This window comes from Azolla caroliniana, unplaced genomic scaffold (genome assembly GCF_043228905.1).
Source record: "Azolla caroliniana isolate FFs.n. ecotype wild unplaced genomic scaffold, voAzoCaro1.0.p SCAF_2, whole genome shotgun sequence".
NCBI lineage: Eukaryota > Viridiplantae > Streptophyta > Polypodiopsida > Salviniales > Salviniaceae > Azolla > Azolla caroliniana.
The window spans coordinates 18,231,424-18,375,602 of record NW_028230437.1 but is presented as its reverse complement, the minus strand read 5'-3'; the positions used below and the strand labels follow the sequence as shown (position 1 = coordinate 18,375,602).

Below are 144,179 nucleotides of genomic sequence, written 5' to 3'. Positions count from 1 at the left end.
CAAAGGCCGAGAAATGCATCTTGGTCGGTTACTTGGATGAGCAGAAGGGTTATAAGTGCTATAACCCTCGCACCAAACAAGCGCGTGTCAGCCGCGACGTTGTGTTTGACGAGTCCGCGTCCTGGTACCTGCCCCCGACTCTGAACCCCGCCCCCAATCAGAGCTCTGACGATGAGGTCAGCGAGGCTAAGATGCCTCCGGATGAGCCCGAAATCGAGACCCGCGAAGAGAGTCTGATTTCACTCCGTTTAAGTGGACCGATTGGACGACTGAGTCGGTACTACCAGTTCGATGAAGAGCCGGCGAGTACTGGAGACTCGGCCGTGCATTCCCCGCACAGGAAGTCGAGGAGACGGCTTACGCGCAAAGAGAAAGGGAAGAAGAAGGTGTCGGATTCCGGCATGGATAGGAACGAGTCAGACCGACGCGAGTTCGACTCCGAGGGAACCGGTGACGGGTCTTTAAAAGGGAAGTCCGCGTCGACCAAGAAGGCCTCGACATCAGCTAATGCGAGATTACGCCGATCTACCCGCCAGAAGAATCCTGTTTCGCGGTTCGGATACAACGAGTACATGGCGCATCATTATGCGTACATGACCCGTGTAGCGGAAGTGCGTGAGCCGGAGAGCTACGCAGAAGCGGCTAAAGACGCGACTTGGCGTGCCGCGATGGAGGAAGAGATGCACGCATTGGCAGAGAACGAGACCTGGGACCTGGTTGACGCACCAAGAGGGGTAAAACCGATCGGGTGTAGGTGGGTGTACAAAGTCAAGTACAACACCGATGGCTCAGTCAACCGGTACAAGGCTCGGCTAGTGGCAAAGGGCTACACGCAGAAACACGGCATCGACTACGATGAGACATTTGCGCCGGTCGCGAAAATGACGACCGTCCGTGTTTTGCTCGTAGTAGCCGCGGCCAAGGGGTGGCACCTACATCAAATGGATGTAAAGAATGCGTTCCTGCAAGGTGACCTTGAGGAACAGGTGTACATGGTACAACCCTCCGAATTTCACTCTGAAACGAACTCCTCAGCAGTATGCCGACTGAAGAAGTCCCTTTATGGACTGAAGCAAGCCCCACGTGCCTGGAACGCGAAGATCACGCAACAACTGCGTCGGATGGGCTTCGTCACGACAAAATCGGACCCTTCCCTGTTCATCCGGAAAGGTCGACTCGGACCGGTTAGTATTTTACTGTATGTTGATGATGTGGTCATCACCGGTGCCGACCTAGGTGAAATCGACCACGTGAAGCTCCAACTTGCGGCATCGTTCGACATGAAGGATCTGGGGGACCTTCATTACTTCCTCGGGATCAAAGTGATCCGTACCCCCGAAGGCATATTGATCAGCCAACGTCATTACGTGCTGGGTATGCTCTTAAAACTCGGGATGGCCGACTGTAAGTCCGTCTCGACTCCTCTGGACAGAACCGTCAAGCTTCGCCCTGATACGGGAAAGGTATGCGACCCGACGAGGTTCCGACAAATTTTCGGAAGCCTCATATACTTGACCATCACCCGACCCGACCTCAGTTATCCGGTCAGGGTGATCAGTCAGTTCATGGTGCGACCTACCGAGGAGCACCTTTAGTGTGCGCAACGCGTACTACGGTACGTAAGCGGCACTAAGGACCGCGGACTACTATATCGGACCACTGCAGCCGCGCAGTTAGTCAGCTACACCGATGCTGATTGGGCTGGCAACGCCGCCGATCGTTGATCCACGTCTGGATACACGTTCTCCCTCGGGAGTGCCGTGATCACGTGGAGCAGTAAGAAGCAACTGACAGTTGCACTGTCGAGCACCGAAGCTGAGTACCGAGGAACGGCAGCCACGACATGCGAAGCCATATGGTTGAAGTGACTACTTAAGGACCTGGAAGAGGAGGTGTCAGATCCGACGACGATCTATTGCGACAATCTCAGCAGCATCCAGCTCGCGAAGAACCCCGTTTTCCACACACGGACCAAGCACATTGAGGTGCACTACCATTTCGTCCGTGAGCGTGTCCTTTCCGGTGAAGTCGAACTTCAGTACGTTCCGACGGATCGGCAGATTGCCGATATCTTCACTAAGCCTCTTGGTCTGGACAAGTTGCGGCAATTCTCAGGTGCGCTCGGATTGTGTCACCTCGACGTGCCAAACTTGAGGGGGAGAACAGTCCCGAACGACCAAGCAAGGCAGCATGAAAGGAGCGGAGACCGCGACACCGAGTCGGTTGTCGAGTTTGACTTCGGATCGGCTAAAGAAGCCGAGGACGGACCCACGGAAAAGTCTGGAAGCGGACAGAAGGGGAGTAGCCGAAGGAGAGAGCCGAAGCCAACCACGCATGGGGAAGATGATGCCATCGAGGGCGAGAAGACCGAAGATGAGTTGGAGACAGCCAACTCAGACGAGAGCGAAAACCGATCAGAGGTAGCCGAGTCGATTCGGATGTTTGATTCAGACACGTTGAATCAACCGAGGCCCAAGCGGAAGAAAAGGCAGCAGAAGAAGTGTCGACACCGCAACAGCAGAAGAGCTGATAAGGGCCACATGAGCAAACAAGCCGACCGGAAGGGTCGAAGCGCGCGGAGTCAAACAGGTCGAGGAGCGCGAGCGAGGCGTGAAGCCAGGAGGAACAGGAGCTGTGAGCCCAAAGATCCCGAAGAGCCTCAAGTTGAGCTTGAGGGGGAGTGTTGAGAGACAAGCTCAACATCGGCCGAATCGGCTGAAGAAGCCGAGGACCAGATCGGTTGGGACCGATCGGTTAGGCCGTTAGGAAAGATATTCCGTGAGGAATATATTTGGGAGTTGGTGTAGGAGCTCTTAATGAGCATTGAAGTACTGTCAGTACTCCGGTCAGTCCTTCTAGGACTTGTACAAAGTGTTCATTGAACACATATATGTATTGTTGTTTTTTTCTTGAATATAATTTTCTAGTGTCTTCTCTCTCACTCTCTCCGTCTCTCCCGCGTATACTGTGTAAGCTCAAGCTCTCCATTAAACCTGAGTTTCCTTCCTTCTGTTCAGTCTTCATACTTGCTTCCGCACGCTACTTTTTACAAAATTCAATGATGGTACCATTTTTGGTTGCTTGACTAATAGATAGCAAGTGTTTGGTGATGCATGGGACATAGAGAACTTCATCTACTATGAAGTGTCTTCCTTCGGTAATCTCAAAAGTAATTTCACCCTTGCCAATTGATACCTTGTTTAGTTCTATTATTACCAAATCTTACTATGATATGGGGTTCAACTTGCTTATAATTACATAGCCAATCTTTCTAGTTGAGTGGTTAGTAGCACCAGTTTCAAGATACCATATGTCTTTTACATTACTTCGATTTGGAGTAGTAGCAGAAAGTGATTCGGCAAAGAATGCTTGAAGAACATCATCATATGTGTCATCATTTTGATTTTCTCCATTATGATATCCATCTCCTATGTCTTCATCATCATGCATTTATTCTTCAACAATATGGGCTTGTACATGCCTCCAAGGTTGGTAATTCCTGAAATTTGACTTAGAACGACAATATTTCGTTGCGTGATTACTACGTTTACAGATTTTACAATAAGAATTGTTAAACCGCATTCCTCTTGGATTAGTGTTTGGAGCTTTCCTTATCAATGACTTTGAGATTTCTCCTCTTTGGTTGAACCTTTTGTTTTTGTATGCTACCATTGCCATGCTTGGAGTTGAATTGGGAGTCCTTTGTGAACACATTGTTTCTTCCTATCTAATATTCACAAGAAGATGAATTAATGTGGAACAATTTGAAGAGTTTTAGGTGGTTCTAAATGTTGACCGTGAGTGAGGAAGAGCACCAAGAAGGAAAACCTTTTGTAATTTACTTTGAATTTCCAATCAAGTTAATACATTGTCTAATTTCTTTTGCCGTATTGAGAGAAATTCACCAACCAGTTGTTTGTCCATCATTTTGTAGTTGACAAATGCTTGAAGTGTGTGGACTTGTTGGGCATCATTTTTGGGTTCGTAGATAGTTTGCAGATGCTTCCACATTTCTTGTGTCATCTCCATTTTCCTTGTTGTTTCATTGGTGACATCACTTACATGCATAAGTATTCCATTCTTGCGCACAGGTCCTTTTCCTCATATTCTTCACGATCTTCTTCTTTTCCAAGTTTTTTTTATGATCATGATGAAATTATATCCCATTTTTATGATCCTGAAATTATATCCCATAGTTTATTATATTTAAACAGTAATTCTAATCTTGCCTTCCATATTCGATTATTTGTGTCTGGTAGTTTCTCAATAGTAAATTTTCGTTTGTTGGACGAAAACATGAATTGTGCCATTATTGGAGATGGTTATCTAGATTAGCGAAGGCAAACACAAACTTGACTTTGTTATTTGTCGATTTTTTTGACACTACAACTATTTGTGTTTTAGTAAGGGCATAAAGCGTTGAATTACAATAAGGGCATATGTTTTGAGATTGTAGGAAAAGAAAGAGATAGATAGAAGAAAAGAAGAGAGAGAGAGAGAATGAGAGAAACAATTTATTATTATGATAAAATGCCCTAACCAACACAAAGATGGTGGTGGCTTTATAAAAGATCATGAGAGAAACCATCTTCATAAGAAACTAACTACTACTAATATTATTATTATTATTTTGCTTAATTATTATTATTTTCCATGCTATATTCACTTTATGAATCATTATATTTAGATATTGATCAATGTTGTGCTTTCGGCTAAAGTGGTTTAACGTCATGCTTATGTATTATAAAACTTTTCAAATTTTACTTAGTCAAAAGAAATACAAAGAGTGAAAATAGCTTTACAAAAATTGTCATTGTCATTTTTTCCACGATAAAGAGTGAAAATGACAACATTTTTCTTGAAAAAGAGAAATGATGAGAACGAACTACATCAATGTAGGTGTTCTACATAGAGAATGATGGCCGTTTGGCCTATAAGAAAATAATTTCATGTGCAAAGCACATTGTTCAAGTCCATATGTGTAATGTTCAAGTCCACATTGCAATAATAAAAGTCTATTTAAATACAACTTCCATGCTCAAATGTCTTGGCAGAACATGGTGGTCACAGAAACAAGTGCTCTTATTGAGATGTATGCAAAATGTGGAAGTATGCTTGAAGCTCAACAAGTCTTTGCTATAAGACAAGCAAGAAGTCTTATTGAATGGACTAGTTTAATTTCGAGATATGCTCGAAACGAAGAAACTGTACAAAAAACATTTAGCACAATTATGGTTTCAAATATCTTCTCATGGAATGCACTCAAAAGAGGCTATAGAGACCATCGATATGCTGATGAGTTTTGAAGAGATGCAAGACAATATATGTATATTATTTACTTTAATTTTAATATCGAGGATATTTTTTTTAAAAGGTCTATTTAAGTACATACAATTTCTTCATATGAACCTTACATAAAAAAATGCATTGAAAAACTACAATAGAACATTGATACAACTAGCGAGAATATAATCCATGCTATAATATAATAGCCTTAGTGTAACCAAATTACAATGGTTTCTTTGGTGCTCATTGCTACAACTTCTCCTTGTCATTTTGACGAGGTGTTTTCACCTTCTTGGCCCACTAGAATTTTCCTAGGCAACTTGTGTTGTACTAATGCAAAGTTCCATAGCATTCCACATCAACAATGAAATAACGGGAACATGATTCTATTGCGCACATACTTGCTCTTGCAAATGTCTCGCGATTTCTAGTTTCCACAATAATAGGCCCTTTGAAGGCAGTATTATCGAAAGACTTTGGTAGCGAATCACATTTTCGTCGGAGACGTTGTACCAAACATTTTGATTGTGAAGAAGCACCATTACGACGATTACATTGGTCACGAGATCATCTTCAAAGCTTGGGGTAATCATTGACAAATTTCATCCTTTAGAAAAGAAACTTAAAGAGTGGTAAGGTAAGTTATGAATCCAATGATGGATACACACTTTGAAGGTTTCAAAACCTGTAGCTATTAGTTTCGAACTATTGATCCAGCAGTATTTATTATCAGTACAAGGATGAGATCAGAAACAGGGGAGAAGGAAGAAGACGATGACGACGATGAGTCGTGGCCATGACGAGAGCGTTTGCTTCTTCTGTCGCCTCATTACTCAGAGCTTGTGCCAAAGAGAAGGATCTAGAGGGAGGAAAGAAAATACATGCAGATATACTGCAGAGAGGGTTGCTTGAAAAATATCCTCACATTGGCAGTGATTTAGTGAGCATGTATGTGAAATGTGGTTCTTTGGAAAGATCTAAGAAAACCCTGGAATCTCTTCCTGTTCGAGACACCATTGCTTGGAATGCACTTATTGCAGGATATGTTAAAAGTGGTCACAATAAGGAAGCCATGGATTGTTTCCATCATATGTGCAATGAAGATATGTCATGGCCTGATTCGATAACATATAGTTGTATCTTGAAAGCTTGTGCAAGTATAGAGTGTTTGGAAAAAGGTAAAGAGATTCATGATGAAATCATACGGAAAGGTTTGCTTGGTAAAGATGTGGTTCTTGGCACCTCTTTGGTGGATATGTATGCGAAATGCGATCAAATGTCGAAGGCGGAAGAAATGTTCAATGAACTTCGCAGTCGTAATGTCATCTCTTGGAATGTGTTAATAACAGGGTATGCTCGACATGGGCAGAGTAAAGAAGCTCTTCTTTGCTTTGAAAGAATGCGACGGGAAGGCATCTCTCCAGATTCAGTCACTTTTATGTGCATTTTGAAGGCATGTGGTAACGTACAAGATGTTCACAAAGGCAAAGAAATTCATGATGAAATCATAGGTAAAGGGTTACTCAGGAAGGATGTGATGCTTGGAAATTGCTTGATTGATATGTATGCCAAATGTGGTGTGTTAGGAAAAGCTGAGCAAGTGCTTAAAGAGCTTCCGATGCGGAATGTGGTTTCTTGGTCCACTATCATTTCTGGATATGTCCTTCATGGACATGACAAAGAAGCTCTGACTTGCTATGGTAGGATGAAAAGCTGTGGCCTCTCACCGAATTCAGTGACTTTTATTTCATTATTGAAAGCTTGTGCGAAAACAATGGCTATTACCACTGGCATACAGATACATAGTGAGATCACCCAGAAGGGGTTTGTGAGGAACAACATTGTGCTTGGAACTGCACTTATCAACATGTATGTTAAATGTGGTGAGTTTTGTAAAGCACAACAAGTGCTATATGAACTTCCTTATCGAGATACGGTGTCTTGGAATACAATCATTGCAGGATATGCTGAACAAGGACAATGTGAAGAAGCATTGGACTGTTTTAACAAAATGCAAGATGAAGGAATTTCTCCAGATGCCAAGACATTTGGGTGTATTTTAAAAGCATGTGGTATCATTGGGTCCATTGAGAAAGGTGATGAAATTCACGATGAGGTATTCAGGAAAGGATTTGTGCCAAAAGATATTGTTCTTGGCACTGCATTGGTTGATATGTATGCCAAATGCGGCACATTGGTAAAAGCAGAGGAAGTGTTTAAGAAGCTTCCTTTTCGAGACATTGTGTCTTGGAATACACTCATTGCTGGGTATGCTCAACATGGGCAGGGTGAGGAAGCATTAAATTGTTTGAGTAGTATGCAAAGGGAGGGAGTGTCTCCAAACACAGTAACATTTCGTTGCATCTTGAATGCATGTAGTCGTTCGGGTTTAGTGATTGAGGGTGAGATTTGTTTTGTCGATATGAGCCAACAATATGGCATCATGCAAGATATAGAACACCACACTTGCATGATTGATCTTTTTGGCCGAGTAGGAAACTTTGAGAAGGTGAGTACTGTAATTAGACAGTTCCCTCATTGTGATTATCTTCTAGTTTGGGATGCAATATTGGGTGCCTGCCAAAAATGGGTAAATGTGGAGCTTGGGAAAATCGCTTTTGAACGGGCAATTCAACTAGATAGTCACAACACATCATCATATATCTTGATGGCCAATATTTATGTAACTGCTGGCATGCATCAAGACGCAAAGGAGATTGAGGTTATGAAAGCAAAATATTTCTGGGATGAAGTCGAAAGTTTGAATAAAGCTTATTTGTCGGGAATGTAAAGAACTGTATTTGATGCCAGATTTTGGGTCATGCATCATGTTTTCTCAAAACATCATCTGCCTAATCTGCCCACATGTATATTTTGTAAGAAAATAATTCAAAGGACAAAAGCTTAACAAGATGCATAAGCTGACACCTGTTGCAGCTACTTAGAAAATGCGAAACAACCCAATGGACATAAAATATGAAGTCCTCAAACACACTTTGATTAACCTAGCATGGCTTCTCATCACAGAATCCAACACATTTGAGACAAGCATTAAACCCTTTGAGACACTTGAAAGGAAAAACATTTGTAAATTATATAGAATCCACAATAAGGAACATATCGACAATTCCTAACAAACTCTAGCTATGATACTGAGCTAAGTTTTGAAGATATAGACAAGTTAATGTGTAATTACGATATATCTCCTCTATCGTGCAATACTAAATATTACTATTCTTTCAAAATACATGGGCATCTCATAGTAAGATATAGCTTGATTTTCTCAATCCTAATCATTTCACATTTTCTCTTGGAATGCAAAACCACAGCCATGTAGCTCTGATATTGTTTGTGCTCTGTTCAACCAAGCAACATCGATGAAGGAATGGTTCTTATTAATGTTGCCTTCTTGATTGAACTTAAGTTTGCATTAAAATTCACCATCAAAACTGAATGCATCATTGATGTTCTCATTTTACTTTAAGTAGAATATGTATCATCAATTGGAAACATTTAAAGAGACATGGATTCCTAATAGAAAACATCATTGTGCTTTTATGGAAGCATCATCTCTTCGAGGAGAAATCTTTAGAGTCGTGGATTCCTAATGGAAGTAGAAAAACTGATGATCCTGGTTTTGAGCAATATTCATGCAAAACCTCAAAAATGTCTATGCCCTTTACAACGTTTCTTTGTGAGCTCTCGTATGTTTACAAATTCTCCCAGTGATCAAACTTCAGGCATAGAATCCCCTTTTACTTAAACATGTACTTAGATGTTTGTGTACATAATGCAACAAAAGTTTTTCTTTTTCTTTTTTTCAAAAAAAAATCCTCCATAGGTATTAAAGAAGTCAATATACAAAACAGTCCACTATTACAATGAATATTGCAACATATTTAATTAGAAACTCTTGAACAGTCATGTAGCTTCAGCAATCCAACCACATTTAACATCCATATCAATCAAGGAATTACCACCAATGACATTTATCAATGTAGTCTATGCCACATATATTACTAAGCCTTCCGTCTCTTATTTTGATTAGCCAGCTTCTCCAAATCACGCCTCAGCCCTACTTCCAATGTTCACCAAATTGAGCTTCTCTTCAATATCCACAACGCCTTGTCTGTCACATTCTTTTGCAACTATGGCACTAGAATGAGGATCTTTTCCATTAGTTTCTACTTTTAGTTCCGATCCTAATGCTTCAAGACTATATCATCGAAATGAGTGTCTTTAACAGTAGTTAATGTTGATGCAAGAACTTCAAGACTTCCCTCAAGTTTTATGAATTTCTTGGTGATGAGAACATCTGAATGTACTTGAAGACTTTGATTAGATGAATCCGTATTGATAAAATCTAAAATGCTTGGCAGACTTGCGGTCTCAAGATCTTGGGTTTCTGGCTGTTTTACAATTTGTTTTAGTAGTTCTGATGGAACAATCACATACCCATGTTCATTGACTTTCAGTTGGTCTATTGAATCTTATCTACCTATGGTTGTGGTAGCTTTCTGCATCAGATCAAATGTTTTTCCCCATTTTTCTACATGTTGATTCTCAGATATCACATTCTTGCTCAATGATAAAGGAATACATGAATACCTGCAAGGATACTTCATTTGGAATGAGGCATGTCCCCTCTTGAAGTACATTCACAATTTTGGAATAACCATTGTTGCCAAAAAAATCAGAACACCACTGAAGAGTATGTCTGCTAGGATCTTCAAAAATGCCCCATTTCACCATCCACATCAAGATTCTGTTTCATACTCATAGTTTGAGATGAATCATTTGAATTTTGCATAGTAATATTTTCCATTATTGCATGCTTTGTTGCATCCCCTTTTTGAATGGCATCTATTTCAAACAAATTGCCAATGACTTTTGCATTACTTCAAAGCAATTGAACACTTTATAACCTTTTTTGTGGTTGGCATATCCTAGATTTACAGCATTCCATGAAGCCGTGTCTTGGTGTTGAGCGGACAAGCTCAATCGGATCCGGATCGGCTAAATAAACCAGAGCCGGATCAGTATCCGGAACGGAGAACCGGGTAGGTGTCCGGATGGTATCCAGAACCAGGAGTTGGATCAGATTGTAACCGGTAGGCCGTTAGAGGTCTACAATCTTAGCCTAGTATGTAGGCAGATTCCTTAGAGTTAGTGTTAGTCACTCGTATGAGCATTGAAGTACCTGTCAATCCTTTTAAGGACTTGTATAAAAAGTGTTATGTAGGACATTTGTATACACAACGTGTTATTATTTTGAATTGAGTTTAATGTTATTCTGCTCTCTTTGTCTCTCATGTGTACTATGTATTATAAGCTTCCATTAAACCTATGTTTATTCTCTGTCGCTATCCGGTGTAACCGATTTTGTCAAAGCTTCCGTTGTTGTATTCTTTTACACGGTGTCAAAGCGCGAGGGTTGAGAACCTTTGCTACCGACAAGCGATTTCCAAAGACAAACCCTAACTTCCGGAAAAGCACAGACCGAAAAGAATGAAGATATGGATAAAAGCATGGCAAGCTCGCTTCCAACAGAAAAGCTTGACCGGGGCAATTATGCGTCGTGGTAATATAAAATGCACCAGTATTGTTGGGGCATGGATAATGGAGCTACGTGGAAGGAGTGAATGTAGCATCACCAAATTCGACACACAAGGACTTCCTAGTATGGGAACAAGGAGTGAGCAAAGTATTGTATTGTCTCGCATCTTGTGTGCACGACCAGATTCTTGGCTACATCAGGGATGCAAAAACATCGAAAGAGGTCTGGGAAAATCTCCGGAAGATTTTCGCCGCAAGTACCACGGGTCGGAAATTGCAGCTCCAACAAGACCTCAACAATATCCGGCAACGGGATATGTCGGTTATCAACTACACCACCAAGATCAAGGAGATCTATGACACGCTCGGGTCCATCAATGTGATTGTGGACGACGACGATATGGTTCAAATCTACCTCGGTTGTCTAGCACTCCGGTACGGGCCAATCTGGATAGCGATTTAAACCCGGGAGAAGACACTGTCCTACTTCGACCTGCAATCAATGCTCGTGGTTGAAGAAAACCACGCGACTGGTTCGAGGACCCCTCAATCGGACAACCAAATGTTGTACATGGAGGCGGATCGGCCTTGTGGGCATGGAGGACGAGGTGGGTCGACATGCAATGCAGGCGGCCGGCAAGAGCAGAACTAGAGGCACGGAGATAGTGTTGACAACAGTTCCAGACCCTCCACAAGTAGGGGGAGTCAAAGTGGCCGATGAAACCAGCAATCAAAGACCGAAATGGAATACTGGTATGGAGTGCTGGAAGAAGCGTGCCTATTTGGACAAATCCGGATTCGGCAAGGCTGGTCGAGGAAACCAGCAAAGCTCGCACTATGCTGAAGGATCAGAAGGATCCGGAAACGAAAAGACCGGACAAAGGCCAGCCTTTGTGATGAAGCACAAGGCAAACTCAATGAAGAAGACAACTTCCAGATCGGAGGAAGTGTGGTACATTGACTCCGGAGCATCAAACCACATGACGAGCCATGAAGAGTGGTCCTCGTTTTTGGAAAAGATGGAGCAACCGAGAGTTGTCAAACCGGAGACAACACTCCTCACCCGATTGTGCATGTCAAAGAAGTCTCTTTAAGCCATGTGGAACAAAAGGGAAAGCTGATGAACGCACTACATGTTCCGACAATCACAAAGAACCTGGTGTCGGTCGGGCAGATCGTCGACCAGGGGATGCAGGTGCGGTTCACGCACCTCGGGTGCTTCATTGAGGAAGAGGGCCAAATTATTGCGCAAGGGCGCTGGGACGGGAGGATGTTCATCCTCGACACCAATGACATTCGCACCGCTATGTTCACAAAGGGTCAGAAGATTGAGTCGGATATCGATCTATGGCACAAGCGGATTGGTCACATCAACTATTAGAGGCTTCAAGACCTGCAATCAAAATAGGTTGTTTTCGGTTTGCTGAAATTCAGTGGTGGGAAGGCTCAAATTTGTGAAGCCTGCCAACTCGGGAAGCAACACCGGCTTCCATTCCCCACCGAAAGAAACTGGAACCGTAACAAGCTCAATTTGATACATTCGGATGTATGGGGACCGACACAGAATGTTAGTCTTGGCGGTTAGTCGATATTTCGTCTCCTTCATCGACGACTACAGCCGGCACACATGGATCTACCTGTTGAGTGATCAAGTTCAACTTAGTTTAGTTAGTTAGTCAACACATGTAACTTAGTAGTTACCTAGATAGAATCTAGTTAGTGTGTTGACCATAAAGCCTTAAATAGGATTTTGTACTCGAGTGGGATACATTGTAGATCCGCCACTCCATGCTCATTTAATATAGGACTTACACATTGTACCTATATTCTCCTAGCACATGTGCACCCTTGCACATGAAACCTATATATACCTCATTGAAGGTATTTTTGTATTCGATGATAGTTCAAGATGATATTTACCTTTTAATGTACTTTATCATCCCCCATCTTGCTTTTGTGTTATAAGTGTACTTCTCTCTCTCTTCCTCTCACACACACATACACACACATATCACTTAATCTTCCGCTACGTAATCTCTTAACTTAATCACATAATTAGGTAATAATTATTCCTTAATTAATTACCTAATCCTTAACATGGTATCAGAGCGTGTGGTTTAGCATATCCACTAAGCCCACTCGACACTCCGTGATTGTGTGTTCAAAACGCTGACGACAAATTCCGACCATTCGCTACCATAGTGCCGCTACGTAGCAAAAGTACATTATCGAAGAAAGAAGAGCCAACAAGACACAAAACAACATGATTCATCTTGGGAGTACAAGATGACCCAATACCTTGTCGGCCAAGGGTATTGGAGCTACATCAAGGACGCACTCGAGAACAAGCCCGACAACACAAACGCCAACTACCCAACGTGGGAGCAAGGAGCGAGTCGGGTAATGTATTGCTTGGCAACATGTGTCCACGACCATATTCTTAGCCACATTCGAGACGCCAAGACGCCTAAAGAGGCATGGGAGAACTTAAAGAAAATGTTCGTCACCAACACGACCACCCGCAAACTTCAACTCCGGCAAGAGTTGAATAACATTCGGCAAAAAGGCATGTCCGTGTTGGACTACACCGCCAAAATCAAGAGCATTTGTGACTCGCTTGGCTCCATCAACATAAACATCAACGAAGACGAGATGGTTCAAGTATGCTTGGGCGGCCTCGCACAACGATTTGATCCACTACGTATGGAAATCTTGGCGAGAGATAACCCTCCTTCGTTCTTCGACCTCCAATCGATGTTATTGGTCGAAGAAAACCACGTCTGAACCAAAAGCAAGGCACCGGAAGGACAAATGTTCTTCTCGAATTCGGACGGTGGTCGTGGAAGAGGTCGTGGCGGTAGAAGAGGAAGCCATCGGGGAACCTTTGAAAGAAGGGGGAGCTTCCAAGCCGAACAAGGTTGGCAAACGAGGCCCGCAACTTGCAATTATTGCGGCAAAATCGGCCATTATGAGGCAGAGTGTCGGAAGAAAAGAAGTGAGTCGGCGTCGACAAGTCGACAACTCACAAACTACGCCAACAACTCCGAATACGAGGATTACGGCGGACTATTCATAATGCGGCATAGAGCGAACTCTATGACGGCCTCCGACTCTGCAAGCATCTCCAATCTGGAAGACGTGTGGTTCGTAGATTCCGGCGCCTCACATCACATGACATCCCACGAAGAGTGGTTTCGCGATTTACGAACGCCGGATCGACCCGGCTTTATAGAGACGGGAGACGACACCACGCATCACATTCGACACATCGGCAATGTCCCATTCGGGAAAGAAGGCGAGAAAACTTGCATCAAGAATGTCCTGCACGTGCCCACAATAACAAAGAATTTGGTCTCGGTCGGCCAAATCGTGGAGCAAGGCATGCAAGTCCGCTTCACCAAAGAAGGATGTTTCATCGAGAAAGATGGTCGAGTCGTAGCGAAGGGGCGGAGAGAAGGCCGAATGTTCATCCTCGATTCGAACGAGGTGAAATCGACAATGTACGCTAAAGGTCTCAAAAACAAGACAAACATCGAGTTGTGGCACAAAAGAATCGGCCACATCAACCTCCAACGGCTCCGAGCTATGCAAACAAAGGGAGTTGTCATCGGACTTCCGACATTTGAGTCGAAACGAGTCGACCGAGTATGTGAAGCGTGTCAACTCAGCAGACAACATCGACTCCCATTCCCGAAGGAGAGCTCCGCAAGCAAAGGCCTCCTCGACGTCATACACTCAGATGTATGGGGACCGGCTCAAACGCCGACGATCGGTGAATGCCGATACTATGTAACCTTCATCGACGACTACTCATGCTACGCGTGGATCTACCCGATGAAGAAGAAGAGCGAAGTGTTCTCCCACTTCCAAAAGCTCAAGGGGCAAGTTGAAAAAGAAACCGGTCGGCACATTCGATGCCTACGATCAGATGCAAGAAATGAGTACTTCTCCGACAAATTCACCTCCTACCTCCAAAGTGAAGGCATTCGGAGAGAATTCTCGTGCCGACATACACCCCAACAAAATGGAGTAGCCGAAAGGAAGAATCGGCAAATACTCGAGGTAGCACGCGCCATGATGCATGAGAAGCACATGCCGAATTTCTATTGGGCTGAAGCGGCATCCACGGCCATCTATCTCATGAATCGATGCACCACTAATGGAGTGCATGAACTAAATCCATACGAGCTCCTCGTCGGAAGGAAGCCGATCATGTCGCACCTCAAGGTGTTTGGAAGCATTGCAAATGTACGCATCCCAAACGAACAACGACAGAAGCCCGACGCAAAATTGGAGGAATGTATCCTCATAGGATACTCGTCCGAGAAGAAGGTGTACAAGTGCTACAACCCTTCTACCCGAGTGGTTCGGGTAAGTCGAGACGTAGTCTTCAACGAGTCCGCATTTTGGTATGCACCAGAGACAACTTCGACTCCGACTCCGCTCGACCTGGAATTCGCCGAACAAGAGGTAGAAGATGGAGATTGCTTCGAACACATGTTCAAAGAAAGTTCGATTACTGCAAAGCCTAGTGGGCCACAAGAGCCCCCACGCAACCCAAGCACGTCACGACCAAGTACGAACTTGGAGAAAGGCAAAGGTAAGATGCCCGAATACGAAGTCGATCACCCCGACGACAATGATTTGGATGGATCGGCTCCCTCACTAGATAGTGAGTTCGGTGTACCCATCATGCGGACACCCGGAGTAAAGAAGGCGCTCACATCGGCGAGCGAAAAACTTCGACGCTCATCTAGAGCTAAGAACCCTGTCATTCGGCAAGGCTACAACGAGTACATGGCCCATCATTATGCCTTCACGATGAAGGTAGCGGCCAAACAAGAGCCCAAGAGCTCCACCGAAGCGGCTCATAACCCACGATGGGTGGAAGTAGTCGAACTTCACCCACACGCTACAAGCCTTTGTCACTGGCATGAGGGGGAGGACTCGAGATTGCCACTGCGAACAAAGCCGAAGGCCAGATGGAAGCTACACAGAAGCCGATATCGAAAGTCGGACAACGCCGAAAACAACGCGAAATGTCGGACGCCTCACACTTGAGCTTGAGGGGGCGTGTTGAGAGATCAAGCTCAACTTAGTTTAGTTAGTTAGTCAACACATGTAACTTAGTAGTTACCTAGATAGAATCTAGTTAGTGTGTTGACCATAAAGCCTTAAATAGGATTTTGTACTCGAGTGGGATACATTGTAGATCCACCACTCCATGCTCATTTAATATAGGACTTACACGTTGTACCTATATTCTCCTAGCACATGTGCACCCTTGCACATGAAACCTATATATACCTCATTGAAGGTATTTTTGTATTCGATGATAGTTGATGATATTTACCTTTTAATATACTTTATCATCCCCCATCTTGCTTTTGTGTTATAAGTGTACTTCTCTCTCTCTTCCTCTCACGCACACATACACGCACATATCACTGTTATTCGCTAGCCGGACAAGGCCTAACACAAGGTGTCACGGGGACACTTCACCAAAGGGTGATTACGGCATAGGATTAAGATTCAACGATTACACCGACTTACGTAGGTTACACGATTAGAGTGCTTTGGTTAATTACACGCGTAAGATATAACAGTAATTACAGAACGGAAATCAACACAGAAGTATAAACACCATATGCTCTATTAATTATCCGCTGCCATTACAATGGGGTCCGGGCCTTTAAATAGGTTTCCGGCCCGTAGTACAAAACAGTGCCTATCGCACCTATTCGGAATCCGTCCGGATCTGGAACGGCATACCGTTTCCAGTCCGTCCGTCCCTCCACACTATGCTCATTTACAACCATATTTAATTAATTCCTTCACTCCGTATTTTGGACTCCTTGCCGGCCGGTAACACATGGCACGCCCGTGGGACAGTACCTTGTACGTCGAACCCTTCTCGGGCCCTTCATTGTTCACCCAAATTGTCCAAAATACTTTGTTCCAGAGTTTCCACTTGTTCTTCCGGTTGTGGTTGCTGCGGCTGTGCTTGCTGCTGCTGCTGTGGTTGCGGTTGGGACTGAGGCTGCTCTATAGGCGGCTGCTCCGTTTGTTTCTCTGACTCCGGCTGCTCCGTTTGTCTCTCTGACTCCGGCATCTCCGTTTGACTGCTTCCGGTCCGGTCTCCTTCCAGTAACGGTTCCTCATCACTGAGGTTGACCGTAACCGGTTCTCGTTCTTTCTCTCCCCGGATCCGGGACCTCTCGTAGCTTTCAAACTGGATCTGCGCCTCCAGCCTGTCGTCGTCCAACTGAGCTATAAGTTGCCGGACTTGCCCTAGTTGGTCGTCTGCCAAGGCTTGAAAGTCTTCGGCCAGCTCATCTCTTATGCCGGTGAAGTCTTCGGAAGTCAGCATATAGCAATCATCTCCCTCCTTCCGCCGGTTCTCTACGTCGGCCTGGAGCAATTGGAGTTCCGCCGCGTTCGTGGCCCACTTGGTCCACCATTTGACGGAACCGTTGTCAATCAAGCTCTTGGTCTGGTTCAACCAGGCCCGCATGATATCCTGGATGCGACTTGCTCCCATTTGCGCTCTACTTTCCACCACTTGTCGCTCCTCCTTCAACTGCTTGATGAGATTAGCCGTATCCTCCGCCTGCTCTCTGTAGCGCGTCAGCTGCCCTTGGTATGTTGTTTGCAGCCTCTGCAGTACCTCCGCCGCTCTTTCTTTTTCCGCCTGCTGTTGCCTGAGGAGCTCTGTCTGAACCTTCTCCGCCTCTTCCAACCGTCTTCTGGTTTCCGCTTGTTCCTTAGCGTATGCCGTTGCGGTCCGATCAACTGCTTGCCGAAGCTCATCTGTCCGTTCCTTGTGCTCCGTTTGCAACCGTTTATACTCCCGGTGCAAGTGCTCAAATTTCTCCGTTTTTTGTTTGAGCTTGCCGTTGATCTGGCGCTGGTTCCGGTCCTCCCGGTCCTTTAACTGCCGGAGTTCCTCTTTCAGGCGCTCTACTTCTATTTCGGCGTTCCTCCGGAGCCTGTCCTTCTCTTGCAGCATTTTCTCCTTCTCCTCCTTGAGCCGGTCGTACGCTTGGTGGCCTTTCCGTAAGCTCTCCTCGGCCCGGCGTAGATTCTCAGCAGTCTTTTTGAGTTCTGCCTCCGCTGCCGTCTTCAATTCTCTTTCGCGGCTCCTCAGCGCTTCTTGGGCAGCTAGCTCATCCTTTAAATCCGCAAGCTCTTGGGCTTGTGCCGCATTTCTCTCCGGAACGGTTTCCGTTGCCGGGGTCTGATTGCTATGTACAGGTTGATCTGACGCCTTATTCTGTACATTGCCCGGAGTCACCGGTGCTTGGACTTGTGTTGTCAAAGCGAATTGAGCCATTTCCCTTGTGACCCTGTCCAAGTCTTGTTCAAGGCTCCGGATTCTGGACCGGGCCGTCTCTAGATCTACGGTTGTGACGAGCAACCGTTCGTTGTGCGCTCTCTCCTCCGCCTCTATGTACTCGACCGCTCCGGCGATCTGCTCACCAACCAACCGTAGCCACATGCTACTGGTGCCTTGCTGCTGTACTGGTCCTACTCCTTGGCCGCCGTGTGTGCTGGCTGGGCTCGCCGGCTGTTGAGTTTCGGTTCTCGCCGTCTCCGGAGCCGTTGGAATGACTTCTTCTATAGAAGTCGACAAGGCCGGTTCCATACGCACCGGTTCCGGTTCCTCCCTTGTGGTTTGCTCAGGTTGAGTTGGGGGCGTCGTTTCTTCCTCTTGCGGGTACGAACGCTCCCCGGCGGTCCTACTTCTTGACCGTCGTTGGAGGTGCTCTTCTGCCTCCTCCGTTTCCTCTTCCTGGGTAACGGCATGTTTCTGTGCCGTCAAGGGTTCCGGTTCCTTCTGTCCCGGTCGCCGTATGGTTATCTTAACGGGTCGGACCGGTGACACCTCCTCCGGTTCAGGGACCCGTTTCTTCCCTTTCGTCGCCTTCGACGCCAGCAGTTGCTGTCGTTTAGACGCGGGTTTCGAGGTGCTTCCTTCCGATAATCTTGGCCGCTTCTTTGGCTGGACGGTCTCGACCGGCGGCACTAGCAATGTTATCCACTGAGCTACGGCATGCCACAGCTTCCGGCCCTCCTTGCCGTCCTTTCCTCGTACCATGTCGATTGCCGCGCACAACCCGTCTGCAATCAACACCAGCCAATCCACCTTGATCCCTTCATAGGTGGCTACGATCATCCCTGCCCGATTTTTTGGCATGACAGGGGGTCGGGGGTACACGTGGCCGTACTCATGGTCGGTAGTACAAAACGGTGCCTATCGCACCTATTCGGAATCCGTCCGGATCTGGAACGGCATACCGTTTCCAGTCCGTCCGTCCCTCCACACTATGCTCATTTACAACCATATTTAATTAATTCCTTCACTCCGTATTTTGGACTCCTTGCCGGCCGGTAACAATCACTTAATCTTCTGCTACGTAATCGCTTAACTTAGTCACATAATTAGGTAATAATTATTCCTTAATAAGTTACCTAATCCTCATGGCGCTATCAATGGTATTTCGAGTGTGTTTTGTTGGTTAGGTTGGGTCTATTTGGCTTGAATCTAATCGCAAAAGAAAAGAGCATGATGGCGTTGTCTGGAAAAACAGAAGTGGACGGAGACGAAGAGACATACAAAAACGGTAGAAAAGACAGGCGCCATACAGGACAATGATGAACAAAAATCGAGACGGCCAGACAAACGAACCGATAAAGACGGCATTGGAGACAGTTGGAGATGATGATGGAGCCGGCAGATATGCCGGATAGTGGCTAGAGCGGCAGTTGATGGATAACCGATGAAGCCAGATACTAGAACCACCGAAAGGAGAGGTGGAACACTGACGATGACTGCTAGAGACTGGCCTGAGCAGCGGCCAAACAACCTAACAGTGATAGAGACACCGAACAACAATGAGCGGCAACCAAACAAGGCCATGCGACGAAGACAAAGGACTGAGAAATACGCGAAATAGCCAAATAGAGACTATCGAAGGGCTAGAAAGAAAGTGATGGTCGGGCCGAACAGAAAGCCAGACGGGCCAGATGGACAAGTACCAGACAACTGATGACCGGACAAACGACGAGAGGATGACCGGAACGGACAGACACGCCGTACAAGGCGACGGGCGAGCGGTCAAAAAGCAACAACACCGGACTATGGCCGTACAGAGATGGCAACAAAGCCGAAGACATAGAGGTAGACTCAAACATATGGAAACCGACAGAGACGGTGATGGAGTCCACAACAGAGGCAACTGGACAACGACCAAGACAATGATGGAAAAGGCCGAAGAGGCCGGAAGGGCGCGACCACACCGATTGTCGAACAATGTATGAGACGGTGGACGACGGTGAAAGATGTCGAAACGGGACGAATAGGACTACCGGATCGGAAAACGAAGAGCGGTCAAAGTGGCCGATAGAGGCTGAAAAGCAACCAAACAAGCCCGGACAAAGGCTGGAGCAGCCAGCGCGACCGAGGGCTAGACAGATGGAGAAACAGACAAACTGCCGGGACAACGGACCGAACGCACGGTCGGAAGAGGAGGACGACAACCAAACACCAACAGAGACGAAGGAGAGGCCAGAGAGCGACCTAAGAGCGGTCATAGTGGCCGAACGGAGGCGGCCAGACAAGGACGGCATCAGTGGTCAGAGATGGCCACGACAGGAGATGGAGACGGACGAGCGGCCAAAGAGTGGCCGAAGCGGCCGTAATAGCCGAACAGTGGCCAGAGTGGCCAAACGGGCTAGACAGACAACCAACCACGACAACCAAAACAAAGACAACGCAGAGAAGAAAGAAGCAAACATGCAAAAAATAAGAAGAAGGAAGGAATCGGAGGAGACAAACAGATAGAAAGGAGGGAAATGACAGAAGCAAGAGAAAAAGAAGGAAACAAGAAAAGAAAAAAGAGGGAAAAAGAGAATGATAAGGGGCACTCGAGGAGTTTTGAAAACTTGAGGGCATCCGAAGAATTTCGAAAAACATGATGGCATTGTCAAAATTTTAAAAAATCAAAGGGCACCTACGAAATGTCGAAAACTCATGAACCTAAAAGAAATGGACGCAATCCACATACAATTCACAAGATACAAAGAAGAACACACATACACACAACGTCTTTTTGATGACCCGAATGATGTTACCAAAGTTTGTGAGCCGACATAACGAGAATGTTCGTGTCGATGAAGCTGCTGACCGAAGGAGATGTTCGAGTCAAGCACCCCGATCGAGGGAGTCAATCGTTGATGTTACCGAAGTTCGTGAACGACAGAACGAGAATGTTCGTGTCAATGAAGATTCGCTGACCGACAAAGATGTTCGAGTCAAGCGCTCCGATCGAGGGAGTCAATCGTTGAGAGGACTGATGGAAGTTCCGGTCGAAGAAAGATTATGATCAAGGCATGTGGGATCAACGTGCAAGACACTCTCCCACGGGCGTGCCATATTGTGTTACCGTACGAGACGTACATGTGATTGATAAGTGTGATAAGTGAGGGTGAAAGATGTAATGTATGTGTAATGTTATACGATTATGAGTGTGAAACTAAGTGTGAGTGTGGTGGATACAAAGAGGTGTGAATGCCCAAGGGGCTTGCACCCTTGTGTATCTTCCCTTTTGTACCTATTTAACCCCTTATGGGGAATGAATGAAAAGAAGGAACATTTCTCTCTTAATCTCTCCCTTGTCATCTCTCTCTTGTCATCTCTCTCTCCCTCTCTTCCTTCCCCTTAACGTTGAACCCCCTTGGGAGGGGGGTGGAGCCATTCTAGGCACCACCCCCCACCCCGCAATGCTTCTCAATGCTTGTCTTGCATCTTCATGATCTCTCACCATCATACCATTCATCATCTCCACCAGTACACCATGTCTATCTTCGTCATTGATAATCATCATTACCATTAACCCTAACCCTAAAACCTACAACAACAATGGTCGAAGAGAAGAGCATGCCCAAGTTCTACTAGGCCGAAGCTGTCCGGACAACCGTCTACATCCAAAACTGGATCGGGGATAAGGTGTCAGCACATGAGTTGTATTTCGTGCAGAAGCCGAATTTAAGGCACCTTAAGATATTCAGTAGCATTCAATATGTGCATGTGCTAGATTAGAAGCGGAGAAAGTTAGACCTGAAGTCGGTTAAGTGCATTTTGGTTGGCTACTCACATGAACAGAAGGGGTATAAGTGATATAACCCCCGAACAAAACAAGTTCGACTGAGCTAAGATGTTGAATTTGATGAGTCGGCATCATGATACTCTCTACTGGCTCCGATGTCCAACTCCGACCCGGGATGAGGCCAGTGAGCCCAAAACGATCCGATAGAAGATGAAGAAGGATTTGGTACTCAAGGTGGGAGTCTGATCTCATTTCCACTGAGCGGGCCGAATGCAACTAATTCGGGATGACCAGTAAGATGAAGAGTCAACGAGTAGTGGAGACTCAATCGTGCTCTCTCTGCGTAAGGAACCTAGCAGACGGTTCATGTGCAAAGAGAAGGGTAAGAAGAAGATGCTAGAGTACGATGCCAGCAAAGATGAGTTGGATCAGAGCGAATTTGACTCTGGGAAGAACGAAGATGGACCTTCTGAAGAGAAGTTCAAGTCGGCCAAGAAAGCCAAGAAATCGCAGAGCAGAAACCGCGTTGGTCGACCCACCAGAAGAACACCATCAAACGGTATGGTTGTGATGAGTACATGGCATATCACTATGCGTACATGACGAAGGTGGCGGAAGTGCGTGAGCCGGAGAGCTATGTTGTCGTGAAGATTCACGGCCATAGTGAGAAAACCGGGCCTATTGGGAATATCGGCGGGGTGCGGCATGAGCACTCACCCTTGTATACCCGTGTAAGATAATGTGGTGCCTTTATGGCGCCAAATAGGAGTTAAGTTGGGACAGAGAGTCCCATGTAATACGAGATTTATCCCACATTGTAACGTCCCTCCCTCCTTGGGCTATAAAAGGAAGGGAGGGTCCCTTGTAGAGGGGTTGCCCATTTTGAGTTAGGAGGGTATACCATTAGGTCCAAGGTATGATAGTCTTTCTCCCCTTTATTTTCTTATTTTTGTTAGGGTTTCTTGGAGGTCTTCTCCTTCGTCGTTACGAGGGCTTCTTTATCTCATACACGCTTGGGGTTTAGTCTGGCCGAGAGCTCGCATGTACTAGAGGTTTCATTTTTGCTTCATCCCTTGTGCAAGACCCCGCTCAGCGTGAAGAGCCCAAGAGCTCCCCGACCAATGGCTTGGCTTGAGACGTCCGTTGTAACCTAACCTATCTTAGTCCGACTCGAAGTCGATGTTGTATCTTGTTGTCTTGTAAATACGCATACATCATGTTGTGCATATCTGTGTCTTTGTTGGTGTCGGGTGTGTTATCTTCTTTCCGTTTCCTGTACATAAGAGGCGTGTGTTGAGTAAACATTGTGTGGGCGTTCTACTCTCTCTCTCTCTCCCTCCCTCCCTCCCTCTCTCATGTTCGGTAGCTTCCGGTACACGTCCAAAATCGCTCCAGTTTGCGCCACAACCGGTGCAACCGGGACCGGAGAGAGTCGGCTTCCCGACATCCATCTCTTCCTCGTCCGTGACTCCCATGGTCCCGCCCCTTTCGACACGTACTCGCGGATTACCACGACATCTTTGGTGAACCCAACGTGAAAGGGCAGCAAGGGGGGATGGAGTTGGAAGACGAAGACTTCGCGGAGATGGTGGTCACAGTGGTGATGGAGTTCGGATGAGTGACGATGAGACGAGAAGCGGCGTAGGAAGCTATTGAGCGAGTGGTCGAAAGAGTCGTCTGTTTCAACGAATACAAAGTCCTATCCTACTTAGAAGCCTACAACGTGGAAATGGAGGTGCGAGGAGTAGACGAGTCGTTGAGGTTGGAGTTCCTCTTTCGGGTCATCGCCGTCCGTATGCACGTGGAAGTAAAAGAGCTCCGAGAAGCTCATAGTTCATGGGAGGCCTTCGAAGAGGCGCTCCTACAGGCATACGGAGGACAGCCGAAGAGTCAGGGACGGCGCAACTTCGACCAGTGGGTTGCATCGGCGAAGACCCGCCGGGGCGCAACAAAGGCATTCCAGGAGTTCGAGCGGCGCTTTACTCAGCTCCCAGAGCGGGAAGAAAGACTGGTGGGGGTGGACAAAGTCCTACTATTCGTTAGGTCAATCGACTGAGCGGAACAGGAGGCCATCAGAATTGAGCTCGAAGACAATGATGGAGTGAATGGCCTTCCCGAGGACTGGTCGGAAGTCGAACGAGTATGCCGACGGTTGAATGAGGAGCGGTCCGCGAAAGGTAAAGGGAAGATAACGCGCAACGGCGCGTCATCACCGCAGGAAGTGGGCACGCAACAAGAAGGATCGGCAAAGCTCGATGTCGAAGCCTTCGTCCGGGAAGCGTACGAGGCTCTGAAGGCGATGGTTGACGAATAAGAGAGATCCGGCACGCGGACGGATTCCGAAGACTCAGAGCTAGTCGGCCTTCCGAACAAGGCGGACATGGCCCAAGCAAAGACCGAAGAATGGTACCACGGTACCACGGGAGAGGGTGTGGAGCAAGACACCCTCTCGACTTGCGGAGAAAGACCGGCCAAGGAGGAGGACAGGAGCGGAGAAGAGCCCTCCATGCGGATTCTCGAGACTCCGGTAGTCGAGCCCGTGTGGCATCATAAGACCGGAGAGATGGAAGGCACTAGCGAGGAGTCCTAGCACGATGCCAACGAAGATGGATGGGAAACGACTTGTGAGGAGGTCAAGGGCGGAGCCGCCGCAGTGAAGGAGGAAATCAGAAGGGAGTGGAATCAGAAGTCGATCCGACCGGGTATCGAATTGGTCGGCATTCTGATTCGGATGGAGTACGATCCGGATGGAGCACGATCCGGATGTGGATTGTTCGACAAGGGTCGGGTTCGGTATGAAGGTGCCGATACGAATGAGGGTGCAGAACGAGCCACCCTCTTTATATGGGGAGAAAGATCGACCAAGGCGAAGGTCGGAATTCGGGAAGAAGATGATCAAGGGTACAGAACGAGCCTGGCGGGATCGGCATCAGGGTCGAAACTCCGGACATTGGAGAATCAAGCCCAGGCGGGGCTTGATCGATCATAGAGCGGATGCTTTCCACCGACACCACTAAAAGGGTTGGTGGTCTCGAACGAGTTGTCAGGAGTCACTTCGGAATCGGTATCCCCACATCTCATCCGGAGACTCCGGCAGCCGGCCTGATAACTCGCGTGAGACCTAGAGTGATGGAAGATGGAGGCAGGAGCACAACAAGGAGGTCGACAACGAGTTGGAGAGAAGAACATGGAACCTCACACTGGGCCAGAGACTTCGGCGGTCGGCATCGGATCCGACGTAAGACCAAGATACTGATGGTGGCAGCAGGAGAACGGGACCCGACGATGCAAAGTGACGAACGGACCCGGATGAGAACTGGGCGGAGCGGACTTCCAGATAACAGATCCGGAAGGGAGGAGTAAACAGGCCTATGCGGAGGTTGGAACACAGTACATCAGTACCACGGGAGAGGGTGTGGAGCGAGCCACCCTCTCGACCTGCAGAGAAGGACAACCCGGGATAGGGTCGGGAAAGACAAGAGGCCCAAGGAGGATCCTTCACATCGGGCAAGAGACTTTAGTAGTCGTCAGTGGAGCCGACATAAGACCAAGAGACTAACGGTGGCGGCGAGGGGACGAGGGCAAAGGCAGGGATGGGGCGGTTCTATGGCGATCCTCACACCAGTACGGAGACTCCGGCGGTCGGCCCGAGAGCCCGCATTAGACCTAGAGAGATGGACGGTGGCGGCAGGTGAGCGAGATCCGACAAAGCAGGGACGCGACCACAAACTGGAACCGGACCCAACCGACAGGGTCAGCAAGACGAAGATCAGACGCGCTTGCTACACGAGTCGGTTGCCTAATGGATCAGAGGCCCGAGAAGGATCCTCCACACCGGATCTATAGACTTCGGCGGTCGGCATCAGATCTGACGTAAGACCAAGATACTGATGGTGGCGACGAGGGGCGAAGGCCATAGCAGCAGAGGCACGGGGAAACCAAGGCGTCGCGAGAACAACAAAGGCCAGGCAGGCCGAAACGGGCAAGGGTGATCCTTCGTGGGTAGCAGCACGGAAAGCTACCAAGGACACCCAAGCATGGAGTGGTGTGTCAAGCCGAAAGGGCACACCTGGAGGCGGATCGGAAGACATGCGTGTGGCCATCGAGGATCGAAGTAAAGCACAGGTACAGGACAGTGTTCGGCACAGGCGGTGCTGAGCAAGGAAGGTAGAAGACGACACATGGTGGTGCAGGGTCAGAAACCAGGCGCGGGATAGGTTGCATGGGTCGATAGCCGGAAACGGTATCAGTGACCGAAGAAGGATCCTCCACACCCACTTTGGAGATCTCGGCGGCTCAGTGGGAGTGGCAACGACTCGCGTGGCAAGCCAAGCCCGAGATAACAAGCTAGTGGGGGCGAGGGGACGGCAACAAGTGTATGGCATCAAATCAATTGCAGCAACGCGGAATGAAAGGGGCCAAGCAGGCCAACGCGGGGTGTTCCTCAAACGCGGAGGACACTGGTATGCGGAGAAACGACAAGCGACGACACATGGTCTGGCCAGGCAGGGGCCAACGAAGCATGCACAGAGAAAGACCGGAGTTCGGCACGGGTGGGGCCGAGCGAAGGAGGACAACGGACTGAGCCTCTTGCAAGGCATAGTAAAGGGTTATGCGGTACACGGAGGTGCCTGAGTGAGAGTGCGGATGCGAAGATCAACGGAGACCAAGCGGGCTACTGCAGGGGTCCCTCAGACGTGGAGGACACCGGGTATACAGGAAGCAAGGAGCATGCATACGATCAATCAAGGGCCACGGGATGAACACGCGTACAAGAGAAGATCGCGGCAAACAACCTGTCGACAAGTCAATCAAGCCTACGGAGAGGCGAGCGCGAGGATGGAACCAGAGCTGACAGTTCGGACCGGCAGAGGCCAACACGGTAACCGGGATGCGGATTACGGAAGGCCGGTTGCTCACTACGGCCGGAATCTCTCACCCTTCTTCAGATTGGCACGTACCAGTGGACACGTGGTTTGGTAGGGGCAGATGTCGTGAAGATTCATGGCCATAGTGAGAAAATCGGGCCTATTGGGAATATCAATAGGGTGCGGCGTGAGCACTCACCTTTGTATACCCGTGTAAGATAATGTGGTGCCTTTATGGCGCCGAATAGGAGTTAAAATGGGACAGAGAGTCCCATGTAATACGAGATTTATCCCACATTGTAACGTCCCTCTCTCCTTGGGCTATAAAAGGAAGGGAGGGTCCCTTGTAGAGGGGTTGCCCATTTTGAGTTAGGAGGGTATACATACCATTAGGTCCAAGGTATGATAGTCTTTCTCCCCTTTATTTTCTTATTTCTGTTAGGGTTTCTTGGAGGTCTTCTCCTTCGTCATTACGAGGGCTTCTTTATCTCATACCCGCTTGAGGTTCAGTTTGGCCGAGAGCTCGCATGTACTAGCGATTTTGTTTCTGATCCGTCCCTTGTGCAAGACCCTGCTCAGCGCGACGAGCCCGAGAGCTCCCCGATCGACGGCTTGTCGAGAGATGTCCGTTGTAACCTAACCTATCTTAGTCCGGCTCAAAGTCGATGTTGTATCTTGTTGTCTTGTAAATACGCATACATCAGGTTGTGCATATCTATGTCTCTGTTGGTGTCGGGTGTGTTATCTTCTTTCCGTTTCCTATACATAAGAGGCGTGTGTTGAGTAAACGTTGTGTGGGCGTTCTACTCTCTCTCTCTCTCTCTCTCTCTCTCTCTCTCTCTCTCTCTCTCTCTCTCTCATGTTTGATAGCTTTCGGTACGCGTCCGGAATCGCTTCGGTTTACGCCACAACCGATGCAGCCGAGATCGGAGAGGATCGGCTTCCCGACATCCATCTCTTCCTCGTCTGTGACCCCCATGGTCCCGCCCCTTTCGACACGTACTCGCAGATTACCGCAACAACGCAGAAGCGGCAAAAGACGCACAATGGCGTGCCGCCACGGAGGAAGAGACGTGGGCACTTGATGCCAATGACACATGGGACCTGGTTGACCCTCCTTGACATTGCAAGCCGATTGGTTGCAAGTGGGTGTACAACGTAAAGTATCATGTTGACGGTTCGGTCAACCGGTACAACGCCCAGTTAGTGGCCAAAGGATATGCGCAGAACCATGGAATCGATTACGACGAGACCTTCGCTCTAGTGGCGAAGATGACGACGGTTCATGTGGTGCTAGCAGTTGTTGCGGCAAGGGGGTGGCATCTTCACCAAATGGATGTGAAGAATGCATTTCTTCAAGGTGATCTTGAAGAACAATTCTACATGATCCAACCCCCCAGTTTTTAGTCAAAGATGAACAAGTCGGCAATGTGGCGACTCAAGAAGTTGCTTTACGGCTTGGAGCAAGCCCCCCGCGCTTGGAATTCGAATATCACACACTGGTTGCGTAAGATGGGGTTTGTTGCTTCGAAGTCGGACTCTTCGTTATTCATCAAAAAGGTCCAGAAGGTCTGGTATGTATCTTGTTATACGTGGATGATCTAGTCATCACCGGACCCAGCCTCATTGAAATCGGCCGAGTAAAGTCTCAACTGTCAGATGCATTCGAAATGAAGGACCTAGGGAACCTTCATTACTTCCTAGGGATCAATGTGATACATACCCCTGACGGCATATTGCTCTCACAACGACATTATGTGTTGAATATGCTTTACAAGTTCGGCATGATGGACTGCTGATCAGTCTCCACACCCCTGGACCGGAACTTAAAGCTTCGTCCCAACTCCGGATCAGCATGCGATGAGAAACGGTTCCGACAAATTGTCAGAAGCCTTATTTATTTAACGATCACCTAACCCGACATAAGCTATCCCGTTGGAGTGATTGGTAAGTTTAATGCAGAAGCCGACCGTGGAGCACCTTTAGTGCAGGCACTAGATGCTCCAATATGTTAGCGGCACTAAGGACCGAGGACTGTTATACCGACATGGTATAACCGAGAAGCTCGTCAGTTATACGGATGCCAACTGGACCGGAGATGCGTCGGATTGACAGTCCACTTCTGGATTAATGTTCTCTCTAGGTAGCACGACTGTTGCATGGAGCAACAAAAAGTAGCCAATTGTGGCTCTATCGAGCATTGAGGTTGAGTATTGGGGAACTACCATTGCCACCTATGAAACCATCTGGCTTCGGCAGCTTTTGCAAGACCTCTGGATCGAAGTCCCGACTCCGATCCCGATCTACTACGGCAACATGAGCAACATGCAACTTGCCAAGCACCCTATGTTCCATGCTCAGACGAAGCACATAGAAGTGCATTATCACTTTGTGCACGAACGGGTCCTCAATGGTGAAGTAGAACTCCGGTATGTCCAGACAAATCGGCAGGTTGCCGACATCTTCACCAAGGCCCTAGGAACTGACAAGTTGCAACATTTTTCGAAGATGCTTGGTCTTCAACATCTCGACATGCCGCGCTTGAGGCAGAGAAACAAGCAGGAAACCGGGAAGGTTGGACAAGCAGCCGAAAAGAAGGAAACAACCAAAGCAAGGGGAGACAAGAAGAAAAAGGAAGTCGAGCCGATTGAAGAAGTCGGCACATCCGATAAAGGCGAAACAAGCGGTGACGACGACAGAGTCAAGAAGGACAGAGCCAACCGGAAGGCCAAGATCCGGACGTGATCCGATGTGGTAAAGGGCTTGAAGATTGAGGATGAATTGGAGACAGCTAATTCGTACAAGAGCTAGAACGAATCAGAGTCACCCGATTCAGAAGCAGTGTTTGGTTCGAAGGAGCCGGATCAACTGAAGGCCAAACGGACAAGGGGGGCAACGGAAGTCGACACCGACACAGAGGAACAGATGGGTCGAGACGTGTCGAAGTCGCAACAACAAAGGAGCTGAGATGGGCCTTACGAACAGACAAGCCGACCGAGAAGGTCTAGGTGTGCGGGACCGAATGGGTCGTGGAAAGACGAACCGGACCGGACGAGGATTGCGAGCCAGACGGGAGGACACTAAGAGGAGCTGGAGGGAAAGACCAACAGTCACTAACACTGACACAATAATCCGACCTCAAGTTGAGCATGAGGGGGAGTGTTGAGCGAACAAGCTCAACCAGATCTGGATCGGTTGAATAAGCCAAAGCCGAATCAATATCCAGAATGGAGAACCGGATAGGTGTCCGGAACCAGGAGCCGGATCATATTGTAACCGGTAGGCCGTTAGAGGTCTACAATCTTAGCCTAGTATGTAGGCAGATTCCTTGGAGTTAGTGTCAGTCGCTCGTATGAGCATTGAAGTACCTGTCAGTACTTCTGTCAGTCCTTTTAAGGACTTGTATAAAAAGTGTTATGTAGGACATTTGTATACACAGAGTGTTATTATTTTGAATTGAGTTTAATGCTATTCTGCTCTCTCTATCTCTCATGTGTATTGTGTATTCTAAGCTTCCCCATGTTTATTCTCTATCACTATCCAGTGTAACCAGTTTTGTCAAAGCTTCCGCTCTCATATTCTTTTACACTTGGTAAGGAGACACTCCCTCAAGCTCTTTTCAAGTCCACGAAACTACGGTTTAATGGTTTAACAGTTTCGTGGTTCGGTTCGGGTCAGGTTTCAAAAAATTTAAATTGTTCGGTTTGGACCCTCTCAAACCGAACTGTTGCCGATTATTAATTCCCACCAAACTCACCTACCTATATCAACAAAATAAAATCGTGTCATCATCTCCTCAAGAAAATATGGTTCAACCCCTACACCATCTTCACTCATCCTTATCTCAAAACAAAAATCGGCTTCATTCAATCTGCATCAACCATCTCGCCGATTACCACCAAAGTTCTATAAAAAAACCAACAACAAAATGAGTGTAGACTATTTCCTCATCTCCTCATGATATGCTTCGGTCCCCACACCATCATCACTCAACCTCTTCTCATGGAAATATGCTTCAATCCCCGCCGCCATCATCAGTCATCGTAATGAGAAATATAAAACCTACTTCGTTCAGTCCACATCAACGATCTCACCGATTACCAGCAAAATCCTGTACTAACAACACAAGAAATGAGTTAAAAAAATTCCTCACCTACTCATGATAATATGCTTCAATTCCCACACCATCATCACTCATCCTAATAATAAAAACAGCAAATCAGCTGCCTCAAACGGTGGCTCCTGAAGAAAATATGCTTCTCACTCATCCTTAGCTCAAAACAAAAAATTGTTTCATTCAGTCCGCATCAACTATCTCACCGATTACCACCAAGGTCCTACAAAAAACAACCATAAAATGAGTCTAAACTATTTCCACATCTCCTCATGATATGCTTCGGCCCCCGCACCATCATCACTGATCCTCGCTCGCCTCATGGAAATAGGCTTCAATCCCCGCCGCCATCATTAATCATCATAATGAAAAATAAACCTGCTTCGTTCAATCCACATCGACCATCTCGCCGACCAGCTCGCCGATTACTAGCGAAATCCTGAATGGACAACACAACCAACGAGTTTAAAAATAGTTTCTCACGTACTCATGATAATCTGCTTCAGCTCCCACACCATCATCACTCATCTTGATCGGAAAACAGAAAATCAGCTTCCTCAAGTCCACATCAACCATGTGGTTGTCATCGATTATCACCAACATCTTAAACCTACAAATGCAGACATGAATGCACTCTCAACAAAAGTTTTTCTTTTTCTACCGGTAAGCAAAGGAAAGAATCTTTATGATATTAATAATAGGTGGAGTGGGGCTCTCCTTTTCCATGTGTCGAAACTCTTAAGAGTTCAAGAGGAATCTGGTATAACTCTCGGCGATTTTCGGTGGGTCGGATTCTGTTCACTATTCCCGGCCGTGAAAGTGAAGAGAAATTTGTTCGAGGATGCCCGTTTTCACCTTTTATCTATCTATATATGTACATATCCATCCATCTATCTATGTATGTATCTGTGTGTATCTGTGTGTTTGTGTGTGTATGTGTGGGCAGAGAGAAGAGAGAGCCAAAGCCATAGCTTTCTTTTTCTTTTTCTGCTTTTTGACCTTTTTTCCCTCGCTTTTTGTGACCGTTGGTTGGCCTGCTTTTCTTATTGTTTGTTGTTCTCTCCCCTCCCCTGTTCTGCCAGAATTCAGGGCACTTCCTCGGACGAAAGAGAAAGAACGAAGAATAAGAAACAACCAACCAAGAACAGGATCATTGCCATAGCCATGTTTTCCAAGCTCAGAGATGGGCATTTCATGCCCTCAAGGCCTGTGTTAGACCTCTGCCACTGCAAAGGTGAAAGCAGTAGTAGCAATAACGAACTCTCTGCCATGGATTCTTCTGAAGAGCTCTCCTCGTCTCAGCAGGAATGTCTCTGTGCTTTTCGTGAGTGCTTGGAAGAGAAAGGTCTTCTTCAAAAATATACCTCTGATGCTGATCTGCTACGATTCTTGCGGGCCCGGTGTTTTGACATAGTTAAAGCGAGGACCATGTATGAATCCATGGTTGAATGGAGGAAAGAGATCAGTGCAGATACCATCATCGAGGTTTCCTTTTTCTTTTCTTCTGTTTTACCTGCGATTAGTTAGGTTTTCCTCCGTTTTTACTGCGAATAGACCTGTGGGTTTGCCAGGGTCTCTTCCTTTTGGATTAAGATTTGTTATCATATCCTATGTTTTTCTTGAGACTGGTTAGAGCTTCTAATGTTGTTCATAAGAGTAGTTCGCTTTCCTGCATTTCTTGTGTTAGTTGGTGTTTCTCATAAATCTAAAAAAAGCTGTGATCTAACAAAGGAATGCACCGTTTTTCATGGATAAAAAAGTCCATGCATGTGTAACAAAGAACGTGACATACACTTGAAACGTGTACAAATTTAACAAAGAAATGCAACTTGAAGATGTTTCAATCTATTGGTATGTCACGTTTCTCTTGCAGATGATTCAATCCATCGGTATGTACACGTTTCTCTTGTGGATGTGTCAATCTATCCGTATGTCACGTTTCTTTGCTGCACATGCATGGATGGATGTTTATCCATCGGATACGGTGCATTTCTTTGCTAGATTGTGACTTTTTGGTTGACGTAGGGATTGACATGCAAAGGTTTCATATGCTCATGTATTATAGGTTGCAAAGTTTCAGTTACTTGAGTTTGTTTATGCCATGATATATGTTGCCTTTTGATTGTAAGTTTCTGCAGGGATAGGCATTTATATATCAATCTATGGGGATATGCTGGAGTATGCCATAAGATATAAGATGTTCCTGTTATCGATATTAGGTTTTGTGTGTGGGGATTGATTGATGTGTATGGGTATTTGTTGGATATAATAATGTTGCTGCTTCCGGGAATTGCTATTCATGATTATGTATCTATTGCATCTTGCAGAATTTTCAGTTTCCGGAATGGAAGGCCGTGAAAGAGCTTTATCCCCATTTCCACCATAAGACAGACAAGTTTGGAAGGCCTATTTACATTGAACGGATTGGGCAGCTACAATTAGAGGAGATTTTTAAGATTACAACCATGGATCGGATGCTTCTCTACCACGTCAAAGAATGGGAGATCCTCATCAATTGGAAGTTCCCTGCTTGCTCTAAGAAGGCAGGCCGCACAATTCTTCAGTCTCTCACAATCTTGGATCTCAAAGGCGTGGTAATGTGCTTCCATATCTCTACTTATCTGTTATGAAAGTAGATATAAATGTTTTCAGTGCTCTCTCCTTGTAAACCCTACCATTGGTTTTATGCACATCTGTAAACAAATTTCTAATTATACATTCATGAAGTCCATTATTACACTGTAAAACCTATTACCACATGGATTGACCAGACTCTGGATAGCTGTGGCCTGGACATAGACCTAGCCTAAGTTGAACTTGCTATATATGAATCAAGACGTATTGTACATTTCTTCTAGATTTTTTGGCCTCAGAAGCTAGTCTTCTGTTGTAGAAAGGGTATGGCTTTATCTTACAAGATGCATGGAGACTTCCCAGGGTATTAGGATCGTAATTTTTCTCTCATTGTATTGGACATCAGGAGATATCATGCTAGTTGATGTAATTCAGTTGGGTAATTATTAGTCACTAGAAATAAACTATGCTGCATCAGCAAAAGCCTGGCTCAAAGTTCAGTTTTTTTACAAGTTTTTATGATTCATTTTGACTAGGGCTTCTTATCCTAATGAATGGGATGTGGTATTCATGTAACTGTGTGATTGTCACTCTCTAAAGGTGAATGATTCTTTTGTTTTAAACCAGCAGTAATGGCTGGATATGTTAGAATCATAGCGTTGTAAAATATACCGGCTTTCTGAGGGGAATGCCAACAGTTTTTTCCATATTGGTATGTTTCAGTGGCCAGACATCTGGAAAAGCCAGACTTTAGTATCATACATACGTGAAAACATTTTACCTTCATGAACTGCGGTTTTCACATGAGTGATTAAATGAAAAAACGAATAAATCAGACATGTATTTCTTTCTTGTTTTTCTCTCGCATGTTAGATTCAAACCCCTGGGCCTTAGCTTTATCATGGTAAAATCATATCCCCCTACCAAGTATGCATGTGTGTGATCTTAAATTTGGTAGTTTTTATGCTATAGATAGCAGCTTCATCTTTCCTGATGGCCATTTTATCCATATATCATGGAAGAAAAAAATTCAGAAACTTTCTTTCAAAAAAATTAAAAGCTCATTGTGAACCAGGGTCTCAACTTCACAATGTTTTCTTTGCAACATTTGTGGGAACTCAAGAATTTTGCTTCTGACCTCTTCTTGTTTTTTCTGATGGCTATTTTATCCATATATCATCTACCATATATTTGTAATGGAAGATGTCCTTCGTTTATGGAAGAAAAAATTTCAGAAACTTTCTTTCAGAAAAATTAAAAGCTCATTGTGAACCAGGCTCTCAACTTCACAATGTTTTCTTTGCAACGTTTGTGGAAACTCAAGAATTTTGTTTCTGACCTCTTCTTGTTTTTTCTAATTATAACTACTTTCCAATTTACTTATTAAGTTGAAATTGGCATTAAATGTGTGTTATGTGCATGTATCTACATATTCATGCATAAGTTTAACCTGCATCATTTATGATGTTCTGCAGGCCATAAAGAGTATGAACAAACAAGTGCGTTCTTTCATCCAGAAGCTTACGAAGCTTGATCAGGACTATTATCCTGAGTACTTGGGCAAGATGTTTATCGTCAACACTCCAACCGCATTTAAGGCTGTTTGGTCTATGATAAAACCTTGGCTTGACAAGAGGACTCAGAGGAAAATTGAGGTTCATGGATCAAATTTTGCATCGAAACTCTTAGAGCTTGTGGATCCTGAGAATTTGCCTAAGTTTCTCGGAGGTACCTGTGAATGCAATGATGGATGTGAGTCTTCAGATGCCGGGCCTTGGAAAGCAGTTCCCTTTGCACAATGTTATGATCACCATTCTACACAAACTAAAACAATTGAACCATCATCATAACCATGGGAAAGAAAGTGGGATTGAAAATGAATGCTTAAAGATGTAACCCTTACTATTGATGGATTTCTACATTACAAATCTGAAGGTGATAATCATCTATCAGCGTCAGACACTAACTTTGTAATCATCTATCTTATATAAACTCGCCTTTTTACTCACCGTGTCTTTTTCAGATTGTCTCATGCTTCTTTAATCAGACTACTAGCATGAGGGTATATGTATCCTTGTGGGGGAATCATGAAAAAAAAAGTTTTCTCAACCCAATTGAAAATGCCTATTGATCTAGATCTTCACATGCATTGTTTTTGCATACCAACTGGCCTTAATGTTTGTTGTACCATTTTCTACTTGCGGATGCCTGAAGTGAAGGCAATCTGGAAATGTACAAAGATAATGTTTCCTTAAATGTTTTCTGAAGGGTAGTCATAGTAACATAAAAGACGAGATGAATAGTGGCCCTTGTCAACAAATCCAAGGCATATATAGTCATATTATGTATTGCTGCATGAAATAGGCATATATAGTCATTGTCTCGAGAAAAGTAACAGGATATATTCTTAAATTGTGAAGTTAGGATCTCCGAAGAGATCATTACATCTCAACCGTTTTTATGCTGGGGAACTTAACACCTATCCACATTGTAAATTGCCTATCACAAAGACCACAACTTTGACATAGTGTTCGTTTTTAGTTGTTTTCAATACGACCATATGAGGAATGTTATTAGGAAAATAAAAGAGTAATTTTGTTAGCCCGTAGGTAACAACGTATATTGACAATTAGGACCATATTGATTTCCAAAAGGGGAGTCTCAATGCAAGGACATTACAAGTGTATCAACTTCCATGTTATGCTTATGAACTATGTGCATATTCCCAAACATGTGCTAATGGGAGATAAATGGGTCTCTAGTGTTGATGATACCATCCAAAAACATGATCACCGACTTTTGCAAGCATGGTTTGACACAAACACTATTCATGAGTTCCACATGAAAATGATAGTGTAAAGACTTTGCTAAAAAATATTTTAACTTCTCCCGTATTTGTCAAACTCATTGTGGAGTTGATTAAGGCTGCAGAGATAAATCTTTCGAGAACATGTGCATATTCCTCTGCAAACATTAGTAAAGATAACGATTAGAAAACTACTAAGAATTATGAAGGGTAGTATAGTCTAAACAAGGCCTACCCGAGAAAGGGATCGAGTTTGTGTATATTTTAACTAATGGAGTTTGGAAAAAAAAACTACTAAGAATTGATAATGGCAATCTGTTGTACATTGTATACAATTATAACATAAATAAATTGTGATCTCTTTCTTAATAATGGTTTAAAACTATCAACTCAGCATCTCCAAAAGGTCCCTGATTTGACTTTCATTGTGTGAAGGAGATTCAAAATGTTATTTGTTCCTTTTGAGAGGTTTCCAAATGCATTCAAATAAGGTGAAGATCATCCTTGGTCCACCATCTACATGTAATTTGGAAAAGTTCCAAATGTTTTTGTTAGTAGTAGGATCATTAGGATAGACAAAATCACACAAGAGTTTAATCAAGAGATGAAGATCTAACTTTGTTAACCATTAAGTAGATGAGAACAATTATAGCACTTTAAAAGCTCTACTTTTATGAGAATATAAGACTATAATACCTCTTATTTTGTATTGATAGGATTTAAGGTAATTTTAAAATGTAAAATTGATTTTAGAAATCTACGAAAATGAATAGTCTTAAAATATTTGATTTCATCAAATAAAAATGCTTAGAAAGGATTATTTTATGATTATTGCATTTTAACTACCTTGGAAAAATAACACAATCAGCTTCTTCTTCTTTTTTTAGGAAGATATCCTTTCATTAGTGTAAACATTTTACAATATTTTTAAACTCCATGTGATCGGCGGAGGAAACAACGATTTCGGTGGTTGAAAGTGCCAATAAGGAGGAGTGCCATTCTTAGAAGTTGGAGGTCATGAATGGAGTAGTTGTCCACAGGATAAGAAACTCATGACGTTGAGCAGTTTTAGCACCAGAATCTCCAACTATACCATCCCATTGACCCTTCAAAGTATGAACTATAGCACAAATTACTTTTGATCGAACAAGACGCAACATTATATGTACTCTTTTTTGAGCCATGTTGTGGATTACATCGTATATTTTGTGAACTCAGGACTAAATGTACGTTGTAAAATGCTTTTGGAGTCATTCTATTTACATATGAACTATATACTATTTGTAATGATACTTACACACACACTTCGATTGAATAAAATAAAGACTCACAAACTTTTTATTCTATTCAATGTTAGGATTTGACATGGAACAAAGAATTTCATAGGGCGGGTGTTTTTAAAACATGCAAGCCTTATTGTAATGGGGAACTTCTAAGTTGGCTGTCCCATGTTATTCTAAAACATTGGTTAATGTCCAAACACTAAATTTAAGACATTTTCATAGATCCAGAAAATACTCTAAAAAATGTCATGTATTTTGCTTACCTAACAAATGCAAAATTTACTAAAACAGCATAACATTAAACAAAGATGGTGTAATCCACTATGAAAACACATAATAAACACAAAAACCCCATAACATCATAGACAGATGATATTTCAATGCATGTGTCATGTCATATTCATCGATCAACATCATGTTAAGTTAAACATATAAAAGAGAGTTGGTTTCAAAATTTGTTTTCGATCTTATTCATCTTAGAAAACTATATATTTCACGTGAGATTGATGATAGCACTTGGTAAATCAAATACCAACCTCCAAAGTTACATCAACTATGGAAAAGATTCATCATGATTACAATAATTTCTCAGTTTTCATGTGATTCAGCATCAGAATAATTTATTTATTTTTACTCATGTTCACTTTAGAATGCATCCAAATGGATTTCCCTATGAACAAAAACGCACATTTACATTGGAACCTTTCATTGCCAACAATAGCATACGCCCATGGACATTGTATTTTCCAACAATGCATCCAAATGAATTTCCCTCATGAACAAAAATACACATTTACATTGGAACCTTCCATTGCCAACAATAGCATACGCCCATGGACATTGTATTTTCCAACTATCCAAAAACATACTTCAATGTTTTCTCTATAGAGTAGTAATCCATAAAAATTGTATCAAAGAAGAGAGTTAAACCCAATCATTTCTGTTTTAGCTTAAGGATAAATTAGTATAAATTAGTTATAACTTGCAAATCAGTGACAAATACACAAAATTAGGAACCTACCGAGTCACCATTTATAACGACATATGACTCATTATATCACTATTTTTTTATTCCAAAAATATTTCCTTCATTAGTATTAAGAAAAAACGCTAGAAAGCTACAAAATGTACAATTAGAGAGTGTTATATACAAAAAGGATGATAAGGGCAAGGGCAAGGGGTGATGATATTTTCAGATTGGCCCTTGAGAGGAGACCGTGAATAGAGGCAACTTCCTCCATAACTGCAGTAAACTTATTTATGTACTATTATCCTTAAAACTAATACATAGCATAGCATATATGACAAGTTGTGTTGGATGGAAATTTTACAACATTACTTGACTAGAGACGAGGATGTATTTTTCCCCTTTGTCCATGCCGATGGGTAAAAATTATCCATTTGAGTTAGCTATGTCTCTTTACTAAACAATTAAATGTCATATGATGTTTTCAAAGGCATTCGATGATGGGTCAGCCATCGAAACACGCGCATAGATTGACACATATATGTATATGATATTCATGATATTCTCCATCAGTGATATTCGCAATATCCGAGAATAAGAATAATCCCAAGAATATTATAACCCATTTGTTTTTCAAAATAAATTTACATTATAAAAATGATTTGATTCACTAATAATTAATTAATTCACTGGAAAAAAGAAGTAATTAATTCACTAATAATTAATCAATTCACTAAAACATCAATTAATTCACTAATAATTAATTAATTAGAGTTTCAGCAAAACCCTGAGTTTGCAGCTGAGAATAAGGATGTAGGCATCGTACAGAGGATGCAGGGGGGAGGACAGGATGCTGGCCGAGAAGAGGAAATATGGTCGAAATTAGGGTTTTCGGCCGAAACCCTAATTTGCAGGCAGAGAGAACAGGATGTAAGGAAGAGGCGGAGAGGTAGGCGTCACGCACAGGATGCAGTGAGAAGCTTCTTCTTTGTTCGTGATTCGTTAAAAGAAATGAATACATACTTTATTTTTCTAGAAAAAACGAATACTTTTACATGTATTCGTATTCGTGTTCGTAGGGGAGGCCCTACGAATGAGAATATGTCAATCTACGAAACATTCCCTTTATCCTGAAATCACATTGCTCACATGTACATATAGAGCGTACACATATATTGCCATATCAAATTATTGAATAGACCAATAATATAATCTATTAGGACTTTTGCAACATCGTATCACAAGAAATGTATCTGTATAAATCTTTTGAAATCGACACTCTAACATATGTATATACTATGGTCCATGGAAGAAAATCTTTCAAAGAAAAAAAAAAAAAAACTGATATTTAGAAATTAGAACATTGACAACTTTGGCCCCTACATTGAGCGATGCACCCATGTCAATCATACACGCACATTATTTTTTGTTATATTGGTTCATAACATTTTTGTATTTGACACTCTGGTATCAATTTGTGATTGCCTTTGCGCCACATTGATACATAAAATCCAGTGTCTGACAACACTTGAGCGGTGCATAGCATAACGATTGTGGTGAAGAATAGAAGCCTTAGAACTACATTATGGTAATGATGTGAATATATATAACAATAAACTTTGGGGATATATGTAGACTATCTTGTATGGTTACTATACCTACATATAAACACAATGTTTCACTTTGTGCTTTAAAGCACCTTGTCTTGTTTCTTGACCTCATAAGTTTTAAAGGATTTCTATTATTTAATGAGCAAAACTGTACCAAAAGTGAATAAGGTCATAAATGTGTTTTTTGTCGAAACTTTACGTGGTGAAAGTAAATGTGGCGGTGCAATACAATATGAATCAATCATATACGAAGAGGACATTTATCGTATAAAGGATGAGGACTAGGGGACAAACCAACCTACTCTTCCTCTCTATCCAACTCTCATGGTTTACACATCCCCCCTAGGGCCTATCCAATTGTACCATTTTTGCAAACTATAGACACCAATTGAGTTTATTTGTGTTGCTGCCTCCCATCATCCATGCTTTCCAAAAAGTATCATGTTTTATGCCAAGATGGGACATCTAGCGTGTCTCCACTCTCTAACTTTCAAGTTGTTAAAAAGTTGTTTGAAGCAACTACTTTCACTCATAATTTATACTACTCATAATCTTCATAAAATTCTCATCATCACCTCTTTCATGTGAAACTATGTCAGAGACTCACCAACAAATCTCTGTTATCTTCATTCAACCAATTTACAATAGACACTCATTGGTGTCCACTACAAGTGCTCATTTTTTGTCATCTTGTCATGTCAAATAATGAAAATTTCCCTTCTCTCTCTCTCTCTCTCTGTCTCTGGGTAGAGAGAGAACATGCCCCTTGAAGTACCACTCCCAAGAGGAAGTTCACTTATGTCTTCCAAATGGGCGTTGAAGCAAACGTGCAATGTGAACAATATGACATGCTAAAAAGCAGACCATGTGGCGTAATATTACGTAATATACTTGAATCGTAATATACTCGAATGCATTGGCAAACATTCTTTTTCATACGAATGCTTAGAGTAGTCGGCATTGGTTGACATATAGGATGAAAATGGTGATACTAATAAATTTGATATTCTGACAATCAGGTTTGTACCTCTCCTCCAAAGAAGGAGCTAGCTTGCTGCCCTTGAAATTAATGGAGATTCAAATTCTGTCACATTTACCGATTCCTCCAAGTATTGATCGATATTCAGGAAGCAGGTCCTTATATTGTACATGTCCGAAACCCTACCTACATTCCCAAACCAAACTCATTAGCCCCAATTTTACATTGCTCATTCCATCCTCCAGCAAAAACATTGTGGATCTCTGGTTTCCATCGGTAATCATGAACTTAGAATTCTTCTTCCTTAATGTCATCATTGAAGGTCTCTTAATTGCGAATTATGTTAGATGTTCTGGCATGTCATGGGGATCACACAGCTAGTTATGTCATCAAGATTGTATATTTGAGTCATCACCATAATCTGTTCGATGGAGGATAAATTCCTGAAGAACCAATCATCCAAATCTGACCCCTCCAAGGCTTATCAACGAAACGACAGTCATAAATAGCTCAGATATATATAATAACGCGACTCATAAAAGGTACTTTGTTCCCAGATTTTCATCAGACGTTAGACACATAAATATATATGTACATTAATCCTGGAAGGTTCTAGAATGCAGTGGTGGTTTCACTAGTTATTAGCCGGAATGGCCTTCATGTTCATGTTATGGTGCAGCCATAAATGAAGATGCAATGAGTACCGATCGATTAATACAACAAAACTTAATATGCGTCCGTCAACATTGTATGAGGAATTAACGAAAGCAACAAACATCACAATCCAACTCTCCAAAGTATAATAATAACGATATATGAAGATTTAAGTTTCAGAATCATATGAGAGGACTTGATCCGCGAAGGATTCATCTACTCAAAGATGAAGGTTTCAGTTTCAGCGTCGCAGCAGCTATCGCCAAGGATTTGGTGATGGCGATGATGATGATGATGATGATGATGATGATGATGAGGATTATGATGATAGTCGAGGCTGGCAGTGACAGCGGGCCGTTGCAAAAGCTGTTTGAAGCTAAAATTGGCGCCTTCACAGTGATGGACAGGAGGCGGCAAATGTGGCGACAGTGAGGATGAGATGTCGTTATTGTTAAAATGCTGCCGCCGTAGGAAGCGGCCAGTGGGTGGGATCCAGACGTTAAGGATGCCGTGAGGATCGCCGGACGGCAAGCGGACCCAGAAGGCCATACAGCGAATGGGGTTCACATCACGCAGGAGGACGTCATGCCCATCCAGCTTCACAACGTCCGACAAGAAGATGCGCACGGTGCCCACCAAACGGTCGGCCAGGAGGAGGAATCCTGCTGCGCCTCTGGGCCTCCTGGAGAATATGTCGATGGTGAGGCAGGCCAGGGAATCAGCGCGTAGCGCCGACTCGGCGACGCTGATGGTGAGCACCTGGTTCCACACCGGCTGGTCCCCTTGCCCGCCCTTGTCGTCCACTCGCGTCTGGGCCTTATGATCCGCATCCACATACGCCACCGCATACGCCCGCATCCCATGCCCCGGTAACCTCTCCACCTTCGATCTCTTCAGATCCTGTGCAGAGATTACACGGACCTCGATGTTCCGTCGCTTCTCTTCTTCTTCTTCTTCTTCTTCGTCCTTGCCCGGATGATGCGAATGCCTTTTTTCACTCTTCTTCTTCTTTCTCTCCGCCTCCTCCATCACATAATCGTCTGCATCTGCTACCATGGAAGACGATCGTATGGAACCGGCCGACGACGAATTCGACCGATTAAACCGAGCCCAGTAAATCTTCTTCATGGCTATGTATGTATGTATGTATGTGGGAAGTTATATATATATACTACGATCTAGTACTGAAGTCTGAGATAATGAAGACGGCTTGAGTAGAGTTTCTGGTGGGTTCATGCATGAATCTATATGTTGAAAGTGGGAAATTTTGGCAGGGGGGGGATGGAGAGGGATATATAGATGGGATGGGATGGGATGGGATGGAGTGCATGCATGGAATTTTTAAGATGATGTTTCTTATTTGCTGCATGCAAATGGGAGAGATGCAAGATAGATAGATTGATGATGATCAGAAGATGGAATATGTATGAGAACTTTACAGTGATGATGATGATGATGATGATGATGAGAGAGAGAGCGAGCTGTGTGTGTATGTTTGTTGTTGCAGAAGGAAGGAGCACAGCTACCTACCTACCTATCTCTACTTAACTTATGGGCTGGCTATGTATGTTATGTTATGTATTGCTATATATCCTATCCATCTTTGTATGTATGTATTTATGATGAGAGATTGAAACGAACAGATACATACATATGTGTGTATTTTTTAGGTTTGATCCTTTTCGTTTGGTATACATATGTGCATACATTATACATATAGATACTACTACGTATACGTATGGTGTACGATTTTTGAGGAAGTAATTCAAATTCCAGAGCCAGCGACAGAATCTTAAACGGCACTTCAAAATTGAATGAACAGACAGAGGAGCCCACCCACCCACCGCAACCCCAACCCCTTTTTCTCTTACGCGATGATAAGAATAGCACACAGACGGGCGGATGGATTTAGAAGCAAAATAGAAACGTCTGCACCTTGCAGCTCAGGTTAATTAATAGCTTCACTCGTCCATTAGTTATTGTTTGTAGCAGTAGCAGCACTACTACTAACTAACTACCTACTCTTCATTCCCACTCATTTAAACCACGACACACACGCGCACAGAGAGAGAGACAGAGAGAGAGGAGTTAGTTGGTTACATACATATGTATGTTTGTAGTAAACGGGGGAGGGATGGATGGTTGCGTCTGTATGTAAATAATATACATCACACTCATACATTATGTACAATGTACATAGTGTATTCACTCACGTGAAGAAGATAATACAATATATACATATACATACATATATGTATGTATGTATGTATGTATGTATATATAAATCTCACACACACATAACCCACCCACTACCTCCTTTTGTGAATGAATGAGTGAGTGAGTGAGTAGTCGGTCAGTCAGTCAGTCGTGAGTCTTCATGTGTTCCCCCCACTCACTCACTCACTCACTCTTCCTCGTGATTTCTTTTACCAACAGGATGACCACCACATGCTCCATGATGTGATGAGCATGATCTTCATCTTTTCTCCCCACCCCACTAATATAATATAATGTATTCGTCCCATATGTATATATACCTTCCTTCCCAACAACATCAACAAACTACATACATCACCTTGCATCGACAATAATAATACACACGTATGTATGTATATGATAGCAATCATGTGACTCGTGACTTCTAGCTACTTGCCACCAACTACCCTATTCGCTTCTACGGCTCCCACTCTCGCATAATTCACCAAAGGTTTAAAGTTGGTCTTACATGCCCGCCATCTCCCTACATTGTTTGTCAACGCTTGCCAATAATGCATGCCCATCCCTCCCTCGGCATCATAATCTTAGCATTATATGATGGCATTCTCTTACCGTCTTGGACTTGGGCAACATAAAAATTCTATCACCAACCCAAATCAAGCATTTGTTTTGCACAAAACATTTTAGACCAAAATATGTGTATGAGGCCCTTACATTACAAGTACAACTTTCATAGATAACACTTAGTTATCCTTTTGAATTTCATGAGAGAACAGCCGGCATAGGATGCATCATCAACGAATTCCAAGGAAGAGAGAGAATGAACCTCGATAAACATGAGATCTAACCAATACACCTTGAATATGATAATAGGAGGGAGTAAACCTAAGCATTACTAACAGAAATCCACATGTAAGCCAGTGGAGGGGTCTGTTTTGAAGAAGGATATACATAATGTGAAGTGCCTATTGCATAGTGGAGTTGGATTACAAAATGGGCCTTGTGAGACAATACATGAAATTGGCATCCAAACTTGGTATTTTAGGAAATGCCACGTAATCAGCAAATTTCTACGTTAAAATTTAATACAATTAACCAAAATCCAACAACGGAGAATTCCAAAAGCAACTCTAAAAAGTATTGCTTTGTGTGTGCGTTCTCATGTTAGCTAGAAAAAGCAACTCCAAAGAGAAGATGTTTCCTATAAAAAGCAATCCTAAATAGTATTGCTTAGGGCGTGACTTCTCATGTTTCTTGGGAAAAGCAACTCTAATGTCCATGCCAACCTTGCAAGAGTCTCTACCGATTTGAGAGGGGGCCATTTGCGGATATTCTAAATGCTTAAAAAAACACAAGGTTGAGTTCAAAATTTTCCAAGTAAAAGGTCGTAGCATGGGTATATTTTTGTATTGACCTTTCTATGAATCTTGCGTGTATTCATGAGGAGAAGTGAGAAGACCAATAACCCTATTTGTCCATGGAGAATATTGTGGTGGTATGTATTTGCCTTGGGTGTTGAGAGTGTAAGAGAGACACTTTATTTTGTGCAAGGCATTCTCTCAAGGTGCTCCATGATGATGTGCAAAGTGGTGTTTTCTTTTTTTTAGGGGGGAGGGGGGGAGTTGTAGGTTCATGGTGGCATGTTGTTAATAGTGAATCGATCATTTAAATGCTCAAATTCTGTTATGGTTCAATAATTAGTGTGCTCTTAGTGAATGAGTTTACCATTGGTCAAATAGCAACTTACCCGAGTATAGAAAAGGTACTAAATCTCTACCAACATTTATGTTTGCATCCTCAGGGCAATTACATTGGGATGGGATGGAAAATCTAAAATTTGTATTCCATTGTATTGCAAGGTGTAGCTTAGTAATGGTGCAAAATGTTGTGTTTAGAGTCATGCAATCATATCTTGGCCTTTAAGACAATGTGCTCTAGAGGTCAAGTACCTCTAGATCACTATATTTGGCGATTAGTAGTTGCAATGCCTATTCTATTGCCCCTATTCCAAAATTAATGGTATAGGAACCGTGGAAAGATTGGTTACTTGACAATATGAAATTGATACTAGCAGTGCCAATTATGTAAATCTTTAGTTGATTTAATATAGAGCTTGACTAGTGATGAAGATTTCACATACATGGCACATTACTTGTAAACAATGATGGTGTTTGATTTTAGATGTAGAATGACATTCTCATCTTCTATTCCATGCAAAATTGTTCCTTTTGTAGGCAATGGTGCATGGGTTTGCTTTGGTGTTGACTTTAAAAACTTAAAGCATTTCCAATGGGGCTGTATAGCAATGGAGCCATAGATTCCTCACATGCCCAATTGCTAAGCAAATTGGGTTTTTATGTCTGCACATTGGCATCATTGACCAAGGATGTTTTGTCACATTTTCATCAAGTTTTTGTTCAAGGAGCCAATGCTTTATCCTCACCATCACATAAGGTTGTTTTTTACTCCCTTAATTATGGGGGTATTCAATACAATTGGAGTTTGAGAATTATGTTCTTCTTTGATGGTCTCAACAGAGACAACATGTATGTATGTTACAAGGGAATGTTAGATTTGCAATTTCCCTTATAAGTTTTGGGGGCACCTTATCCCCTAAGGAAATGCCTTTTTGTCACTTAGTACTACAACATCTCAAAGGCTTTACATTAAGATCCTTACCATTGTAGTAAAGATATGAGTTTTTTTTGTATTGTCATGTCATTTTAATAGAAACAATAAGTTTGTGAACAAAAAAGTAATGTTAACATCCATGGGACAAAACTAAGCCCCTGCTTTTGATGCTATATATATAAGAGAGAGAGAGAGAGAGCACATGCCCTTTGGAACCTCCTTGACTATGATGTGAATTGTGATTGTACATGTCATAAGATGACCATGTTAAGGATGTGGCTTTTGTTTGAGTTTCATATGTGGTGTAGATTGTGGGCTATTTGCATTGAAGCAATGGAGTGGTGGCAACCTTGACTCCAACAACACTCTCATCAACTTGCTAACAAGTGGTCAAAGAACTATTGGTTTGGCAACCAAGAGGGTTTCTACGCAACTTGTGACCGGAGGTTTGGTGAAGAAATAGTCATATAGTGATTGCATATGAGGTCAAAGGATTAGACACAATTAGAGTGAATCAAGAAGCCCCAAGTTGGTTGGAAAAATTTAAAAGCATGGTCAAAAGAGCTGAAGTTTATTGTTAAACCTAGTGTAAGTGACATTTAACCATGCATGAGCACAATTTATAAGTCAAGAAAGATGGAAAGCATTATAAAAGTAAATTATAAGGAGGTATTTATGTGTCTCCTTTATGAGGATGTCTAATGTGGTGACCTCCAGGAGAAAACTTAAGCACGTAGGCACACATGCCTCGACAAAAAATCAAGTCCTCAACAATAAGTTGGGTGACTATCAAACTTTATTTGGGTGACGGATACTCAGATCGATTATTTGAAATTTGAACATGTTCTGAGTTGATGCAAACTCCTCATTATGCAATTTTCATTAAAAACAATTAAAGCGACATGAATAGGTTTGTAAAGTTGAGATTCTTTAACTCAATGCTCACTTGATTAAGCATGTGAGACAACTAGAAAGCAGGAGACAAACAATGTAGATGCAGATTGTTGCATGTCATAAGAGGGGTATTTCATATGAAGTGTTTTCATGTAGAGTTGGATAAAGCCAAGTTGCTCAGACCTCAATGAATGAACATGCTACTCTTTGGCTTTCCTTGATTTGAATATTGAACACAACCAAGTTGTGTGATCGTGTTGACATGGAACCTTTATTCTCTAGTATCATACTGACTTGCCTTTGCAAATTATTTTACCAAGACAATAAAGAATTTATGAATTCTTGTATGCCAACTTAGCTTGTTACTTGAGTATTAAGGTCAAACATGAAAAAACAGTCGCAAGTTTTTATAAAATTGAGGGAACGTCTTAAAGTAAGCGCGTGCCTCATGGCATGATCATGGGAGAGCACTAAAATGTCATTATCAGAAATGAAACATTATAAGAATTCCAACATTATAAAAAATTCAGATGTACACACACGTTAGATGGCGTGTCGGATGGAAGTACAACTGCAAAATTGGAGAAAGGATATAATAGGTCGATACATACGGACCACCGTATGTTGATCACTCGACAAATAATATATAATGTATTTACAATTTAAAATGGTAAGACTAGATCTATCATTTTGAGGTCTCTAAGTTCACAACATTGCCATGTTGTCCTTTCAAACTTGTCAAGTGTCTCGGACGCTCATGAATAATGTGTTTAAATTAGAATGTAGCGCCTATATTGCATGCGACCACGATATTCTACAAGACGACCATTGGGATTTAGATACTTCCCCTTTTAGAAGCGGTTTCCGTCCCCGAGAGAAAAGAGATCCATCCATATAGGTAGATCGAAGGATCGAGGATGCCATGCCGGTGCATACGAACAAACGCTTAGAACGTGCTCTAGGATCATGGCTAAACAAACGGGGTTTGTTTTGTTGCGTAGTGGGGAATGTTCAGGGGCTGGTGTCTTTTTCCGACATACATACATACATAATGATATGACACATACATATACATACATACATATGATATACATACATAGATATGAGTCATGACACATACATACACATGAAAGAATGATAGATTAACCTACAAGTTAATACTCTCCCATACATATACATAATACAGTATACTGTATACATACATATGTGGATCTATATATCTATACATATATGATATGATATTACATACATTATACATATATGTATGTGAGGTATATAAATACATATGATGATGCTGTTTCTGATGCAACCTCTTCTTTTGTGAAGTACTACTATACTACTACACAGGAAAAAAGGCTTGATCTTCTTCCTCCAATCATCATCATACATATTACATAGTAACATACCATAAATCCTTCATTAACTATGGTTCCTCCTCCCCCTGGACCTCCTTCTCTCGCCTCTATTCCCTTCTTCTTCCTCCTCCTCCTGCCTGCTCTGCTCTTCAATCTTATCTCCGCTTCACCGCTCCGCCCTCACATCGCCACATCTCGCCCACTACTCCTCCGCACCAACGCTGATCAGCCATACACCTCCTCTATTCCTGGGGCTAATCATGACAGTAACATTGAGCTTTGGGGTGGTGTCAATACAGGAACAGGAACTGGAACAGGAGGAGATGGAGATGGAGATGGAGGGTCAAATAGGGATGATGATCTGCGACTAGTCCTCCCAAGCAGTGATGTGAACAAGGTTGATAATACTTCTTCTTATTATGGCGATGGTGATGAATCTTCTTCTTCTTCTTCTTCTTCTTCTTCTTCTTCTTCATGTGAGGCTACCTACGGCTTCCTCCCTTGCAGTGACACCATTCTCGGGAACCTGTTCCTGTTGGTGGTCTATGGCTACCTTCTCTTTCTGGCTGCACAGCTGCTGTCGGAAGGGAGCGAGCTCCTCCTCACCATCTTGGACGCTGGAATCATCGGCGGCCTTCTCCTCCCCATCCTTGGCGCCCTCCCTGATGCCATTCTCATCCTTGGTACACACACACACACACGCACGCACGCATACAATTTCCAATCATTTTCGACCTACTATGCTATGCTTTCTTTCTAATTATTCATTCTTTAGATCGACCTCTAATGTTATGTATGTCAGTCAATCTGACATTCATTCACCGTCTCCGCCCTAATTACTCCAACCTCCCTCATAGATCGACAATCTCCCCCCCCCCCCCCCCCCCCAAAAAAAAAGCGTCGCCTAACTAAGTCTCTATTCAGATACACACTTCCATTACAATTTGCCTAGCAAATTCATTAGAAGATTCCAGTCATGGCATGCTGCTGTTTCTGCGGTTTATGATAGATATCTACTTGATACAGCAAACAATTACTTGTAGGTAACCTTTAAGGTCTCATTAACAACGGACTAGACATAATATTCATTGCGAAGAATTCCTAATTCTTCAAGCTTCCATACCTCATCAATGCGTGCCTTTCCATCAAGTTCTATTTCAAAATATCTCGCTTACTTATATGATAACCCTAATTTTTTATGTTAAATGCGTAGGCTTACGAAACCCCTACTATAAACCTCCATGTGCTATGGTTATATATTTACAAGTGATCGATCCTCTGGAGCTTTTGTAACGGCAGTTTTTGAATAGCGTATAGAAGAAGCCCTGTTTTTCATATACAAACAAGAAGACATAGCCCACGGCTTTTTTCATCACCACATATATATATATATATATATATATATACACACACACACACGATTAGCCCACAATTTCAAGGTAGCTTGTGGTCTTGTATACATATTTGGAACTTGACCATTGGAGGTCATTTGAGGGGAAGTTTTCTAATTTGATGAATTTGTGGAAGTCTTGGTTAGGGTACGTTCAATGATTGTAAGGGTTTGATCAATATAATTATTAGATCTAATATGGTTCACATGTTTGCTTCATGTTATGATCAACACCACAAATAAATCGATATGTTTGTGCAGTTTCTGGGTTAGGAGGCACACAAGCTGAAGCTCAAGAGCAGGTATTGGTCGGCATGGGGTTGTTAGCAGGATCAATTGTGATGCTTTTGACAGTTTTATGGGGAAGCTGCCTCTTGCTGGGTCGTTGTGACTTCACGGAGCTTGAGGATGGAAAGCTTTCTACCATCGATAAGACTCTAACCAAACCTTACGATCTCACAAGTATAAATACATCTCTCATTGTGTATATATATATGTGTGTGTAGATTTCAACAATAATTACACAGTGGCTCGCAAAATTAGGGAAATGGCAGTCATTCTCTCTCATTTCTTATATTAGTGATTAATTCGTTGCTTGATCTGCAAATAAGAGGCAATACATCAGTATACTCTGTCTAATGTCATTTTTCTTTTTGGGGTATGAATGCAGAAACCGGAGTGGAGAATGATGACTTGACTCGGTTATCAGCAAGAATCATGATTCTTTCCATTGTGCCCTTTGTCGTTGCCCAACTTCCAAGCATTTTCAACTTTAGTGCAACTGGAAATATTCCTGTCCTAGTGGCTTGTGTGCTGGCCTTGGCTGGACTTGTGTCCTATTGTCTTTACCAGGTCTGCTACCCCCGTTCGGCTGTTTTCCAATACTCAAGAAAGCTTTTATTTACACTAAGCACCGCCACTGTGTGTATGTAGCATGAACTTGCGTGATGTTTCAGGTTATCGATTACCCTCAAGTATATTGTGAAGTTTAAACTTGTTCTGCATAATAATGTATAAAAGGCTAGTTGAATGTTACCCCTCCAACAGAATTATGGCTCCCTTGAATGTATATGGATCCTAACATGCCAAAATTGCATACTAAAATGAATGGAAAAGAACATCCAGGTAGACAGACAGAGAGATTAAAATGACTGAGGAAAAGGCAAATCCTATGGTAAACATGTTGCATTAAGAGCGAAGCCAAATGAAGAATGACAGGATACGAACTAAAATGTTGATCTAGTGGAGGCTCAACTTTTGTATGGAATGAATGGGGACCTCTCTGCTATTTAGAGTACATTCGATAATTATTTGTATTTAATTATGATATGGCAGGTGTTCACCCCATGGATACAAGAGCGACGAAAAGAAATCGCAATAAAGATGATAATTAAGGCTGGTGTAATGTCTCATCTTCTCAGGAAAGTTGATAGGGCGTCGCTTATCAATGAACACGGGGTCCTAGACGAGCAAATTGCAGAGAAGTAAGCAAAGGACTGTGTCTTTTCTTTGACATGGATTTTTATTGAGCAGCGGGTCAGCCATGTAACTAAAAAAGAGAGCTGATTGCTTAGAAATCTATCAGAAATGATGTAATTTATATACCTTCACCAAAATTCCAATTTAAATGTTGTCTTCTTCCTGACTGACTGACTGACCAGGCTCTTCAAGGCAATTGACCTAAACGGCGATGGCCTTGTGGAGAAGAAAGAGCTGCACTCTATGCTACAAGTCACGTTTGTTGAGGGCAAGGAAAATGATGTGGCACAGATGGTGGACCACATAATGAAGGAATATGATGTGGACAACGATGGCCGAATTACATACGCAGAGTTCTTGGATGGCTTACGGAAATGGAGTAAAGATTTGAACCTCCACCGCCAGCGATCCATCGGGCATAGCGTGGCTGAGGTGACCCAGGCTCTCTAACTAATTTCATATTCCCTCTCTATCTTATCTTATCTACATGACATGGCAGATGCTTGGGTGGACCTGTTGATCTTCCTAACAAGTTATTTGCAGATTTTCTCTTTTATGACAATGCTTAATTAAGCAGAAGCAAGACTTAGGTTGTACTTTCAAAACGGAGGGATGGGATGAATCTGATCTCCTTTGAAAATGCATTTCAGGCTAAGAGCTTTCTGGGTGAGCTTGAGAAACTGAAAGAAGAAGAAGATGAGGAAGAAAGTGAGACGATCCCACCGACCAAATTCCAAATAATAAGGAAAGCGGTGATATTGCTCATCGCGGGGACTCTGCTGGCCGCAGTGTTTGCGGATCCGCTGGTCGATGCCGTCTCTGAATTCTCGACGGCAAGCCAAATTCCGTCCTTCTTCATCTCCTTCGTGCTCCTGCCTCTTGCCTCCAACTCAAGCGAAGCCGTCTCCTCCATTCTGTTCTCGGCTCGCAAGAAGAAGAGGAACATGTCATTAACATATTCTCAGGTAAACCCCCCTCTCCTTCTACAAAAAGAAATCTTCTGCGCAAGCTTTCTGTGTCAATCATTGTTTGCTGCAGTTCTCCATCCCTCCTCAGCCTTGTAGGAACCCGCAACGCTTCGGTTTTCGCTTGACCGGTTTGGCCTTGTCCAAACCAAACCGGTTTCGCCAAACCGGTTTAACGGCCCCTGGTCGACTCCTGAGTCCTATGTATGTGGGTTTTCACTCTGTTTTTGTTTAGAGCAGGCAAAAATGTCTGGGTGTTTAAGTAAAGTCGCTATACATACATACATACATACATACATACTACATACATACATATATGGCCATTTGATCCTAGAGTTTTGAAGAATTTGGGTTCCATTGCGTGGTGTGATGGATATCTAATTCGCACGAACTCGTTTCGTGGGCATGACTTGGATAGGGCTAGGACTTTATTATGCATGTTGTTATACCAAGAGGTTTCATCTATGAAACCGGCTAATGTACACCTAACATGAGTGCGAGTGCGAGCGGGATGATTATGGTTATGATTAAGATGTATTGTTGTCCTTGAGTGTGGGAGAGACTAATTTTGATGATGGGGATTGAATTTGCTAGATATACGGAGGTGTGACAATGAACTGCACGATGGGATTGGGTATCTTCTTGGCGGTGGTTTATACAAGACAATTGGTGTGGGATTTCTCTTCAGAGGTGTTGGTGATATGCTTGGTTACAATTTTGATGGGTCTCTTGGCGTCTTTCCGGAAAATCTTCCCGACGTGGATGGCTGCCATCGCATTTTTCTTATATCCATTCTCCATTGCACTAGTGTTGGTTTTGGACAATGTTCTTGGATGGCAATAATATAATGTGAATCCATGTTGATCCCATCTTGAGTAATAATACGTGATGAACACGATTTGACCCTTCCTTCGAGCCCAGTCCTTGCCCCCATCATTGCCCTCAAGTTTGGTTTTGGGTGGGGGTTTCTTAAAAGAAAAGGCACCCATTTCCATTTGTTATGGCCCTAGAAGATAATACCTTTGTTCGATTGTCCATTTCTTTGTCCATAACAATTCATAACTTCTTATAATCTCAATCCTTGCTTATTTATATTGCCTTGAATAGTAGCATGATGCTCAAAGTTGTTGCAAAGTGTCACTAAGAACATGTGGACTTCCATTGGATTTGTCGTAAGGAATGAACTATCCACACATATGTTTGTACATACATGTATATATGTAGATTCCATTTACTTAGATGTGTGTGGTAAAGATTGGCCTCGCATGTTTGTTTGTTCATTTTTCTTTTAACCTTCTTGGCTAGACTAACCATCACAATCTTTTTAGAATTATGATGACCTCTCCGTTGTTTAGTTAATAAGGTGGTTGCATCAAATTGAGTGCTAATCATTATAGCTGAATTTGATGACAATGGTTATTGGAGATATAATTAGTACCTCTAACACAATCCTAATCACTTTTATTTTCCCATCAATCGCAATGTTATTTTGCTAACGAAAATGTGAAACATGAATTACTCACAAATGATAATCATTATAATTAGGATGAATTGGTATGAATGACTTATTTTAATTCGCATAAACCACAATATTAATCACCAGTGAATGCTTCATACTAAATGGCTTAGATTTTATCATCCAAAATGATTCACGCATTTGTGGTATATCTACTATGTATTCTTTACAAAGGCACGTGGGCATGTTTGCTATATGCTACATAAAAGCATGGTACCCACTTCCAAGATGCAAATATGACAGGATTAATATTGTGTCGTTGCTTTTATGAATTGTAATTACCATGAGGAAATCATTGTCCTTGTTTTCACCCTTGTAGAAAAGTGACTTGCTTAGGGGGGTTGCATTGGATTTAGACACGTGTGTGGGTATGAAGCTATTTGTAAATCCTTTATCAAATAAGGGTGACAAAGGAATGTGTGGAAGGAAAATGTTTGGAGGAACATGAAAATGAGGGATGTTGTGAGGAACTACATTCACAACATTGGGTCTACCCATAGAATCATAGTGTTAACACCAAAAGGGTGAACAATCCCATCTTAGTAGGTTAGACTTCTTTTTTGAACAATATATAATCCACCCCTCCACATCTTTCACATATCTGCGAATGTTCCATGGAGCTTCAATTGTAATAGCAAGTCAATCTAGGTTGACATTACAATGTGCTTAATGTTTGTATAAAGTGTCCTTTCCAAACTTCAATAGCTATCCGAGATATCAATAAGAAAAAAAATAAATGCAAAAAGATTTAGAGAAGGAGAATGTCAAATCAACTTGAAGGGCTAGGAAGATGAACAAAAGTGACAACTACTAATATTCGTGACTTACAGTTAGGACATTAGGTGTTGTTTTCTTTAATTTAGATAATATACTAGTTACCACTAAGTGTGGCGTAGCTAAGACTTGGTAGTTAAGCACACTTGAATCATATATTATTCATAGTCAATTTACACTTCAATATAGGTCATACTGAAAGTAACAACATTGTTAAGATTTCTCTTCTCATTTTGCATTCAGGATGGCTCGTACTTTTGTCATTGTCAATTTACATTGATCCTTCTCATCATTTTCTTACTATCTTTTTGTCATTTACTTCTTCCTCTCATCCCATTTATGTATGAGGTGCTCGGGATGTTTTTATGTAAATTTATTGTGTTTCTCATATTTCCCTTGTTTTCGGGGTGTAGTTTTACATTCTTACATTATTTGCAATTTAGTCTTAGTTTTTTTCTCCCCAAAAACTGTCTACAAAATTAAAATTTAAAAAGAGGAACTTTGTAAAAAGCGTTATCCCCATGCTAGTTGGTAAGAGTCTATTACTAATCAATAGACCAAACTAAAGTAAAAGAAAGGTGAATAGATTGAATAGAAGAATTCGTTCGTCCCAACCACCTTAAGCTATGATCTAGACACAACAAGCTTACCATCAACAACCCATACCAACAAATATTAGGATGACTAGTAGCATGGAATAGATAACACAATTGTCGTGACTAAAGCCTAGCCCACAACATGGCTATCTCAAGACTTCACCTTTCGACTTGATATATTTTATGAGGGAAGCTAGGCTTCATATTTATACTTCTTCTTAGGCCCTTGATTAGATGTGACTTTCTAAATGACTCCATTAATTGGTTGTCACGATCATGTTAGCACATTCACCTATCATTTCGTCTATCCAATCACATTAGGTCCTTTCTAACATTAGTGAACATACCCTTCACTTATGTTGCATAAATATTAGTGACCTTCCCTCACCCATGTTATGTGTGCATAACACTAGTATGTTGCTAACGTTCATTCCATTGTTTCTTTATAATTTCTTATGTATGTCCTTACTTGATCACACATGTTCATATTTTGGCAACATCTTCTTTGAAGTATAAAGCATTCACAAAAACAAAGTGAAAACAAATTAGTTTTGAGGGAGGGAACCTAAATGCACCATGACTTTGGGCAAAGACTTTACATTGTCTTATGCAATTATTATCAATTTATTTACAGAATTTTTAAGCTAGGGCATATGACCATGTTCTCCCTTAGATAAAGGGGCTTGCTTTTCTGTTTTGCTCGTACTCATTATTTTGTGTTATTTCCAACCACTCATATTATGCTTGAAGCCGAAGGCAAAGATAGAATTAAGAAGGTTAAAATAATAGGGAAGAAAGAAAAACTAACAAAAGACTTTGTAAAGACGGTACCAAGTAGTGCAATGATGAAGTTCAACACAACACATCCAACTCATTTCTAATAATACAAAAGAGGCTCAACCAAAATCCTTGTAGTGTTGAGTAAGTTTAGCAAAAGTTGAGTAACAACATAACAACTATCTACAGCTTACAATTCAGTTTCACTTTCTTATAAAAAGTCGCGTTTAAAAATAACGTACGAAGTCCAGAGAACACATCCAAAACCGTGTGGAGGCTATCATACTTAATTCAGCCTTAACCAAAAAACTTTGGAAAGATTGAATTCCGAAGTTTATTGTACTGCTATAGCTAGCACAAGTATATTAACAAGGTTTACAACAACTTTTCAGATTAGATAGCTCCCCTGAACACCAAAGTGATATCCTAGCAAATTGTCATTTGAAAACGGAAAGATTATGAGGCGGTCGACATTGTGACATTGGTTGGTTGAGGGTCCATACACAAACTGAACTTGGAGAAAAGCTTGTAAGAATATGGCAATGAATAGATCCATATGTACATGGTAAGCTCACTACAAAAGTGCAAAGTTACAAGAGTGGGTCTAAATTTAAGGATGAGTGAGATTAGTAAGTGACATTTACTTTACTTTGATTACCTTTTGTGTTGGTGGGTACATCTTAATTTGAATTACTTTGCGACTCGCCTCCATTGCCGTCAATTATAACAGAAGCAGAAGAGCTGCTAAGTCTGTGTCCAAAAACTATCATGTTAAATAATCACATTTGATTACTGTTCAAAACCACAAAAAGTGATATCCCTTCCTCTTAAATTGTTAACATTAATACATGTATCTCTCAATTAGAGAGGTTTCCATGCTTATATCATGTCCATGACATTGCAAGCTACCTTTACATAAATGTAACAAAGCTTAATTTACATTTGTTGCAATTGTTATAATATAATTATCACAATATTTAGAGTGTGTTCTAAGACGGAAACATCATAAATATTTGAAGTGGCTCTACCTTCACCTACAACCGATATCCCAGCATAGCTCTTAAGATGTGAATGTGCAATTCGAATAAATTGCAGCACGAATTCACACTAATTCGGCTTTCTTTTAAGACCTTCCTACCTTAAACATGTGTAAGGTATCTGTGATTAACACAATTTCAAAACATTGTGTGTATGGAATTCAATACACTAAAGTTGGGTTTATCGAACACAATGTATGTATGTAGTAGCTACCTGAAAAGTTGGGGGCATGTTTCGGCATTATAAAAACAGACAAGGGAATTCACCCTGAAATATCCTCTACTAAAATTTTTTTTCTCAAGTTCCTGAAAGGGCCCAAGGAAGGTTTTTTTCATCTCTCCCCAAGGATGGATAGAATGGATGAAAGAAATAGATGGATGCATATATATGATGATGATGAATGATGGACATACCTGAGTTGCAACAGCTGCTCATCATTGCAGGCACTCACAGCATCATCACATCCTCCTCCTGTTGGGCTAATGACCTCGCCATTGCCTTCGCCCCCCAACACAACCGCCACTGGATGATGGTAAGAAGAGGTGGAGCTCATCCTCATCTTCTCTACTTCTTCCTCTCCTGGGTCGAACGATGCTCCCACCATTCCATTATAATTGTCCTCTTCTTCTTCTTCCAGGTGGAGACCATGATTATAAGGTCTCGATTCCATCAACTACAACAACATTCACTGTTTTTGCTCACATCCAATGTTTATGTAATGATGAATAGGTAGACTGAATAAATGAGTTAAAATAAAAGTTTAGCATGTACGTATACAGATGCTAGATTAAAAGGATGGATCTGATCCCTCACCTCCTTCAGCAACCTCGCATTTTCTTTCATGAGCTCTCTTTGCTGCCCAAATTATTATGTAACATAACAACATTTATAAGTAAATGCATAATTATAGACATACATATATTACATCTCTACCCAACACACACATACTCTTTGCTGCCCAAATTATTATGTAACATAACAACATTTATAAGTAAATGCATAATTATAGACATACATATACTACATCTCTACCCAACACACAAATACATGTAAGCACACGAAAACATCCTTCTCTGTCATTGATTGTTAGTTATTACTAACCTTCTGGACCATGGTCTCCACCGTAGCTGACAACAGTTCCTCCTAAATTTATGTAACATTGTCAGAATCAAATATTTAGGCCAAGACAAATATTTATGTAACATTGTCAGAATGTAGGAATTCATTTATCGAGTAAATTCTCGATACGTCCAATTTACTTCCTAATGTAATCTTGCAGTTAACATTCAAGGAAAAGAAAGTGAAAATATCCACACATTCTGTAATGCATTCATGACTAGTTTACAATTGCAAGCATAGAAAATGATGGTACTTATTCCATAAAGCTCAGGGTCAACATTAACATGAAAGTTGAGCAAACATATACCATCGAGTTTAATTTGAATGAAATGAAACACAGCAGATTCAGATAACTGTGAGACAATAAAAGATACCCAGCGATCTAAAAGTTTGTTCACAAATCCTGTCAAGAACTAGACAAAACAAATGATGGTTTCGCTCATGTGTGCACTAATGAGCTTCAATGGCGATTTCGACAATAGATGCTACCTGGTGACAGTGTTGATATCAAAGCGTGGGAGAGGCCTACTTTAAATAGGTAGTAAGGACCCTAATCTAATCCATGACAGGTGAGAACCCCCAGGGGGTGAAGGAAGAACCCTATCACCCGTGGCCTGGGCACGAATCATGGTCTTCAAACAATTAGACAATCTTCCAATGTCTTCACTATGTATCCATTAATTCTGGTAATTCTTCTAGTGAGAAGTTAATGGACATCATTAACAGGATACCAAGTTACCAAGAAGGTGGTGGGCATTTAAATAACTATGACAGAGTATACATGTTACCTTTACCTTAACGTGATGGATACTTCTCAATCCTTTTTCTACCTCCTCCTCCAACTTCTGAAGATCCTCATACGACAGCTTCTGTAGTGCCTGCTTATCTCCGGTTCTCAATCTATACACACAATATCTTTCCTTAGAAACCTAAATGTGAAGTGAGTAGATTTGCTTTCCAAATGGAAACATTGAAACAAAGGGGGCATACATCTTCTATCTTAAAAGAATTTAATGAATAAAAAGATGACCATGGCCTTTTCTCATTCTATCTTCCGGTCAAGTGAGGATTTGATCCTCTCTATCTTGCTTATATGTCAAAGACACACGCACACATTTACTGTGCTATTCGTGGGAGACCTTGGAGTGAGTCAACAACCCATCGAATATATTTATAACATACAACCCATAAACAATAGGGTATAATATTTGTCTACCAATATGATAAGAAACATGGAAATACATACAAAGGGGATTGTCAAAGTGCGACAAATACACCACACACACACACACACACACACACACACACACACACACACACACACACACACACACACACACACACACACACACACACACACACACACACAAAACGATAAGCATAATGATTGTAACAAAGCATTGATGGTAACTAATCTGATGCTCAAACATCATAGATTTTACATTCAGCCTTGTGGGACATATCATACCTTTGCCGTTGTTGAAGCCTCTCCACCTCATTCCTCAACATCATTATGTCCTGACCCAGAATATACATTTGTCATTGTTATATAGCATAATTGAACAACCAAGGCACTACCCATTGTTACAAGGAAAATTGATACAAGTGTGCAAAGCTTCAAATATCTTGGGATTAAAGGCCTTTTAGATTTCTCCAAATAAACAATAAAAATGTTTTGATATAATATAATGTTTTCTAATTTTTGTTGGAGTTATAGAATCTCAAATTCAAAATTGTACTAATACTTTTGAAAGAATATTTTGTACAACTAATGAGATCCTAACTCCACATTAAATAGGTATTTATGAGGCCAGCTCCTTTATTAATAGGTATTTATGGAGTTGTTGATTTTATAATTCTGCCAGCTCCTTTCTGCATTCTAAAAGTTGTGATTTAAGATCCTTTTCCCCATATGTATCTTGTCTTACGCAACGTTGAAAACCTACAAAACTTTCTGCCACTTAAATATCCATTTTATTGAAACGTCCTTGCAACATCTTGTAGTCCACCTTGAGCTTGCGAAAAAAGATCGTGGAACCTGAGATGATGCATTCTTTTTGCTGACAGTAATGGTGAATTGTCAAGTGACATCGTTTTTTACGATGTGATTGCGGTTGTCGCCACTGATTCCGTCATCCTGTCCACTTTGAACCTCGCGATAAAATTATCAAAAATGTCGGTTGGTTGCTTGTCCCTGCTTGCGGTTTGGGATGATGTAGCTTCGTTCCGTCGTATTGAAAGTGCACACAAAATTGGCAATGCCATTGTGTAATTAGCTAGAGACCTGAGGCCCAACAGATATGGAGTTTTGGAAGTGATAGAAACACTGATATTTGAGGGCTTTGAAGAATAAGGATAAGCTATAGTTGATGTTGTGGTACCAAAGATTACTAAGGTGATAAAGAGTAATAGCAAGAGAAAGAAGCCTCTGCTGTACGTTCTTCTCTTAAGTGATCGAGTCTGGAATGCCTTATACAACCTCTTTTAATATTTCCCCAATAGAAAACAATAAGCTAGTTGGTGTACCGTGTACCGTGTAATTACCAACAATTCTTTTCCTCATGTGCCACCTCAACTATAATTATGTCTAAATTTATGTTGTTAGCCTGTGTGTGGGCGGCACCCTTCTAAGCAAATCCACCTTCATATGGTAACATGCCACATGGTCTGAATGATGAGGGCTTAGATAGTTGTTGACAAGCATGTTTGATGAGGTCACGTCAACTGGTGATTTGGTGCGATTGTTGCGAGTGGATGCCTAGTCGACTGATCGTCCTCTATTGCTGCCCGTTGGCGCCCACTGGTCAATGATGTTGCCCCCTCTCCAATTGTCATCAGTTTGTCAATCACATGGGAACTCAGGAGAAGGTGTGTAACATGTATGTAAAAGGAACTAGGTGTCTGATGATAATCAACTACCGCTAAAAATGGGTCGGTATGAAAAGCGCATAAACGGAATCCATTGACCAACTTTGACATATATTTCCTTTGTAAAGCTATGCACTGTTGTGCAATCACAAGAACCCACTATAGAAAAAGAGGCCCTTGTTCTTCCGAAGTGGAAAGCAACAATGGGAGTTGGTCCCTCAACCTCAACATAGGCAAGTCATTGGATTGAAATGAATTTTCAAGACCAAGTACCATGCTAATGGTACCTTGGATAAACATAAGGCATGTCTAGTTGCAAAATGTTACTCAACAACCTCAAGGTATCGAGATTTTAGAGCAGGAAAACATAGTCTACAGATTACACAAAGCCTTGTATGGCTTAATGAAAGCTCCTAAAGCTTGGCATGACAAAATTGATACCTTCTTTCTCTTCTTGGGTTTCAACAATGTTATGCTGACAACAATCTCTATGACTTTTCTCAAGATAATTTGTTATGCTTGATCATATTATATGTTGACGACCTTCTAATTATAGAGTCCCTTCTAAAATCGAGGAGCTCAGCACTAATCTCAAAACCACATTCGAAATGACTGACCTAGGACTTCTCCATTACTTCATAGGTATGGAGGTCTATTAATCACATGGTAGAATCTTCCTCAGCTAACATAGGTATCTCAAGGAACTCCTTGAGACCTATAGCATGTCAAATTGCAGGCCACTATGTTATCCAATGGATCTAAACTCAAAGCTATCTCGTGAAGACGATTCTCCCATATTTGAAGATATCACAAAATATAGAAGGTTAATTGGGTCTCTTCACTTAATTTACACCAAGCTCGATTTGTCCTATAGTGTGAGTATTCTCAGCCAATTCTCAAGTACTCCAAGACAGTCATTGGCAAACAACTATTCGCGTTCTTAGGTATTTGGCCAACGCACTCAACTATGGTCTCTCTTTTACACGACACATTGAGCTTGTTAGCTACTCGGACGCTGATTGGGCAGGTGATATTGACTCTAGAATGTCCACATCTGGCTATTGTTTTGTGTTAGGTTCAAGCTTAATTTCTTGGAAATTATCAAAGAAGAAAAACTTAGTTTCTACTTCATCGACGGAAGCTGAATATCGAGTGTACTTGGATACTTGTGAGTTGCTATGGTTAATGCAATTGTCTTGTCACGTTAGTGTTTTGAGAGACTCTCCTATTGTAGTTTTCAATGACGGCCAAAGTGCCAGTGCATTGGCACATAGCTTAGCATTTCATGGTAGAACAAAACATATTGAAGTGCACTACCATTTTGTTCATGAATTAGTGAAATCACAAGTCATCAACTTGGCTTATTGTCCTACTCAAGAAAATGTGGCTAATTTACTTACTAAGTCAGTTCCAAGGCAAGCCATTGATAAGCTCCTTGGTCGACTAAATGTTGGACCGCTGCTCTGGAGCAAAGAAGAGGTGCTAGAGGGTGGCAACTCCAAACTTGCACTCTCTTTCATCTTTATTATCCCTCTTCTACATTCTCTCATCCTAGATCCTTCTCTCTTTAGAATCCACAACTCTTTAAATTGCTTCTCTCGTTAGAACTTGCAACGCTTTAAATGCCTTCTCTCTCTTCCACTTTTCCAAGATATTCGCGTGTATTCCTCGTTTATTGCACCTATTTAGTGATACAAGAGTCAATTTACTACCAAAGAACCATTTGTTGGCCGGACAGGATGCCAAGGTGTGAAAAGGTTGAAAGGCCAAGCACGATTCGTAACCAAGAGAAACAGTAGCTAGAAGTGGGGAGCTGGACAAAAAACAAAGAAAAGATAATGCCTGCAAATTATTAGATAGACACTCGTAGTAACGTTTACGTTCTTTTATACTTATTTCTTGTTTTCTATAAAAAGGGGCAATGATTCGTAGCAACCGATGCGGATACATCGAAGATCGCCAAGTTCGGTCTATCAGTGGAGGGTCAATCGGCGAATTGGTATTCACGTCCTTCGAACAGCTCAAGGACAAATTGGTCTGACTATTTCAACAGTGTATACCATTGCATGAACTAATGAGCCAATTCTACACGGAATATTAGGAACCCCAGGAGTCGGTTCCGTAGTTTATTATACGGTTCCAAAATCTAAGGAGGCAGTTGGCGCGACCACCTCTAGAGGAGGAGTTAAAAGACACATTCTTGAGAGCGCTCCATGAACCACTCCGAGAGATGTTGGCAGTACGTGATTCAAGGAGAACACAATTGAGTAGGTTATTGACCGGGTGCTTAAAATGGATAGTGTACAGACAAGTAATAGCTTGTCAGTGGCATCACTGCGTTGTGCCTTACCGAAGGACGAAGAGATAAGATTCTTACAAGGAGTGCAATGCACCACATGCCTCAATCCAAGCTATTCAACGATAGAATGAACAATGCGGACGCACTGTCCAATTTGTCAACAACACCGGTACGACAAATAGAACCGCAAGACGATTGAATGTGACATGAGGACCGACTTCAACAACCAACCCGTTTCAGGGACGAAGACCGACCCCGATACAAGGACAGACCCAAGCCGACAGGAGACAGATATTGGGAGGACGATTACGGAAGAAGTAATCGAGATAGACATGAGCGCAAGGAATCACCCAAGTACGATAGAAAACCATTCAATAATACTAGAGGGGGATTCGCCAAATCCCGAAATTATGGGGAAAATGAAAGATTGCATAATCAATGGTGAATGGAAGATAATAAGATAAGCGATCGTCGTTTTCAGCCCAATAACAACTGGAGGGACGATCATCGATGGCCTCAACAAGTGAGGCAATCCGAATACAACCCTCGGGCTCGGGAAGAAAGGGACAGACACCAATCCCAGGCACAACCAACAAAAATCGAACGAGGTCAGGTGAGCGGGTCGGCAAAACCTCATATGTTATAACTGCCGAATGTCACGACATAGTGATATAAAATACATAGTTGGTGAGGATTGAACCTACAACCTCTCATGTCACAACATAGTGACATAAAATACATACTATCGAAGCAAGGACGACTATGACGATGATGTCTCTAAAACCAAGGATGTTGATGACCATAACTTTGGAAGCAACGACGGTGATGATGGTGTCTCTAGAAGAAAAGGTGGAGGCAATGAAGACGACGGGTGATGCTTCCAAATGGAAGGTGAACAAATTGTCATGCATAGATAATAAATGCACAAGAAATTAGAAGAAAATTGAATGGATATGTTGATGAATTGAAACACTCCATAACTGGTGTTGTTCACCTTGATTGTCAAGAAAGATCTCTATAATATACTCGAGAAATATCTCTAGAATATACCATAGAATACTTCTAGAATATACTAAAGACTAGAATGTTCTAGAATTTGCACTATATACTATACTATAGAATACTATGTCATGACATGTGAGGTTGCAAGTTCAATCCTCACCAACTATATATTTTATGTCACTATGTCGTGACACTGACAACCGAGCAATTACGCAAATCGGTGCCTACAGAAGGACTGTGGTAAAGCTCCAACTGTCAATACAATCACGACTAAAGTATGGCAAGTTACCACGCCTACATGAGGATTAAGATGAAATAAAAAAAGCGGCAAAAATATAGGTTGAAAAAGCCAACGTGAATGTCAATTGGATGGAACATGAGATGCAAAACATAACCATCGGCAAACCCCAATTGCAGCAACAATCATCTAGGGCCAAAGAACCAATGGTAGACAATCCAATTTGGCAACCTTTGGTTGGATGCCAAATCACGATGCCACTTAGATGACTGTTGAATTTGGTTCCTTAGCTCAAAGAGACGATGGCGGCGATTGTGAAAAAAGAGGAAGAACCGATCGCACTGATTAATTTTACATAGTCAAATGAAGGGTCGTCGATAATAGAACAAAATCCGGCCGTAAATGTCATCGTCAAGGTTAAAGAAGTACCCTACAACATTATCGATGGTGGGTCAGGAGTTAAAGTGATAAGTAAAGCCACCTACGATTGCCTCAGCATCGAACAATGGGAGGTCTGCCCATTCTGGCTTCGAAGGGCCGACACAAGCTGCATCCAACTCTTCAGACTAATTTGAAATTTGGAAATAACAATCAGAGGACAATCATTTGAAATTTCAGCAGTAGTATTACACTTAGATGGACCAGGTGCATATCCACTTCTGTTCGGACGACCATGGCTACGGACAACAAATATAAAGAGATGATGCCGCTATACACAGAAGCAATCCACATGCTTGATGAACTGGCCGATGAGGTCTATCGATATTTAGAACAGAACCCAAAGTTCATGCCTCTATTCGAGATCGATTTGCGAGATCGAACCAATCAGCCTGTACGTGTCTGGGAGGGACACTGAGACGGAGGGAGATCTGCGAGAGGCGGACCCTAAAGCTATGACAAAACCGCGCTTTTCCCAATTGGCCCTAGAAAAGGAAATGACAATATCTTAACACGTAAAAGCATCGACATTGGAGGAAGTTAACTTGGGGACAACAGTGGATCCCTATCCGCATCAGATACATCTCAACAAAGACACCATGTCAGTACAACAGAGGTGGTACTAGATGAACCCAAATTACGCAGCCAGAGTGAAGGAAGAGGTACACAAGTTGTTGAGAGTTCGCTTTGTAAAAGAATAGTATGCGGAAAGCGCGGAGTACACAGTTGGGAACTATGACAGTTCGTTAAAACTCAAAGATGGAGATGGAGACGGAGAGATAGAGATTACTCCGAGACGGAGAAATAGAGATTAATCACACACGTCCGCCACTCACGTCACACACTTCCCAGGCTCACGCACTTCAAACATAATGGTGCGCCATGTATTCATTGTACCCGTATCTCTTCACGGGGTTTTTCAGCATAATTTGTGATTACCCGATTTCACGACATTTTCGGCCGATTTTGACCTCTTTCATGGAGGTTCCTTTATGATCGGCTCGATGTCAAATCCGCTCTGAATTGACTCGACGCTGCCAAAATCGGATTCTAGCATTTGCTTCTTCCCTTTCTCCTCGGTTCTTTACACGGGGACATCACGTCTGAGTCTTAACTGATCGCCGTCTCTTCATTTCGGCCCAACCCCTCATTTGGCCCACTTAGCCGAAATGAGATCGAACTCTTTCAAAGCTCCAACTTCTTCCTTAGAATTCAAAATGGGGTCGTGAGATATTGGAGGTGAAGGCAAGTACCACGAAGAGGATTTGTCGAACATGACATCTCGACTTACACGTACTTCCTTTGTTCGGGGGTTATAACATTCATACCCGTTCTGCTCGTCTGGATAGCCAACTAAGATGCACTTTGCGGCTTTGGCATCCAGCTTCCTCCTCTTTTCCTTCGGCACATGCACATATGCAATGCTATCGAAAATCCTCAAGTGTGCCATGTTCGGCTTCTTCCCGAAATACAATTCATGTGGCAACACTCCTCCATTAGCAGAAGTCCTATTCTGTAGGTAGACAGTCGTCCTCATGCCCTCAAGGATTGCCCTGGCCACTTCTTCGATTGTCTGATTCTTCCGCTCGGCCACGCCGTTCTGCTGCGGCGTGTGTCTACACAAGAATTCGCGTCGAATTCCCACGTGTAGATAACTTGTGAACTGGTCCAAGAAGTACTCCTTCCCATCATCGGACCGTAGGCATTTGATCTTACGCCCTGTTTCCCTTTCCGCAAGGCTCTTCACCTTCAGGAAACCTGCGAAGACTTTGCTCTTCTTCGCGATCGTGCATACCCATGTGTGCCAACTGAAGTCATCGATGAAGCTTACAAAGTAACGGCTTCCACCGAGACTCGCGTTTTGTGCCGGACCCCACATGTCTGAATGGATCAAATCCAACGGACTTCAACTACGATTACGCTTGTTGGAGAATCGAAGTCGATGTTGTTTTCCCATTTGGCAGGCTTCGCGAACTTGGCCATTCCGGACTCGAAATTTCGGCAAGCCGAACACAATTTTCTTTATCTGCATTTCATGAAGCTGTGGGAAATTTACGTGGCCGAACCGTTTGTGCCACAAGTCGATATCCGATTCGACCTTTTGTCCTTTCACGTACAACGCGGTTCCGGCTTGATTAGTGTCAAGAATAAACATCCTCCCTTCTCGGCGCCCTTGCGCGATTATCTTGCCTTCGTCCTCTATGAAGCTGCCGAGATGTGTAAATTAAACTTGCATTCCCTGGTCGACGATCTGACCGACCGACATCAAGTTCTTCGTTATTGTCGGGACGTGCAACACGTTCATGAGTTTCCGTTTCTGCTCAACGTGGCTGAGGGGAACTTCGCCGACATGTTCGATGGTATGTGAAGTGTCGTCTCCCGTTTCGACCACTCCTTGCGATTCTGGTTTCTCCAAGTATGAGAACCATTCCTCGTGACTCTTCATATGATTTGACGCTCCGGAATCAACATACCACACCTCGCTTGATTTCGAGGTATTCACGACCATCGAATTGGCCTTGTGCTTCACTACAAAGGCAAGGCCTGATCCATTTCTAGCTCGTTCGGAGTCCTCAACGTAGTGCGACTTTTGACGCCTTCCTGCGTCTCTTCCGCTCAATCCAGCGTTGTCCAAATCAGCTTTCTTTTTCTAGGACTTGCTCTCCTTGTGGCCTTTCTTGCCACAGTACCAGCATTCCGACACGGCCTTCTCTTGCTGGCTTCGTGGCCTTTATTTCGACGCGGCCTGCTTGTGGAGGGTCCGGAACTACTGTCGGCATTTCGATTATGCCGCCTGTTTTGCTCTTGTTTGTCCCCTCCATTGCGCGCCGATCCACCTCGTCCACCACGACCACGGGGCCTATCTTCCTCCGTGTACATCATCTTCTCGTCGGCGTGAGTACTCGTCAACGCACCCACGTGATTTTCCTCCACAAGCAACATTGATTGAAGCTCGAAGAACGAAGGCATATTCTCCCTCATACAGAACGCCCTTCGGAAGGCTTTGAACCTGGACGCTAGCTCACCAAGGCAAACCTGCACCATTTCCCCTTCCTCAACGTTGACGGAGGCGAGAGAATCGCAAATTTCCTTGATTCGGGCTGTGTAATCGCCCACAGACAAATCTTTCTTCCGGACATTGCTGAGCTCTTGCTTGAGCTGCAACTTCCTAGCCGTTGTGCTTGCAACGAAAATCTTTTGGAGATTCGCTCACAAGTCCTTTGGCGTCTTAGCATCCAGAATATAGCTCAATAGCTGGTCACTGACACAGGATGCAAAGCAGTAGAGAACTCTGCTTGCCGCTTGTTCTCAAGCCAAAAAATCTGTGTCAAATCAAGTGCTACATCATTAGCTCCTTCGACATAACTCCAGTAGCCGTGACTGAGCAAGTATTGGTGCATCTTGTACGACCAAGATGCAAGCTTTTCAATCAGTAGCAAGCTTCCCATACCTCTGTCCATATTGTTGTCTTTTTCTTTCCCGAAAAAAAAAACGAACTTCAACTCTTGGATGATTTCATTGTATACAACAAAGAAACCGATCATTTGGGACATCTACAACTATGTTTAGAGAAGTGTCGATCAGCTCGGCCGAGTTTAAACCTAGTTAAATGTGCGTTCGGACTGACCAGCAGCACATTACTACTACATATCGTTAGGAAGGAATTTTAGTCGATCCGGATAAAGTCAAGGTCATAATCCAAGCACCGAAACCACAGAATGCGAAGGCCTTCAGTTGATTCCTGGGGCAGGTACATTGGTACTGTCGAATGATACGATCGATACTTAGCCGATTTTGGGATGCCGCTGCATGTAGCGATACATCGCACGCCAGTTTAGTGGACACCGATTGAAGAAAATGCGTATCAGGCCTTAAATAAAAGTAATGTTGTCGCAAATACCGGTCGTCCAACTGCTAGATTGGACGAAGCAATTTTACGTGTTCATTGACGCATTCAATGTAGCCATCGACATCACTTTAATGCAACTATCAAAGCCAAACTTGTACCTACCAATATATCATGTTGGTCGGAAACTCTCTGCAACCAAACAAAACTATTCAACCATAGAGAGAGAGGCCCTTGAGATGTACAACGTCAATAAATTCCGGCACTACCTATTGGGCCGGAAATTTACTTTCCACTTCAACCATTTGGTACTTCTATATTTAGTGACGAAACAATCTTTAATGGGCAAATTGGCCCGATGGATGTTGCTACGCCAAGAGTTTGAATTCAACATTTATCATAGAATGGGAGCACAACATGCGGTGCCAGACTTCTTGAGTTTGCTCGAATAAGGCAAAATAGGCGACAGAGTGAAGGTCACCTTCCTAGATGGACATTGTTTCGCATCGATGTAGTGTTATGTTGTCTCACCATGAGATTACCACCAAAGGGAATGACGCAAGACGAAAAGAAGAGGCTTGCAATCCAAAGCCGAAATTTTTGTATGCTACAAGACACATTACACCATAAGGGTGCAGATGACTTTTGGAGGCGAGCCATTCAACAATTCGAAAAGGAAGCAATGTTATGTGAAGCACATTGTGGAATAGCCCAAGGGCATTACACCCGTAATGCAACGACCCAAAAAATATGAAACAACGGATTATGACGGTCGACAACAATGACCGACAAGGCCAAATACTCCAAGGAATACAATTTAGGTTAGAGAATGGGCCAACCGGCCGAGAAAGCTCATATGCCGCACCGGCCACTTATGGGTTTGGATTTTGTCGGACCTTTCAAACCGACTGTTATATGAAAAAGCAACAGATATATCATTGTCACCACTGATTATTCTATGAAATGGGTGGAATCCACGACATTACACGACAATACAGCTACATCAACCGCCAAATTCTTAGATGAAAACATATGGTGTCGATTTGGCTGCCCAATCGAATTGATCAACGACCAAGGAAGTCAAATTATCAACAAGGTGTCGTGCATGCGCTGACGACCCATTATGGCATAATCCACAAGAAAAGCACGCCATACTACTTGCAAGCTAATGGATTAGCAGAATCGACAAACAAGACCATACAGACGATCCCACGAAAAATAGTGAACGAAAACTGGATAGATTGGGATAAAAAGTTGCAAAGCGCTCTCTGGGGCTATAGGACAAGCTACAAAACCAGTATCCAATTAGCACAAGCAATCGAACTCCCACCCTTCGGAGCCGAGCAAGAGAATCGTCAAAAAGAGGGTCGAGGCTTCTAGAAGATCGACGATGATAGCATCAAGATGCTCCAGGAGGATTTAATTGAAGCATTTGTTTCCCTGGCTCAAACCAATTCCACTAAAGTCAAGAAATTGATGAAAGAATTCGAGCAGATGCAACTTCCCATTGACTTAGAAAGTATGGAAAAGAGCGAATTCAATTCACAAAAGAGTTTGACCAACCCAACACTGAAGGAAGGATAGAGGAAGAAGAAACTACGTTGTCGTGTTGTTACGCGCGTGCGTGGAGAAAGGCGGGACCACGGGGGTCTTGGACTAGGGAGCGACGGAGCGTAGGAAGTCGCACTTCACCATTTTCTGGGGCACCCCTGAAACGCACCGGAAGCAGCCGAAGGGAGAGAGGGAGTGAGAGAGCGTGCTTGACACCGACTCACGCGCACACACACACACATGCACACACACGCACACGCACACACGCCCTCTTGTACAGGAAACGCAGGGAAGGAGGGGAGCACCCGACACCAACAAGACGCCAATATACACAGACAGACGCAAACGTATATGTATATATATATAAGAAGAATACACTCCCGATTTCGAGCCGGACCAGGATAGTTTACAACAGTCGTCTGCTGTCAAGCCGCCGTCGGGGAGCTCTCGGGCTCGTCGCGCCGAGCGGGGTCTTGCACAGGAGATAAGCTGCAGCCAACCCTAAACGAACACGAAGGGGAAGAAGAAGAAGCAGAAGAAACCTAACCCTAAACCTACCGGTATACCCTCTAATCCAAAATGGGCAACCCTTTTACAAAGGGCGTTCCCTCCCTTTTATAGAACAAGGAGAGGGATGCGTTACAACGTGGGACAAATCCCGACTTTCATGGGATCGTCTGTCCCGACTTGACTACTCTTCGACGCCATAAAGGCGCCCTCGATATTCACACCAAATGTACATGGGTGCATATACACGCTGCACCCCGCCGATGTAGACAATGTTTCCCGGTTTTCGCCTATGGCCGAAATTCTTCACGACATCCGCCCCCACCTAACTGCACGTCCACCGGTACGTGCCAATCTGGTTGAAGGGTGAGAGATTTCGGCCGGTGAGAAACCAGTCTCCCGTGATCCGCATCTCGGCTCGCTGCCGGTTTGATCCGGCGGCTTCGAGTCTTCCTTCGCGCTCGCCTCCCCGTAGGCTCGTTCGACACGTCGATGGGTCCTCTACCGCGACCTCCGTAGCACGCGTTCTTCCGTTGGCCCTTGTTCGGCCGTATGAACGCCCTGCTTCCCGCCGTATGCCCGATGTCCTCCACTGGAGGAATGCCCGTGGCAGCCCGCTTGGCCTCCGTTGTCGAATTGTGATGTCCCGATGGTGTTTCGCGTCGCCTTCGTCCTTTCGCCGCCACCTTCCTTCTCCATGGTCTTACATCGTCGCGTCGGCTCGAACCGCCATGGTCTCCGAAACGGTGTGGAAGATCCCTTTCCGGCCTTCTCCGCGCTCGCCTTTCCGCTCCGGCACCTCCGTGTGCCACCTACCCTCGTCTGTTGTTTGGTACTGCCCGTGTTGCACTCCTCGTCGGCCCCTTTCCGGCCTGATCGTGCATCGCTGTTCACCCGCATACCGGGGTCCTTTGCATCCGAGGAACACCCCGTGGTAGCACGCTTGGCCCTTCCCGTCATCGTGCTGCTGAAACAGGTCTTGGGTCTTTCGCTTGCCGTCGTCCCCTCGCCCCCACCAGCTTGTCACCCCGGCTTGCCGTGTCAGTCTTTGTTACTTCGACGGAGTTACCGAGATCTACGAAGTGAGTGTGGAGGATCCTCCTCCGGCCTCTCTTGCCGTCCTGGTTCCGACCCTGTGCAGTCCACTAGGCACTTGTCACCTCGTTCCCGGCACCTCTCTTGTGCCGTCTTCTGCTTCCTTTGTTCGGGACCGCCCGTGCCGAACACCGTCCTGTAGTCACGCTTCGATCCAGCCCGTGATGGCCACTCGCGAGACTCTTGTTTTGTCCCAGGTGTTTGCCCCTTCCAGCCTGACACACCTTCCCGTGTTTGCCCCTACCGGCTCCTTCCGAACCCTCGTGTCGTCGGGTCCCGTTCCCTGCCGCCACCGTCCTTCTCCATTGGTCTTACGTTGCCGCGTTGGCCGATCAGCCGAGGTCTCCAGATCGGTGTGAGGGTCCCATAGGACCGGACTCCGTTTCGATGCCTGCCGTAATTCGGGTGTCTTTTGTTTGAGTTCCTCCCGGACTCTCCTCGTGTCTTCCGTGTAGTCGGGTCCCGTTTCCCGCCGCCAGCTTCCTTCTCCCTCGGTCTTACGTTGCCATGTTGGCCGAACAGCCGGGGTCTCTGGTTAAGTGTGGGGATCCCGTAGGACCGGACTTCCTTACGCCCATTGCCTTCGTCACCACGCCGCCCCCGTCAGTATCTTGGTCTTACGTTGACCGCATTGCCGACTACCGAAGTCTCTAGAACCGGTGTGAAGGATCCTCCGTCGGCGTTCGTCGCCTTCCTGACCCTGTCCCGGGTCGTCCTTTTTCGCATGCCGAGAGGGCGGTTTACTCCGCACCCTCTCTCGTGGTACCGACGTACCGTGTCCTCGGCCTCTTCGTAGGCCTGCTCTCTTCCTCCCGGAATGGTTATCCGGGAGTCCGCTACGCCCGGTTCTCTTCCGTAATCTGGACCTTCGCCCGGTCGGTCTTTCTCCCCATGTAAAAAAGGGCGGCTCGTCCCGCACCCCCCTTCCGTATCGGCTCTTTCATGCCGAAACCGGACCTGATCGAACGATCCACGACCGGATCACGCTCCACCCGTATCGGAATGCCGATCGCCTCATGCCACATCCGCCCTCGGCCTCCTCGCAGGCCGTTTCCCATCCGACTTCGCTGGCATCGTGCCAGGACTCCTCAGTACCGCCATCCATCTCCTCGGTCTGACATGGGCATACGGGCCCGAATGCCGAGTTCTCCGGAATCGGGTCCGTGGGCTTTCGTCCGATCCTTCCCCGTATCGTCTCGCCGGTGATTCTTGGCCCTCCGCCGCCGCCTTCCTCCGCTTGGGACTCACGCGGGTATTCGGGCCCGACTGCCATCGTCTCTGGAGCAAGCATGGGAAGATACAAAGAATCACCCGCCCGTTTTACGCCCTTGTCCGTAGCCACCGACTCTTTGTGTTCGGCAGTCGTCTTCTTACCGATCGCGCAAGCCCCGTCTGGGCTTGATTCTCCAATGACCGGGATCTCGGGTTGACACGCCCGAAACCGCTGGTCCCAACGTTCCGGTTCCTCGATCGGTATCTCGGCCTTGTCCTTGGCCGTTCTATCTCCGCAAGTCGAGAGGGTGGCTCGTCCCGCGCCCTCTCCCGTGGTACCGACGTACCCTTGTCTTTCGGCCTCCTCATCCTCCGATCACCTCCGGCCCGACTCCATAATAAGCCCTTCTTCGGTTTCCATTTTCCCCTCTTCCTCGAGCATCGCTTTGAGCGCTGCGTACGCCTCCGCAATCCTGGCCCCAACGCCGACCCTTGTCGACTCTCCCTGTCGTTCGGCCTCTTCCCGCTGTGATGGCACGCCGTCCCGTACCTTCCTCTTAGCCTTCTCGGCTCGCTCGTTGTCTAGCCTTTGGCACACCCTTCCGACCCTCGACCAGTCCTCCGTAAGGCCATTCGCTCCATCATCGTCTTCGAGCTTAATCCCGATGGCTTCCCGTTCCGCTCGGTCGATCGACCTGACGAACAAAAGGACTTTGTCCGCCCCCACCAAACCTTGTTCCCGCTCTGGGAGCCGAGCAAGTCGTCGCTCGAATTCCCGGAACGCCTTCGTCGCACCCCGGTGGGTCTTTGCCGATGCTACCCACTGGTCGAAGTGGTGCCGTCCTCGGCTCTTCCGCCGTCCTCCGTATGCCTTTAGGAGCGCCTCTTCGAAGGCCTCCCACGAACCACGAGCCTCACGGAGCTCCATTACTTCCACATGCATCCGAACAGCTACGACCCGGCAGAAGAACTCCAGCCTCAACGCCTCGTCTACGCCATGCTCTTCCATTTCCGCATTGTAGGCTTCCAAGTAAGATGGGACTTTGTCCCCGTTGAAACGGCCGACTCTTTCGACCACTCGCCCAACCGCTTGTTGCGCTGCTTCTCGCCTCATCACCACTCGTGCCGACTCCAACACCACAAGGTCGTCGTCTTCCGACTCCATCCTCCATTGCCGCCTTTCACGTCGGGTTCACCAAAGGTGTCGCGTTGTTACGCGCGTGCGTGGAGAAAGGCGGGATCACACACACACACACACTCACACACACGCCCTGTTGTACAGGAAACGCAGGAAAGGAGGGGAGCACCCGACACCAACAAGACGCCAATATACACAGACAGACGCAAACGTATATGTATATATATATAAGAAGAATACACTCCCGGCTTCGAGCCGGACCAGGATAGTTTACAACAGTCGTCTGCTGTCAAGCCGCCGTCAGGGAGCTCTCGGGCTCGTCGCGCCGAGCGGGGTCTTGCACAGGAGATAAGCTGCAGCCAACCCTAAACGAACACGAAGGGGAAGAAGAAGAAGCAGAAGAAACCTAACCCTAAACCTACCGGTATACCCTCTAATCCAAAATGGGCAACCCTTTTACAAAGGGCGTTCCCTCCCTTTTATAGAACAAGGAGAGGGATGCGTTACAATGTGGGACAAATCCCGACTTTCATGGGATCGTCTGTCCCGACTTGACTACTCTTCGGCGCCATAAAGCCGCCCTCAATATTCACACCAAATGCACATGGGTGCGTACACACGCTGCACCCCGCCGATGTAGACAATGTTTCCCGGTTTTCGCCTATGGCCGAAATTCTTCACGACAACGTGAATTGAGGACAACTAGTTGATTGAAGAGACCAGGCAAGCCACAAGCCCGTGGGAGGAAGCCAACACCCAAGCCAAACCAAAGGAAGTCAAAGAAGAGCCAATGCCACAAACAAAACATGCAAAATCAAACAAATCAACTCGACAACAACACAAACAACCAAACAAACCAACACACACAAGGCTTGCAAAGAGACCATGGAGCCGATCGGCAACACCGAAACAGACAGCCCAACTACACATGAGCCAAACATTTTGCACAATTTTGAGGACCCTTAGTGGACAAAATTTGGTGGGTTCGACCGTGCAAGGCACTGTCCCACAAGTGTGCCATGTGTTGGCCGAATAGGACGCCATAGTGTGAAAGGGTTGAAAGGCCAAGCATGAGTCATAACCAATAGGAATAGTAGCCGAATGTGTGTGGAGTCGGACAAAAGACAAAGAAAAGAAAACTCTTTCAAATTATTAGATAAAAACTTGTAACATGTACGTTCTTTTGTAATTGTTTCTTTCTTCCATATAAAATGGGGCATACAACCTCGTAAAAAGGGCCTATCTATCAAGGTTAGTTGATATAATACAAATCTTGATTTAGAGTATCTTTGTGTCTATATTCTAAGTTTTCAATTATATATATTGTGTACTATGTAAGCCGATTGGTTTTAGCTCAGAACAAATTGTGTGTGTTGAACTGTTGATCAAGTATTCTCTGTGCGAGTTTACGTTTTGCCTACATCTGTTTGAAGTGCACCATGAGCAGTGCAACCCAGTCCGCATTAACCATGCCTCCGACCACAAGACTTTGATCAGGGTACTTAGGGATTAAGTATCCGGCCCATGTTACTAGAGTAGTAACACCATGTCACCCACATTCCCTAATGTTGTATAAATAGGCTCCTTTATTTTTCTTGCTCCTTTTGTAAGAACTTTATTTTTATTGCTCATTGCAAATGCTCTTTACTCTTTGCAACTATTTTTGCTATTATTGTCTACCAGCCTTCTCACGGCATGGCTATGTGTCTATTTTTCCTAACAATTGTTCCGTTGCAGCTATTAACAACTTTTCTCACACACTTCATCACAAAGATGGTTTGAAAAAGTGTCTACTCAAGCTCACTTTGATCACTTTGATCACGATCAATACTTTCGAGAATCCTATAGATGCTCTGAAAAAGTGTCTACTCAAGGTACAACATCAACTATGTATTTGCTACATCAACTCTCACAAAATTGATTCCTTGTGTTTGTTTGTACCCTTTGGCTACTAAATGAGCTTATCTTGGGTTTACCTCTCTAGAGTTTGTTAGGGATAAAGGCCCCAAAGATTCTCTTATACTTGCTCTCACAAAGTGTCTACCCAAGGCAAAACATCAACAATGTATACAGATTGTGGGAGTTATTTATATTAAAGGAGCCTCCTTGGTCCTTTAAATTGGAGGTTCTTAGGGATAAAGGCCCCAAGGATTCTATGTTTTGTATATTTTTACCCTTCAATGTAAAAGCTCTCTTCCAAAGATTTATACACATATTTTTACTATATTATTGGCCAATATTTGGGGGATTATAAGTACTTATAGTCATCAGCCATGTGTGAACATGCCCAAATAACCTAAAAGTCAAATATCAATACGAATTGATCCCAAATATCTCATAATAACATTGACTTTTGGCAACTTGATCTTGTTCTCCATTTCTTGCACAAATTTCTCTACTTTCTTTCTCCTCACACAACAACACACTCCCTCAGTGTTTTGGAGAACAGACCACGCCATCACATCTCCTTCAAAGTTTTCATGTTGTAGACCCACTTGTTGGGTATAGCCTTTTTAGTTTTGGATAGCCCAAATGATCCCACGTGTTAGTCTCATGGTTTGATCTTCTCTTGCATAGCAATCCTCATCATCTGTAATTTAATAGGAATTTCCTCATTTATAAACGATGCCTGTAATTCATATTCATCTTCAAGGTCTAAAATTTCTCTATTTTGCAATCCCCTTTTTAGGAAATTGGGTTGTATATCTTTACATGTTCATTATTTTTTAGTAAATGATTGGCCACAATTGCCATTTCACTCATTTTGTTGGTTGCATTGAGCAAGTTTGGCTCATTGAATATAACATCATGACATTTTATTTCTTCAGAATTGAAGTGACCAAATTCTGTAACCCATCTCACCTTTTGCACTGCCTTTGATGAATTTTGCATCTATCTTGTTTCTTAACTCCTGCCTAACATGGACAAAAGCTTCACAACCAAAGATATGTAGAGGGATTACAAGAACACAACCTAACTACACTAAAGAAAAAATATTTGATTCAAGAGAAAATTATTCTCTGCTTTACTATATTTATTGCCTTCTCTATTCATTTAGTGTTTTGAGGATTTCTATTCTTTCATGTCAATAACCTTATATATAGATAGTCACTATTTAAACTTATATGAGTCATAATGACATATAACGAGATTATGGGAAAAAAAAATACTCATAATGAGTAGTTGCACTAAATTTTGGAATAAGTACAATGTTCCTAAGAAGTTTAAATCATACTACTTAACATACCCAAATGCATTGGTAAACATTCTTTCTCATACGCATGCAAACAAATGCATACGTTATCAAAACATTCTTATGTTTTGTTTTTTTACACTTTTTACCTTAAAAAGAAATCTACCTTAAAATAAATAATGAATACAAAAGTATGGTACATATTTACCATACTTTGAGGGTGTTTACCATGCTCAAATGATTGAAACACGAATGCGCATATGGTGTGTATGGTTCATACTATGGTTTATCAAAACTATGCTTTTACTAAATTTGGCACAAATTTTATTTTCCTTTATTATCACATTATTGGGCAATATTAAACCACCATTCAATAGTTTGAGAGCCTTAAAACTTTTCTTTTCACAATTTTCCAACATGAATAATGTAAGATTGTGTTCTACATGATTGACGATTAGGAGACGATCCCCTTCGAAGATGAATGTTATGCTAAGGCTACAATAAAACCTGTTAGAATTCTCGCTAAAGTGGATAATTGATCCTAATCCTAATGTTGTTAATTCAGTGTGGGATCTCTGGGTAGTGGGGAAAAAACCATTATGTGAATTGGAATGGATCCAAGGGAATGGACGTGGTTAGCTACATCGTATTTTGGGGGCAATGTTTTTAACAATTCCATTTTTTCAACATCAATTCGATTGGGAAAGGTAATGATAAGGCATAGGGTGCCCCATTGACTGACAATGGCTAACACATGGTTGAGTTATAATGTTGATCCTACTCGCATGAATGGTAACATTTTCGAAATGGCTATTTGCCATACAAATTCCAAGAAAGACTCTTTTATTTAGATAGTTGCTTGTCCATTATGAAGTTTTCTGTTAGGGTTAGGATGTATTGTAAGAATGTGGATGCAATGTGTGATTTCTATGGGTCAGAGATGGAGTCGCTTCATCATCTATTCTGGCCGTGTATAGCAACTAGATTGCTTTGGAGATTATATTTTGTGTCTTTTGCATATGAGGTATATGACTCTAGAGTATATAAATTGGGGATAGTGATGTGGGCAGATATTAAGGGTGAACTACAAGATTATGAAAGAGAAAAGGTTAACTTGGCATTGTATACAAGAGGTTGATATATTGAATATGTCAAGTGGTTTGGGTTCAATATGACATTGTATACAAGATTGTGACAAATGGTTTGGGAGACTATTAGTTCAATGGTCTGATGGGTTTTTTGGACTAGTAGATGTCGATGGAATGTTGTGGATGTAGTCAAGGAGATTTGGCCGAGTTTGATGCATACACTAAAAGGAGAATATGATGCTATCAAGGGAGATTCAAATGTAGTCTTTTGAGAAGAAGAGATGGGACAAGCTACATGTTTTCTTCATGTTTAATGGGTGTATATGTTACAAGTATCCACCACCTCTCTAGGTATTTCTCCACCAACACGAGGCATGCACAAGCAATTGAAAAGGGGAGGAAGTTCATGATGAGAACATCGACACAGGATTGTTAGAAAAACATGTTGTACTGTACCTAGCAATGCTCTGGTAGATATGTATGCAAAATGTGGTGCAATAATGAATGTTTGTGGTAGCCTAAGAGCAGTTGAAAAAGATAAAAAATCCATGATGAAATTATTAAGAATATTTGGAAGTGTCCATGTATAATTTAAATCACTTTAAACATAATATAAACCATTGTTGGAAAAAATATATATATATATTAATAATGTACGATAGTTGATGTGTTATTGACTAACAAGTCACGCATAAGCAATTGATAAATTTCTCATTGAAACCAAAATAGTGAAAGTTTTGTAAGGGTTGTCATTTATAGTTGTTTCCTAATCTTAGTGGGTATTTCCCCACGCTTATCTAAATAGAAGCACTAGAGATCCTTTCATAATTATGGAAACCCATCTAATTATCCTGATATTTTGCTCATGCAAGAATTGATATCTTGATTAAAAAATTAATAAGGAATGTGTTCTCTCAAGGAACTTACTCTTTGAGAGAGTTGTTATTCGGGGAACCATTTACATGATGCTTAAAGTATTAGAGAATAGGTTCTCTCACATACCTAACATTCTAGTAGACTCCTATAAAATGATGCGACAATTGATGAATATGTTCTTGAAAGCTAACTCATTAGAAATTACATGCTTGTTCTATAAGGTTTCACACATTTTATAAGTAGATTATCACATTTTATAAGTAGATTATCAGGGATGTTTTTGGGAGTCAGCGTGTAGGATGTAATGTTGTCATCATAGAAAGAATATGGTCCTCAAAGTATATGTATTATTGTGATTTGATATATGATATTTCTTCATCTTGATGGGACAAAGTTGCACTTCAAGATCACAATAACATGAGCCGCATTATCACCAAGCTTCTGAAAAGAAGCAAGACACATGGTAAACCACATGTATAGTCAAATTAACCTACAACCCACAATGACATTAATGGTACAATTAGGGTTGAAGGGTCTCACCTTGTCATTCAAGCAAAGGTATTTCGTTACCAAATAATAATTTTTGAAGACTTATGCAAATGTTTGGTTATTCAAAGCACAATGGCAAAGGCTTTGTCAAAGATTCCCGTACTTTTACAAAAGATAAGTAGCTAAAAAAAGGTGAAAATCATGGAAAATGATTGTGAAACAGCTAATATTCATGGGTTGAACATGAGATATGGAAAGATGCATATGGAATATCACAATACAATTCCTATTGTTTTGAGCTAGTAAACACATCGACTATGGAGCAGAGATCCACTTCACCCCGTGAATATTGAAGTAAGAAGTCTTTTACCATACATTTCAAGATGTTCGTCATGTGCATATGCCTAACAAGAGCAGGATAAAGTTTAACAACAAGAGTGCAAATGCATCATCATCAAATACAACCTAATTTTAAGGTCAAAAACCCTAAGATTTTGATGAGCAAAAACGATAATACTTGATTGGTATCTAAGAAATCAATATGATCATTTACCACAAATGGTGATCGAGATAAGGATTTGAGGACTCTTACCTAAATCTATCCCAATCTAATAAACTTCACTTCCACTGTTGATATAGTTCTAGACTCCTAAACACTTCATCTCCATTATTCCCTTCTTCCCGGAAACTAGAAAACATGCGTTGAAGCAGCCTTTGCATTGTGCAAATTGCCAACCTAACTGAAATCCAAGAGCCTTCCTACAATCAATTCGTCTATTCTAGGGTACAAATCTTGATTCCTTATTCCACACAAGCATTGCATCATTCCTTTAACCACATACTAAAGCTTTGGTTATTGATCTCCTAGAAGGAAAGGATATTCATTTGTACCAATTCCATATCCTCCTTTGTTGCAATTCCAATCTACATCCATGATGTCTTCTTCATGAGTAGGGGGTAACTTCATCAAAACATATTTCATGTTGGTATTTGAATTCCTTGGCAACTAGTATCACTTTGAATTAGAGATTCAGGCTAATTGCATGACGATGTGCATTTACACTCAAACCATTCACAAGCTAAAGCTCCCTTCTCTTAAGGGAAAAGGTCACAATTTTCAAGTGTAATTCCTCAAAGTTGGCTCCATCTCACTTGGCATGGAAATACCCCATCATCCTTTTTCATTGCATTTTCTCTTGAACTTTTGGGTCTCTTCATAGCAAGATGGGTCTCTTCCATTCGTCAACATCACACTATCCTCACCTAGAACAATTCGGCAGCTATGACAACCAAATTTGATGTGGATGTGCACTTACGCTTAAACCATTCACAAGGTAAAGCCCACTTCTTTTAAGGGAAAGGTCACAATTTTTAACTGTAATTTGTCAAAATTGACTCCAACTCGGCATGGAAATACCCCGTCTTACTTTTTCATTGCATTTTATCTTGAATTTTTGTGGCCTCTTCGTAGCAAGATGGCACTCTTGCATTGGTCAACATAACACAATCCTAACCTAGAACAATTTGGTAGCTATGACAACCTAATTACATGTGGATGTGCACTTACACCCAAGCCATTCACAAGCTACATCCCACTTCTCTTAAGGGAAAGGTCACAATTTTCAAGTGTAATTCGTCAAAATTCACTCCATCTCACTTCATCGAAATACCCCATCTTACTTTTTCATTGCATTTTATATTGAACTTTTGGCTCTCTTCCATTGGTGAACATCACACGATCCTCACCTAGAACAATTCGGTAGCTATGACAACCTAATTTACCTTTGTAAGCTCTTCCAATCATAGGTTCTTCTTAACCGATGGCAATTTCATCTTTTGACCCTCTTGAACTTTTGGCCTATAGTACACCTTCGTTTGACCCACAACTATACATATTGGCCACACATAATCATATAGATGTACATAGAGGAGTGCACATGCACACAACCTATAGCTTAAGTTCTTAACCTATGGCAACAAGTGGGCACATCCATATATACTCACAATTATGCACACCTCCATTGTGGATTTGTAAATGTGGGTATGTATAATTGTGGCCACATACACGCGCCTGGTGTGTCAAACTTCATCTACTACGAATGTCAACATATCCTTCTGCAATAACAAGTTTGCATTTTGAGTTCTACTATGGAAATATATACACAATAGAACTCTTTGGCAGATGCCCTAGTGAATCCCGGGGATGGAACTCTTCTTTCAAGAATAGCTCAACAATGGAGTTTATCACGAAAACTTGACATGGTGTTTCAAGCATTACCCAACAAGAGGGCACTAGATCTAGGAGATTTAGAGATGTGGGTCTGAATCTTGAGGCTTGTGAAAAAAATACTGTTGTTAAATCTTAAATGTTCGTTTGTTGATGTTGAGCTCTTGCCGACTGATGGGGAAATGGGAGAGTAGAGTAACTTTTGTTGTAGTTAAGAAGTTTACTAAACATATATTTGAGTAGTAGGTAATTTGCCACACCAAAGAGCGTCTTCAAGAGCACACAAACATGTTCTCTCTATGAGAGCCTTATGGTGCAATTCTTTCATGTTGATCCGAAGCAATTGATGAGTGGCCCGTTCTCCCTACGCAAAAGAATGACTTTGCCAGTTCCACATTAAAACAAGTATTTTGACTTAAGACCCGTGCCAAGAACATCTTTCGCATTGACCTTAAGAAATCCACTCAATGTCAATTTTGCAACGTTGCTTGTCTTTTTTCGTCACTTCTTTTCTCATGTACTGATCTTTGGTGAATTGAAACAAATAAATTTGGTGGAAATTCCATAAGCAATTTTTAATATGTTACGAGGATAATTACAGTTATAAATCAACTAATTTACAACATGGTTTTTGGCAAACTAATTTGTGCACCTACACACATAGGATTGGAAGAGATAACGAAAAACAAGAGAGTTGGAGGTATATCCTACACCTTTGACATGGTGAGTCTAGGATTGACGGTAATGTCGCCTTGGTCATGATAGGCCTCCCACATGCCCTTGTTGCGAAAGAAAAATATATTTAACTAAAATAAAACTATTAAATAAAGCAAGAAAAATACGAGAAATAAAGACACTAGAAATTTAGTGAGGTTCGGCTAATTTTGCCTACGTCGTTAGATACTACCAAGATTAATATTTCTCTAAGCAATAGTAACAAAAGAAGAAAAAACAAGACCAAACTACTACAAATGAGTTTGGAATGAGATCCTTGAACCTAAGGGAGGGGAGTTCAATTTATAATACGAGATTCCCCCCTCCTTCCCAACCTTTCAATGTGGAAAATGGGAAAAGGGAGCTACCATCCACAAATCTCCACCTTGGGGACTTTCCCACATCATCAAATTTTTTCATCTTCTCACAATGCAATCTTTGGTAGTGTCTTCCAATGCGCTTTGCAAGGGCCAAACTTCAAACTTTTCAAAACATTTATAAAGTCCAAACAAAGATTGAACTTGAAAACTATCACAACTTTTGTCATCATGTTTGCAGGATTTTCAGTAATCTTAATCTTTTGAATTGAAACTTGATATTATTCAAGAATTTCTCTAATGAAGTGATACTTGACATCAATGTGTTTTGTCCTTGCATGATAAACTTGATTCTCTGCTAAATTAATTGCAATCTAACTATCACAATTTACTCTAACGTGCTTCTGTCTTACTCCTCATTCGTCAAGCAATCCTTGAAGCCAAATTGCATCTTTAACAACCTCTATAACTACCATATACTCTGCATCTGATGTAGATAGAGGCACTGCTGACTATAAAGTAGACTTCCAACTAGCCGGTGCTTTGGCTAAACCAAACACATAGCCTGTGGTTGATCTACTGTTATCCAAATCACCAACATAATCTGAGCTACAGAATCCAACAACTTATTGACCATCGTCTTCATCTTGCTGAAACATTAGACCAACATCCATGGTCTTGAGAATATGCAATAGAATCCATTTCACAACTTGCCAATGTTCCTTAACGGGATTATGAATATATTTCACAACTTGCCAACTCCAATTGCTTGTGAAATGTCAAACCTTGTACACACCATAACATAGATCAAGCTACCAATAGAATGCATAGAAAACCTTTGACATGTATTCCTATTCCTTATCATTCTTTGGAGATAAAGATGCACTAAGCTTGAAATTAGGAGCAAGAGTGGCTACAAGCTTTGATTGTTCATTCATGTTAAAACGCTTTAGTACTTTTTTCAGATCTTCTTTCTAAGTTAAGTACAACCTCCCCCATTCTCCGTCTTTGCATACCTTCATACCAAGAATCCTTTTTACTTCTCCCATAGCCTTCATCTCAAACTCTTGATTGAGTTGAGCGTTCAGCTTTTCAATTGCTTCTTAGTTCTTTGAAGCTATCAACATATCATCAACATAAAGAAGAATATATATGAATACTTCATCTTGTAGCTTGCGAAAATATACACATGCCCTTGCATAAACTTATCAAATCACATGTAACATTGTCTTGAGGATTATTTTAACCCGTACAATGATTTGTTAAGCTTGCACACCAACTTTTCTTTTACAGCAACCTTGAATACCTCTAGTTGACTCATTTAGATTTCCTCATCCAAGTCTCCATGTAGAAATGCAGTTTTTACATCCATCTAAACTAGTTCAAAATTCAATTTTCCTACCATGGCCAATAAGAATGTTATCTACTCCCTCCGTTTGAGCATAGCCTTTAGCTACCAATCTTGCCTTATAGGGAACGTCAATCTTGTTACAAAATCCATCTTTACAACCAATCACCTTCTTTCCTTTGGGTAAGCTTGCTAGCTTCCATGTTTGATTTTTCTCGAGGGATTGCATTTCTTCTTCCACTACATTCCTCCACTTGGCGTTCTTAACATCCTGAATTGCTTCTCGATAAGTGACAAGAATTTCATCATTTCAATTGAGATTGCACATGCTATTGTATCACCATAGTGAAGAGGTTTCTTGATAGTCCTTTTGTCTTTTCTTAATGCAATTGGTACATCTTGCATCTTCCTTGTAATCACTCATGTAATGTCGTTCATCTCATACATTGTGTTGTTGAAACTATGCTTTATTTTTATTTTAGATTCTTTTGACTTTTCCCGTGTTAACCACTTCAACCGAAATCTCAAGCCTTTGTACAACTTCCCTTTTTGTTCTTTCCTGCCTTTACTATACCTCATGACAACAACATTCTAAATTAGTGTAAATAAGCACAATAACATAGGCCTGAGAAAATATCTCACTATTGTGCAAAAGATTCACGAGTCCTCAGTCGTCTTTCTCTTCTCCAATGGAACATTTATTATTGAGAAACATTTTAACGTTTTTCTTCATGCTAATCAATTATGTGATCAATCGTCGCAAAAGGTGGGGAATGGTACGTCGCATGTAGGAGTCACTTCATGTAGGGTGGGTGGTGCTAGTCGTAGAGAGGTGATGAAAAATAAAAGAAAGCACCAAGTATATTATCCATGGGTACAAAGCTCAATGCCCTACTAATAGCAATGGTAATAACTAAAGCCCTATGATTGATCCTTAAATAGTCACTTGGCTACCCTTCACTTCTTCTCCTTAAGATGATTCGATAATATTGTTGAATTGTATTACTATAAAAGAATTTTGATCACTTTATCATGCCTTGGTTTTTGTCGTTTATAATTAAGTGGTTAAGTAAAACTTGTCCTTTACTCCGAACAAGGATATTGCTACGACTATAAATAATTTAAGATTTTAACAACTAATAAAGTACATCAAGGTTTGGACCTCAACAGCACTACAATTATAGGTGGTCTGATCGTAGTGTATATTTGCAATTCCTACAATTGCATTATTATCCTCTTAAATAGAGGTTGACTTAGCATACTGTTCTCTATCATTTGATTGCAATGTTGTAAACACATGTTGTTGCTTCATCATACCTTGGTTTTGTAGGTCATTCAGTGGTCAAGTACAAGCTTAGTTCTAGTATATTCCTACTACTAATAAAAGCTTTTAGCGAATACAGTACATTAGAGTTTGGACCTTAACTCCATTATAGTTGTCAAAAACTAAATCGTATTATCTATTTACAATTCTTACAATCGTATCTTCTTCTCTCTTAAGTACACGTTTTTCTATCATTTTGCACCCCACCATTAGATTGTACTATTGTAAAGACATGTCAACGACTTTATGGTACTTTGATTTTGAGTGTCATTAAGTGATTGAGTACAACTCCTAGCATATCTATACGAACATTAATAAAAGTATTGAAATGTAGTAAATGAACGTCAAGATATCAACCCCCTTATAGTTGTGGATGGCCAAATCATATTTATAACTCCCACAAAACAACGAACACCATAATAGAAGCATCAAAACATATGTCCCCTTTTATAGTTAGTTTCTCTATTCCTTATCAAGATTCTAACTTTTGTACTTGTTTTGGATAAAGAACAACTCATTGTCAATATAGAAGATAACATTGCTTACTTGAAAACCAATGGGGAAGTTATTGTCTTTGGTGACATAAATGCTCTTGCAAGAAGTTTGGGATTTCATGCACAAAAATCTTTCATCTCATATATCTCAAGAATGCAAGAGGGTATACAAATGTATCTTCTTCTATTGATGATAAAGATTTGGACCCATATGGGAAGTTACTCCTACAAACTTGAAATAGTATCAAATTTGTTTCTAGCACTACTAGTGTTAAATAAGGATTCCACCCTTACCAACTCTATTTGGTCTACATATTGATAACTGGAACAAATGGTTGCCAGATTTGTGAAGCAAGAATGTATTGATGAAACTATTATTGGGAATGAAGTCATCATGACTTTGTTGTATGCAAATGATGTCATACTTGTTGGAAATTCTTTAAGAGATCAAGAAAAGCTTAATAGGGCATTATAAGAGTTTTCCATGCAAATAAAGTTGAGTAAAAAAAACTTTCGAGCAAATATTGTGCTTTTCAACAACCAAAATAAGGATACACCATGCATTATGTAAAGAATCGGGTATGATTCTTGTGTCGCGGAAGAGATGTGTTATGTGTATGAGTGAGAGGAATTAGAGGAGAGATGAGAGAACACAAGATAGATAGAAAAAGGAATACTCAAGAAGAAGGTGTATATTGCACAAGTAGAATAAAAATTACAAAATGTAGCATAATAAGGAGTCACAATCGACTTAGTATGAAGTGTGAGGAGGGTGCTTTATATATAGTCACCCTCTCTCTCTTCATTAACTAACTACAACCACTCTCTCTTGGGGAATGTGAAGACTCATAGTCATGGGGAATATGTAACTCATTAGTTATGTGTCATAGAATATGATTCTATGACACATAGTTAATGTGTAGAGAGTAGTGGTGTGACTCTTGACCTTTGATTCTCAAAAGGTGTGTTCACACGTTGTGCTATGTTGAGCTTGATTCTCAACACATTATGTATATTAATGTGACACTTTAAACTATAAAAAGCTTTCAATACCTTAGCCTAGAAAATCCTTCAAATCATACATTGAATGAATGTGCTACCCGCCACTAGGGGAAGACAAAATGAAGTTAAGTGTTGAGTCCTTAAGAAATACCTTTCGACCCTTTCTGTGACACCGTTGCTTGTCTATGGGGTAATTGTATTGCCAAGTCTACTTAGGAATAGTTTGAACATGTCCAAAATCTTTTCCTTCTAAAGTTTCTCCAAGTGAAGAAACAGATGCCAAGCACCCTCCTACTTCATGAGAGGGGATCAATTGCCAGTGAGATCATGGCCATGGAAAGGGTTGTCAATTTGCATGCACACTAAATTAAGTGTCAATAGCTCTAAAACAAAGATTATGCTTGTAAAGAGCCAAAAAAGAGATAAACCATCCATTATGTACAACAATGAGCCACTTGAATTGTGCAAAGCTTCAAATATCTTGGCCTCGAAGTTCAATCAAATCATAGATGGAATGAATGTGCTACACGCCGCTTAGAGGCGGTTAAGCGAGTATATTATGCATTTGAGAAAACATGAAATCTTAGAGATATTAAGTGTTGGGTCCTCAAGAAATATCTTTTCGACACTTTGGTGACCCCGGTTCTTCTCTATAGGGTGGAAGTATGGGGCAGTAGCATCCCTAAATCTACATGGAAAGAGTTTGAAAATGTCCAAAAATATTTCCTTAGAATGTTTCCTTAGAAACAAACTCCCTACACCCTCCTCCTTAAGACGAGATCGCTTCCCATTATTGAGATCATGGCCATGGAAAGGGTTGTTGAATACATGCATAAGGTTCAAAAAAGACCCTCACATCGACATCCTAGAATTGCATAGGAAGCAAGCAAAAAGATCCAAAAAACACATAAAAGTAAAATTTTGTGTTCTGGTTTGATGCAAGATTTAGAAAAATGGTTTGGTAGATGGGATGCAAGACACTTGCTTCATGATTCACCACTAGATTCCTCTATAAATGAGGCCTTTTTGCAACGCCAATGTATCATGATGTGGGAAAAATGTGGAGGCTCACGCTTCACACATTATACTACAAATTTTGCACCTAACTACAAAACCATATTCTTCGCGGAGAGGGGAAGCCATACACATCGATACATGTTAGAGCCCATCCTAATATCTGCCATTCGAACCATTGTTTCCATGCAACTTAGCTCGCATGCATTGCGATGTGAGACGGGGCGTTGGGGCACAAGTGATGAGAGTGGCAAGCTATGCACACTTTGCCCTGAACAAGTTCGAGAGTCTGAGTATCACACTTTGATACAATGCTCTTCCTTTGATCATATTCGACTATGCTTTCCACATCTCTTCGACCAAGCCCAATCCTTGCACGAACTTCTCTCACAACCATGATGTGCACTCTCGATTGCAACATTCATTGGTAAGGGTCTTGAACATCAAGAGTCGCTACTCACTTGCACACGTATCACATGAAATGTAATATTTTTGGTCTCATAAGTCATATTTGACCTCCGAAGATTTGCTACTATGGGGGACATTATACTATTAGGAGATTTTAATGCACGAACCAAGGATGAATAAACAACTATATTTAACACCAGTGAGGCTATTTATGGAGAAGTTATGGCGGAAGAGGTTGGTCCAAAGCGACAAGCTCAACATATGAGTGCTATAACTGAATATGGAAACCACTTTCTAGCCTTGGGAAGCACGCATGGATTTGTGATATATAATGGCTTGTCACAATGGCCTGGATCAGATGCTTTGACATGTTGGAACCCAAAAGAGTGTGCAAGCACAATCCATTATCTAATGGGATCTCCATCTCTTATACCTGAAATAAAAGTGTTCACTATATCTACGCTTTGAGGTAAAGGATGGATGCACAAAGGATGTATATGCTAAGGAGAGTGGGTTGGCTAAGTATCTATTCACTCGCGAGACAATGGATGTGTATAGTTGTGGTGTATACAATGGCATGCTAGATTTGGATCCTTTCGCACCCCTTGAAGAACTTACCCAAGGTTTCTCCAAATCATTGCATAAAAGAACCCCCAAATGCCTTCCCTCACACAACGGCCAATCCCCCCAAACTCCGTAGAGTAATACAAAATAGTTGGTATGATGAGGAATGTCGTGATACAAGGAGATGCTTGCAGCGTGATGTAACTCGGGGCATTTATATACACCACCAAGCGAGAGCAACCTTCCAACGCCTCGTGAGGAAGATGAGATTATATTTAGCTAAATTTGAAGATCATTTGTATCGCTTGTTTCTAGGACAAGAGAGTAAAAGAGCATGGAAAATGTTTAATGAGAGGCAACCCACCACACAACTGACCTCACCACACCACCAAGCGAGAGCAACCTTCCAACGCCTCGTGAGGAAGATGAGATTATATTGGCTAAATTTGGAGATCATTTGTATCGCTTGTTTCTAGGACAAGAGAGTAAAAGAGCATGGAAAATGTTTAATGAGAGGCAACCCACCACACAACTGACCTCACCTCAGGTGTGGTAGGAATATTCAAAGGTTCTATATGATATCCCAAGGCAACCTCCTCTTCCTCACCCGAATGCCTCACGCCCACATGAATCAACCTTCTTTACACCACAAAATGTAAGAAATGTCATTGATCTGCTACAATTTGGGAAGGCCCAAGATCATGATGGATTGGTGGGTGAGCACTTTATCTATGCCCGTGACACCTTGCTCCCATTGCTAGCACACATCTTTAATAGAACCATGTGTGAAGGTTTTCCTACTAGATGGACTCAACATACCATTGTGCCAATCCTCAAGAGTGGAGACCCCATGATGCCAATCAACTATAGGACAATCATGATTGGCCATTACTTGGCTAAACTATATGCCTCGATTCTAGAATCAGAATTGAGTATATGGGCAGAGCAAAATGGTTGCCGTTCAATTGGACAAGCAGACTTTTAGAAAGGGTTCACAACTTTGGATCACATATTCACCCTCCGGGCCCTTATTGAGGAGGGCAAAGCCCACAATAAGAGGATTTATTGTTGCTTTGTGGATTTCTGAAAAGCCTTTGACACTGTGCCACATGCTTAGCTTATGCAGCGGCTAGAAGCCTTTGGTGTTCCTATAGATATGCAATGGGGAATCTATGCACTCTATGAATCTGTGTCAAGAAAAGTGCGGTCTTCTAAGGGCTTGTCAGAGGCAATGGCTAGCACAATTGGCATGAAGCAAGGATGCTCACTATCCCCCACACTCTTCGGTCTCTATATAGATGAGGTAGCACAGTACATAGAGAAATTTGGGGGTTCCTGAGCACACGTAGTAGGTATAGCTATACAAATATTACTATATGTTGATGATATTGTGCTGATTTCGGACCCTCCAAAGGGACTACAAAGACATCTAACTACCTTTAAACTATTTTGTACGGACAAAGGTTTGTCAATCAAAATGAATAAAACTAAAGTGATGGTGTTTAACACCACCCAATCATCGTAACAAGATCAGAACCAGAATTCTTCTTGGGAGAGGAAAAGGTGGAATACACACACTCCTACACATACCTAGGAGTAACATTTACAGGACCTAGGTTCTCCTTACAGGAGGCGGCTTGTGCATGACTTTCTTGTGCATATGCAGCCCTTGGTGCTCTCAAGAGACAATGTGCACATTTGCAATTCCAAGAGCCATGGACTAAGTAAGCTATGGTTATTTGATACACTTCACACCAATTGGAGTAGAGACATGGGGACCGAGTCTTAACAAGGAAAATCATTGGAAAGATTTAGAGAGACCTTTAGTGTCAATGATTGCTCACATGATAAGGAGCAAAGCATCGGTGCCCCACGATATAATCCGGGCAGAGATGGGAGCAACACCTATAATAACCGAGGCGTTGTTCCAATCAGTGACATTTATCCAACGTCTTTGAGAGCTCCCTAAACCAAGGTACCCAAGGTTGGCACTTATGTCATCAAGACAACTGGCTAAAAATGGACACTCATTATTGGTATGCTAAAATGTAGCAATAGTTCGAGTCACATGGCATGAGTATAAATGCACTACCCCCGTTCCGATATAGCTTGGATTGTCCCTATCTAAATATGACCAAAGTGGAAAAGAATAGAGTGATCCGAACTGATATTATTAACTTGGAAAACAAGATAACATGAATCAGCCCCAAAATACCACTTGGTACAAAGATGGCCCACTATAAGACACACTTCTTACATCCATCGGAGGATGGATTTGTCATCATGCCACCTTATATGGACATACATCTATCCTATGCGCTACGTAGTGTGATAGGGCAGCAACGAACTTCATCACATCAGCTACAGATTGAGGTAGGCAGATATACACGACTACCTCTAGAAGAGAGAATTTGCCAATTGTGTCATCAAGGACTAGAATCTGAAGAACACTATGTTTGTCACTGTAGTGTCTTTTATGAAATCAAAGGGAGATACCATTGCCTCTTTAAACAAGGCTTTGGCCCACTATGCAAGGTAATGGAATATGAGGACCAACGATGCCTAAGACTTTTCTTGCCAGAGCTCAAGAGACATCGGGAAAAGTTGTTGAAGAATACTGCCACACAAGCTCATCCACAAAGAACTATAACTTTCTTTAGCCCCATCACTCCTAATGCTAGAAGTCAACCCCGGGATACACACATGGGCTTCAAACCAGGACATAAAAAAGGGGTTATAATTGATCGGGCCATGGCAATTTCTCGTGCACGTAGGCCTCGACCCCATGGACCACAACCTCGACACCCTTGTCATCGAAAGATAAAAGCCATTATCTCCCGCCATCGTAGGTGCTTCCCTCGCTTTGGAGACATTTCCATTCTCGATCAACCTAAGCTAGAGATCTTTGAAAACAAAAGCTACAATATACCTAACTTGAGGATCTCACATGTGCCAAAAACCAGATTCCCTCATTTCTTTTCTTTTCATGTTATTTACGTTTCTATTTACTGTGTAATATTTATTTTATTTTGATTTGTTCTCAAAGATGAGACAACACTTAAGATGTAATCTCTTAGTTGGTCTTATAGGCCATTTTGGCCTCTTAAAGACGTTAATATATCTTTCTTTCTTTCTTCTCTCTCATGTGCCAGAAACCAGTTTCCCTAATCTTTTTATTATCTTATTTACTTTTATATTTACGGAGTAATATTTATTTTATTTTGATTTGTTGTTCTCAAAGACGAGACAACACTTAAGATGTAATCTCTTGTTTGGTCTTATAGGCCATTTGGGCCTCTTAAAAGACGTTAATATATCTTTCTTTCTTTCTTTCTTTCTTTTTTTCTAGATAAAGGCCATTATCTCTCACTATCACAAGTGCTCCCCTTGCTTCAGGACCTCTCCATTCTGGATCGACCTATGCTAGAGACCTTTTGAAGACAAAAGATATAATATATCTAACTTGAGAATCTCACATGTGCCGAAAACCAAATTCCCTCGTCTGTTTTCATCTTATTTACTTTTATATTTACTAAGTAATATTTATTTTATTTTGATTCGTTGTTCCGAAAGACAAAGACAACACTTAAGATGTAATCTCTTGCCTGGTCATATATGCCATTTTATCCTATTAAAAAACATTAATATATCTTTCTTTCTTTCTTTCTCTCTCTAGTCGTGGGTTCATCACCTACATTGCATAGTGGCATCTAGTGAATTAAGAGAAATGTATGGAGTAATAGAGGGGTGAGAAATTTGGGCAAACTTACCAATTGAGATCTCTTTCTTTCTCTCCCTCCCTCCCCTCGATCACTTTTTAAATCTTAAGGCTTAAGCCTACCTATTCTAATCTTAAGCTTATAACTACTAAAGTAAATTTCCAAAATCTTGATTCTTGTGGTTTGGGTCAGCACCTAAATACGATGTTGGATCCCAACCAGATAGGTTAGCCATTCGGAGAAAGGCCAAGATGATAGCTGCACGCTCCTTGTCCTCGACCGGATAATGTATTTCTAGGGCTGTAAACTTTCGAGACTAGAGGGCGACAAGATGCAAGGTGCCATCATCGTTGACTGACCAACACCCAAATCAGCTAAAAGGTGTCTGAGCCACACACACCAACCCACCTCAATGTGCTCAGTGCGAACATGGAACACAAGGTTCCTCGCAACTGCCGTTGCGCTTTGACTATCCATGAAGATGGTGGTGGCAGAAGACTGATCAACACCCAAATCAGCTAAAAGGCGTCTGAGCCACACACACCAACCCACCTCAATGTGCTTAGTGCGAACATGGAACACGGGGTTCCTCGCAACTACCATTGCGCTTTGACTATCCATGAAGATGGTGGTGGCAGAAGACTGACCAACACCCAAATCAACTAAACGCCATTTGAGCCACACACACCAACCCTAAATATGTCAACAAATCCCTACCAAAATATGTCAACAAATCCCCCTTGGGAGCGATGTGGTGAACAAGTAACTCGCACTCATGGTTAAACAAGTGCCAAGCCATGTGGATATAGATCAATTGACAAATGGGATTAGGCCTAAATCTTTGCGAAAAGCTTCAAACTTCTCCTTAGGGAGAGCCTTTGTGAAGAGGTCTGTAATGTTCTCTTGCATGGGCACAGAAGCCAAATTGATCTCTCCCATGGAGAACCTTTCCCTAACATAGTGATAATGCACCTCAATGTCCTTAGTGCGAGCCTGGATCCCACAGTTCCTGGCAACTGCCATTGTGCTTTCAAGATGGTGGTGGCAAAAGACTGACCAACACCAAAATCAGCTAAAAGGCGTCTGAGCCACACACACCAACCCACCTCAATGTGCTTAGTGCGAACATGGAACACGGGGTTCCTCGCAACTGCCATTGCGTTGTCGTAGTGTATTTCGTACACTACGTGAAAAAGTAAAAATAATATAACCGATTTAATTACATATAAATAAATAAAATAAGAATATCAAGATATTTATCACGTGCATAGGGCAAGATTCAAACCTTGTACCTCCACGTAGCCAAACCTCAACTTTACCATTATGCTACCTTATCTTTAGTGTTCTACAAATAGATTAATAACTATAAGTTCTTTATTTGCGCCTACCTTTATTAAAAGGTAAATCATGCATTTTTAGAGTGCGTGAATATTTTATAGAAAAACGCAAGCAACTAAAAAGTGACTCATGCACATCTAGCGTGCATGAGCACTATATTTAGCAAATAAAAGCAAGGATTAGAAAAGCATCACATGCACATTTAGTGTGCATGAACATATTAGAAAAAGCATGTAGCTATGCTTAGTCTCTCCCATCACTATATAAGGATGGGGAGCACATTGTAGTTTTTGTTGATTATTTTTCTATAATGATCAATCAATCTAAAATATTCGTGGGATTCACGAATTTGCTAAAATAATTCTCTCTTACTACCTCAATATTGACTAAATATACTAAACTCGTGGGATTCACGAGATTTTTATCTTATAACTCTTTATACCTATTCTTTACTAGCCTTATTTGTATTTTTCTTTTCTCCTAGTCCAAAACCCCGGTGGTTCCCACCCGACTCACGCAAACGATCCGGAGCCGAAAGGCACGACAGCGTTTTGACTATCCATGAAGATGGTGGTGGCAGAAGACTGACCAACACCCAAATCAGCTAAACGCCATTTGAGCCACACACACCAACCCTAAATATGTCGACAAATCACTACCAAAATATGTCAACAAATCCCCCTTGGGAGTGATCCGATGAACAAGCATCTGGCACTCATGGTTAAACAAATGCCAAGCCATGTGGATAGAGATCAATCCACAAATGGGATTAGGCCTAAAGCTTTGCGGAAAGCTTAAAACTTCTCCCTAGGCAAAGCCTTTCTGAAGAGGTTTGCAATGTTCTCCTGCGTGGGCACAAAAGCCAAACTGATCTCTCGCGTGGAGAACCTTTCCCTGACATAGTGATAATGCACCTCAATGTGCTTAGTGCAAGCATGGAGCCCACGGTTCCTAGCAACTGCCATTCCGCTTTGAGGATGGTGATGGCAGAAGACTAACCAACACCCAAATCAGCTAAAAGGCTACTGAGCCACACACACCAACCCTAACCCTTTAAATGAAGGCATTATGAATCTGATGATTCCACAAAACCAAGTTGGTTTTGTCATACTTATAAGCCTTCAAACCATACTATTAAAAAATGCATTTTTTTGTACATGTTCAAAAGGATTTATATGTATTGGTAAATAAATTTCCATTAATATTTTCATTGCAAAATACGTTTAGACATTTGCATATACTTGACAAAAAAGTAGCGAGAGAGGAATACGGTTCTTTTTTGTAGATCTATGGAAGAAAAAGAGAATGAAAGACTATTATCAACTAGTGTCATTGAGATTAAAGTAGTTCTTTGATTGTGTTATTTTTAGAGTCTAAGAAGATTATATTGCTTTCCTAATAGAATATTGAAGTATTCTTTTCTCGCTACATGTTGTCCATAAGGATGTAGATGCACGCTACATGTGGATACAAATAAAAAGAGGGGATCTCAGGGAGTTATATATTGCAATTTGCTACTTTCCACCTACTTACTCAAGGTTTGTCATTGTAGTGTCTTTTATGAAATTAGAGGGAGATACCATTGCCTCTTTAAACAAGGCTTTGGCCCACTACACAAGGTAATGGAATATGAGGACCAACGATGCCTAGGACTTTTCTTGCCAGAGCTCAAGAGACATCAGGAAAAGTTGTTGAAGAATACAGCCACACAAGCTCATCCACAAAGAACTATAACAACTTTCTTTAGGCTCATCAGTCCTACTAATCCTACAAGTTCATCACGGGATACACAAATGGGCTTCAAACCAGGACATAACAAAGGGGTTACAATTGATCGGGCAATAGCAATTTGTCGTGCACGTAGGACCCGCCGCCTTGGACCAAGACCTCGACACCCTTGTCATCGAAGGATAAAAGCCAATATCTCCCGCCATCGTAGGTGCTTCCCTTGCTTCGGAGACATTTCCATTCTGGATCTACCTATGCTAGAGATCTTTCGAAGACAAAAGCTACAATATACCTAACTCGAGAATCTCACATGTGCCAAAAACCAAATTCCCTCGTTTTCTTCTCTTTTCATCTTATTTACTTTTATATTTACTATGTAGTATTTATTTTATTTTGATTTGTTCTCAAAGGCGAGACAACACTTAAGATGTAATCTCTTATTTGGTCTTATAGGCCATTTTGGCCTCTTAAAAGACGTTAATATATCTTTCTTTCTTTCTATCTTTTCAACTTGCGGAGGGTTTTCCACCACAGTGGACTATGAATACAGTGACCCCCATACATAAAGGGGGGGACCCCATGGACCCAAATACATATAGGACCATTATGATAGGCCATACCCTTGCTAAGTTATATGGTGCAGTAATGGAAGCAGAGCTTAGCGACTACATGGAGACCCTAAACCTTCGTGCACCTGAACAAGCTGGCTTTAGACGAGCCTTCTCCACTATTGATCACATCTTCACACTTAGATGCCTAATTGACCAAACTAGGGCTCGCAAGAAGAGATTATATTGTTGTTTTGTGGACTTCCGCAAAGCCTTTGACACAGTCCCTAGAGATCGGTTGTCTGATAGACTTAAAAGCTTGAGGATACCAGATGATATGGTATGGGCCATCTACGCACTATATGAACAAGTGTCCGGGTGTGTCTGATGCCCAGGTGGCCTATCCAATCGTTTCACTAGCACTATTGGTGTAAAACAAGGTTGCCCCCTATCACCGGCGCTTTTTGGGATCTACATTGATGAGATCACAGATTTTATTGCTCGTGAGGGAGGCACCGGAGTGGTCCTTGTGGATACACAGGTTCGTATCTTGCTCTATGCGGATGACATAGTTTTGCTCTCTGAATCCGAACACGACCTACAGAGGCACCTCAATGCCTTAGATGACTTTTGTGTACAACGAGGATTGGTAGTGAATCTAGGGAAAACGAAAGTCCTTATCTTCCACACATCGGCCCAAGTTAGAGCTAAGTGTCACCTAACTATCTCCCATAGCCCAGTCGAGGTGGTTGGATCGTACGTATATCTCGGAGTCACTTTTAGTGCCCGCTCAGGTAAATTTTCGATGACACAGGCAGCGAAGGATAGACTCACAAGAGGACATGCATCCCTCTCACTCCTAGAGAGACAATGCCACCAAGCACACTTTCAAGAGCCACGGACTAAAGGGTGGCTCTTTGACTCATTAGTGACCCCCTCCCTCATGTATGCATCAGCGGTTTGGGCTCCAGGATTACCATCCTTCATGTGGACGCAATTAGAGAGACCATTGGTGATGATGCTATCACGCCAACTCCGAAGCAAATCGATTGTACCACATGACATTATTAGGGCCGAGTTCACGTTACCCCCAATGCTAGTAGAGGCACTTTTTCAACTTGTAGTCTTTATTGATAGGATACATAGCCAACCACATGATAGAATATCTCATCAAGCCTTTAAGGCCTCTCGATCATTGTATGAGTCCGGCTATACTAGCTCATGGTATGGCATGATGGTGACTTGGCTTCTTGCGAATGGTCTAGACATTAATAACCTACCTCCCCTTAGGTACAACCACACGAGTGATAACACCTTAATCTCTCATGAGAACCGCAATAAAGTAATACGCCAAGAAATATGGCAAATTTACACTCGGTGTAAATGGATCACCCCACTAGAGCCACTCCCATCTAAAATGTCGTACTATAAGAAACACTTCATGCACTTCTCTGAGTTAGGTTTTATCACACGGCCAAAATATCTAGATGTATTCTTACCACATGCACTAAGGGTTGCCATTGGACAACTTAGAATATCATCTCACCAACTTGAGATTGAAAATGGCCGTACTAGTGGAGTCCCTAGGGAGGAAAGGATATGTAGGTTATGTTACATAGAGATAGAGGATGAGTACCACTTTACATGCAAGTGTCCAACCTATGCCGAGATAAGGGCAAAATACCAAGACATACTTGGTCCGTCTCCCACCCTCCCCAAACTATTAGATACTCTAGATATAAAGAAATTAGGCAAATACATTCTAGAGCTAAAACAACACAGAGAGAATAAATTACAAAATGTTGACAATAATGTTGCTAATGATCACGAACATGTAACAAATGCAGTTTTTCAGGAACCTGAGGAGACAACGAATGCCGACACACTTGCACCACCCGGCCTTTCCATTGATGAGGCAGAAAACCAGAGAAGAACCAGACGTCCTCGGGTGCCGGGTTTCAAAACAACTCAACGTGATGTGGAAGCAATATTAAAAATAAGGGAACGTGAGCTACACTGCCTAGAAGCCATGGCTAGGGCACTCTTTACATTGGAACCCACATCAAGACCCTTTGACCCCCCACTTCTTTTCGAGAGGCTTGGGTGGAAATAAAATTAGGCTTAGTGTATAGTCACTTTCGAGTAAACTACATACTGTACACTACTAGAACTCTTTTAGTTTAAGTTCTATTTTTTTTTTTTTACTTAATTTTATTTTTAGTTATGATGACTGGATAAATACTCTATTGTTGTAAACCAATTGTCTCATGGGCCAAATTTGGCCTTAGAAGACGTTAATACATCTTTCTTTCTTTCTTTCTTTCTTTCTTTCTTCATCAAACAATATTTTCCATGTATTCTCATGGTATTTTTGTTTGTATTTTAATGTATCTAGATATATGTGGATATTATTATTCTGATGTATTAATGATCACCATGGAAACTCATGGCCTAATTTTTTGTTCTTTATGCATCCACATTCTAAAAAGAAGACATTGTTTAGAATGTGGGAGCATGGTTAATGAGACCAATTAATTTCATGGGTAACAATTTAAGGAGCATGGTACAATAATTAGATGGGTTGTGATTATGGGACGATATTTAGAATATGGAACATGATTAAGGTCAATAGGCTAATACTAATGTGGGGCCATACTTCGAATAGAGCAACTTGAAAGTGTGGGCATAATTAAGAACGAGAAATTAGATAGCCAATGGTTATTAAACAAGGCTAATTCGAATGAGAGACATGATTAAGGCTACTAAGGTCAACAAATGATCATATGGTTCATGCTTTAGATAGGTTAATATTAGTGCAGGGCATGCTTTAGGCTATTATTAACACAAAGCATAATAAACGTAGGCTAATTAGGTGGGGCAAGATTAAGGCACATAATACTTTGAGTTATAATTGATGCAACTTTAAGGAACTTACAAAAACAAGAGGAAATTAATAGCAAATTCAATAGCATTTTTTAAACTAAAAGACATTCTAACACATAATTTACTGTTGATTGACAAATTATAAATGCTTTAGAAAAAGATTAAGAATTTCCACCACTTTTCATCTATAATATGTGTTCTATAAAATTTAAGATTTTTTAAAGTGCCTTTGTTAATTTTTCGCATACATATGTACGCATGAAAAATTCTACGTACGTTATTAGATTGGCAAAAACCTAGCTCGCATATTCGCCACAAAATAGAGAGTATACCATACATAGTCCTAGTGAGAGGCATTCAAACTTTACACGATATATATTACATTTAGTCTTCTACACCACTAACCAACTAAGCGACTCCACTCCACAAATCCTATTTTGCTTCCTTATGTGTTTAAGGCTGGAGGGTTTACAATAGTCTAACCAATTGGTCTTTTACTTTTTGAGTGCCCACTCAATCTCATAGTCCAAATTTTCCTCTTGAAAGGTAGTAATATTTCTTTCTTTCTTTACAAGGCTTTGCGGCCATCTAAGTAGATTCAGAAGCTTCTATGAAGCATCCAAGTGGAAGAATACCAAGAAGCAATCAAGCATGAGTAAAATGATGTTAAAATTGTACAACCAATTGCAGCATGAATTTACAAACTAATAATTCAAGAAACCCAGTGATCAGATGACGCAAGAATGTTGTCCAAAATGCATAAAAAATGAACTTGGATTCTGAAAGGAATCGCATAATGCAAATGGCATAGGTAACAAGCTTGGGAGGAAGTGTTAGTATGCGCATGCTTTAACTAATTAAAAAGCATATCTCCATCACTAAAATGAAAGGGATCAATCTTCATTTGCATATTTCCTTAATTGAAAAGGTTTTATCATCCATATCTTTGTTTCAAATGCTTGTAATGTTTTCTACACACTTTCTAGGTATGAAAATCTTTGTGTTAAACCAAAAATATTTAATTAAATAATGTGAACCACTCATTATGTTTTTGCATCGAAATTTCCTGATAGTTACCAAGGTTTAAGGAGATGGAAATATGAATAACCTTGGATGTGTACACCTACATATTTGGTTTGGAGTCACTACATACTCCCCCCATTGTTTTCATCATAATCATACCCTATCATGGGGTGATGTCTTTAATACAAAAATGAAACCATATGCTTGTCATCTCAAGTTCTTGCACTTGCTTTTGAATGAGTTTACGCATTCACCATCTGGATTCATTATTGTTGTACCATAGTTGGACCATGAACACTATTTGTCAATCAGCCCTTGCATCTTGTTATTTCATGAGACACCACATATCTCATCATTGCTCAAGGGAAGGTATTGATCATCTCCATAACTGTTTGCCACAAATGATGCTTATTGCGACCTCGTAGACTTTCGATTGAGGGGAGGTTTCTATCTTATTTGTCCTACCATCTTTGTTGTTCACCAGAAGGTGGGCAATGAGCATTATCTTTGGGCATATTCATTGACTAGTGTATAGAAGACTAATTGCGATTTACCATTGTTTGTTTCCCACATGTAAACAGCCTAGATTGGATGATTCTACTGTAAATAAATAATGTAAACATGCGTAATTGAGGAGTGATTGAGCTTCCCTTGACTAATCTCCGGTTCATCACATATCACTTACTCTCTTGTATTGAAGCTCTACAGTTTTCCAAGAATCACCCGATTTTTTTCAAATTGTCTACATTTTGTCTCTTTCTTTCTGATTAGCAATTATAGAATGCAAGCTGAACAAATATGCCAGTATACATTAAGAGGGTGTGTCAGTGCATAGATGTTATGTTGTATGCAATATTGCAACCTGTTGTCTTTATGATACTTTATGAATTATATTCAGAACTCGTTAAGTACAGTAACGTGATTTCTAATTTCTAAAGTGAAGCATAAACATTTCCCAAATATTAAGATTAATTAGAGCAAATTCACAAAATCTCCATAATCCTATTAGAACATTCCAAAATCCTAGAATACCTCTAACTTTGGTGTGGATGGATGCTAAATCATTCATCCAATGAAGGATCAGCAGTAACAATATGGGAACTATAATGATCCTCCTTGGTAGTAGGCACAAAATCGCCCTCACTATCATATTACTAATTAGATTACTCTGACCCTATCCTTCCACGTTGAGCTTCTGCCTTTTCCCATGATGAATTAGAGAGGAGAAAGAGTAGAGTTTTGAATCAGGAGGAATTTGAATTGAAATTTGAAGTTAAAATGAGAAGGTTGGGTGCTGCACAAATCGATGATTGAAAAAAAGCAAAGCGGAATGGGACAAATTGGCCAAACTTATCATTCATGACATCCAGTTTTCAAGAGCAAGTTGAAACCAAACCCTGGCCCAGATACACATTCCACTGCTGAAATACGGAGGGCGCTGATTGTAATAGTTACCCCACAGGGAATGCATATGCATTTCTTGACGGTGGACCCGCCAATGCATTCTTGTTTCCGAGAACCCTGGGAATGCAACGGTAGGAATAGAACCCAACCAACCACCACATTTTTTTATAAAGGAGTGCATCAATATGATGCCATTGCTGTTGAGAAAGAATAGTAGGGTGTTCCTTGAGGGAAGCTTACATCAAAAACAACTCGGGATTTCATGCCCAACACATGTTCCAAATGGTTCAACATCTCTGGTTCCTCGAACAACTCTCACAAAGCAGGTTTATTAAGTGAATTGCAAACTCAAATTTTTAGCCTCTGAAGTTTTCATAATAAATCCAATAGAATTCTCTCCCAACCAACATAACGCGGGATCCATTTGAATATTTTAGATATAGATTTTTAGAAGAAAGGGTCGGTACTTTCACTCCACACTTGAAATTTTGCAAATTCAGTAATCCATGGTGTTCTATAATATTTGTTGTGAACTATAACGTTAGGTGATCATGTGGATATGTATAGTAGTAACAATAAGTGAGCTCTTACAAGGCCCAATTTTGAGTCCGAAATTCGGTTGATGTAGAAACGCATAATACTCACAACACAGGAGTATTCGTGCGACCTATAGGAGGCCAGTTGAATGGAAGGACGGTTCACTACCACTTCATGGTGTTTATGTTAGGATAGCAAGGGCCAAAACACGCAAACGTGCCTTCCTCAAAGAAAGGCGAACTGCATGCAGTCAATAAGGATAAGGTGGTCGAACATAAAATTAGTTTTCATGTTCAATGCCGCAATAGATGACTGAATGCCATACTAAACGGCATGTGGTGTGCATGATGTCTTCAGACTAGGTGATCGACAGACATCCACAATTCGTAAGAAAATGTGACAGCACCAATTAAGATGAAAGTAGCGTTAACAAAAGACGACGCCAAAGCAGATTCACGACAAGGGCATGCCAGGGACGGTAAATAATAATAATAATAATAATAATAAGAGCACGGATTATCATCTACATTAAAAGTAAGGGCATGAGAAGAAGAGAGGGTTTTGTTTTCAAGAAAGAAAGGGGGAAAGTGAAGAAAAGGACTCACAGGATGAGGAGACGGCACCAACGGGAGCTGGAGACAGGCGGCGGGCTGCGGCAGGAGGTCCTCATGAGGAGGTCCGGGACCTTGTGGGCGACGTTGAGAGATGTAGAGCTCAACGATATCTTCTAGACGGCTGCAAACGGAAAGAAAAGGGGGGGGGGGGGGGGGGGGGGGGAATCTATGACAATCAGTACTAGGAGCAGGCTAAAGTACATACATATATACATATACATATATCCGAGAGAAGAGAGAGAGAGAGAGAGAGAGAGAACGAATGGATGGATGGATGGATTGAGCAATGAAGAAGAAGATGAAGAAGAGTAATGGATGGATGGAATGGAAGGAGATACCGGGGATTGGCGAAGTGGTAGAGCTTGCCGGAGCTGGAGGAGATGATGAGGGCCACGTCGGCGTCGCAGAGGACGGAGAGCTCACGTGCCTTCTTCACCAGCCCCACGCGGCGCTTGCAGAAGGTCACGTGTCGGGTACTGTCATTCTCGATGCGCTTTATCTCTATCTTGCAGCGCCCCATCAAAACCCCACCCCCTTCCCCTTCTGCTGCTGCTGCTTCTTCTTCTGCTTCTTCTTTTTCTTCTTCTGTTCCTTTATGCCACGTGTTGTTTTTTGTTGAAGACTGGACAGCTCGCTCGTTTTTAAGAGAGGTGTGTGCACGTGCGGAAGAGATCCGCTTGGGTTTCAGAGCCGATCAACACGTGTCTCGTGGCCACTGGTTCACTCCGACCACTAGCTCCCCCCCGCCGCCTGAGAGGTAAAGGGAAGCCTGGCTTGGCGGCCATAAATAAATCAAAAAGCACGACTTCTGCTTCTACCGAGCTTTCTTGGCTCCCCACTCTCCAACTTTAGTTCAGTTGTATATGTAACATACCTACAACTCCAAATTGATCTGTCAACAAACATTGCACAGGCCCGACCACTTCGAGGAGCCACAGCTAGTGGCGACACCCTTGAACTTGCAATTACTTCAAGAAGCCTAGGCACACACAATAACTCCAAATGCCTTGGCTTTAAAGGATAATGATGACAACGCTCAAAGATATAGGTAATCTAACAACCAAGCAACTAGATGGAGAGCTGAACCATGTGGCCTCCACCGCAAAACTAGTTAGTCAACTAAATATATCGAAGTGGCCAGCAATGATTTGAACGCAAATTCAAACATTAATAATTTGGATAATGCCATCGAAGCATGCTTTCTACAATAAACAAAGCAACTAGATGGGTTCTTGACTCTTCCGCTTCATACAACATCGCTCCATTCTAATCCAAGTTCTTTAAGTACAGTTCCAAGGATTTTCGAGCTAGTTTGAGTCAGCAACTCACAACATTGCTCCATAATCATCATTAGCGAGGTAGAACATAATCTTCCTCGAGGTTCTTTTTTGGTTCTAGATATCCAACACATCCTTGTTTTGAGGTCGTTGTTATTTGAGACCTCAACAATGGGTTTTTTCTTAATATGTCCAAAATGGTCCAAATGACAAGGTGGTGATATTGTTCCAAAATTTATGATATTGGGGAGTCCCATAGTACGTAAAATTCATATTCATCTAGCATAACATTCGTTTTCCTACGTTGGAAAACGAATGCGAATGTTATTCAACATTCTTGTGTGTTTTTTTTGTTTTTTCCCCCTTTTTTAAAGTTTTTTTTTTGTTTTTGTTCTTTTTTAGGTTTATTTACCTCATAATAAATAGTTAATCCAAAAGTATGGTATTTACCATTCTTTGAGGGTGTTTACCATACTCGAATGATTGAAACATGCACGAATGTGAATGCACGTATGGGTACATATGGTTCATACTAGGGATCGGCAACAGTTCGGTTTAGGCTTAGCCGGTTTGGCCTTATCCAAGCCAAACCGGCTAAGCCTAAACCGTTTAGGGGTTTTCAAACCTGAACCAAACCAAACCAAATCGATCCCTAAACCGGTTTATGGTAAACCGGTTTGTGAACTTCATTACACAATTCTATTACAATTTATCATTGAACTTCATAACACAATTTATCATTGAACAATCCCCCTCCAATATGTTACAAATGTAGAATGGTTACAAGGCTTAGAGGAAAACATAAAATGTGAAATGCAAGGCAAATTTAACTAATAGATAATTAAAGAAAAACAACGAGAAAAAATTGACTATTCCAAAAATGTTAACTATTCCAATAATTGATCGTCATAATTGTCCCAAGTCATAATATTCCAAAAAAAATCACTTGTCCAAGTATAAGTATTCAATAACATCATCCTCGGCAATAATCTCTTCTAAATTGATATCTAAAGCATAGTATGAACCATGCGTACCATTCGTGCATTCGTGTTCGAGAATGATTCAATCATTCGAGAATGATAAACACTCTCGAAGAATGATAAATACCATACTTTTGGATAAATGGTTTACTATAAGGTAAACATTTTTTCACGGAAAAAAAATTTCAAAAATTTCAAAAATTTCATCAAGAAATTTCAAAAATTTCAGTGATGAAATTTCATCACGAAATTTCACTGATGAAATTTCATCACGAAATTTCTGAAAGATGAAAATTCATCACTGAAATTTCAGAAATTTCAATCAAAATTTCATCACGAAATTTCTGAAAGATGAAAATTCATCACTGAAATTTCAGAAATTTCAATCAAAATTTCATCACGAAATTTCTGAAAGATGAAATTTCATCACAGAAATTTCAGAAATTTCACGATGAAATTTCAGAAATTTCACGATGAAATTTCATCACAGAAATTTCAGAAATTTCAATCAAAATTTCAGAAATTTCAGTGATGATTGAAATTTCAAAAATTTCAATCATCACTGAAATTTCGTTGATGAAATTTCATCACAGAAATTTCTGTGATGAAATTTCTGATTTTTTAGCACAGAAATTTCTGATTTTTCAGCACAGAAATTTCATCACTGAAATTAAAACCATATTTCTACACTAAATATACCTGAAGGTTGAATGCACTCTGCAGAACCGCAAATCGTTTGAGGCTAGGTTGTAGAGGAGAAGAGAGCGTAACGTTAGTGCAGAGGAAAAGGGAGAAAAGAGGGAAAATTTGAAAAAAATTGAAAAAAAAATGAAAAAAAATGAAAAAAAAATGAAAAAAATGAAAAAAAAAAACACACGAATATTTGCATATCATTCGTGTTCGTTTTCCAACGTATGAAAACGAATGATATGGCAGACGAACACGAATTTTACGTACTATGATCTAAAGTATCATATGCATCATTAATATCTTCATGAATTGGAATATTAACACTATCAAGTAGATCTATCCAAGATCATATGCACATCTCGGCCTTGAAAGTGCATGAATGCAACCGTTGCCTATCGTCGAGGTTATCACGAGCTTCGGAGTTAGCTTCCTCTGAAGGCACTGATGAAGCTGGAATAGCCAAATAATCGCATGCCATTTTATACATCCTTGGAAAAATGGATTTGTTTCAAATCATAAAAAAGATACTATCAAAATGTGTTCATTAATTACCAAAAATAACAAATTTGTTTAATACAACATGATGCAATATAGCTTGAAACCTGTTGGTAGACCACCAATGTAGAGGGTCTACGGAACTCTTCACTCGTGTAACCTTCAAGAAACCGTCAATTTCTGTTCGAGCTGATGATTCACGAGATTTGTCATTGTTCATATCCCAAATATCCAAAAAATCAAATGGAGATCCTTCACATGCATCTTCGGATAGAGAATCTTCGACATTAGGGATCATGATATTGGGTTGTCAAGAAACTTTGCACCAATTCTATATCGAGGTCTCTCTCAAATGGATTAGGTGGTTTTGGAATTCTACACTCAAACAAAAGACACTATTAGTAAGAAAGAAAGATTAAAAAGGGGGAATTTTCAGTTAAAAACATTAGTACCTCGGGTCAACAAACATTGCGATTCGAGATGGAATAGATTTCAGGGATTCTTGGTACTTGATTAGATATTGTAAGCATTTGTTACTAGCCTCTTGTTGCACTTGAAGAGTAATCTTCTCGGAGGATGAATCAACCGAGTTCATATCCATAGAAATATATTTATTACAATGTGCTAATAAGTTGTTGAATGCAAGCGCGGCTATTGAGAGGGTCGGATACTTTGACCCACTCAAGTAATTACAAATTTTAGCAGGCACAAGCAACCATTGTTCCATACTTTGTATATGACTCCAATCTTCTATGGAGTGTATGGTCCACAAACTCATTAGCAATGACATTGTCACTTGTGGTACAAATCAAGACATCTCTTAATTTTAAGGATTGTTGATACATTATTAGGGTTGAATTCCATCTAGTAATGCAATCTACACATGGTGGTTCATGTTCTCCATTCTCATGCATGGTTTTTGAATATTTTTTAAATATAGCTCTACTCACTTTACTTGCGTGTATAGAATGTAATGTCTTCCTTAACTTCATAGTAGAAGGAATAATAACTTCTAATGCAGACTTTACACCTAGTTGATATGTATGCACCATGCATCTTAACATATGTGATGATTGTAAAATGTCTTGTCCATGATGACAAAGTAATAACCTAGCTAATTCTTTTGATGCAACTAGAGATTCACTAACACCGTCAGAAGTTGTAGATAGAAGACGTGAAGAGATATTAAATGATTTTAGACGGGAGAATAAATCTTTTCCGACACGTTTTCCTATCCCATCTCCCGGAAAGACATCTAGGAAGTCTAAAAGCACACTAGCAGGCTTAGTAGACTCGAAACAAACAAAATGTAAAGTCACAGGATAAAATCCTTTCAAAATGTTTTTTGTCCACCCATCAAATGTTATAGCATATCTAAAATTTTGTGAGGACAAATAAGTAATAACTAAATGGCGAAGAACAACATACATTCGTAACACTAATCTCTTAAGTGTACGAGATGATTTAAGTTGATAAGTGGGCAAGACTTCATGCATTAATCTCTTAAAACTAGAAGACTCAATATGTGCATGAGGTAGCATTGATGTGACTATGTATCTAACAACAGTACTATCAAACTTCTTCTCTAGAGTATGAGATATAGTTAATGTAGATGAAGTAGCATTTATGTTACTTTGGACAAGAACATTGCTATAAGTTTGTGGTTGTGATGTGCTATTAATATTATGCTTATCTAATAAATGCTTGGCGATAGAACCTGTAGATGTAGAGCTTGCCCACATCAAGTGACAATAGGCACATCGACGCTTATATGCATCTCCGTCCTTAATGGAGATCATGTGTTGCTTGGTCCATGAAGTTCTTTTTCTTGCCTTTGTTTTGCCTCTAGGGGCTGATATTGATGTTACCTCTTCCATATCAATGTATGTTATTGTACCTATAAAATTTTGGTTATAAAAGATAATGAATTCTTTTGAAATGTCCTACTCTAATCATGAGTTATTACATTGTGCCACATTGTGGCTCAATTTGACTATATCATTATTCATATATGTGCATAATTATATTGTGAATCTTACTTCATATATGTCTACATTGTAGACTGTCGTGACAAATTACAATGATTGTGGGTATTACTTCATATGAGCCTTGAGGTAAAGTAATTTTAAATTGACTATAGTCTGTAATATCATTATTCATATATGTGCATAATTATATTGTGAAATTATGTGAATCTTACTTGTAGGCTTTGTAAAATAGATGGAATAAAGCACTTTGTAGGCTTGGAAGTTGGGAGTCGAGGCTGCACGATGCACGCAGGCGGCAACAGCAGGTCGTCGTCTTCCACTTTCTAGTATCTACTATGTAGTAGACCTCTCTCTCTCTCTCTCTCTCTCTCTCTCTCTCTCTCTCTCTCTCTCTCTCTCTCTCTCTCTCTCTCGCGCGCGCGCGCGCGCGCGTCTGTGTCGAGAGTCCTATTGCCTAAGTCCAAGTCGTCTGTCTGTGTTGAGCAATGAGACTCGAGAGGCTAAAGTCTTATTACCTAATTAGTAATACCTAAGTCATCACTTTGGAGTCTGTGTGTACACAGTACACTCAGCACTGTAGACAATAGACTCATGACTCGTGACCACTGACTACTAGTTAGAACTTAGACTCTTGACTAATTAGAAGTTAGAACATAGACTTTAGTAATAAACTGTAGTTACTAGTAATTACTAATTAAATCACTTAAACGGCTTAGCCGGCTCAAGCCGGTTTGGTGAGGCTCAAGCCAAGCCGAGCCGAGCTCAAACCGTTAAGGCAGGCTCAAGCCTAAACCGAGCCGAGCCAAGCTCAAACCGTTAAGGCAGGCTCAAGCCTAAACCGAGCCGAGCCGAGCCGATAAGCCGATAAGCCGTTTTCAAGCCGGCTAAGCCAAACGGTTTAGGCTTGAGCCGAGCCATTGCCGATCCCTAGTTCATACTATGTTGGGGACTACAACACAATTGGAATATACTTAATGCTTTCATGTTTGATGGTAGACATGGGGTGAAAGCCTATATGAAGAAGTTGAAAGGTGTTCTTATGTGGAATTTCTGGATGTTAAAGCATGTGGGATCATTTCCTCAAATGCAAATTCAAGGTTTCTAGTGGCATTACAAGACGTCCCTCTCCCTACATAGGATAAGATAGATAGGTAGAGGAGAATAAGAAGTGTTGTAACAAGTTGATTTTACACATAATTAATATAATTGTGTGCTTTTACCCAAAAAAAAAAAAAAAGAGGGAGGGAGAGAGATAAAGAGAGGACTATTTTTTATCAATCTTTTGGTGTCCCCATCATGGCACGAGAGACTCGTGCACTTGAGCAAGCCCAACATCACATTCCTTAGCTTTGCATTCTCACCATCATTCTTGTGAGATTTGCTAGTAACAAATGGGGTAACAAATATGTAGCTTCACCTCACTCGACTAACACACCAAGGGAATCAAAACCTCTTGATTTGGTTCACTCATACGTTTACGGACCTATGGAGCATCAATGTTACGGGCATGACCATATAATATCCCGTGGTAAGAATTTACCGTAGTATTCTATACACGTGGATAAGTGTGAGGGTTAAATGAGAGTGTAAAGAAGGGGAGGATTACTTTTAATCCTCGGGATTGAGACAACCCATTTGGTCAAGTGTGAACTTGCCTGGGGGCCTTGGGTATCGCTATAAATAAGAGGCCTAGCTACCCTCATTTGATGATCTTTTGACTACATCGAGACTCTGCTCGTGTGGTGGGTCAACTCTTGTAGCGAGCGCGCCAGCACCAGGTACGACTCGACGCCACGACGGTGGTATGGGACGCCGATCGAGGCTCGAGTCCGTCTCGATCCCTTCGCTCGGGGGTGGTCGGGTGGATCGGCACCCTTCTTTCTCTTTCTCCTTTCTATCTATCTTTTCATTATCCTTATCTTAAGCTTACATTAGTATTATGATCTATAATATTTGGTATCAGATTTTTTTTACTAATGTTTCTTTGTTTTTCATTTGTCTTTTGATTGATGCTGATCGATCGTTGTGCGGTTGGCCTTGATCCAGACAACGATCAACAAAGAACTTCGGTAACTCTTTCCATAATTTTTCTTTCTATTCTCTCTTCTCCCATCTAATCATGTGTTTAGTTTATATGTAATTTTTTTCATTAAGTCAATGATGTTGTAGTGGTCTTTAATTGATTATCTAAAACGTTTACATATGTGCACGAGGTCAATACCTCGTTTGACATATTGATAATATGTGATGAGTGTCGTATGCGTACGAGGTTAATACCTCAATTACGTATTACGTTCACAAACATATGTTACGTTTGCGTATGAGTTTAATACCTTGATTTGTTGTAAACGATATGCGTTTGGTCTCGTATGGGTAAGAGGTCAATACCTCCATTGCGTATTACGATGATCTCTTATTTGTGGATGTTTCGTGTGCGTAGAGGTATATACCTCGATTACGTATCTCGATCACATCATTTGTGGCTATTTAATATAACGATATGTTTAATATAGGCATATGTGGTCATATATATACGTATTTGATCGTATATATGTGATAAGTAAACATATGTGTATATTCGTTATTACGTGATTATATCGAAAGTTGTCCTTGTCGGGAAAAGGATGTTGGTGGCCGTCCTCACATTTTTGTGAGAATGGCGTTGTCACCGTCCCTTTTTCAACATTTTTTTATTGTTGATAACCCCATTGACGACCTCGATTTCGTTACGTAAAGAAACGCGAATAGCCAAAATGATGTTGAGTACGTAGGGCTTGACCCACTTCAAGTGAGGTCGCTCCAATGACGCACGTATCCAACATCCCTCCCTCGTTACATGGATACGATGCCACCATGAGCGCGTTCTTACGAGAGGCATTCGTAATGACGTGACCATGTGATGGCCCACGTGAGCCTACTACGAAACGAGGGCTCATTTGGCTTGACCATTAGGTTGCCCTTTGGCATATGCCATCGTAATTACGAGACTTGAGGTTAGGTAACGTACCAACATAGTTTTGGTAAATGAGGGCGAAATAAGGACCTTGACATATATGTTCTTTTAAAAAAACATATATGATCAATTGCCTCGCATATCTCTTATACGCATCAAACATTAAGCATTCGAGAAGAGCAACTTACTTGGTTGGCTCAAGTGTTTAATGTATTTGTTCTCGAGGTCTCGAGTTCAAATATGACCAAGACCATACAACATCCTTGATACATATGACTATAACAAATGTTTAGACTTAAGGTCTAAGTGCACCTCGGGGTCCTCGTAATAGGACTTAAAGAGCCGAAACCACTTATGTGGGCACCGAAACATAGTTTATTGTTAACATTTTTTTCGTGTATAAACTATTCATGACGCGAACATACATGGTTGAGCCTCGGGGAGCCACCATGAAAAAATTGATATAGAGATCAGGGAAAGACATTTATTTGTCACCCCCATGGTTTTTAAAACACCTTTGTGTTACCATAGTAACCTGATCTTGAACCTCATCTCATATCTCTAGAGGGGTATTGACGTGAGATAATGATATCGATTAATGCTCGCCCATGATATGTTTACATCACGACATGATGTTATGACTATATCTCTGACCTTATCCTATTTCTTTTCCAGAAATAATCTTTAATGGCTCAAATTAACGACCCGATGTCATCCGCTCAAGCGGAAGGAACTCAAGGGAATCCTCCTGGACAAATGTCCACTGAGATGTATTTGGCACAAATAACCCAATTCCTTAGTTTAACCGCTCAACAGATGACCGAACTTTGGCAATCTCAGAGTGCTCTTGAGGCACGTGTCATTAGTCTACAACGTGAGACTAATAGACCTGATGAGCGATAAGGTGAACCATCATTTGTCGTTAAGCCATTTACGGGAGACAAAAAGGAAAGAACCGAAGAAGCAATCTACACATGGCTGGGACGATGGGAGTCTCATTTTGAGCTCTATCCCACGCCAGATAGTACGAAGATTGCATATGTCGGCCGAGAACTCGGGGGTAAGGCCGCCGCCTGGTGGCGTGGCTTCCGTACTATGGGGAAATTGCCCGATACCTGGACAGATTTTGTCACGGTTTTTAAGGGCCAATTTCTGCAACCTCCCTCTCGAACCGAGGCAACACAAGCTTTAATGAACCTCTCTAGCAGGAAATTTTCCTCGCTAGAAGACTATGTTCACCATGCTAGAACCCAAATCCAAAAATCGGGTCTAGAAGGGGACAATTGGTTGATAGCTTGTTTTGTCAATGGCATCCCCAATTCGGACTATCACTGGATAGTGCACGATAAGGATCCAAAATCCTTCGAAGAGGCCGTTGAAATAGTTCTTCGCTATCAACGCACTTCGAAGAAGGACCATAACAAACCCAACGAAGCGCCCGGGACTAAGCAGTCACAATTTGTTGGGAAACACAAGACACCCAACGAATTCCTGGATCGCGATTGTAAGCGACAACATCCTTTTTGTGTATTCTGCAAAAAGAAGGGTCATACAAAAGATCAATGTCGAAAGCTCCAACGGAAAGAGCACGACAACAAAGCTAAAGCTGCAGACCATAAAGGTCAGATTCCTAATGTCCTTCAGGTCTATACACACCATTTAAGTAATTGTCAATGTTCTTTTCCTCACTATGTATTGGGTCCCAATGATTTACTACGTGCAAACGGGTATATCAATGGATCTCCCGTACAATTTTTATTTGATTCGGGAAGCTCACACAATTTTGTGAATGATCGTTTGGTTCAGATATGGGGAATCCAACCCACCGCAAGTGATCACACCTACACGGTGCACTTGGCTGATGGAAGAGTACAATACATCAACGGGGCGATTCATTCATTAGGAATTTCTATTGATACTTATATAGAGGAAGTAGACTTCCATGTAATGAATCTTTGTACCACCGATGTAATACTGGGTTATCCCTGGTTTTATAATAAAAACTCTTCTTTATTGATTGATTGGGTTCGTCATTCCATTTCTTTTGTACTGAACGATTGTACGCATTTTATTCAATGTGTAAAAAAACAATCCCTCTCGATTGTTTCCTCGTGTCCATCAATATCCGAGTTGTCTTGTTCTACGTTATTTTATTGTGTACTTGATCCGGACATTCACGTTTACAATATCGATAATGTCCCGATTCAATTAACATATTTTGAACAACAACAACTTGATGAAATCTTAAATGATTTTCATGATGTTTTTCCAAGTGAACTACCTGATGGGTTACCTCCTAAACGTAATATAGACCATCGTATAGATATTGTACTTGGTGTTGCACCAATAAGTATACCTCCGTATCGCTTAAGTCGATCCGAAGAAGATGAGGTATCTAAGCAACTCAAGGACTATTTACGAATGGGTTATATACGTTATAGTAAATCTCCATGGGGTGCACCAGTTCTCTTGGTTAAAAAGAAAGAGGGCACATGGCGTATGTGTATTAATTACCGACGCTTGAATAAAGTGACGATCAAGAATTCGTATCCATTGCCCCGGGCTGACGATCTAATTGACCGTCTCCAGGGAGCTCGGTATTTTACGAAACTTGATCTCCGTACTGGCTACCATCAAATACGAATAAGTGAGGATGATGTTCCTAAAACGGCATTTCGTACGCGCTATGGCCATTACGAGTTTTTGGTTACGCCTTTTGGTTTGACCAATGCTCCGGCTACTTTTCAACAAGAAATGAATGACATTTTCCGAGAACAACTTGGAAAATTTGTCATTATTTTCTTGGATGATATTTTAGTTTATAGCCGTACATTACAAGAACATGCTAGACATGTCCGCTTTGTTTTACAAACATTGCGTGACAAACAGTTTTATGCGAAGATCTCAAAATGTGAGTTCTTCAAGAAATCAATTACTTATCTAGGACATCTCATAACCGAACGAGGAGTTGAAATTGATCCTTCTCGCATTGAGAAAATCAAGCTTTGGCCCACTCTTCGGAATATTCGAGAAGTTCGATCATTCCTTGGTTTTGTGGGGTTTTTGCGAAAGTCTCTTCGTAATTACTCCCAATTGACGACGCCGTTTACTGATCTTTTAAAAGGTCAAACGCGTAAGTCTACAAAACCTATTGTGTGGAATGCAACACTAGACCTTGCCTTTAAGGAACTCAAGGACCTGGTTTGCAAGGCTCCTTCACTTCTTTTACCCGATCCTTCAAAACCTTTTGCGGTTGAAACCGATGCAAGCGATTATGCTATAGGTGCTGTCTTGTATCAAGATGGTAAACCAATAGCATTCGAGAGTAAGAAACTTGATTCTGCTCAATGTCGGTATACCGTTCAAGAAAAGGAATTATTTGCAGTTATACATGCGCTCAAAACATGGCGCCATTATCTTTATGGAAATCACTTTGTGGTAACTACGGACCACGAGTCCTTGAAATATTTTTGTGACCAACAAGACCTGAAAGGTCGTAAGGCACGATGGGCTAATCTCATCCAGGACTTTGATTTTTCCATACGATATCGTAAAGATTCCATGAACATTGTCGCTGATGCACTAAGTCGCATCCGTGAAGTTAACACGCTTAGCTTCACTAAAATATCATCAGATCTTTATGATCACCTTCGAGGAAAGTATCCTGATGACAGTTATTTCGCAGAATACTGGGCAAGAGTTGAGTCTGGAACAGACACCACCACATCCTTGAAGGAATACTTCCACATTGCTAACGGTTTGCTCTACCGTAATGGGAAGGTTTGTGTCCCAGATTTACCCGAGGTCAAAAAGAGGATTCTTTTTGAATGCCATGATGCACCCTCAGCAGGGCACCCTGGAATACATCGTACACTCGTTCTCATCTCCACTCAATTTTATTGGCCTAAGATGCGTCTTGACATACATAGCTATGTGACTAAATGTCACCAGTGTCAGGTTAACAAAGCCGAGCGACTTAAAGTCGCAGGACTTTTACATCCCTTGGACATTCCCAATAATAAGTGGGAAAGTATATCCATGGATTTTATTGTTAGCCTTCCTCGCACCCAAAAAGGTCATGATGCCATCTGGGTTGTCGTTGATCGACTAACTAAAATGGCCAGATTTATTGCTACTAAAACCACGGTAACAGCTCCTGAACTGGCTTACCAATTCGTTGACGAATTGTTTCGTTTTTATGGGTTACCGATGGATATCGTGAGTGATCGAGATCCAAAGTTTACTAGTGACTTCTGGACGCAAGTCTTTAAGAAGTTAGAAACTACGTTGAGCATGAGCTCCACGGATCATCCTCAATCCAATGGACAGACAGAACGAGTAAATCAAATTATTGAGGACATGCTTCGAGCATACGTTGGTGCAAAACCAACAAAATGGGAACGTTATCTCCCAATTTTGGAGTTTGCTTATAACAGCTCCAAGCATACGTCGACGGGATATAGTCCTTTTATGTTGATGTATGGTTTTCAGCCACGAACCCCGATTGATGTTACTATACATCATGATGAGTTGCGAAGTACGCAAAACTTTCTTCGGGATATGCAAGATATGTTGCATATTGCACGAGATAATATAAAAACAGCTCAAGATAGAGCGCGTTTTTATGCCGATCATCATCGGCAAACTCGTGTATTCAACCCTGGACAGAAGGTATTTTTACGTGTACCTCACAATTCTAAGACATTGTCTACGGGTAAGTGCACTAAGTTAGCCCCACGGTTTTGTGGACCTTTTACAGTCCTCAAACGCATTGGGTCATCAGCCTATCGTCTCGCTCTTCCCGATGGTGTTGGAATTCATCCAGTCTTTCATGTGAGTCGTCTAAAAGAACTTCTAGGTTCTGGCGACAATACAGTTACGACTGAAACTCTGGTTACTTCTGAAGAATTATCTTCTAAACCACATGTACCAGAAAGAATTCTCGATGTTAAAACAAAAAAATTACGTACTAAAGAAATCCGAGAATTCAAAATAAAATGGATGGATAAATCAATAAAAGATGCCACATGGGAACACGAAAATACTCTTAGAACTAACTTCCCTAACTTTCCATTGCAAGAGTGCAATGTTTTAAAGAGGGGGAGTATGTTACGGGCATGACCATATAATATCCCGTGGTAAGAATTTACCGTAGTATTCTATACACGTGGATAAGTGTGAGGGTTAAATGAGAGTGTAAAGAAGGGGAGGATTACTTTTAATCCTCGGGATTGAGACAACCCATTTGGTCAAGTGTGAACTTGCCTGGGGGCCTTGGGTATCGCTATAAATAAGAGGCCTAGCTACCCTCATTTGATGATCTTTTGACTACATCGAGACTCTGCTCGTGTGGTGGGTCAACTCTTGTAGCGAGCGCGCCAGCACCAGGTACGACTCGACGCCACGACGGTGGTATGGGACGCCGATCGAGGCTCGAGTCCGTCTCGATCCCTTCGCTCGGGGGTGGTCGGGTGGATCGGCACCCTTCTTTCTCTTTCTCCTTTCTATCTATCTTTTCATTATCCTTATCTTAAGCTTACATTAGTATTATGATCTATAATAATCAATTTCTTGGTGATGCATTTTACGTCATCATGTTCATTGGCAATGTTATCAAGAAGGGATGGGTGTATGTGATGAGAACCAAAAGCAATATATATGTCTTCTTTCAAGACTGGCTCACAATGCTTGAGAATCATACAAATCAAAAGTTGAAATTCGTGTGAGCCGATAATGAGGGAAAATATAATTCTAATGAATTCACCCTCTTATGCAAACAAAGAGGTACCCAATGTGAACCCTTGTGATTTTCAGATGTGATGCATTTCTCAACTATGGTTATGATGGCAACTTTGTTTATCAATTGAGGGTACCCTAGACTAGACAAATTGTTTTAAGTTTGAATGTTGTCTTCAAAGAATCAAGAATTCACAAAGCAAGCAACTAACCAATCAAACTTAGGCAAGTAACCTTTGTTGATCCAATTGCTACTCTCAATGACCTAACTCAACATATCCTATCAACTACTCCTCCATCAACTGATCTTGCGCTTCAATTCGTACCAATAGTAGTCCGCATCCTGTCAATGTAGAAAAGAGCATTAATGATTATCTGATAAGCTCATTCTTCTTACATGGATCCAAGAGATACTCCCACCCTCTCAAATAAGAGATTCACTTGGTATTTTCGAAACAGATGCCTAAGAACTGTGAACCTACAAAGAGGGTACAACAATCGTCGATTACATTAACGGACAAATGGATCACCTTGAACTCATGTCACTTACATGACACACAAGAATGCTCACCATTATACTACAATGACATGATTTGTGAATGTTTATTATAGGCCCTTATATTTTATGTAAAGATTTAAGTGCAGATGCTGAAACAGACACAACTGGCTCAGCTAGACAACAATAGAAAGCAAAGAAAAAACAATGGAGAGAAGACACAATACGTGGGAGAGATAGAGAAAGCAGAAGACTGAAACTTGGATTCAAAATAAAATGTTCTCTATATATATGAATGTGCTCAAAGAATACTTTTATACAAGTCCTTAAAAGGACTGATAGAAGTACTGACAAGTACTTCAATGCTCATAACTAAGCTACTCACGCTAACTCCTAGAAATATAACTACCTACTAAACTAGGAGCATACGCCTCTAACGGCCTACCGACTCACGCGGATCCGACTCTCTGATCCGATCCAGGCCTAGCCGATCGGTCTTCATCCGATCCAGCTCTCCGCTTAGTTAACCGATCTGACCAATGTTGAGCTTGCTTTTGAACACTCCCCCTCAAGCTCAACTTGAGGTTCCATCTGATCTGCCGGTTCCTTGCCTCAGCTTCTCCTGCCAACTTGTCTCCTAGTATGCCCTCCTCGACCCGTCCGGTCCCGCCGGCTTCGACCTCCTCGATCGTCTTGTTTGCTCGTCAAGCCCTTGTCAGCTCCCTCGTTGTTGAGGCATTGGCGCCCCCTGACTTGTCGAAACCTTTGTTTCGGTTTCGGCTTCGGCTTCCTCCCTGTCTGCTTGGCCTTCATGTAAGTCGGCTCATCCAAATCAACCCACTTGATCGAATTGATAAACATACTCCCTTCTTAGCACCCTTGTGCGATGATCTGGCCTTCATCCCGAGGTGTGTGAACTAGACCTGCATCCCTTGGTCGATCATTTGTTTGGGAACTTACTTAACCAAGAGATTTGCAAACTAGAACTTGTAATTTTCAAGATATATGGTATCTTTGTGGCATATTATAAATCAATTAATGAGGTAGTGGAATCAAAGTCAAACTACAAAAACAACACAAAACTTTCACACATTTTTGAACTCGGGATGGAGAATATTCCGACACCATGTTCTTCGTGATTTTCGAGACATGCAAAACGTTCACCAATCTCCCTTTCTGTCCAACATGGCTTAGGGGGACATCATAGACATGCTCGATGGGATGTGAGGTGTCGTCACTGATTTCGATTACCCCCAGTTGTTTTGGTTTCTCTAGATAGGAGAACCACTCTTTGTGGCTCGTCATGTGATTTGACGCTCCGAAATCGATGTACCAGACCTCATTTAGTTTCGAGGTGCTTGTCTTCATCGAGTTAGGTTTGTGCTTCATCACAAAGGCAAGCCCTTTTTGGTTCTAGGTCATTTTGACCCTTCGGCGTAGTGCAAACACTGTTGATTCCCGTGTTCGGCGTTGTTCAATCCGGATTTATTTGAATTGGCCTTCTTCTTCCAGCACTTGCTTTCTCGGTGACCCTTCCGGCCACAATACCAGCATTCCATCTTGATTTTCCCTTGCCGGTTCCCGGCGTTGCCTTGACTCCCCCTACTTGTGGAGGGTCCAGAACTGTTGTCGACATGTCGATTATGCCTTTGATTCTGCTCTTGTTGGTTGCCACCATTGCGTGTCGATCTGACAGGAACCCGACGTTCCTTATGCGCGACGCTCGGCCACAACCGAGCGTAGAATGATACACAGAAAACGGGAAATAAAACATGACACAAAAGGAGAGGAAGATACACACGAGGTTTACGTGGAAAACCCCAAACTAGGGGAAAAACCACGGCAGCCTGTCACTATGTAAGAATGTACAAAACAGTGAGTTCATGGAGGCAACGACCTCGGACTCATGATCTTCGCCACAGGTGGCGGTTACAACGGAGGCATCGACCTCTTTCTCTCTCTCTCTCTGTACAACGTTACGTACTGTCTCTACTTTTTGCACCAACAAGAAAAATGACAACCACTACTAAAAGTTTGCCCTAAGTCATATTTATACTAATATGACTTTTCGGCTATTTACAAATATAGCCTCGATGGGCTCTCAGAAACATATTTACAAATATGTCTCTTCATTCGGTTCTCACCGGGTCTGTACCATCCGGCTCTCCGTATCCGGGTACTCCTCATTCGGTTCATACCGGGCCTGTATCATTCGGCTCTCCGTAGCCAGGTACTCCTCTGAATCCAGTTCTCACCGGGTCTGTACCATCCGGCTCTCCGTATCCGGGTACTCCTCATCCGGTTCATACCGGGTCTGTATCATCCGGCTCTCCGTAGCCGGGTACTCCTCATCCGGTTCATACCGGGCCTGTATCATCCGGCTCTCCGTAGCCGGGTCCACCTCATACGGTTTCGGCCTCGGCCTATCGGCCTCGACCGAGTTTGTTTATCAGCACTGTTCTTATCCCTTCCCATCCGGAGGGACCTATCTCCCAACACGATCCACCTCGTCCTCCATGACCGTGGGGCCGATCCGCCTCTGTGTACAACATCCGACTGTTAGATTGCGTGCTCCTTGATGCACCGAGTGGTTTTCTTCCACCAACAACATTGATTGCAGGTCGAAATATGATGGTGGCTTGTCCCTTGTGCAAATGGCCATTCGGATCGGCCCGTACCTCTGAGCTAGACCACCAAGGCAAATTTGTACCATCTCGTCCTCGTCCACTATCACATTAATGGACACCAAGGTGTCGTAGATTTCCTATGTTTTGGTGGTGTAGTCAGTCATTGTCATATCCCTCTATCAGATATTGTTGAGCTCTTGTCGAAGCCGCAACTTCCAGGCCGTGGTACTCACGGCGAAAATCGTCTTCAGATTTTCCCAAGCCTCCTTTGGCGTCTTTGCATCCCGAAAATAGCCCAACGTTTGATTGTGCACACAAGATGCAAGGCAGTACAAGACTTTGCTTGCTCCTTGTTCCCAAACCGGAGGGTGCCGATTCCGATGCTACTTCGTTTTCTCCCTGAATGTAACTCCAATAGCCATGCCCGAGCAGGTAGTGCATCTTGTACTCCCAAGATGCATAGTTGCTTTTGTCCAACTTCTGTGTCGAAAGAGCGCCACCCATTCCTCTATCCATTTTCTTCTTGTTTGCTCTACAACAACAGAAAATAGAGAAAACGCAATACGCGGGAGAGATAGAGAGAGCACAAGACTGAAACTCGGATTCAAAATAAAATTTTCTCTATACATACGAATGTGTCAGAGAGCACTTTCATACAAGTCCTTAAAAGGACTGATAGAAGTACTAACAAGTACTTCAATTCTAATATCTGAGCTAGTGACACTAACTCCTAGAAATATAACTACCTACTAAACTAGGAGCGTAGGCCTCTAACGGCCTACTAGCTCACGCGGATCCGGCTCTCCGATCCGATTCGGGCCTAACCAATAGATCTTCATCTTATCCGGCCAATGTTGAGCTTGCTTCTCAACATTTTATTCCAGTCTTTCCTCAACTCTTGGATGATTATTAGCATGATTAGAGTTGACTTCACTAGCTAAGAGTGTCAAAATAACTAAGAAGGTAGGCTTATCAAAAGACAACATTTGATTTCATTGAGGGATTGAAGGCTAGTGCACATGCTTTCTTCTACATTACAAAAATAATTTCCATGCTCACAACTAGTTGTTGTTTAGCACAAGTTGTAGGCTACAACACTCACCACTATACTACAATGACATGTACATTTTTTATGTTTTATGCTCTTACATTTGATGTTAAATTTTGTTAATGTTTCTAAATAAGTGATTAATTTGCTGGAGAATTGTGGATCAATCCTTGAATGAACGGAGTTTAACTTACTAATTATGATTGTCAAAATTAGTAACAAGGTAAGGTTATCGAATCACGCCCTTGGATTTCATTTGATGGCTAGTGACACACTTGCTTACATTTGTTCTTTAATTTCTAATTTCTATAAGTTCTATTATATGGTTTTATGATTGCAAGTATTTAGATCAAAGAACCAATTGCCAATGATGTTTAGAGGATAAGATGATGATTGAGAACTTGACTTTCACACATTTGCCAAGGATTAAATCCAAAGCCACCCACATGACAAATGGGAATACTCAACACTATACTGCAAGGACAGTTGTATAGCTATTCTTACATATATTTATCATATTTTCTATAGAAGCAGTTAATTCAATTGGAGACTACTTGATCTGTCCACTAGGGATTGGTAATGGCTCGGCTCAAGCCTAAATAGTTTGGCTAAACCGGTTTATAACGGCTTAGCGGCTCGACTCGACTTAGTCTTGAGCTTACCTAAATGGTTTGAGCTCGATTAGGCTTGGCTTGGGCATTGCCAAACTGGATCAAACCGGCAAAGTTGTTTATGGTATTTAATTAGGTTAGATAATAAAGGCTACAGTGACCACGGAAGACTCAGAAGTCTACTCTCTCCTCAGAGAGTGACGACTCACGAGGCTCCATACATATGTGTGTGAGAGAGGGGGGGGAGAGCGGGAGAGGGGACAACGATGACCTCCCGAGTCCTTGTTGCTTGCAGCCTACATAGTACACGCCTTCAGGTAATTACTAATCATAGATGCTATATTAATTTCCTTTCTTAGGTTCCTATATCCAGTAATTGTATTAAGGCTTGTTGCTAGCTTTGCATAGATGGTAGTGTCTAATGGATATATATTATATGGATTTCTTAGACTACTTCAAATGGCATCCGAATACAAGAAATAAAATGGCATGAAAATATTTGTAGTAACTTTAGTGATGTGTGAATGATTTATTATCTAATGGACGTATATGTTTCTGAGCTATATTTAGTGTTTCTACATAATTACCACTTGAAATTTCACACATACACATTGTGCATAATAGACCGAGATAGTTATTATGAGAGTTCCAAAACATGGAACATGGTTTTATTGGCGAGCTAATTTGAGCATATCTCTAGCATCACTAGTAAATATATTGTAGGTTTATAGCTAATAGTATGGTTAATTAGTTTATATTTGTATAATGTGAGTAACATGTTTAAATAGGGAATGCAAGATTGACATTGTTTATCCATATGTATATACCACAAATTTACTTTAGGTATATCATTTCTAGAACATACCTAAGGGTAAAATATGCGTGTCCAAATGGTCGCTCACTAGTAATAATAAATCTATACCTTGCCTTAATTACCAATACATGTTGCAAGTATTCTATCATAATGTTACACCACTATTTGTAGCTCATATGCTTTTTAAAACTAATGGAAGGATATGTTTTTTTGAAAAAAAAAATTATACCACTATGAGTAAACATTGTAAAAATAAAAGGATAGTATTTCTTTATATGCTCGTGAAAGGAAGCTACTTGATACTAAATCTTCCATTGGCCTTGAGCCTCAAATTTTGCTAATTCTCCTCCTTATTGTAGTCTAAGTGTGGTTTAGTGCACCAAATCTCTATACACGTGGCAACTTTATAAATGATGTATAAGATACAAGTGTTCCCTCTATAGTCTCTTTTAATTGGATGGTAGGTAATACCTAGCAAGATACACAAATGTCCAAGGCTTTGTCTAACTTTAGGTTAGGAATCAGAAACATTTTGGATATAGGTACATCCGTTTGTTATTTCTTTCGTTGTTATTGAACACTATTTATTCTATGAATTTAATTTTGATTATAGATACATACATTTATATGAAAGATAGTCCCAAACCGATTTATGGATTGGTTTGGTTCAGGTTTGAGAACACCAAAACGGTTTAGCTGAACTGGTTTGGCTTGGATAAGGCCAAACTGGCCAAGCCTAAACCGAAATGTTGCTGATCCCTACTGTCCAGGCATGATTCACGTTTTACTCACTAAAAAGAGTTTCAAATAAATAGAAAGGCGGTGTTATCCATACACAACCTTGGATATCAAAGGCAATGCTAGTGACACATGTTTTTGGCGGGAGAACTTCACTTCACTTATAAGGAAGTAGTATTATCCAAGCATATTCTCACCAATATACTATTAAGATATGTACATATTCCTAAGTTTGAAACTTTCCTACTTGTATGATTATCATTAAATCTTGTTGCCATCATTTTCAAATAAGTAGTTAATTTAGTTGGAGACTCTTGGATAATTCCTTCCATGATCAAAGTTTAACTCACTACATTAGAGTGTCAAAATAAATGCTTATCCAAACACAAACTTGGATTTTATTGATGGCTCAAAGGCTTAACACACGTGTCATCTTCTGTGTTACAAATACCATTTCTATCATTACATCAAGAACTTTTGGAATGTGATCAAGGAAAAAAGAGTTATTATCTTATTCTCGTAACAATTTTACTTTGCAAATGCTTCTTACCTTTGTCTTTTGACTTATTAATTATATGAAGTTTTTTTTTACAGTTCTATGACTACAAGTATTTTAATCTAGTTGTTAGAGCGTAATCCTAATGTAAGCATATAATAAGGAAATAATAGATAGATATAAAAGAAAGGAGAGAGAGATAGAAGGGTGTCGATCCACCCCACCACCTTCGAGTGAAGGGATCGAGACGGACTGGAGCCTCAATCGGCGTCCCATACCACTGTCATGGCATCGACTCGTACCTAGTGTTGGCACATTCGCTACAAGAGTTGATCACCGCAAGATCAGAGTGTCGATGTAGTCGAATGATGTGTCAAAAGAGGGTAGATAGGCCTCATATTTATAGCCAAACCTAAGGCCCCCAAGCAAGTTCACACATGGCCTTAATGGGTTGTCTCAATCCCTAGGATTAAAAGTAATCCTCCCTTCTTTACACTCTCGATTAACCCTCACACTTTATCCATGTGTATAGAATACTATGCTACAATCTTACCATGGAATATTATATGGTCATGCCCTCTTGCAATGGAATGTTAGGGAAGTTTGTTTTAAGAGTATTTTCTCGTTCCCATGTAGTATCTCTTATAGACTTATCCATCCATTTAATTTTAAATTCTTGGATTATTTTAGAAAGTAAATATTTTGTTTTAACATCGAGAATTCTCTATGGTACATGTGGTTTAGAAGCTAAATCTTCAAAAGTAACCAGAGTTTAGTTGTAACTGAATTGTCGCTAGAACCAAGCAGATCTTTTAGACGACTTACATGAAAAACTAGATGTATTTCAACACCATTAGGAAGAGCGAGACGATAAGCTGATGAACCAATGCGTTTGAGGACTATGAAAGGTCCACAAAACCGTGGGGCTAACATAGCACACTTACTTGTAGACAATGTTTTAGAATTGTGAGTTACACGTAGAAATACCTTTTGTCCAGGGTTGAATACACGAGGTTGCCTATTATAGTCAACATAAAAACGCACTCTATCTTGAGCTATTTTTATATTATCTCATGCAAAATGTAACATATCTTGCATATCCCTTAGAAATTTTTGTGTACTTCGCAACTCATCATGATGTATATTAACATCAATCGGGACTCGTGGCTGAAAACCATACATCAACATAAAAGGACTATATCCCGTCGATGTATGTTTGGAGATGTTAATAATGTTCCCATTTTATTGGTTTTGCACCAACGTATGCTCGAAGCATGTCGTCAATAATTTGATTTGCTTGTTTTGTCTGTCCATTGGATTGAGGAAGATCTGTGTAGCTCATGCTCAATGTAGTTTCTAACTTCTTAAAGACTTGGTCCAAAAGTTGCTTGCAAACTTTGGATCTCGATCACTCACGATATCCATCGGTAACCCATAAAAACAAAATAATTCATCAACCAATTGGTAAGCTAATTTAGGAGATGTTATCGTGGTTTTAGTAGCAATAAAACTGACCATTTTAGTTAGTTTATCAACCACAACCCCGATATCATCATGACCTTTTTGGGTGCGAGAGGAAGGCTTACAATAAAAACCATGGATATACTTTCCCATTTATTGTTGGGAATGTCCAAGGGATGTAAAAGTCTGACAGGAACTACACGCTCCGTTTAAACAACGCTCGGCCTCGACCGAGCCTAGAATAAAACACAGAAAACAGGGAATGAAACACAACACGATAGAGAGAAGAGTACACAGGATGTTTATGTGGAAAACCCAAACTCGAGAAAAACCACGGTAGCCCACAGACCGCAAACTATCACTATGTTAGAATGTACAATAAGAAAGCACCGAGGCCACGACCTTGAGCTTGCTATCTTTGCCACAGGCGGTGGTTACAATCAGAGGCAACGACCTCTTCCTCTCTCTCACTCTCTCTGTACACAGTTGCGTGCTCTAATCTTGCGCCAACAAGAATGACAACAACTATAATCATAAGTTTGCCCTAAGTCATATTTATACTAATATGACTTTTCGGCTATTTACAAATATAGCCACGATGGACTCTCAGAAACATATTTACAAATATGTCTCTTCATCCGGTTCTCACCGGGCCTGCACCATCCGACTCTCCGAAGCCGGGTACTCTTCATCTGGTTCTCACCGGGTCTGCACCATCCGTCTCTCCGTAACCGGGTACTCGTCATCCGGTTCTCATCGGGTCTGCACCATCCGGCTCTCCGTAGCCGGGTACTCGTCATCCGGTTCTCACCGGGTCTACACCATCCGGCTCTCCGTAGCCGGGTACTCGTCATCCGGTTTCGGCCTCGGCCGAGTTTGCTCATCAGTACTGTTCTTCTCACTTCCCATCCAAAGGGACCTATTTCCTAACAAAGTCCAACGGCTTTAAGTCGCTCAACTTTGTTAACTTGACATTGATGACATTTAGTCACATAGTTATGTATGTTAGGACGCATCGTAGGCTAGTAGAATTGAGTGGAGATAAGAACAAGTGTGCAATGTGCTCCAAGGTGCCCTATTGAGGATGCATCATGGCATTAAAAAAAGAATTCTCTTTTTGACCTCAAGAAATTCTAGAACACAAACCTTCCCATTACAGTAGAGCAGACTGTTAGCAATGCGGAAGGATTCCTTCAAGGGTGTGTTGATGTCTGTTCCAGACTCAATTCTTGCCCAATATTTTGCAAAATAATTGTCATCAAGATACTTTCCTTGAAGGTGATTATAAGGACATGATGTTATTTCAATGAAGCTAAGCATGTTAACTTCACGGATGTGACTACGTGCATCAACGACAATGTTTATGGAACCTTTATGATATCGTATGAAAAAATCAAAGTCCTCGATGAGATCTATGTATAGTGTGCTTTGCTTTCGGGCACGAGCCACAATAAGATTTCCCTTGTAGAATTTTCAGGTGCCGTTCCGGAATGTACCATTGTAACCTTCTTCATCGACGTGCTTGGTCGAAATTAGATTCAATTTGATGTCCGGATCATGGCGCATGTCCCTCAACTCCATTCTGGAATTTGTTGATGTTAGCAAAACACATTTCTTTGATTCCGACTGTTTTGCATATGCCGTCATTTTCCATCTTCATATCCGTGATCACCGGCCTTGTATGATGAGAAGCATCCTCCGTTGGGGGTTAGGTGAAACAATGCACTGGAATGGACCACCCATGTTGATTCTTCGCAGGCAAGATTAACTTCATTTTGTTTATTGATCAACAACAACTCTTCCTCCCTTGCGGCTATTGCTGAGTTGTTCTTGTTGTCCGGAATCTTCTTCGGCTCTACACCATCAACTCCCCTTTTGTCTTTCCGGTCGTGCTGGAAATTCTTCTGGAAGTGCCTCAATTTCCCACACTAGAAGCACGTGGGCCTCCCCCTTGACTCTGACCTCGTCCCCGACTTCTCCCGGTTCTAAGGACTTCTATTCCGGCCTCTTCCCTGGTTCATGTCACCTTTTGTGACTAAGGCCTTCGGGTCAATAATGGACTCTATGTCCTTCCGGAGAGCTTCCTCATTTAGAAAGCTTGACTTCACCATCTCTAGGGATAGATGCTTCCCTTCTGGTTCGATGTTACCCAAAGTGACAACCAACGTTTCCCAACTGTCTAGAAGGGATCCTAGCAATAACAATGTCAGTACCTCGTCGGCAAGAGGTACTTCTACAGAGGTGGTCTAGTTTATGAGCCCTTGGAAGGTGTTCAGATGCTTCGCCATGTTGGAGCCATCTTGATACCGGAGTCTCACATTCGTCCGGAACACGGAGACTCTGTTTACAACATTAAATTTGTTCTCAAACTTCAATGTTTGTCTCCTCGTTGAAGTTGTTGTATAGACTCGTGTCTATAAAACACCTTATGTACGTTGCTGCCTTCAAATGCATGACTTCCCACGTCGATGCATCGATCTTGTCGGGTTTGGTCTTGCCATATTGCACTCGTAGCCATAGGTCCTTGCAAACCAACATGTCTCACATCGTTGACTTCCACACTGAGTAGTTGGCGCTAGTTAACTTGAACATTCCACCAAAATGTTCGTCCATCGCTTTGATACCAGTTTGTAGTGAATAAGGTCGGCCACAACCGATTATACTCACTTGAAGAATGCAAGAATAAGAAAAATGAATGAACACAAAGATGAGATGACAGAGGATGTTTACGTGGAAAACCCTGAACGGGAAAAACGGGGCTCATAGACCCCGAATTGTTACACTATGTATGAGAAAGTATAGGGAGACTCGTAGGCAACGACCTCGAGCTCGTCTTCGTCTAACAGACGGTTACAACGGTTATTTCTAACTCTATCCCTCAGCCTCTCTCCGTTAGTTACAGTGGCAACCACCATCAACAACTATATCCATCATAATACAATGATTTGCCCTAGTTGTATTTATACTAATACAACTTTAGGGCTATTTACAAATCTGGCCTAAATAGGCACAACACAAAACTTATTTACATATATGGCCTCTTCTGGATGCCTATCCGGATCCGATTTGGACATTGATTTGGATTCGGATCCGGTCTTTCTTCTCCTTGGATTTAACTTATCTGGCTTGTGCTCTACTTCCCATCCAGGGCTGGTTCCTCGGGCTCTAGTCTGCCTCAGGCTTCCCATCCGAAGGGACTTGTTTCCCAACATTTCTGCAGTGGGTGCAGAAGGCATTTGTCCGCCCATTCCTTGATTTTGACCTTTGCCGATTGTCCCCTCCTTCTTGGTCGACCAGTACTTCCGCCGGTTCTTTAGGGTGACTCGGCCGAGTGGTGGGCTTCTGCCAATTCATCGATGGTGAGGCCCATCGGTTTTCGCCGAATATCCTCTGTGAGAACTTGTTCGATTTTTTTGTCCATTGAGATTTGGAAAACTATTGGCGAATGTCGTGTAGAATACCTCCTAACTCGCCGACAAGCTCGAGAGGAGGGCAAGGGCTTTAACTTCTTCTTTGAAGTTAATCCCTTGAGAGGAGAGCTCAGACAACACCTGGTTGAAGGTGTTGATATGGGAGGTTTCTGGATCTGTCTCTCTCATCTTCATATTGAATAATTGTAGAATCAATACGAGCTTCGATGAGGAGGACTTTTTCTCGTACACGGCTTGAAGTTTCTCCCACAAAGAGAATGTTGTCGCTTCCTTTGCATTGGTGCATTGGAATGGTTGATCCGGCTTGTTGTGCGTATTGCCCCGATCTCACACCGGATGATCAGTACATCCTGCATCATCTCCTTCCATAAGTGAAGTTCCTTATCTTGAACTTTTGGACTTCCACACTAGTGCCAGACTATGTCACCATTTTTCTAGAAGTAGATGTTGGCTCGGTCTTTTTTTCCCAGCTAGTCCGCTTCTTTTCTTTAGCTTTCTGTAGTTCATTGCCGTTGGATGACAAAGTCGCTTTGATACCAAATGTTGAGATATTATGGTGGGCAATGAATGATGAGGAACTGCAAGATGAGTGTTAAGAAAACAACATGTACAAGACAGAGAATCAGAATATGAACAGTGTGCAAGAAGCAAGATGCACAGTTGAAGCTATAATGAAAGCTTTGTATTTCTCTTTTGTAACTCTCTCTCTCTCTCTCTCTCTCTCTCTCTCTTTACAACCTCTCACAGTTGGGCTTATATACTCAAGCCCTAACCAGGGAACATGTTTACACCAAGGATATAAAGTGGAAGGAGTTAACCTTTTATACTAACAAATTCTTTGCTCAACGAGATCACTGAGGCAACCACATAATGCACAATCACCATCGAAATCATGGCGCACATCAATGACCCATCCAAGGGAATGGAAAGCTCAGATCTCAACCAATTTACAACTCAGGATGGGCTACTCTACCGAAATCACTAGAAGGATCATGTCGCACCTGGGGTACTACAAACCTGTCATGATGATGCTCTTGCTTGCCACATTGGGGTCTCGAAAACACTAGAGTTGTTATCTCAGGGGTTTCGGTGGCCCCAACCTTGGAAATTAGTCAAAGAACTTATCATGACGTGTGATGTCTGTGCTCACTCCAAAGCGACTCACCATTGGCCATACGACCTTCTCAAACCGCTCCCAAATCTTAGTCAACCCTAGGCCTCCATCTCCATGGACTCTATAACTGAACTACCTCATGTTGGTGGACATGACATGATGCTAGTGATTATTGATTGATTTTCGAAGATGACTCACTTTGTCTCATGTTTGCAAACCGTTTCGGGTGAGGAGAGGACGTAACACTTTCTTTAAAATATCGTTCGACTACACAGCTTACCCAAAGATATCACCTCTGACTGAGGTTCGTCTCCCACTTCTGGCAACGACTTTTGTAGATATTCGGGAGTTCTGTGAACTTGTCATCAACATACCATCAAACCAATGAACAAACCAAAAGAGTAAACCAAATCCTTGAAAAATACCTCTGGTGTACCGTAAGATACCAACAAGAGGATTCAATTGACTTAGTTGCAATGACAATAATAGTATCCATGTTTCAACTAGGGTTTCCCCGTTCTTTGCAAACTGTGGGTTCCACCCTCGTTTCAATATTTCCCTTCCTACGATTTCCATCAATCCGTCGACATAGACACATGCCCACACTTTACAAGACGTACATCGTGACCTTTCCCTTCAACTCCGTATCACTGGCAATTGATATAAGGATTAGGCTGATCATCATCGCTTGGCTATGCTGCCCTTTGATGTTGGCGACATGGTTTGGCTACTACGTTGCCACATCACCACCACATGTCCTTGCGCTAAACTGGACTTCAAAAAGTTAGCCCCTTTTTGTATCATCAAGCAAGTCAACCAAGTTGCCTTCAGGTTAGCACTTCCCCTAGATTTTAGGATTCACAATGTTTTCCACATTTCCCTCCTCGAACTCTACCATCCTCCTCGAATTCCGGGATGAGAACCTCCTCCATCGCCACCCGTGGAGTTGCAAAAGGGGAGGAGTACTAGGTTGACCATATCCTTGACTCCCGCTTTCATCGCCGACAACTTCAATATTTGGTGTTATGGAAAGGTTACCCCATTTTGGATGCCACTTGGTTACACAATTACAAAATTACAAAATTTTGAACTGGTTACACAATTACAAAATGCACTATAGAGGCCATTCAAGCTTTTCATCAATGGTACCCATATAAGCTGGCCAAGAGTCTTGGGAGGTGGCCTTAAAGGGAAGATAATGTGACTGCGTTGACATGTATATGAGATGTTACTATGGAATGTAAGGGTTGAACCCATGATCTCCTAGTCTCCATTGAGTAACCTTACCAACTAAGCTACATCCATCTAAACATCCTTATATAAAATGTTGGTGTAAAAGGCCGACTCCTTCCACTTTGTATCTTTAGTGTGAACAGGTCTTTGAGTTAGGGCTTGAGTATATAAGCTCAACCCTAACATTGTATCAAAGATAATCTTGATACTCGGAGTTAGAGAATAAGGATTTCCATTGAAGCTCTCAAAACTATGCCCATCTTCTGTTTCTCTTCTTGTTTTGCATCTGGGTTGTTTGTTGTACATCTCAAGAAGGTCCTCATACACATTCCTTTGCATATCTATTCATATACTTTCATCAAGCGCTATCAGAGCGACCTTGCTGTCCAACAGCAACGAAAAGCAAAAAACTAAGAAGAGAAGCTATCTAGTTGAAAGAAAAGACAAGGTCAACAACATATACTTCCAGGAAAAGAATGGCGACACAGTCCAACATGAGTGTGGAAATCCGGAAGTTCGATGGGAAGAACTTCGCCCTTTGGAAGGAAATGATGCAGGATGTACTCATCATCTCACGACAAGTTGAAGCTATTCGACACACTACCAAGCCAACTTCAATGTCTGTAGAAGAATGACGATCCATGGACCAAATAGCCAGGTCGACCATTCGATTGCGTCTGGCCAAGAACTTCTATTTCAGCATGGCCAAGGAGACAACAACATTCTCTTTGTGGGATAAGTTACAGGCAGTGTATGAGAAGAAATACTCCTCATCAAAGTTGATACTGATAAGATAGTTATTCAACATGAAGATGAGAGAGACGGATCCAACAACTTCCCGCATTAACACCTTCAATGGGGTGTTACCTAAATTCTCCTCCCAAGGGATTAACTTTGAAGAAGAAGTTAAAGCATTTGCCCTCCGTTCGAGCTTGCCAGTGAGTTGGGAGGTATTATGCACGACCTTCATCAATAGTTATCTGAATGTAAATCTAGAAGAGACGATCGGACAAGTCCTCACCGAGGACATTCATCAAAAATCGATGGGACTTACCATCAATGAGTCGGCAGAAGCCCACCACTTGACCGAGTCGATCGAATGATTCAGCCGATCGAGAGAACAAGTTGAAAGAACTAGTTGGAACACTAGTCGACCAAGAAAGAGGGGAGATCGGTGGCGGTCGAAGTCGAGGAATAGTAGATCAAGTGATTTCTGGACTCATTGTAGAAAAACTGGTCATAATATTTCCGACTACTAGTCGATCAAGAGGATGGAGAGCGCTCGGCGATTCGAGTGGAAGTCAGGTCAATATGACTCGAACCATTCTCTAGACAACAACCAAATCAATGTTGTTGACTCTTGATATGGAGAAATTCTCTCTCTAGAGGACTTGGTGATCAGAGAATTCCTATACAATGCACAAGTCTCACAAATGTGGTTACTGGACTCCAGTGCCACATTTCACGTGACCCCGAACATTGAATGGTTCTCAAACTATTTGGCTGGTGACAACGTCACAATCTGACTAGGCAACGAGCAAGAGTGTGCAATCGTAGGGATTAGAGAGGTTTCCATTCAATTGCTAAATGACAATACAATCACCCTACATCAAGTCCGACATGTACCCACATTGAAAAGAAGTTTGGTCTCCATCGGCATGTTAGCCGAAGATGGGTACAGAATGACTCTCACTGAGTCATCATGGACGATCAACCGAGGAAATGTAAAAATTGGGAACGGATACAAGTACAACATCTTGTACCCACTGATGACAATCAGTCCAGAAAGGGCAATGAACATAGCCGAATCGTAGGACTCGAACTTATGGCATGGCCGACTCGGCCATATATCTCAAGTCGGATTGGACCGGTGTCGTGAAGATTCCGGGCCATAGTGAGAAACCGGGGAATATCGGAAGAATCGGCGGGGTGCATCATCTGCACTCAACCTTGTATAAATTGTTGTAAACGTAAGTGTTTGCGGAAGCGTAAAACAGAGAACAACACACACACACACACACACACAGCGAGAGAGACAGAGAGAGCAGAACACAATTTCAAAATTATATCAAGACTCAGTGTTTACACATTGTGCTAAGTAGCACTATTTATACAAGTCCTCTTGGGACTGACAAAAGTACCATGTACTTCAATGCTCACACGAGCATCTGACACTTACTACGAGACTATAGATACCTAGTAGTCTATCCTATTCTAGGCTTCCGATTGGACTGCCGGTTACGGATTGCACCCGGCCTCCACTGCTTGCCGATTTGGTTGCTCACCGTCATACCGATCCGTTTCGCCCGATCCGTCTCGCTTACCGGCTCCGGCTTATTCAGCCGATCCGGCTCCGGTTGAGCTTGCCGCTCAACACTCCCCCTCAAGCTCAACCTGAGGTGGGGTCGTAGTGTCGACCTCTGTGGCAGTCGGTTCTTTCAACCGACTTCTCTTGGCGTCACTCCGCCTTGCTCGCGCTCCTCGTCCGGTCCGGTCCCGTTTGCCGCGACCCCTTTGGTTCTGCGCGCCTCGACCCTCTCGGTCGGCATGTCTGCTCAATAGGCCCATCTCAGCAGTCACGTTGTTGTGACTCCGGCGCTTGCCGATCCGTTGGTTTTCCCACGATGGCATCGACTTCCGCTGTGTCTGTGTCCCCTTGGCCTTCAGTCGATCCGACTCATCCGGGTCCATCTGTTGATTCGAGTCAGTTGTCTCCGACTCGTTCCAGCTCTTGTCCGAATCGATACACTCCGATTCGACTTCCGGCTTCAGGCCTCTCACCACATCGGACCACTTCCGAGTCTTGGCCTTATCCATGCTTCCCTCGGCTTCTTCAGCCGGTGAACCGAAATCGAATTCTTCATTCGACTTCGCATCATGGTCAGTGCCGTCGTGATGACCTCCGCACAGCATGCACTTCTCTTCCTGAGTGCACAACTCTTCTTCACAGCCGCTTGCTCCGACCTGTTCGGATGTGTCGACTTCCTTCATCGACTCGGCTTCCTTCATCTTCTTGTCTCCTCTTCTTCCGGCTCTCCTCTTATCGACGGGTTCAACAGTTTTTTTGCCTTTGCCAGTTTCGGTAGAGACTTTGCCCTTGCTTCTCCTCAAGTGCGGCATGTCGAGATGCTGAATACCAAGCATGTCGGTAAAGTGCTGCAACTTGTCTGATCCGAGCGGTTTGGTGAAGATGTCGGCAACTTGCCGATCCGTATGAACATACCGTAGGTCAACTTCACCGCTCAGGATCCGCTCACGCACGAAGTGGTAGTGCACCTCGATGTGCTTTGTGCGAGCATGGAACATAGGGTTCCTGGCGAGCTGTAGGCTGCTCATGTTATCGCAGTAAATCGGGATCGGGGTTGGCACCTCGATCCGCAAGTCTCGCAGCAGTCGCCGAAGCCAGATGGCTTCACAAGTGGCAATGGTAGCGTCCCGGTACTCAGCCTCAGTGCTTGACAAAGCCACTGTGGGCTGCTTCTTGCTGCTCCACGCAACGGCCGCGCTACCTATGGAGAACATGTATCCAGAAGTGGAGCGGCGATCAGACGCATCGCCGGCCCAGTCAGCATCTGTGTAACCGACAAGCTCTTCGGGTATACCTCGCCGGTATAGCAGACCCCGGTCCTTAGTGCCGCTGACATACCGTAATATTCGTTGCGCGCACTGAAGGTGCTCCACGGTCGGCTTCTGCATGAACTGACTCACCATGCTGACCGGATAGCTGATGTCGGGTCGGGTGATGGTTAAGTAGATCAGGTTTCCGACAACCTGTCGGAACTGTTTCTCATTGCAGGCCGGTCCGGAATTAGGACGGAGCTTCTGGTTCCGGTCCAGGGGTGTGGAGACAGGTCGGCAATCCGTCATGCCGAACTTATACAACATATTCAACACGTAATGTCGTTGTGAGAGCAATATGCCGTCGGGGGTCCGGATCACTTCGATCCCAAGAAAATAATGAAGGTCCCCCAGGTCCTCCATTTCGAATGCGTCCGACAACTGGGACTTGACGCGGTTGATTTCGGGAAGACCCGGTCCTGTGATGACTAAATCATCCACATACAAGAGTATACATACCAGACCGTCAGAGCCTTGCCGGATGAATAACGAAGAGTCCGACTTAGAGACAGCAAACCCCAGCTTACGCAACCAGTGCGTGATCTTCGCGTTCCAAGCTCGGGGGGCTTGCTTCAAGCCGTAAAGCGACTTCTTCAGTCGGCATACCGCCGACTTGTTCATCTCCGAGTGAAATCCGGGGAGTTGAGTCATAAAGACTTCTTCTTCAAGCTCTCCTTGAAGGAAGGCGTTCTTCACATCCATCTGGTGAAGATGCCACCCCCTTGCCGCAGCAACCGCCAGTACCACACGAACCATCGTCATACTCGCCACAGGAGCGAAGGTCTCATCGTAATCGATTCCGTGGGTCTGCGCGTATCCCTTCGCCACTAATTGGGCTTTGTACCGGTTAACAGAACCGTCGGCGTTGTACTTGACCTTGTACACCCACTTGCATCCGATCGGTTTACAGTGACGGGGAGGATCAACTAGGTCCCAAGTTTCGTTGGCATCGAGTGCCCGCATTTCTTCGTCCATAGCGGCACGCCAATTTGCGTCCTTTGCCGCTTCTGCGTAGCTCTCCGGCTCACGCACTTCTGTTACCTTAGTCATGTACGCATAATGATGCGCCATGTATTCATTGTACCCGTACCGCATGACGGGATCCTTCTGGCGGGTTGATCGACGCAACGCACCGTCACCTGATTTGAGGCCCTTCTTGGCCAGTTCGGTCTTCATTGCCGAAGATCCACCTTTCTCCTTTCCGGAGTCGGATACGCACTGATCCGACTCATCGTTGCCGGTTTCGAATTCCGGCATCTTCCTCTTCCCCTTCTCTTTGCGCGTGAACCGTTTCCTCGGTGCCTTGCGCGGGGAAAGCACGGCAGAGTCTCCACCACTTGCCATCTCTTCATCCGACTAGTCCAACCGACTCAATCGCTCGTTCGGTCCACTCAATCGTAACGATTCCGGACTCTCATCTTGAGTCCCGGCTCCATCATCCTCTGCCAGGGCTGATTCAGGCTCACTGGCCTGATCTTCCGGCATTGGGTCGGGATCGGAAGTCGGAGTCGGTACGGAGTACCAGGATGCCGATTCATCGAACTCGACATCCCGGCTAACTCGGGCTAACTCCGGGGGTTATAGCACTTATACCCCTTTTGCTCTTGAGCATAGCCGACTAGGATGCATTTTTCCGATTTTGCATCCAGCTTTTTCCGCTTCTGATCCGGCACATGCACATACGCTATGCTGCCGAATATCCGAAGGTGTCTTAAGTTCGGCTTGCGCCCGAAATATAGCTCATGAGCTGACACCTTGTCACCAATGCGATTTTGTATGTAGACGGCCGTCTGGACCGCCTCCGCCCAGTAGAATCGGGGCATGCTCTTTTCCTCCAGCATTGCCCTTGCCGCTTCGACGAGTGTCCGGTTCTTCCTTTCGGCCACACCGTTTTGCTCTGGTGTGTATCTGTAACTGAACTCTCGCCGAATTCCCTTCTGCTGCAGATAACTAGTGAATTGGCTGGAAAAATATTCCTTTCCGCCATCCGACCGAAGGCATTTGAACTTCCTCTCCGATTCCCGTTCCACCATCTTCTGGAGGCTCCGGAAACAGTCGAAGACTTCGCTCTTCCGTTCAATGAGGTAGATCCAAGTATGTCGAGTATGGTCGTCGATGAAGGAGACGAAGTATCGGCTCCCGCCAAGGCTTACACTTTGTCCGGTCCCCACACATCCGAATGGATGAGATCGAGCTTGTTACAGCTCCGGTTCCGTTTGGTGGGGAATGGAAGCCGGTGTTGCTTCCCAAGTTGGCAAGCTTCACAAATTTCGGCTCTCCGGCCGCTGAACTTCGGCAAACCGAAAACGACTTGTTTCGTTTGCAGGTCTTGAAGCCTCCGGTAGTTGACGTGGCCTATCCGCTTGTGCCACAGGTCGATGTCCGACTCGACCTTCTGTCGTTCCGCGAACAGAGAGGTGCCAAAGTCATTGGTGTTGAGGATAAACATCCTCCCGTCTCTGCGCCCTTGCGCAATGACTTCGCCCTCATCCTCAATGAAGCACCCGAGGTGCGTAAATGGCACCTGCATCCCCTGGTCAACAATCTGACCGACGGACACCAGGTTCTTCGTGATTGTTGGAACGTGTAATACGTTCATCAGCTTCCCTTTCTGTCCGACGTGGCTTAGAGGGACTTCTCCGACGTGCACGATTGGGTGAGGAGTGTCGTCTCCGGTTTCGACTACTCCTGTTTGATCCGGTTTCTCCAGAAAGGAGAACCACTCTTTGTGGCTCGTCATGTGGTTCGACGCGCCGGAATCAACATACCACACTTCCTCCGTTTTGGAAGTGGTCTTCTTCATTGAGTTTGCCTTGTGATTCATCACCAGATCCTCCTGATCCGTTTGCGTAGTGCGAGTTTTGCCGGCCATCCTTACCGGTCTTGCCGGATCCGGATTTGTCCGAATCGGCACGCTTTCTCCAACACTCGCTTTCCCTGTGGCCTTTTTTGCCACAGTACCAGCATTCCGTAGCAGATTTGTCTTGCCGGCCTCCGGCACCGCCTTGACTCCCTCTGCTTGTGGAAGTCCCAAAACTGCTGTCGACACGCTCATAGTGCCTCCGTTCCTGCTCTTGCCGGCCGCCTCCATTGCGTGCCGACCCACCTCTTCCACCACGCCCACGGAACCGATCCGTTCCCGTGTACAACATTCGGCTGTCCGGGGATGCACTAGTAGATGCACCGGCGTGGTTCTCCTCTATAAGGAGCATCGACTGTAAGTCGAAGAATGAGGGGGTATTCTCCCTTGTACACATTGCAGTCCGAAACGCTCCGAACTTGGACGCCAGGCCTCCGAGACATACCTGCACCATCTCGTTTTCCTCTACGGTAACATTGATAGAGGCGAGCGAGTCGCAGATCTCCTTTATCCGGCCCGTGTAGTCTGCCACGGACATGTTCTTCTGTCGAACATTGTTCAACTCCTGTCTGAGTTGCAGCTTCCGGGCAGTGGTGCTTGCGGTGAAACCTTTTTCAGGTTCCCCCAAGCATCCTTCGGTGTCTTGGCGTCACGGATGTGGCTGAGCAGCTGATCGCCGACACTGGACGCGAAGCAGTACATCACCCTGCTTGCCGCATGTTCCCATACCGGGAAGTCCTTGTGTGCCGAGTCTGGCGTTGCATCATTTGCTCCTTTGACATAACTCCAGTACCCGTGTCCAAGCAGGTACTGGTGCATCTTGTAAGACCAGGATGCGTAGTTGCTCCTGTCGAGCTTCTCCACCGGGAGCGACGTAGCCATGCCTCTATCCATGTCTTCTACTGTGTCTGTTTTCGACCTGTTAGGGTTTTCTTCTCAAGAGTAAATGTCTGCAGTAGAGGTTCTCAACCCTCGCGCTCTGATACCATGTAAACGTAAGTGTTTGCGGAAGCGTAAAACAGAGAACAACACACACACACACACACAGAGCGAGAGAGACAGAGAGAGCAGAACACAATTTCAAAATTATATCAAGACTCTGTGTTTACACACTGTGCTAAGTAGCACTATTTATACAAGTCCTCTTGGGATTGACAGAAGTACCATGTACTTCAATGCTCACACGAGCATCTGACACTTACTACGAGACTATAGATACCTAGTAGTCTATCCTCTTCTAGGCTTTCGATTGGACTGCCGGTTACGGATTGCACCCGGCCTCCACTGCTTGCCGGTTCGGTTGCTCACCGTCATACCGATCCGTTTCGCCCGATCCGTCTTGCTTACCGGCTCCGGCTTATTCAGCCGATTCGGCTCCGGTTGAGCTTGCCGCTCAACAATTGTGTAAATGATAGGGGCACCATTATGGGCCGTACAGTAGTTAATTCGGGATAGAGGATCCCATGTAATAACCGATTTATCCCACATTGTTACGCATCCCTCTCCTTGTTCTATAAAGGAAGGGAGCGCCCTTTGTAAAGGGGTTGCCCATTTTGAGTCATAAGGGTATACCATTTTGGTCGAGAGTCATTTAGTTAAGATTTTTTCTAGGGTTAGTAACTTCTTGGTAGTCTTCTTCTTCTCCTCCTTCTTGAGAAGTTGGGTGCCGCAGCCATGGCGGCAAAGCTCTGTTAGGGTTAAGGTCTTCTTCTTCTTCATGTAACCCGAATCGAAGCCGGGGTTGTATCTTCCCCTTAATATATTTATATTCATGTTTGTTTGTGCATAATGGTGTCTCTGATGGTGTCGGGTGCATAGCTCCCGTCCTTTGTTTCCTGTACATAAGAGTCGGTGTTGCGCGCGTGCTCTCTCTCCTTCTCTCTCTCTCTCTCTCTCTCTCTCTCTCTCTCTCTCTCTCTCTCTCGTGTTCGGTTGCCCTTGGTACGTGTCCGGAGTCAGTATCATGGCATCCCTTTCTTCCTCATCTGAGACCCTTGTAGTCCCGCCCCTTTCGACATGCACTCGCGGATTATTGCGACACCGACTGATGGCGATCGGCTACATCCTGAAGCTCCAAACCAAAACGGACTTCTGCAAACATTGTTGTTATGGGAAACTGGCCCAAAGTCTAGCCACTCTCTTCACTACAAAATGGTACATAAATCCCTAGAAATAGTGCACACAGATATATGTGGAGCGATGCCAGAAAGGTCACTGGGAGGCTCCTGATACTTCATCACATTTGTAGATGATTGTACATGGAAGGTCTAGGCCCACTCGATTAGGTCGAAAGACGAAGCGCTCGAGGTCTTTACTCGATGTATAACCAAAGTGGAGAACCGATCAAGATACAGAGTGAAGACACTCTGATCCGACAACGGAGGGGAATACACCTCCCAAGCCTTCAAACAGTATCTGTCTGGAAAAGGGATTAGGCACCAAAAGAACGTTCCATACACACCCATGCAGAATGGCGTGGCGGAACGATCAACCGGAAGATCCAGGAGAGGGTGACGACAATGCTCCAACAATCAAGATTGAAACTGGAATTTTGTGCCGAGGCACTATAGACGGCTGGCTGTCTATCTGATAAATCTATCACCGTTGAGGGTAGTGCGGCTCGAAGTGCCATAGGCACTATGGTCAAGAAAACATCCGACCTATGATAGACTTTATATATTTGGATGCGAATCCTATGTATTCATCCCTAGGGAGAAAAGGACCAAGTTGGCGCCCCATGAAACAAAGTGCATATTCCTCGGCTATGAACTAGATGGGAAATTCGGCTACTGGTTGTGTGACCCAAAGAACCGGAAATTGATCCGTAGTAATGACTTAGACTTCAACGAAGACTCGATTCTCTTTATGTGGTGTCGTGCATTTCGGCATCGGATCGTTTACGTGAGTCAGGTGGGAACCACTAGGGTTTTGGACTAGGAGGATGGGGAATTTGAGATGAATAAGAATGAGAATAGATTGTAAGGAAGAGATAGAAACCTTGTGAATCCCACGAGTGTATTGTATTAGATTAATCGGCCCTTAGAATCCTAATAGTACATTGGAATAGATTACAAAAGATAGATTGAAAATCGTGAATCACACGAATATAATCAATTAGATCAATATTTAGAATTATTAATAAAACCCAAGAATCAACAACCTATTACAATTTGCTTCCCACCCTTATATAGTGATGGGAGAGACTTAAGTATAGTCTACCACATGGTAAGCATCATGCTTTTTCTAAAGTGTTCATGCACATTAGATATGCATGAATCACTTTATCTATTATGCATTTTCTTCTAATAATAGTGTTCATGCATACGTGAGATATGCATGAATAGTTTTTCGATCATGCGTTTTTTCTTCTAACTAAAATAACCTTTGTATGTGGGATATCTATTTTTTTAACACTCATGATATGTTAGTATAATGGTAAGGTTTGAGTTTGCTTACACAAAGGTATAGGGTTTGAATCTTGCCCTATGCGTGTAATATATATTTTTTAGTATTTTCTTCTAATTCTTTATATTTGTTTTATCGGGTACTCCGTACATATTTCATGTAATGTACAAAGTACACTACGACAGTGGAACCAACAGAAAATAGTCGACAAAAAGGTCTCATTTGACATCGACAAAGATATCGTAGAAGGAACGACCCACTGGGCTGAATCGGAGATTCGACAAACAATCGAAATTGACCGAGCCAATGAGATTTCTACCGAACCTAAATTGGCAAGAGGTCCACTAGTCGAAATTGATTTGACTAGAAGATTGATAAGAGTCGAAAGGACAAAGTTGAATCGACCAAGGCACCAACCACTCTGTCATTTAATCCCAAAGAAGGGGAGAATGACTCAACATCATCGAAATCCTATTGCAGGGGCGAGTCATCCAGACGGACTCTTGAGGATGGGTCAACTAATACTGATCAGCCAATAGAGCCGTTCGAAGGATCTGAACCAATCAACTTGGCATCCAGGAGGTCCGGACGAGTCAAAAGGCCGACCGAGTTCTATCAACTAGGCCTCGACTACGTCAATGACACGGTGTCGCGTTGTTACGCGCGTGCGTGGAGAAACAAGGCGGGACCATCGGGGTCTTGAACCGAAGAGCAGGTGATAGGAGGGGAAAGAGAAAGAGAGAAACGATCGGTTACGTATGAGCAAAGAAACATAGGGACACGACCCGTCAACGCATAAGACACGAATGGACACCGAGACAGAGAGACACGAATGTTTGTATATTAACAAGTGACACAAAAACAACAGAGCATGCGATGCCGATGCCTGCTCGTCTGCGCATGGAAGGGGATAGGATGGAGGTGCTGCCGGAAGCACACGGGCATTCCTCGAAGCAATGTGAGCCTCCCGAAAACTTGCAGAGAAGAGCAATAGAGAACAAACAGAGGAGAAGCGTTCGGTTATGGTCCGACAACACTTTGTCCTCCTCAATGCGCGATCCCTTCTCCCGGTGTCTCCCTCTCCTTTATAGCGTCAAGAAGGGAGCCGTCTCCCTCATTTACTTCCTACCTACCGAATCTAACTACCCAGGATATACCTATGTACCTAATTCCTTATTATATACATTAAGGGTGCGCACGCGTGAAGAGCCGGTTCACACGCGCTATGCACCGATTGCGCTAAGGGACGGTTTTCTTCACGACATCTGGCCCCACCTAACCGCGCATCCACCGGTATGCGCCAAAATTGGGTTCTGGTTGGAGAAAACCGGTCCGGGTTCCGGTTCCTCGCCCATCGGTTCGTCCTCCGTTTCGGACTGTTCGTCGTCGCTGTCCAGGCCTCTTAGATCCGGTTCGCCGTCGTGGCGCTTCTTGAACGATTTGATCCGCTTCCCTGCCACTGGTATCACCATCCTCGTACCGTCGAGTTCCGCCAGGTGATACGTCCCGTTGTCGTTGGCGCTTGTTACCACGTAAGGCCCGAACCACCGCTTTGCAAACTTCCGTGTTGCTTGGTGCTGGTTGTCGAGGCTACTGTTGTAGACTAGCACCCAGTCGCCTTCCTCGATTTTCTTCGGTCGGAGCCGGTGCGTTCGGTCGAACCGGGCTTTGTTCTTCATCCTCGCCATCCGAAGTCTCTCCGCCGCTCGTTCCACGTCCTCTGGCCTCCGCTCGAGCTGCCGTATACGTGCCGCTAGCAGTTCTTCCCAACTCGTCTCGTCTCTCCAGTCTACTGTCGCCCAAGAGGAGATCGTTCGTTCCATCGGCATGATCGGCTTCTGTCCGAACATGAGCTCTGACGCCGTGAACCCGGTTACCGAACTGTGCGTTGTCCGGTCTGCCCACAAGGCATAGGGTAACAGTCGTGGCCAGTTCCCGACCTGGCCTTCGCACGCCCAGACTAGCTCTTTGACGATCGGTCCGTGTCCGCGTTCCACCTTCCCGTTCGCCTCCGGATTGTATGCTGTGGTGAGCGAGAGCTTGACCCCTAGCCGGTCGAACAACTCCTCGGCCTCTTCGGCATCCAACTCCCCGTGGTCAGCCACGATCTTCCCGATGCACCCGTACCGGCATATCACGTCCTCGATCAAGAACCGACACACGGCCGCGGTCGTTTTGTTCTGCAGGGCTCGGCCTTCCACCTGGTTCGTCAGGTCCTCCCGCGCCAGCACTAGATATCGCATCTGCCCTACGCCCATCAGCATCGTCACCAAATCTACCATCCATTTGAAATGGATGGCCGGAGGGTAAGTAGGATGAAGCTCGTCCCGATGTCAGACTATGGAGTGCATCTGACAGCTCTTACAAGTTGTCACGAACCGATGCACGTCCCGGTACAGCCCCGACCACCAGTACTTCCCCTTTAGCTTCTCGAACGTGGCCCACGTCCCACGGTGTCCAGCCCAGGGGCTGTCGTGGTAGGCCTTCAGCAACTCCTCTTGTTCC

The 144,179-nt window shown here is 42.5% G+C and overlaps 5 protein-coding genes across 7 annotated transcripts; 3 read left to right on the top strand and 2 right to left on the bottom strand.

Moving 5' to 3' along the window:
- The first annotated feature begins 5,946 nt into the window (after positions 1 to 5,946).
- Positions 5,947 to 8,603, top strand: LOC147867468 (pentatricopeptide repeat-containing protein At3g09040, mitochondrial-like). The gene has a single exon (XM_087315257.1). It carries the CDS (start codon positions 6,083 to 6,085, stop codon positions 8,075 to 8,077), a length of 1,995 nt encoding a protein of 664 aa, XP_087171383.1. The 5' UTR covers positions 5,947 to 6,082; the 3' UTR covers positions 8,078 to 8,603.
- A 23,357-nt stretch (positions 8,604 to 31,960) lies between these two features.
- Positions 31,961 to 35,514, top strand: LOC147867467 (sec14 cytosolic factor-like). Its single transcript, XM_087315252.1, has 3 exons — positions 31,961 to 32,417; positions 33,260 to 33,526; positions 34,982 to 35,514. The coding sequence occupies exons 1-3, from the start codon at positions 32,097 to 32,099 to the stop codon at positions 35,354 to 35,356; spliced, it is 963 nt and encodes a 320-aa protein (XP_087171378.1). The 5' UTR covers positions 31,961 to 32,096; the 3' UTR covers positions 35,357 to 35,514.
- A 6,506-nt stretch (positions 35,515 to 42,020) lies between these two features.
- Positions 42,021 to 42,861, bottom strand: LOC147867466 (uncharacterized). Its single transcript, XM_087315697.1, has one exon. It carries the CDS (start codon positions 42,859 to 42,861, stop codon positions 42,022 to 42,024), a length of 840 nt encoding a protein of 279 aa, XP_087171823.1. The 3' UTR covers position 42,021.
- A 6,096-nt stretch (positions 42,862 to 48,957) lies between these two features.
- Positions 48,958 to 53,828, top strand: LOC147867465 (sodium/calcium exchanger NCL2-like). Its single transcript, XM_087315251.1, has 7 exons — positions 48,958 to 49,585; positions 50,554 to 50,754; positions 50,963 to 51,144; positions 51,628 to 51,776; positions 51,954 to 52,203; positions 52,422 to 52,736; positions 53,331 to 53,828. Exons 1-7 carry the CDS (start codon positions 48,973 to 48,975, stop codon positions 53,577 to 53,579), a joined length of 1,959 nt encoding a protein of 652 aa, XP_087171377.1. The 5' UTR covers positions 48,958 to 48,972; the 3' UTR covers positions 53,580 to 53,828.
- A 2,755-nt stretch (positions 53,829 to 56,583) lies between these two features.
- LOC147867464 (MADS-box transcription factor 23-like) lies at positions 56,584 to 104,149 on the bottom strand. 3 transcript variants are annotated; one of them, XM_087315254.1, is made up of 9 exons: positions 103,942 to 104,148; positions 103,595 to 103,724; positions 60,025 to 60,074; positions 59,351 to 59,456; positions 58,539 to 58,580; positions 58,251 to 58,292; positions 57,851 to 58,110; positions 57,058 to 57,149; positions 56,584 to 56,973 (listed from the first exon to the last, which is right to left on the bottom strand). In XM_087315254.1, exons 1-8 carry the CDS (start codon positions 104,121 to 104,123, stop codon positions 57,080 to 57,082), a joined length of 882 nt encoding a protein of 293 aa, XP_087171380.1. In that variant the 5' UTR covers positions 104,124 to 104,148; the 3' UTR covers positions 56,584 to 56,973; positions 57,058 to 57,079. The 3 variants fall into 3 exon arrangements, with proteins under 3 accessions (XP_087171380.1, XP_087171381.1, XP_087171382.1); XM_087315255.1 differs by lacking the exons at positions 56,584 to 56,973; positions 58,251 to 58,292 and having other exon boundaries at positions 57,010 to 57,149; XM_087315256.1 differs by lacking the exons at positions 56,584 to 56,973; positions 58,251 to 58,292; positions 58,539 to 58,580 and having other exon boundaries at positions 57,010 to 57,149; positions 103,942 to 104,149.
- Positions 104,150 to 144,179: the final 40,030 nt, after the last annotated feature.

Bases quoted from the DNA above. Each gene is read 5' to 3' on its own strand.
- LOC147867465 (XM_087315251.1), top strand. From the start codon at position 48,973: ATGGTTCCTCCTCCCCCTGGACCTCCTTCTCTCGCCTCTATTCCCTTC. The intron at 49,586-50,553 runs GTACACACACAC...ATGTTTGTGCAG, and splicing joins TGATGCCATTCTCATCCTTG to TTTCTGGGTTAGGAGGCACA. The intron at 52,737-53,330 runs GTAAACCCCCCT...TGAATTTGCTAG, and splicing joins TGTCATTAACATATTCTCAG to ATATACGGAGGTGTGACAAT.
- LOC147867467 (XM_087315252.1), top strand. From the start codon at position 32,097: ATGTTTTCCAAGCTCAGAGATGGGCATTTCATGCCCTCAAGGCCTGTG. The intron at 32,418-33,259 runs GTTTCCTTTTTC...TGCATCTTGCAG, and splicing joins GTGCAGATACCATCATCGAG to AATTTTCAGTTTCCGGAATG. The intron at 33,527-34,981 runs GTAATGTGCTTC...GATGTTCTGCAG, and splicing joins TCTTGGATCTCAAAGGCGTG to GCCATAAAGAGTATGAACAA.
- LOC147867466 (XM_087315697.1), bottom strand. From the start codon at position 42,861: ATGGTAGCAGATGCAGACGATTATGTGATGGAGGAGGCGGAGAGAAAG.
- LOC147867464 (XM_087315254.1), bottom strand. From the start codon at position 104,123: ATGGGGCGCTGCAAGATAGAGATAAAGCGCATCGAGAATGACAGTACC. The intron at 58,293-58,538 runs GTTAGTAATAAC...TAATTTGGGCAG, and splicing joins TGGAGACCATGGTCCAGAAG to CAAAGAGAGCTCATGAAAGA. The intron at 57,150-57,850 runs GTATGTCCATCA...TTTTGGACACAG, and splicing joins GAGCAGCTGTTGCAACTCAG to ACTTAGCAGCTCTTCTGCTT.
- LOC147867468 (XM_087315257.1), top strand. From the start codon at position 6,083: ATGACGAGAGCGTTTGCTTCTTCTGTCGCCTCATTACTCAGAGCTTGT.